This window comes from Engystomops pustulosus, chromosome 4, assembly GCF_040894005.1.
Source record: "Engystomops pustulosus chromosome 4, aEngPut4.maternal, whole genome shotgun sequence".
NCBI classification, from domain to species: Eukaryota; Metazoa; Chordata; class Amphibia; order Anura; family Leptodactylidae; genus Engystomops; species Engystomops pustulosus.
The window spans coordinates 194245170-194381944 of record NC_092414.1 but is presented as its reverse complement, the minus strand read 5'-3'; the positions used below and the strand labels follow the sequence as shown (position 1 = coordinate 194381944).

The 136775-nt window shown below is 42.9% G+C and overlaps 1 protein-coding gene across 1 annotated transcript; it reads right to left on the bottom strand.

Moving 5' to 3' along the window:
* Positions 1-32113: 32113 nt before the first annotated feature.
* On the bottom strand, positions 32114-79588 carry NOTCH3 (notch receptor 3). Its single transcript, XM_072149218.1, has 34 exons — positions 79448-79588; positions 58902-58983; positions 51548-51690; positions 51133-51468; positions 50926-51048; positions 50187-50420; positions 49766-49921; positions 49471-49656; positions 49248-49361; positions 48290-48403; positions 47627-47860; positions 47091-47201; positions 44956-45148; positions 44655-44806; positions 44448-44561; positions 43978-44097; positions 42727-42879; positions 42406-42634; positions 41765-41966; positions 41255-41408; positions 40983-41167; positions 40762-40894; positions 40419-40670; positions 40167-40279; positions 39505-40061; positions 38966-39298; positions 38708-38871; positions 38386-38593; positions 38213-38297; positions 37910-38072; positions 37257-37555; positions 36952-37099; positions 35788-35885; positions 32114-35175 (listed from the first exon to the last, which is right to left on the bottom strand). Exons 1-34 carry the CDS (start codon positions 79518-79520, stop codon positions 33910-33912), a joined length of 7227 nt encoding a protein of 2408 aa, XP_072005319.1. The 5' UTR covers positions 79521-79588; the 3' UTR covers positions 32114-33909.
* Between the last annotated feature and the right edge of the window lie 57187 nt (positions 79589-136775).

Below are 136775 nucleotides of genomic sequence, written 5' to 3'. Positions count from 1 at the left end.
TTTTTGAACCCAAAAGAAGATGTGGATCACAATGGGTGAGAACTATATAATGGGGAGATTCTGCTCCTCCTCATTTTAATTCCACTCCTGGTTTGGACATCAAAAACTGCATCCGAAAAACTGAAAGTGAAAACGCACCCTCAGGGCGCGTTCACACGTTCTGCTAGCTCCACGTTCATAACGCTATGCTAGTGCACAGGGGGCGGGCTGGGGGCGATCGCCCCCTGTGCGCTAGTGTCGTGTTATGAACGCACCCACATTCTTCCAGCCCTGTTGCTAATAACCCCATCAAGGGTACTCTGATAGCAGACACCGCAGGTTTACCACCATTAGCTAATGGACTATGATGTACAGCAAAGTCGGTGAGACTTACCGCACATTTCCGACCGCAATGCATGGACTTCTCCTGAGATCACCTAAGTTTTCTAAACAGAATGTAAACGCAATCTTACTTCAATAGGTGATCACAGGGGGAAATGCAAAGCATAGGCAATGTGTGAACGTGGCCTTAGGCCTGTTAACCACAAGCGATTTTCATGCATCCAACTCGTCTCGAACTCACATCAAACATTTGCTGGAACCTCAATCCGAAACGCTCAGTAACCTGAACGGAATTTACCTTGTCATTTCAGCTACATTTTCTGAGCATTTGCGCTGGATGTTCCAGGGAGTACACAGTGCAAGTTGGTCGCATCAAACTCACTTCGACCAAGTGGCCTTAAAGGGGTGGTTCAGAGGTTGAAAAACATGGCTGCTTTTTTCAATAACCACACACTACCCATGGTCAGAAGTGGCTCTGTGTTTGTTCGAAAGCATCCATATTTTTTTTATATTTTCCCCATGGAAATCACTTCCACATGCTCCAACTAAAACCTGCAGTGCAAAATGACCTTCCCCCAAGGGTTCTCATCCCAGAGAATGTGAATTTGTACGGAAGTTTACCTTATGACTTTCAACCTTTGCAAAGTAGAGGCTTAAAGTAGCAGATGACCTGCTGTGGTTTTTAAAGCATTGAATGAAGCAGTGTGATTGTTGTGTTGTCCTATGTGAACATACTCTGAGGGTGATGGCACATGTGGCGTTTTGAATGTGTTTTTGACCCGTTTTTAAGCAGTCCGTCAAAAACCGCATTAGTTTTTGACCAGTTTCAATTAAGATAATTGATCAAACCTGTCAAAAACAGATGCTTTTTATGACGGACTGCTTAAAAATGCGTTCAAAACGCCATGTGCGCCATCACCCTTAAAGATCCTGAGATCCCCTGACACCGGTCTTATGGCTTGGAAGTAGATAAGTTTGGATATGTGATAAATACCTATGATGGGAGCACCCCTGTATTGGAGGTCAGGGGTACCAGGTCATGGGTTACTTGAAATGCCATTATGGATTCCCATTGACTTGTGAGTGACGACTTTACTAGTCTCATATCATCTGTGGACACATAGTAGAGCAGAAACAAGTCATGACATATGGTGGTGCTGGCTACAATTATTTCATCCAATTTCTTCAAATCCTGGTCAGGATATTGTAACATTTGGTTATCAAACCCAAAGAATCTGAGCCCAACCAAAGGAGTAATCGCTCCAAACATGTATGCAATGTATATATGTCTAGAGGTGTAAGTGGAAAACATCACATACTGGAACTATCATGGACATCCTTCTCGTGTGATGTTACAGATGCCACTATAGTGTAGAAGAGATCCATTAGTAGCTACAGCTCTCCACACATAGCAACAGCGCCACCACCAGGATGATACTACTCATCACCAAACTTAGTTATATTAGTCATTTCCTACCAGATTACGGCTTTTACACTGATATATGTGCTTTTAGATTGTAAGCTCTTGGGCACAGTCTCCTCTTAACTTCAGTCTCAGGATGCTGCTATGTCTGACAAACATTAACTACATTATTTGTAGAGTTGACTTTCGGGACCATAGAAAAGTTGAGTGGCGCATAATTTGGCCACAGGGATTGTCTACCCAGCTTATCTAGGGTTCTGAAAGTGTGATATGTTGTATAGATGAGAGGATATGTTACACTACACACAGAATGGCCCTGTGAGAGGTTTAAGAGGGAAATTCCGAATTGCTACAGATGTAAAGTAGTCTTACAGCAGCACAGAGTATTTAAGCATAATGGGAGTTGTACAGAGCAATGCTGTGTGCACATACATTCATAGGGAATCCTCATGGATTTATGTTGCCCTCTCATAGTAATAGTCCTCTGTAATGCAGCATATGCAGGGTCCCAAAGCAGCACAGAGTATTTCAGTAGATGCTATTCCTAATCTAGTGCATGTAATTAATTCTAATTTACATCTTTTATGAATGACTTGGGTGCACACAAAGACAATCTGTCTCCATGTGGGTGAATCAGTCACCTGCATGTAAATAGGTCACATGTGGACACACCTGGTGGACCAGAACTTCTGGCTTGTGTCCCCTTAGGGCTGGATGGGGAAAAACAGCATTTTTGGGGGTGAGTAAAGTGGTTCAAATAACTTGTATGCGGAGTGACACAGGATCATAACTCTCTTCTGAACAGGAGAGTGGCTATAGGGGACAGTAACACCCAGGCCCTGGTGCTTATGGTGGGTCTATGGGCCCCCTACCACATATATAAAGTTACCAGTTATACATGACATGTGGTGGTGGTGGGGGGGGGGGGCGTAAGAAGTTTTAGGTGTTTTCACATGGTTGGGTGCAATTACCCCTCCTCCCAAAAAAATGCATAATTTATGAAGTTTTTAAAGTTTATTTACTATTAAAAGCCACTATAAAACTAGATCCAACCTGACAGTCTGAATATCCTCCTACAAGATAGTGTTTGCAAGTGAAGGGCTCAGCTGGGGGCAAAGGGGCTTAGAGAGTCACTTCAGAGAACAATAGAGGTCCAGCAGTGACTTATCCTCTGCTTTTGTGGACCACCTCATTTACAAAATAAAGGGAAAATCTATGTGGTTTTACAATTTAAAGGGGCCGAGAACCTCGAATTGTCATTGAAGAGGCGAGTCATGTACAGTATGTATATGTTACTAGAGCTCCTCCACGCTCCTGGGGATGGAGATTGTTGCTGGACTTTGTAGCAGTAAGCCTAGTGAGGCCCAGATTCTCCTTGGCTGATAACAGAGAATAATGGTGTACATTCCAGCACAGGGAACTTGGAGTTCGGCTTTAATGTCTCTTCAGATCGTCTTATATCAGTGGATATCATCTGTCTGAAAGGTGGGCCCAGGTCAGGGGAGTAACTACAGCGGTAGCAGCCATAGCAGCTGCTGTGGGGCCCACATTGTCAGGGGGCCCGGCATCGGACCTGACACTCTAAAGAATAGAGGATGTGCACACTTATATAAATGTGTGAGTATACAAATATGTATATTTTCTGAGGCGGTAGGGGCCCCATCCAGAAGTCTGCTATGGGGCCCTGTCTCTCCTAGTTACGCCCCTGGCCCAGGTCACTTAGTTGGGCAAAGGATCAAAATGATTAACCTTATAATACAAAAATAGTCTATGAATAAGATTGGAGGGGACATGAATGTGGTGGTGACCGGAGGATGGGCCTGTGCGGGACTGAGGGTGGTGGTACACGTGGCGTTTTTTAACCTGTTTTTGATCCATTTTTAAGGAGTCTGTTAAAAAACGCATCCGTTTCTTTTCCGTTTTTGTCCGTTTTTCCCCAATAATGATGATTAGGATAATTGGGAAAAATTGACAAAAACAGAAAAAACTGAAGTGTTTTTTTGCCGGACTGCTTAAAAATGGCCTAAAAACGCCATGTGTGCCACCACCCTGAGAAGGGGATCACCTGCAAGGGTAAGGAGCAATAAAGCTTTTTTGTTACTTGGATCACCTAAAATTATGTTTAGTTTATATATGAAGTATCCTGCATTATTAGCACGGCAAGCTCCGGAGTCACATGCATGGTGCCGGGGATAACTCATCTGTCTATAAATAAAATTGAGGATTGCTTTGAATTGAAGAAAAGGGGGAATTTATCACGGCTTGTATGCTTGAAAACGGGTGTAAAAGCCATAATTAAGTCACAATTCTCTACTCCGCCCCTTATATCGGTTGGGGCGCGGAGGGAGCAAGGTCAGACCATGCATTGGGCCGGCATGGGGCAGGAAAGCACTATTCATGCGCATGTTGTGGTGCGATTCTATGCCAGGTCAGAGCCCCCTGATACTGTAGATCTGGCACAATCTGGGGGGGGGGGGGGAGTTGCCCAGTACCTTGTTGCCCAAGTTGTTGCCCTTGTTGCCCAAGTTGCCCAGTACTTGGCCAACTTTAGCTGAGGTTATTATGCATCACCTACTCGGACAGCATTTAGATCCAGGGTGCAATGATTGGCTCTAAGAGTTATCAGAGCAATGAAGCTTTATTATTAATTCTTAAACCTATGACAACCCAAAATTGTAAAAATCCATTGGTCACAGCGACAAAAATGTTTTTTTTTTTTACAGGAGTTGTACTTACAAAACATTTTTGTTCTGACTTAAATGCAAATGCTAATTAAGATCAAACCTAAAGAACCTATCTTGTATGTTACCTGGGGTCTATATATATATATATGTGTGTGTGTGTGTATATATACCGTATATTCCGGCGTATAAGACGACCTGGTGTATAAGACGACCCCCCTACTTTCCTGTTTAAAATATAGAGTTTAAGATATATTCGCCATATATGACTACCCCTTTTCCAACGCATACAAAACACCGGTAAAAATTTAAAAAAAAACAGATTTGAATTTAACATGGTCCTTTTTTTAATTTAAATTCTTATGACATGCAGGTATATAGCAGGAAAACTGTCGCTCATAAACATAAGGCATACAACAACAACATTACAATCGTCCATTTTACTGTAAATGTTACCATACTGTACCTTAAATTTGTATTTTATTAAATATTCCATGCCATGTACTCAGAAGCGGGAAAAAATTCCAAATGCAATGAAAATGGTGAAAAAACGCATTTGCGCCATTTTCTTGTGGGCTTGGATATTACGTCTTTCACTGAGCGCCCCAAATGATATGTCTACTTTATTCTTTGGGTCGGTACGATTAAGGGGATACCAAATTTGTATAGGTTTTATAATGTTTTAGTACATTTACAAAAATGAAAACCTCCTGTACAAAAATTATTTTTTTGATTTTGCCATCTTCTGGCGCTAATAACTTTTTTATACTTTGGTGTACGGAGCTGTGGGTGGTGTCATTTTTTGCGAAATTTGATAATATTTTCAATGATATCATTTTTAGGACTGTACAACCTTTTGATTACTTTTTATAGATTCTTTAAAATTTTTCAAAATGGCAAAAAAGTGCCATTTTCAACTTTGGGCGCTATTTTCCGTTACGGGGTTAAACGCTGTGAAAAACCGTTATCATATTTTGATAGATCGGGCATTTTCGGACGCGTCGATACCTGATGTGTTTATGATTTTTACTGTTTATTTATATTTATGTCAGTTCTAGGGAAAGGGGGGTGATTTGAAATTTTAGGTTTTTTTATTATTATTATTATTTTTTTTAACTTTTTTTTATTTTTATTTATACTATTTTTCAGACTCCCTAGGGTACTTTAACCCTGGGTTGTCTGATCGATCCTATCATATACTGCCATACTACAGTATGGCAGTATATGGGGATTTTCCTCCTCATTCATTACAATGTGCTATCAGCACATTGTAATGAAGGGATTAAAACGAAATAGCCTACAAAGACCCGAGGCTACCATGGAGATGGATCGCCGTCCCCGATGACATCACGGGGAGCAGCGATCCCAGGTAAGATGGCGGCGCCCATGCGCCGCTATCTTTTTGAGGCTGCCGGCAGCTTTGCCGGCAGCCATCTCTGTGATAACACCCGCGATCGGTGCTAGCACCGATCGCGGGTTTTACGGGTAAGCCTTTGCTGCAATATGCAGCAAAGACTTACCGGCTATGGAGAGGGCTCAGCCCGTGAGCCCTCTCCATGCAGCGTGACCCGACCGCCACCGTGAATACACGGCGGGCGGTCAATTACCGGCGTATAAGACGGTCTGAGAGAACACAGAAATGGTCTGTGGTCACCACCTACAGAACCACTCCTTTATAGGGGTTGTATCAAGTTCCAATAATAATGACTGCAGAATACACTGGATGGATTCACGAGAGAGATAACACGTCATTAGACCCCGACTGGTGTCCTATCCTGAGTATAGGTTATCCACATGAAAAAGGAAACCCCTTTCACACACTATCTATAAAACCCGGCAACCCCATTTGCGGAGATGTGGCTTAATGTGAGATACTAAATTATCAGCTATCTAAATGTCAAGAGTCTCTGAGAGTTACCTGTACCTGTGACATCAGACAGTGGTGTGCTGCTGGGCTCAAAGCAGAAGGGCACATCATAATCCCTATGCTGACTTGTATGTTACACTGCCCATCTGTGGCATTGCCCCTGCCATGGACATGGCTAAGTATCATCTACATGCAGGAAGAGATGGAATTCTATTACTTATATTTCGTACATCTTTTTGCAAAAAGAAAAATTCAAGTGAATGTCCAGAATTTTGGTCTCATTTTGGCTACCCACTGCTACCACTAGGTGGAGCTCAATGTATAAACAACACACAGTAAACTCTTGTGCTCCCTAAAGTGTTGGCTGCAGGCATCCAGAAGTTTATCATTTAAAGGGGGCTTCTTCTTTCTGTCTCTGTATAGCGCCTCGAGGCTTCCTGGAACACCTAATGGGTGCGTGGTCTGGTCAGTGGATTGCTGATCTCTCCTAAACTACTGTAACTTCCCCTACTATAATGATATAACAAATAATTCTAGACCTATGTACACTCTCCTGTCAAAACTGATGTAGACTGTCTAGGATTATACCACCAAGTAGTCTGTTTACTTTGGGCTTTCATTTTACAAGAACATTCTGGCACAATGTCCCTTTATGCTTCATTGCAAATTGCAGAAAATGTGCCAGACTCTGATTTAATGGGATTGTAGTGAAGGGTCTGCGATTCTGTTCTTACCACAAGCATAACGTTGCGTTTCACATGTTTAGCAGAAACCCAAAATTATATAACTGAATGGTATGGGCAAAAATAATGGTTACCACCAGATGCACTGATATAGATAACTGAAAACTTGGCCAAAAAAAGTAAAAAGCTCAAAATATAAATCTGTGTTTGATGTCCACCTGTTGTTCCGCACCATCAAATAAAAGAAGAGATTTTTCACTACAGTGGTGAGTGCCGCTATTTTCTTTTCTTTTTACACTGCCCCAAGTAATTACTATATAAAGTTTCCCCAGCAATCACCATATACAGACACCCGGTAATTACTATATACAGCCCCCCCGGTAATCATTATATACAGGCTCCAGTAATCAGTATATACAGCCCCACAATAATCACTATATACAGCTCCCCCCGCAATCACCATATACAGCCCCCAGTGATCACTATATACAGCCCCCCGGTAATCACTATATACAGTCCCTCACTAATCACTATATACAGCTCCCAGTAATCACTATTTACAGCTCCCCCAGCAATCACTATATACAGCCCCCCAGCAATCACTATATACAGCTCCCCCAGCAATCACTGTATACAGCTCCCCTAGAAATCACTGTATACAGCTCCCCCAGCAATTTCTATATACAACCCCCTCCATTATCCCTATATACAACCCCCCAGTAATCACTATATATAGCCCACCAGCAACCACTATATACAGCTCCCCCAGCAATTACTGTATACAGCTCCCCCAGCAATCACTATATACAGCTCCCCCAGCAATCATTATATACAGCTCCCCCAGCAATCACTATATACAGCTCCCCCAGCAATCACTGTATACAGCTCCCCCAGCAATCACTGTATACAGCTCCCCCCGCAATCACTGTATACAGCTCCCCCCACAATCACTATATACAGCTCCCCCAGCAATCACTATATACAGCCCCCAGTAATTATTAAAACAGCTCCCAGCCATCACCATATACAGCCCCCCAGTAGTCACTATATACAACCTTCCACCAATCACTATTTACAGCCCCCAGCAATCACTATTTACACCTGCCCCAGCAATCACTATATACAGCCCCCTGGTTATCACTATATACAGCTCCCCCATCAATCCCTATATACAACCCTCAAGTAATCACTATATACAGCTCCCAAGAATCAGTATATACAGTTCCCCCAGCAATCACTATATGCAGCTCCCCCAGCAATCACTATATACAGCCCCCAAATAATCACTATTTACATCTGCCCCAGCAATCACTGTATACAGCACTCCCAGTAATCACTATATACAGCCCCCCAGCAATCACTTGTTTACAGCTCCCCAGTAATCACTATATGCAGCACCCAGCAATAACTATATACAGCTGCCCCCTTATAATCACTAACTATATATAGTCCCCCTATTGAAACTATATACACTCCCCATAATAACTATATACAGCCCCCCTATAACTAACTATGTACACCTCCACCCATAATAACTATATATAGTCCTAGGTAAAATAATAAAATTGTACTCACCTTCCTCCATTCCCCCGATGGTGCCGACCTTATCCTCCCTTGCGGTGCCCCCGAAGATTTATCAAGAACGCTAGTGGCAGGGTGCCGCCATCTTGGTTTACCTCTGATCATCTATGGCAGAGCAGGGAACTGTAGCTTTATTGAAGAAACAATAGCAATTTCCATAGTGGCATCCAAGTTGCAGTGGAAGAAAAGACGTGATGTGCTGGAACAAAGTAAGTGGCATAAGAAGTAGGGAGGCAGCGGGTGAACAGTAGCTCTGGTGGAGGGATAACCCAAGGGGGTACAGGGGGTGGGTTGAGAGCTTAGAAACAATGAATGCAGGGGCAAAGAGTTTGCATGATCTCTCCTTGTTTGTGTGGGTTTCCTCCGGGTCCTCCGGTTTCCTCCCACACGCCAAAACATACTGGTTGGTTGATTAGATTGAGAGCCCCATGGGGACAGGGACTGATGTGGCAAGTTCTATGCAGCGCTGCATTATCTGTGTGCTCTATATAGATAAAGGAATAATAGGGGCTTTGTTGGGGAATAAAGAAGGAAATAAAATTAGTCATGGTGTGCAGGCAGCAGCTAGGTTTCTATGACCACCTTTCCAACATCCCCAATCAATGATCTTATAAGACCTGCAGAGGAGCAGCCCATTTAATATTTCAAGCCAGGGAATGAAGCTGACTTGCCTCCCCACCCTTGTGTCTCACTCCCTCCATGTTGTCCAACCTCTATTCAGTCCTAGGAGGAGTTAACATTACGGGTCAAGGCTGCCACCTACTGGACTCCCGTATAGCAGAACAAAGAGGACTGTAATCACCTTCCTTAGGCCGGACATGCAGTTCGGGTGGAGGGCACTACATTCTCTTTAGGCGCCCGCATGCTCCCCTTTAATCAGGCCCTGCCTGCCATAAAAACAAAACTTTAACCACAACAAAGAAAAAACACGCTACACACACACATATAGCCTCAATGAGTGCAGCAGGTCTTTGCAATCAGCTCCTGCTCTCCCTGCACTCAGTTCTTGAAGGAAACCTACCATCATGGATATATCTAATAAGGTAGTTCCGCTGTTAGGTTCATGCTAAAACTCTCTTCCCCATAGTATATTTTGCTAAATAAGTATCAAATAAGTATAATCTGATAAAAAGTTTATCTTGGTGTGAATTAGCGGTGGAGGCTACTGAGGTTTGGAGTAGCCATGGAGGAGGATTAAAAGCTACTCCATGCCTCAGGAGCCTCAGTCGATGCCGCCTAGAAGCTTCTGTTCAGTTCAGCTTTTTATAAAAATGATACCTATTTGATTGTTTAGCAAAATACACCATTGAGAAGATTAGGTTTCCTTTCCTCTTCCTTTTCTTGAAGAAGATCTACGACATTCCTGTGCATACCACCAAAAGGGGGATTCTGCATAAAAAATCCCTATCAGTATGGTCAAAGGATGTGTGGCTCTGGCCACGGTTCTTTAGGCCTGAGCCTGTATAGCCCAGAGTTAGGCTACATTCACACGGACGTATGAAAACGGCCGTATACGTATAGTTTTTTTACGGGTTACATACGGCCACATTCATTTCAATGGACAATACGTCCAACCATTTATATTGCTGTTTTTGACACTGGAGCGTACCGTACCGTATACTGGCCGTATAAAAATATAGAGCATGTCCTATTTTCTCCTATTTCAGTTCTGTATGCCCTAGAAGTCTATGGGCACGTATAAAATACGGATTACATACGTGCTGCATACAGATGAAAAACATCACGTATATACAGGCTCAGGGTACATTCACACGTGCGGGCATACCGCCGTGTGCTGGAGAGGAGGAGGAGGAGGTGACCCCTCCTCCCTACATAGATAATAGCGGCACACGTCCGCACACTCGCTGAAAGAAAGAGCATGCTCTATCTTTTTGCGGTGTGCGGCCCGGATTGGTGCCACACATGTGTGGCACCGTATCCCGGCCGTGCCGCTATTGCTGTCTATGGGGACGTACGTGCGGCCGCATGTACGTCCCCACAGACGGCCATGTGAATAAGCCCTTATACGGCCCGTAAATACGGGACTGGAGAAATCATACGGTCGTGTGAATGTATCCTTAGTGGTATGTTTGTCTCTTCGTCTGGGTGGCATTCATAAAAGGGAATCTGTCATGAGTTTTGACCATAAAAACCTGCAGACAGTGCTAAGTATGGACCATGGAGATCTGAGTAATTATACCTTTGTGTTGCGAATAGCACCCTCTCCAAGTCAGAACCTTTCTGGTGAGCTTGCGCAACTGATCCAGAAGCTACCTCTAGGAGAACTTAGTGATTGCAGCTGTAGTCACTGCCTGGTAAGGCAACATTTAACACTCTGATATGTGACTGTCCAATTATGTTCTTGTAATACAAGCTGGAAGCTGATTAGAGAGGTGCTACCACCTGACCAGGGCGTATATAAACCCCTGGTGGTCGGAAGCACAAGGTTCAGTCGGTCTTGTTCAGGAACTACAGGTGTCTAGCACCGGGGCAAGTCCAGAAACTTAAGCCCAGAGCTGAGATTCACCACCGCACTGAGCTCCATCTGTACCAGTCCAGCCTGAATCTACTACCAGGCTGTGTGTAACCTTCCTGTGGACCAGCTCTCCATGACTCTTCCAGCCTGCGAATCTGCTGTTAATTGTTTGGCCATTGCCTGCTGTTGAATAAAGAACTGTAAGTCGATTTGCACGACGTTGCCTCCGTCTGATCCCTGGATATGGCTGTTTTACCTCCATGGGCTTCCACTGAAACCACAGAATCAGCCTCTCCCTCCATTTATCTTGCACACACCACCTGCAGTAGACCTCCTGGCTGTAGATCAGCCCTCCGGTCCGCATACCAAGCACCGTGACGACAGCATGCACTAGCCAGCTACTCCGATATTGTGGACCCGGACTACCTCCAGGCCACCAAGAAAAGGCTAGGCCCTGATGAGGGATGTTGCTGATCTGTCAATCATATTGGGCCACACAGAGAAAAACAACTGGAGGGAAGATGTCCTGCAGGCTCTTCTTCTTGAGTGAACACACAGCCCTTTCTCGAAGTTTCACATGGGCTTTTCTCTATGTGTCCCGCAGACTCTTCTCCATGTATTCCTGCTGACAGGTTCCATTCAACCATTTCTTTAGCAGTGGTTCTATCATTATCAGTATCTCCGTCTCTAAAAAAACCCTACACATACATTATATATATGGGCAGCCCAGTAATTGTGTGTATTGGTGGTGGTGGTGGGGTAATGTTACATCTGATATAACCTTTTAAGGTGCTTTAGAAAATTTACAGCAATTTACCCTACTAAAGTCTATAGTACTGGAGTGGAAGACAATGAAACCTATATGACATTTACTACATGGACGTCCAATGGTAATATAAACCAAGGGGTTAAAGGGGACGTTTTTATTTATGGAGGGGGGGCGGGTTATTATTAATTACCTAATAAACATTAAATGAAATATTTATTAAATTCCTGACATATTATTGTATATATACACTCAGAGCCGGTTCTAGACAAAGTGGGGCTCCAAAATAAAAGTGGGGCTCCAAAATAAAACTAATTTATGACCAGTCACAGTCAGCAAGAGGCTCCTTTAGTATGACAAAACAAACTGTAAAATGGGAGAATTTTATAGGAGATACATAGATGATTGGGAGATTGATGGGCAGCACTGTTAGGTTGAATAGATTGTGAGCGCCATTGGGGACAGGGACTGATGTGACAAGCTCTGTCCAGCGCTGCGTCATCTGTGTGCGCTATATAAATAAAGAATTATTAATTATAATTATTATGATAGAAGATAAATATGATATATGATAGAGATTTCTAGATGCAGAATATAAAGTAGATGATATGAGAGATAAATACAGTAGAAGAGAAATAGAAGATTGATAAATAGAGAAAAAGCGAGATATATAAATGGTCAGATTATTTGAGGTAGATAACTAGACAGATAGATATGTAGACAGGAGTTAGAGGATAAGCATCTTCACCTGGGAATTCAACCATGGGGTATTAACCCTTTCAGCGCCCGGCATTTCTGGATATTTTGTCGCGTTATTGACCGGAGCAATTTTTACAATTTTGACTTTTAAAAATAAAATCAAAATTACAGCAAAAAGAATTAAAGTAAACTCAACTAACCACATATTTTCTGTAAGCAGACACTTGCCCCATTTTCAAAATTGCATTAAAGAGTTTATAGACATAGGCGCCTTCATGCAATTTTGATTCAAACTGAAACATTTTATAAAAAATACATAAAATTTGACTTTGATGGCAAAAAATGTGCTCCAAACAGAAAATATTTACCTTCACATCTCCTAAATGTAATAAACGAACATGTGTAGAGTTCACAAATGTCCCATATTGATATGTACACATAAATAAATCCACATAATATCACTAAAACTGTAATAACTGTAATAACTAGATATCTGCTTATGAAATAAAAGGCAATAAGTGAGAAAGTGTGTTCTTAGATAGTTCTGCATAGAGAAGGGTTAAAAACATGAATATTAGTTGATATTATTCCTTCTCAGAATGTAGTAACATATAAAGTAAATATCTCCATTATCTGTGAGGTGCAGCAGCTCCTGTGTGCAGCAAATTCTCCCTGTAGCCTGATGACTAAGAATCTGGAGGGGGCAGACACTTCAGGGGGCTGTATCTTTGGCTCTGTGACACATAGAACCTCACTTCTTCTTTTGCCTATGAAAGAATAGAATCTCTTCTTTTATATGAATCTAAATTTATGTTTCTAAGTCTCAGGAAAATGGAGAAATTAACTGTTAAACTGCCGTCGGTAGTGATTTTTATATATACAAATGGCACCTGATATTCTCACTTTAAACCTGAATATCTCTGGATCCATAGCACCTAGAAACAAAATTCAAGATGCATTTGAAAGAAGAGATTCTCCCCTTTCAGGGGGCCCTGGGCAATTGCCCACTTTGCCTACCCATAGCGCCGGCCCTGTATACACTCACCAGCCACTTTATTAGGTACACCATGCTAGTAACAGGTTGGACCCCCTTTTGCCTTCAGAACTGCCTCAATTCTTTGTGGCATAGATTCAACAAGGTGCTGGAAGCATTCCTCAGAGATTTTGGTCCATATTGACATGATGGCATCACACAGTTGCCGCAGATTTGTCGGCTGCACATCCATGATGCGAATCTCCCATTCCACCACATCCCAAAGATGCTCTATTGCAGTGATGGCGAACCTTTTAGAGGTCCAGTGCCCAAACTGCATTCCGAAACCTGCATATTTTTTGCAAAGTGCCAAAACAGCAATTCAAGCAGTAACTTATTGCAATTTTCTTGCTCCGTGCTGTACCACAGCTTTCAATGGGTCTGAGGGCACCAATATCTTTGTCAGAAGGAGAGGAAATTTGGGTTGTCACTGGAGCTTCCCCTGACAGCCTCCTAAACAGGAAGATTCAGGGGTCGCACAGGAGGGGCTCCAATGATAACCTGTCCACACCTCCTCTCTCTTCCTGCAGACTCAGGTATACCAGGATGCTCCTCATTAAAATAATGCTAAACATGGCAAGTCCTGAGACTGCAGGAGGATCCCTGTCTGGCGAACTCTGCCATGGTGCAACAGCCTGAGTGCCCACTGAAAGGGCTCAGAGTGCCACCTCTGGCACCAGTGCCATAGGTTCGCCACCACTGCTCTATTGGATTGAGATCTGGTGACTGTGGAGGCCATTTGAGTCCAGTGACCTCATTGTCATGTTCAAGAAACCAGTCTGAGATGCTTCCAGCTTTATGACATGGCGCATTATCCTGCTGAAAGTAGCCATCAGATGTTACAGGGTACATTGTGGTCATAAAGGGATGGACATGGTCAGCAACAATACTCAGGTAGGCTGTGGCGTTGCAACGATGCTCAATTGGTACCAAGGGGCCCAAGAAAATATTCCCCACACCATGACACCACCACCACCAGCCTGAACCGTTGATACAAGGCAGGATGGATCCATGCTTTCATGTTGTTGACGCCAAATTCTGACCCTACCATCCGAATGTCCCAGCAGAAATCGAGACTCATCAGACCAGGCAACGTTTTTCCAATCTTCCACTGTCCAATTTCGAGGAGCTTGTGCAAATTGTAGCCTCGGTTTCCTGTTCTTAGCTGAAAGGAGTGGCATCCGGTGTTCTTCTGCTGCTGTAGCCCATCTGCCTCAAAGTTCGACGTACTGTGCGTTCAGAGATGCTCTTCTGCCTACCTTGGTTGTAACGGGTGGCGATTTGAGTCACTGTTGCCTTTCTATCAGCTCGAACCAGTCTGCCCATTCTCCTCTGACCTCTGGCATCAACAAGGCATTTCCGCCCACAGAACTGCCGCTCACTGGATGTTTTTTCTTTTTCGGACCATTCTCTGTAAACCCTAGAGATGGTTGTGCGTGAAAATCCCAGTAGATCAGCAGTTTCTGAAATACTCAGACCAGCCCTTCTGGCACCAACAACCATGCCACGTTCAAAGGCACTCAAATCACCTTTCTTCCCCATACTGATGCTCGGTTTGAACTGCAGGAGATTGTCTTGACCATGTCTACATGCCTAAATGCACTGAGTTGCCGCCATGTGATTGGCTGATTAGAAATTAAGTGTTAACGAGCAGTTGGACAGGTGTACCTAATAAAGTGGCCGGTGAGTGTATAATGTGAATTATCAATCTATAATATGAAACCTATTTATATGCCGTGTTGATCCAAAGGACAATGAAAACCCCTACTACTAATACCCATAAAACACAACTACTTATTTTAATTACCGTATATATAAGTATAAGCCGGAGCGTCACACCACGGACCTGCTGCCGTCAAACGGATCTCACAAAAGACCTGGGGGGAGGGGGGGGTCTGTGTGAGAAAGGTGAGCATTGAGGGGTTTTTTTCTTTTTGTTTTTACTCGCGTATAAGCCGAGTTTGGGTTTTTCAGCACATTTTTTTGTGCTGAAAAAAGCGTCTTATACTCGAGTATATATGGTATATATTTTGCGTGAACTATTCTAATTAAAAGGTTTAAACTTATAAATTAATTTTACTTAAACCTATTTAAGTCTGTGAAGATCCAGAGAAAGACACAAACCTCTGTGAGGACGAGGCCATTTGTCCTAAATAGTGAAATATTTCCCGCAGAAATGGCGGTCAGAGTAAGGGCTCATTAACATTGGCGTTGTTTCTCTCATATGTGTTGAATGACTTCCACTGATGCATCACCTGGCATCACATTGCCTTATTTTTGTCACTGATGCGTTCTCTGTGGAAAAAAAGGTTGTTCAGGACATTGGGGCAGATTTACTTACCCGGCCCATTCGCTATCCAGCGGCGCGTTCCCTGCGCTGGATTCGGGTCCGGCCGGGATTTATGATGGTAGTTCCTCCGCCGTCCACCAGGTGGCGCTGCTGCGCTGAAGTCCGCTGGAATGCCTCGAAATACACCTTCGCCTATCCTGGATGAAGGTGAGTGAAATTTTCGCGACACAATATTTTTTTTTAAATGCGGCGGTTTTTCCGAATCCGTCGGGTTTCGCTTGGCCACGCCCCCCGATTTCCGTTGCGCGCATGCCGGCGCCGATGCGCCACAATCCGATCGCGTGCGCCAAAATCCCGGGGCAATTCAGGTACAATCGGCGCAAATCGGAAATATTCGGGTAACACGTCGGGAAAACGCGAATCGGGCCCTTAGTAAATGACCCCCATTGTGTACAATGATCAGAAAGGGTTTATCCCAAATAGGAGGATAAGTGAATGTATGCTTAGGATGTTTTCAGCAATAGAAATGGGCTCCGGGGATCTCAGCTCCATCCTGTCTTCGGACGTGGTCAAGGCATTTGACAGGGTGGAGTGGAGTTTCCTTTGGAAAGTTATGGCTAAGTTCGGTATAGGGGATAGATTTACTGGCTTTGTAAAGAGCATGTATAACTGCCCCAGAGCTAGAATTAAAATGGGGGATATCTTTTCTGAACCTTCCTTGTTATCTAGGGGGCTATTATGATTAGGGAGGATTATGGGATTAAGGGGGGGGGGGGGGGGCTGTGGTATAAAGGATAAGATTTGTCTGTATGCAGACGATATGGTATTGTATCTGAGTGACTCCCTGCAATCTGTCCCGAGAGTATTTGAGTTAGGCTACATTCACACTGCAGTTGCCCGGCACGGCGGGCACACGGCAGCGCGCTAGGAGAGGAGCAGCGCTCACCCCCGCCCCTCTCCACAGGGATGTATGGCGCATGGCGCCGTAATACGGGAAAATATAGGACATGTCCTATCTTTTTCCCGGGTACGGGGCGCTATGGTCCTGTAGGGCGCCGTGCGCCCATTGCCGTCTATGGGGGACGTATAGCGGCACACCACAGCCGGCTAGAGAAGACTCAAGCCGCTGGGAGCCGCCGCCCTGGATCGGGAGATGCCCCCGGGGATCTGGGCACCAGAAGGTGAGTATTACGTTTTTTTTTTAAATGTGCTTAACATACAGGGGGCTGGCTGTATACTACTTGGGGCTGGCTGTATACTACTTGGGAGCTGTCTGGCTGTTATACTACCTGGCGCTGGCTGGCTAGCTGTATACTACAGGGGGCTGGCTGTATACTACAGGGGGCTTGCTGGCTGTATACTACATGGGGTTGGCTATATACTACACCCTTGGCTTATACTCGAGTCAATAGGTTTTACCAGCTTTTGTTGGTAAAATTAGGGGTCTCGGTTTATACTCGGGTCGGCTTATACTGCCGACCCGGCAATGCAATTGCCACATGCATTAAAGAGGGTTAGACACTAAATTAAATTAAAGAAAGTGTTTGGAGTTGGTTAAAACGGTCACTAGCACTAGTGCAACACCCTCGCCGATGCAATGGCGAAGGAGTGCTTGCGAATAAGCCCCACAGCATGTCATCACATCACACAGGGGACATTGCAGTGGTTAATCCTGCCTGGCAAGGCAAAAGTTAACTTTGTGTGTGATGCAAGATGTGTATAAACCTATCATCCAATGTCTTGTATTATATCCTGTCCTCTGTAAGCTGAGATGTGATTGGAGGAGCAGCCACCACCTGACCAAGGGGAGATAATAAAACCCCTGCCCAGGAATGTTCTAGAGAAGTCTCTCTCAGGAGAGAGAGGAGAGCAGTCTCTCCAAGGAGGGAGAAGAGACCAGTTCCAGTCAGACCCTCTGGGTCTGCAGGGCACAAGATCAGAACAGCTAGAGACTAGTTTAGCCTAGCTCAGATGAGAAGAGAAGCAGACTGGGTTACCCCAGTCCAGACTCTATTCAGCGACCATACCAGATAAGAGCAGGAAGGGCCTAGCCCCTGCCTCTGAAGAGTGGAGCTAGTGAGGAAAGGGGTATCATCCTACCTTCAAGGGTGATACCTGAAGCACTCCAGGACGAGCTGAAGCTTCCTATTAGGACACAGCTACCTTCCAGCCTGCCCTCTGCATCCAGGCTGAGAACCCCTCCTGTGGCTCCCTCCAAAAGCATCTCAGTACTCCATCACTCTGTTAAAGGCACGTTGCTGAAGTTCCTGTCGGTTCCAATAAAGAACTGTAAGTTGTTTTTGTTCAACCTCTGCCTCCGTCTGGTCCCTGCTACTACAGCTGCCATTATCACAGGCACCCTGTCCACCACACAGAGACTCATACTCTGGACACCAAAGGGTTGCCCCAGGGAGATCCGCTATAGCAGCCTCTCCCTCATCATTTCTTGCCAACACCACCCTGCTGGAGACCTGCCAGGCTGTAGGACAGCCCTCCGGTTCCCCATACCAAGCACCGTGACATAAGCGTGCTTAGGCCGCAACCGCCAGCCACTCAGGTACTGCGGGCCCCGGCTGTCTCCAGGCCCCAAGAAAAGGCTAGGCCCCGGTGGGGGATGTTGCAAGTGGCGTCACGAACAGGATCATTACTTCTGTGCCTTATCCTGGCACTAAAGACTTTCCTTTATTAAAGACTGTGCTGCCTAACCCTGCTGCCATTCGGGTTTAGGCCCAAGTGATTGTGTGTTTCTGGATTGAACTGTGTTAACGCTGCCACGTGCTGTCGAGCGCCGCTCCAGCACTCAAGAGGTTAATCCCTGCAAGAACTGTACCAGCTCTGCTACATACGGCGCTGCCGCGCCTAAAGATTTTACCTCAGAAACTGTGGCGCAGCAAGTAATTCCAGCCCGCCAAAATCTTCACTGGCGGGAAACCCAGACGACACACTAAGCTCCACCCACGCGCGAAGGGCGCGAATCCCGCCTCCTGTGGCGCAGGAAAAATTAGAGCCCGCCACAGCTCTTGGTGGGAAGGACTTGGACTCCTCCCTCTGGCGCGACGCGGACTTCCTGCCCCGCCTCAACAAAACGCCAGAACTCATGCGGATCTTGGACTGTGAGGTGAGCACCATGTGGGGTCCTCCACCATTCCCTCCTGTGGAGCGTCCAGAGTTTTACGAGGTCTTAGAGACCATGGTTGTGGTCTCTGCGCAGCCGGTCCGGAGGCCCTTTGCTGGGCACCGGCTGCATCGAGGACTGACCCGAGCCTTCGTCACCAGGAGGTATGTCCAGACGGTGACGGAGTACCAACTACCACCCGGACGGTTCCTCGTGCCTCTCCCGGTTACCATGCCGGTACCGCGGGCCCACGTGGAGGCGCTACGTGGGGAGGCCCCGACTCCTGTCGAGCCAGCGCCTGGGCCTACTGCTGCTGTGCCACCTGCTACAAGGCCTACTGTCCCTGCTGTTCGGCCTGCTAGCCCTGCTGAGACGGTTCCTGATCCTCCGGCTGCTCCTGCTCCTGTTCCGGCACCTGCCCGACCAACACGGAGATCCGAGCCTGCACCGGAGCCACGAGCCCCAGCACCGGTACCTCCGCAGCCTCGAGGCCGAGGTGAGGCCGTTCGCCGGAGACTCCGAGACGCTGTATCCGAACAGCGACGCCGCGAGAAGGAGGTCCAGCGTTACATGGCCGGCCGGTCTGCAGCTGGAGCCTGGGTGGAAAAGAACCGCACCACCGGCATGGTCCGGTTCTTTGACAAACAGCGCGGCTATGGCTTCGCCACCCAAGACTACACCGGACGGGAGGTATTTATTCCCCGCCGGTCTGTTAAGAGGCCTGACTTGCCGGAGAGCCTGCACAACCTGAAGCCAGGAGAGTGTATTGAGTTCTCCCTGCAGGAGGGCCCCCGAGGACCATGGGCGGCTGGTGTGATCCGGATCCCCGACTCCGATGAGGACCGCTACCCACCGTATGACGAGCTGTATGAGGACGACGAGTGGCCGGAATCCCCGAACACCTCCTCTTCCTCGGCTGCGAGTCCCCGGGCGGTGACCCACGTTAATGCTCCGTCCACGGTAATCGTGAGTACGGGTCCCATTGCCATCCATGGGCCGGGCATGATCCAGGGCGCCACCCCCACTGTCTCCCCTGCCGGGAGCCTTGCCAGGTCCCGTAGTTCTTCTGTGGGAGAAGACATCCAGGCTACTGAACCTTGTCCGGAGGTTCCGACGAGGCCTACTTCTCCCCTTGCCGGTTACCAATGGGGTGATGACCCGGCCCCAGAAGAACCGGAGCTAGCAGGAGCCACGGCGCTGCCGCAGGCCCCTATTTATTTACTGCTGGACCCCTCTGTGGTCCCTGGCTCAGTTGAGCCCCCGGCTGGAACAGCCGACATCCCGGGCGACAGCGCTCCTCCCCCTGAAGGTCAGGAGGATGTTGCTGCATCTGCAGTACCCGCTACTGCCACCGGGTGTCCCCAGCCGGAACCTTCCACCGCTGAGGATGTACAGGATTCCCTGCTGGAGCTGGATCCTGTCTCTGCTGAACCCAGCGATGCCGAGTAACCCCTGATGGGCTGAAAGCCTTCTTCAGGTACTGTGTACATATGTATATTTATTTCTGCCCTACCCTATAGAGCCAGAAACTGTCCTGAGACTCTTACCCTTATTTATCTCAGTCAAGAGATTTTCCACTATCATGTGCTATGATAGCACCCTTCCTCTGCCACAGCAGAGATTCCTACCAAAGGACTCTGTCCCTCTACACATAGAGGAGACCCTTTGCATTCTTTATTGCACTTTTCCCCACATCAAGGGCTGTGCCCAGAAGATGGACTTTGCCATTAGAGACCTTCTGTGAGACTTTTGCCAACTCCAGGGAAAAGCTGCTACTTTATTGACTTATTATATTGCACTTAATGCCTTCCTTTTTAGGTATGGACATTCTGCTTGCGCTTTTATGCCTTTTCCTTTTCAGGTAAAGAGACATTTTATCCTGCTACCCTGAGTAGCCTATCTATCTGTAACGTTGTAACGTTCAAGATGTGTACCCATTGGGCTCCTAAGCCAATGTGAGTTAACCTGTTTGCACACTGTCAGAATATATGCCAGTAGTCTGCATTAACCCTTTCATAGGCTTTACAGGTTGTAGTGTGGCTGTGTCGGACCGTCTTTCTGTGAAACACTGACCGCTACCTTAATCCCCAAACCGAGGTTTGCACATGGGGGTAGTCCGTAAACTGCGGGTCCTTCGGGGACCGGGGGTGTTACAGAGTTAGCACCTGGATGCCACTCATACTATGGGTAAGGATGCCAGTCAGGAGGTACTCGTGTCGCATATGCTAACGCAATGCAGATATACACATTATATATTTGTCGCCAGGGAAGAAGTGTTTACATAACAAATATACAGGCCTTGGTGCAAGGAGTGGATTACAGGACATGACACCACACCTTTCCTACTGTACAGTTCGGTTTAATGGCGTCAGCGACCAACTGTCAAGCACTTACATGTTTTGTCTTAGTCCGACACCAACCCAGGTGCCTGTCTCCAGGACCATGGGCGGTTTGTCCCTACACCTCACATAGCCTGCACTTCCCAGAAGTGCCCCTATCCACCTCTGCGCCCCCAAACCATCTGTAGTCGAGCCGAGGGCGGCTCTTTCAATTGCCCCGGGGGTATGCAACACCCTCGCCGATGCAATGGCGAAGGAGTGCTTGCGAATAAGCCCCACAGCATGTCATCACATCACACAGGGGACATTGCAGTGGTTAATCCTGCCTGGCAAGGCAAAAGTTAACTTTGTGTATGATGCAAGATGTGTATAAACCTATCATCCAATGTCTTGTATTATATCCTGTCCTCTGTAAGCTGAGATGTGATTGGAGGAGCAGCCACCACCTGACCAAGGGGAGATAATAAAACCCCTGGCCAGGAATGTTCTAGAGAAGTCTCTCTCAGGAGAGAGAGGAGAGCAGTCTCTCCCAGGAGGGAGAAGAGACCAGTTCCAGTCAGACCCTCTGGGTCTGCAGGGCACAAGATCAGAACAGCTAGAGTCTAGTTTAGCCTAGCTCAGATGAGAAGAGAAGCAGACTGGGTTACCCCAGTCCAGACTCTATTCAGCGACCATACCAGATAAGAGCAGGAAGGGCCTAGCCCCTGCCTCTGAAGAGTGGAGCTAATAGATTAGAGTTAGTGAGGAAAGGGGTATCATCCTACCTTCAAGGGTGATACCTGAAGCACTCCAGGACGAGCTGAAGCTTCCTATTAGGACACAGCTGCCTCCCAGCCTGCCCTCTGCATCCAGGCTGAGAACCCCTCCTGTGGCTCCCTCCAAAAGCATCTCAGTACTCCATCACTCTGTTAAAGGCACGTTGCTGAAGTTCCTGTCGGTTCCAATAAAGAACTGTAAGTTGTTTTTGTTCAACCTCTGCCTCCGTCTGGTCCCTGCTACTACAGCTGCCATTATCACAGGCACCCTGTCCACCACACAGAGACTCATACTCTGGACACCAAAGGGTTGCCCCAGGGAGATCCACTATAGCAGCCTCTCCCTCATCATTTCTTGCCAACACCACCCTGCTGGAGACCTGCCAGGCTGTAGGACAGCCCTCCGGTTCCCCATACCAAGCACCGTGACATAAGCGTGCTTAGGCCGCAACCGCCAGCCACTCAGGTGGGGGATGTTGCACTAGTAAAATAGCATCCAAGATTTATAAGTTTATTGTGAAAGATTATTTAATTAAGTTTCTACAAGGGTCTAAAGTAAAATGGTAGGAGGAGATTGGGGTACTAGACAGTAAGGATTGGGGGAATATATATAGGGATATGAAGTGTTGTTCACGTAATTGGAATTTTAGGGTTATACAGTTTAGTATGGTGTATAAAATCTATTATAATCCAGCATTATTATATTGAATGAAAGTACGGGAGGACTCCAGTTGCTATAAGTGTAATAAGATGGGCCCTAGCTTTAAACATGTTATTTGGGAGTGCTCGGAGATGAGCAAATTTTAGAGAGAAGTCTTTGAGTATACATCCTGAATTTTGGAATGGGAATGTATTCCATCAGTGCGAACGGCTATTTTTGGCCTAGTCAAATATGAAGGGGTATCTAAGGCCCAAAAGGATTTGGTAACAAGGGTTATGAACCTTGCGTTAGTATGTGTTGCACAAAAGTGGGGAGCTAAAGAACCCCCCTCAAAGGAATCTTGGTATAACCTAACTCTAAGGGTGGCCCAATATGAAAAAGTATATTGTAAGTCGGAGAGGCAGACAAATAAACGGGGAAATATTTGGCATTGAGAAGTGGAGTGGGGTGCTCTTATCCTTTTTTCTTTCCTCCTGCTGGGTGGTGGGGTGGGATGGTAGGGTGGGAGAGGGGGTACAAGTTGGATAGTTTAGGTTCAACCTCCCCCATTACGGAAAAGTAGTGGGACTATATATGTGTAAGTTAGTATATATGTAATATTGCAAGAACTGTTACGGTGTTGCATAGATGTTGTAACTAACAGTCTAATATTTAATGCTTTGGAAGTGTATGGTTGTACTGTGTGAAATATTTAATAAAGGATTTATAATTTAAAAAAAAAAAAACCTTCAAGTTCTTTTTGCGGAGACAAAACACGACGGATGTACGGCCCCAATGTGGAACTGCCCTAATGTGTCAGGGGCGATTTATGGCATTGAGCCAAGGCGAGCATACAATAGGCAAGGAGCCTAACTCCCAGGATCATGGCCAGTTTCTATCATTCTACTAAGTGTCTATGGGGGGGATTTAGCATCAAGTTTCTGAGGTAAAATTTTTCTAGTTGCCCCTGGAAACCAATCACAGCTTAACTTTTATTTTATAATTAGCTGTGGGAAAATGAAAGCTGAGCTTGATGATAAATCTCCCCCTATGTGTGAGTATCATGTAGTGTATGCAATATCTATCTGGCCTGTACTCGGGGGAGCTCAGGGTAGTAGTCGCTCTGTTACTTAGTAGCCCCAGGACTACTGTTCCAGAGCCCACGGCCCATTACTGGGGTTTGTATTCGGTAATATACAGTTAGAAAAGATATGAATAGGGAATTGAGGATAGGTAGCAGGCGCCTGCTCAGACAGTTTACAGTCAGACCCGGAAGGGATCTGACTGCCAGGGAGATCGGGCAGCCCCGGAGCATTCAGCGGACTTCGGGGCTGCCCAGAAGAGGACCCGATCCACAGCAGGAACACCCTTACACGCCGCGGTCATGCTTGACCGCGGTGTGTAAGGGGTTAACACCCGCGATCAGCGTCGGCTCCGATCGCGGGTGTTACAGCGCGTTGTCAGCTTTGATAGCCAGCTGACAGCCGCTGCTTCTGGTGCCGGCTTCGTTCGTGAGCCGGTCCCAGAAGTTGGACGTTATACTACGTCCCGGTGCGCTTAGCACGTAGCCGCAGGGACGTAGTATAACGTCCTGGTGCGCCTAGGGGTTAACCCCTTAAGGACGCAGCCATTTTACAGCTTAAGGCTCAGCCCGATTTTTTGGATTCTGACTTGCTTCGCTTTATATGGTTATAACTTTTGAACACTGTTACTTATCAAAACGATTCTGAGATTGTTTTTTCCCCACATGTTGTACTTCATTTTAGTGGTAAATTCTGGCAGATAAGTTTTGCGTTTATTTACAAAAAAAAGAAAATATGATACATTTTTTGAAAAATTTGCCATTTTCGAAATTCTAAATCATTGCGTTTTCAGGCAGATAGATTTACCACCTAAATAAGTTGCTGAATAACATTTCCCATTTGTCTACTTTACATTTTCATAATTTCTGAAATGTCTGGATAATTTATTTTGATGTCACGCGGCTTACAAATAGAATATCGCTTTTCCGGATTTTCAGAATTGACTATTTTGGGGATAAATACAGTTTTGAATGAAATTTTACATATTTAGCATCAAAACCCCCTATATAATCTACCCATTTTCAAATCTGCACCCCTCAAGCTATCAGAAACAGCTTTTACGAAGATTGTTAACCCCTTGAGATCTTCATAGTAATTGAATCAAAATGGAGGTGAAATTTAGAATGGTCATACTGTTCCCTTATACGTTCATTTAGCACTAAAATTTACACATTTCCAAAATATAAAAAGAGAAATCCCACCATACAATTTGTTCTGCAATTTCTCCTGAGTACAAAGACCCCCCACATGTGGCTGTGACTTGTTTTATGGGCGCACAGCAAGGCGCAGAAGGGAAGGAGGGCGCTGCAGCTGCCAGGATTTTAGTTTCCTCATTGGCCCCTTTTGAAGGCTATAAAATTTTCGCTTTTTCGTTATTGGGGCCATGTGACGGCATTTTTTTTGCGGGATGAGATGCTTTTTCCATTGTTACCATTTTGGGGTTGGTATCACCTATTGTTGAAAATTTAGGAACTTTTTTTGAGGGCAGGAGTAGAAAAGCATCAATTCTGTACTGGATTTTTGACTTTTTTTTTTTTGGTGTTCACCGTATAGACTAATAATCCTGTTATCTTTATTCTATGGGTTGATACGATTACGGGGATACCAGACATGAATATATTTTCTTACGTTTTACTAAATTTGTCAAACAAAACCCTAATGTGGGGAAAAATCTATAATTTTTGTATTGCCATCTTCCAAGTGGCATAACTTTGTTACGTTTTTGGCTACGGAGCTGGTTGATGGCTTGTTTTTTGCGGGACATGTTGTACTTTGCACCAGTATCATGTCTGAGTACATATGGTTTTTTGGTCGCATTTTATAGCATTTTTTGTGGGATTGAATAGGTAAAAATCATAATTTTTGGAGGGTTTATAACAGTTTTTTTTTACGGCGTTTATCGTGGGGGTTCAATAATGATTTACTTTTATTCTGCGGGTTGTTACGGACGCGGTGATACTATATATGTGGGGTTTGTGTTATGATTTAGACTTTTTTTTTGAGTTATATGTCTCTTTATATGTTTTGGGGGTTTGGGGCATTTTTAGTGATTTATGACTTTATTTTTTTATTGAATAACTTTTTTTTTTTCTTTTTTACTTTTATACCATGGGATATGAACAAGCAATCATCTGATTGCTTGTTCATGATAATATTCTGCAATACTCATGTATTGCAGAGTATTATCAGTGTCAGCCTATGCACTTGCATAGGCTGGCACTTTGCCAGTAAGATGACGTCACAGACGCCATCTTACTGGCAATTCTTGCTAGTAACTCTGGGGTCCAGATCGGACCCCAGAGTTACTATAGCAACGATCGGCGCCCCCCGAAAACGGTTCGGGGGGGCCGATCGTGGGGGAAAGACACCCCAGATACTTGTTAGATGCCGCGGTCGCGCTGACCGCGGCATCTAAAGGGTTAAGCACCCGCGATCGGAGACAACTCCGATCGCGGGTGTTACACTGGGGTGCCGGCTATTAGTTACAGCCGGCACCCCGTGTTTCCCGATGCCGGTTCGGCTCTGATCCAGAGCCGAGCCGGCATAAGCGCCGTGGCGGATATATCCGCCACTGAGCGCTAAGTCACTGCGCTCCGTGGCGGATATATCCGCCGCGGAGCGTGAAGGGGTTAAAAGACATCTACCGTCAGGATAAGGATTGTAAACCCAGCACACTGACATACTAGTGTGTTCCCCCTCTGGCAACATCTTCTCTTCTTTAGTTTTTTTATGCCCTTGTTTTTAAGAAAAAAAAAAGCTTTACAAATTATGCAAATGAGCACGAGGGGCTCCAGTCCCCATGAACACCTATGGAGCCCAGAGACCCTCAGGCTCATTTACATATTTCTTAATGACATTTTCTTAAAAACAAGGGCATAAAAAACTTAAAGAAGATCAGATCCTGCCAGAGGGGGAACACACCAGTATGTCAGTGTGCTTGGTTTACAATCATTCATCCTGGTGGTAGATGTCATTTAATAAACATATATTATCTTTAAGGGAGGAGCTGTAACTAGAAAAATCTCTTCAACTAGGCCGCAGATTCATTGTGTATCTCAAACCCACTCCCTCTGCCACTTCTCTTATGATCCCTTGTTCTCCTTAAATAATCCTGTATGTGCAGGAACCTTATTGGACCCATAAGCAAAAAGACTGGCTTCAGAACACCTGCACCGGGGCCTTGGGCTAAAAACTCTGAAAAAAATTGTAATGTCATCACATTACGCCTTTTTTCAAAGGGGAAAGTGGGGGTTATAAGGGGGGGGGGCGCTGTAGAAAAGTGTAGGGAAATGGGCTTATATATAATGGGGGCCAAACTTAAATTTGGTTCCAAAAAGTTTGGGGATGACTGCTATAAAGGATACAGTATAGTCAAAAGGGTCTGTACACAACTTCCCCGATTTTACTTCCTACTTAGTCCTGTTACATGCCTCGCCTGTTCTCCCACTCAGCTACACCCCTGGTAATCAGGACTTTCACTGCCAATCACTGTGGTGGGCAGAGTAATCATGGCTCTTACTGTCAATCACTGTGTGTGGGCAGAGTAATCAGTGGCAGTGAGAGTCCTGATTACTCCACCCACACACCATGATTGGCAGTGAGAGTCCCAATAATCTCTCTGACACACAGTGATTGGCAGTGAGAGTCCTGATTACTCCACCCACACACAGTGATTGGCAGTGAGAGTTCTGATTACTCCACCCACACACAGTGATTGTGAGTGAGTAAGGTTTCTTACTGCCAATCACTGCGTGTGGGAGGAGTAATCAGGACTCTCACTGCCAATCACTGTGTGTGAACAATGCATTTAGGACTGTCATTGTCAATTACTGTGTGTGGGTGGGTTAATAATTGGTGGCTATGCCACAACTAAGCCAGGTACATACACTCACCGGCCACTTTATTAGGTACACCATGCTAGTAACAGGTTGGACCCCCTTTTGCCTTCAGAACTGCCTCAATTCTTCGTGGCATAAATTCAACAAGGTGCTGGAAGCATTCCTCAGAGATTTTGGTCCATATTGACATGATGGCATCACACAGTTGCCGCAGATTTGTCGGCTGCACATCCATGATGCGAATCTCCCGTTCCACCACATCCCAAAGATGCTCTATTGGATTGAGATCTGGTGACTGTGGAGGCCATTTGAGTACAGTGACCTCATTGTCATGTTCAAGAAACCAGTCTGAGATGATTCCAGCTTTATGACATGGTGCATTATCCTGCTGAAAGTAGCCATCAGATGTTACAGGGTACATTGTGGTCATAAAGGGATGGACATGTTCAGCAACAATACTCAGGTAGGCTGTGGCGTTGCAACAATGCTCAATTGGTACCAAGGGACCCAAAGAGTGCCAAGAAAATATTCCCCACACCATGACACCACCACCACCAGCCTGAACCGTTGATACAAGGCAGGATGGATCCATGCTTTCATGTTGTTGATGCCAAATTCTGACCCTACCATCCGAATGTCGCAGCAGAAATCGAGACTCATCAGACCAGGCAACGTTTTTCCAATTTTCTACTGTCCAATTTCGATGAGCTTGTGCAAATTGTAGCCTCGGTTTCCTGTTCTTAGCTGAAAGGAGTGGTACCCGGTGCGGTCTTCTGCTGCTGTAGCCCATCTGCCTCAAAGTTCGACGTACTGTGCGTTCAGAGATGCTCTTCTGCCTACCTTGGTTGTAAGGGTGGCGATTTGAGTCACTGTTGCCTTTCTATCAGCTCGAACCAGTCTGCCCATTCTCCTCTGACCTCTGGTAAAAAACAAGGCATTTCCGCCCACAGAACTGCCGCTCACTGGATGTTTTTTCTTTTTCGGACCATTCTCTGTAAACCCTAGAGATGGTTGTGCGTGAAAATCCCAGTAGATCAGCAGTTTCTGAAATACTCAGACCAGCCCTTCTGGCACCAACAACCATGCCACGTTCAAAGGCATCAAATCACCTTTCTTCCCCATACTGATGCTCGGTTTGAACTGCAGCAGATTGTCTTGACCATGTCTACATGCCTAAATGCACTGAGTTGCCGCCATGTGATTGGCTGATTAGAAATTAAGTGTTAACGAGCAGTTGGACAGGTGTACCTAATAAAGTGGCCGGTGAGTGTATATTCTGGTTCATATATGCCCCCCATACACTACTATTCCCCCATTGGAGATTTTGCATATCTAGAATAGAGGTAGAGGAATGCTGTAGACCAGATGTGATGTGAGGATACTGATATTTAAACTTAAAATAATGTATACGTTATAGATATATATTATATGGCATCTATACTTTGGGTGTATGTAAGAGAGAAACAAAAGATCTCCCTGAACTTCCAGAAGAGGGGTATTATACATTGTGGGTACACTATGGGGTTACAGGGGAAGGGGCAGCAGAGTTGGCTATGGGCCCCCAATCATTCTATTCATACCCCGGCAATTTGTATAGATGCCTGTTTTCTACAAAGTACTAGAAGACCTCCACCCAAAAGGGAAATAATGTCCCAATACAGGAAGTCATATCTGTAAATGCACAATGACGGGAAACTGGCTGTAATTAATAGGAGACGCGGTCAGGAAGTTATATTCTGGATGAGGGAACAACAGGAACCAATACATGGGGACAGGAAAAATTATAATGGCAGTCAAGAGAGAGAACCCCGGGCCACAAGAAGGTTGTAGTGTTTTTCCGAATACATTTATAGCCAAGGGTATAAAACAAGTCCAGATTTTGTCATATTTAACCTATTGATCCGTAAAAAGTAAGTAGTAGCAGAGTTGTCTTGTGGCAACTTCTTACAATTTTCCCAGGATAGGTCATCAAGAGCAAAGTAGCAATATGGATCCAACAACGTTTCAACGTTCCAAGCACTTACGTAGCTAAATTTTTGTTAAAGCTGAGCTGCAATACCAAGCACAACCACTATAAAATGTATGGCGCTGTGCTCGATAGATTTAATAGGTTAGAGATCATGTCCAAACCCTGCGGATTCTGGTCATAGGGGTCCGACGCCTAGTCTACCTAGACAGTTTATTATTGAGTCAGGACGTCCCAATACATATTACGTGGTCACATTTTTTTTTTTTAACCAAGAATTAAAAATCTTTCCGTGTACCAGTCACTTAAAGGCAATGAGCCATAGCTGGGCTGATTGAGACAGGTTTGGCTCAGCTGCCTCTAGCAGATGACATTATACAAACTAGAAAGAGAAACTACTTCCCATTATCACGGATGGTGCCATCTGGTAAGCCAAGGCAATGTTGGCGGATATACCCCTCCATCTGTATACAGGGACATCATCTGTGCATAGTAATGTATGTTTACATGAACTGGCTAAAAATAATACATTCATGATGAAAACTACGAAGATCCATCACAAGCTGCAGCTCTAGACATTGTCATATCCCGCTAGGTATCAGAAGACATCTCATAGGGCAGTGGTGGCGAACCTGTGGCACTCGGAGACCTTTCTGTGGGCACCCGGGCCGTCACCCCAGCACACCAGACAAGACTCTGAGAATCTTCCTGCAGTTCCAAGCAACTTAAAAGATGCTGCTTTCGGTCATATTTTCATACATACTTCGCTACTTGGGACTGTAGGAAGAGGGAGTAGACAGGGCCGAATTATCTTTGGAGGACCTCCTGCAGGCCCCACAATTCTCTGTGCACAGAGGGACACTGGTAAGAAGCTAAAATGATGCAAATTTTTCATCTTTCAACTTGTTGCTGTCCTCAGGAGTCCAATATGATTGAACGTTGTTGAAGAACAGGGAGCAATAAGTTACTGCTTTAATTTTTTGTTGGCACCTCGCGATAAATAAGGGGGGTTTTGGGTTGCTTTTTGGGCACTCGGATGCTAAAAAGGTTCGCCATCACTGTCATAGGGGATTCTGTAGGTTTCTCAAACATACATAGATTTTATTGTGGTGGGTTCTTAGTCCAAACCAATTAAAGAGCATCTACCACCAGCATACAAGACTGTATGCAAATGAGCCTGAGGGGCTCCAGGCTTCATTAACACGTATGGAGCCTGGGGCCCCTCAGGCTATTTACATACAGTCCTTTATCCTGGCGGTAGATGCCCTTTAAGATGTGTGAACTCAAAGATATGTTCGTCATTGAGGCATCGTGTGTATGACCTGTACTTTTTACCATACACCCTCCATACCTTCATCCAAGTGGCAACTAGGCATCATAGGAGTTTCCTGCAGCCTCTCAAAAAAGCTTTAATTGGAGTTGTGCCCATTTAAGTGAGAAAACTCCACCTAATTCTTGAACCCACCCTACTACGCTCTTTTTTCCCCCTCTATCTATTCCAGCAATGACCTACTGCCAAAGCTGTGGGCAACAGACTTCAAACTCTGACTCGATATCGGGGGAACAGGACATAGAATCAGAACATGAGTTCATCCATTGTCGTTGAAAACATCTAATAGGCACTGGTCAACCATATGGATGGAGCAAAGTTTGGAGGAACCTCATGTGGCAAGGTCTTCTCCCCCTCAACTTTTTGTGTAATTTGCACATGTATCATATGGTGGTCTTTTGGGATTCTTTGTTGAAGCTTTGGGGACTGTAGTGGAGAATGCATAGAGAGGTACAGAAGGCCCAGTACATGCCTCTAGGCACCAGATTATGACTTTGTGCCCAATTCCATATTATAGTTGTATAACAGTTCTGTTCGAACAAACTCTGGTTACTCAACCCCAACTAGGGCTATTGGTCAGAGTACGAGCATCCACTACATCCAGAAAATTATTCATAAAGTGACATAATAATACATTCCCAGCAGTGACGCAAAGTAAGAGACGGGCCTTGAAAGAGACCAGTACACCGTCACTATGTAATGTATCATAACCCGACTTGGCTAGAATGGCATTAAGTCATAGGCAGGCATCATTGCAGGGGGCACATAGCATGTACTTTCATCCAAAACTGTACATTTTTGACATCCAATGTCCAAGAACAAAAAAAATCAGAGAGACACAGCCTAGTGTTGATCACATTAGCGCCCAAGCTAAATTTCTTGGTAGGTCAATGGCACTGTTTATGCCAGTAGTCCCAAAAACACAGTTCTTGAGGTCATACCAATGGTCTCCTCCTCGCTGATTAAGACGCGTGCTCCATAAATTTGAAAACTTGGTTCGACGCCTGAAGAATCCCAAAACTGAAAACGTTTCAATCTCATTAAAATAGAAAAAATAAAATAAAATATTTCGATAACTACATTATTTTGTTTTTATTGAATTAGGCACTTTACATGAAGAATTCTGTACCGGTATATTTACAAAGTATAAAGCTACATGTATTTTTTTGAAATTTTTTTTTTAATAAATTTTATTATTTATTTAAAAAAAGAAGGACAATACGTCAAGAGTAATAAAATATACATATTGCTGATTAATAAAAAATATCTAACAAGTTCTATTTATTAAAATGGAAAAAAAAAGAAGTTTGTGTATAAAAAAAAAATTAAAATAAAAACCCTCAGAAAGAATTTCTCTCCATTAAAAAAAAAAATGTTTCTATTTTGGTCATGAAGTATTTAAGACTGAGTGGCTTAATTAATTAGTACACAACCCGTACCTGCTGTGTAGCCTATATCTTCTTGGCAGCGCCAGAGTTCACTAGCTGTCAAAATTATATATACACATATATAATTTTGGGATTGTGATCTTCAACCCAGAGAGAGTATATGCTTGGGTATCGTACTATGACACCATATAAAAAAATTTTTTTAATTGCCTAGAATTTAAGGGTGCGATCAAAAAAAAAAAAAAAAAAAAAGTAAGTTAAAATATATATAAAATATTTTACCTATTTTAAGAGGTACAACCCCCCAGCGTCTAATGGTGCAGGCAGTTATCAGACTTTACTTAATGCATAATTGTAAGGCAGTGTAATAAAAAAAAAAGTTATACACAAATCATGATCTAGATATGTGCATATATATATGTATTTATACCACAGTATAAATAAAAAGTACAATTTATTTTGTATATTAATATCCCCCGTGCTTGGCTCATTAGATTCCATTACTGTGTCTTGATCTCACATTTGCATAAAATTATTAAAAAAAAAAAAAAAAAAAAAAAAAAAGGTTAATTTCTTCTATGTATACCCAGTACACAAAAAAAAATATATATATTCAAAAATATATATATGGACATATAGGAGGCCTACAGCCTAGCCATTATACAATTTAAGTATTACAATCTTGGTAACACCAATAGGTCTTCCCCCATTAACCACAGGGCACAGTAACCAAAAAATAAAAAAATGTTAAAAATAAAAACCCTCTTCAACGTGAAAATTTGAAGCAATTCTTAAAATGTGACCGATTTCCCCCCCCCCCCCCCCCCTATTATTCCCAACTTTTATTCTCACAAGAGAATTACTACTTACAAATTAGCAAGACATGAAATAAGACCAACTTAAAAACAGAGAACAAGTCAAAATAATTTGCAGGTTTTATGCCTTTTAGTGGAAAGGAGTAAAAAAAATTCATTAATTTTTTTTTTTTTTTTAATTAAAAAAAAAAATTATTTTTTATAAAATTCTAGTAATATAAAAACACTGACAATTTCCTTCCAATACAAGGCCTAAAAAGCCACAAACGAGTTCACTTGCTAAATTCTGTACCGCTTCTTTCAGACACAGTCCGTGAATTTTTTTTTTTCCAGAGGAATTAAAAAAAAAAAAAAAAAAAAAATCTGGCATAATAAAAGTCCATCTGAAGTCATTATTAACCCCCGAAAGTGGAGCAGCATAGGGCAGTGACGATAGCTTTTTCTAAAAAAAAAAAGGCAGGGAAACAACCCCTTTAAAATTGTAACATTAACTTTTCTTTGCACATAATACATTTCTGCGGATAAAAAATAAAATTGCAGTCTTTTCTCCTTCCAAAAAAAAAAAAAAAAAATTACTGTTATGAAAAAAAAAAAAGTCTTTACAAAAAATACAAATATATATATATAATGGTCCCCTTGTAGAGAAGTTTGTTTTCTTCATGGTCCCGTCATAAAACATTCTTAACAGAATCATTTGAGACTTCATTTTTTTGTAGCGTGAGAAACTGGCAGGAGAGCCACCGACGAAGGGTGGCCGTCGAGAGGAACGTGAACAGTCGCGAAGGCGACTACAAATATATTAGGTAGTCCTCCGAAAAGGTCAGGCAAACACCTGCATATTGGTGGCTTGCTCCGGTAGGTGAGACTTCTGGACTTGTGTACCACCAACTACCACCACAGGGCTTGGGGTGGCGTCGGACCACTCCGATACCGAGTGAGGCGATGGGCTGGACCATTGCTCGGGCGACTCTGGTGAGGGGGTCAGGTAGGGGTGCTCACTTGGAATGTGCAGGTAGTGTTTAGGGGTGTCTTCTTGAGAAGGTGCGAAGGTCTGCTGAGACGAGGCCTGCACCGTGGGTGGCGTCTGTATGCTGCCTTCATTAGGAACACTTTGCTGCTTGAAGAAGTTTCCTTCACTGGGCTGGGTAGACCTGTCGGCTACGTGTGGCATGCTCTGCTGCCTTAGATGAGCGGTGTTAGGGGGCATCTGGCACTGCTCCATCGAAATCTTCACAGGACTTTGCATTGCCATCTGGTTCTGTAACATCAAAACCTGCTGAGCATGAAGCTGATGCAAGTTAGGGACCGATCCTGCAGGAGCCCCGACCATGACATTGCGTGCCTGATGTGCAGGATTCATAGGGCCTTGCCAAGCAAATTGCATGCTGCCGGGGTTTACCATGCCAAGGTTTAACCCATTGACAACACAGCTTGGTGCTCGCTGCAGTGGTACTCTTCCTTGCAGAGCCAGCATTGCATTCCCTTGAGACTCTCCGATCTCATTTAATCGCGCCAGTGACACCGCGAAAGGCCCATCCATGAGCCCGTTCACAAGAGGGGTGGAGGGCACAGACATGGAGCCAAGGTGGAATGTACCAGGGGCCTGCATTGCTGGGGATCCTGGGTTGGCACTATAGGCACGGGGCGAATCCAGGGAATCTACGGGTGAGAGGGTAACTGAGCTCTCCAGCAGTCCTCCACTCCCTGGCGGGCAGTCAAGAGACAACTTTTTGTTTCTATTTTTTGCTTCCTTGGCCTCTCCCCGGCTTAGACTGGCTCCACCAGATTTGGCTCCTGACCGCCGATTCTTTTTGCCTTGTGGCGTTTGCTTGATGTTGCCCATGAAGCCATTTGGTGGGCACAGGAGTGGCGACATGGTGTGCCCTCCCATTGTTCCCTGTGACCCTCTGACTGTGTTGTGTTCCTCCAGGAGCTGAACAATGTCATGATGTAGTCTCTCCTGAGCGATGTCACGTGGCAGTCTGTCCATGTGGTCTGTAATCTCTCGGTTGGCATAGTGGTCAAGAAGAACCTTTGCCGCTTCGTAACTTCCCTCTCTGGCAGCCAAGAACAAGGGCGTTTCCTCCTGAAAGATAAAGCAATTATTTAGAGCAGGGGGTAAAACACAAAAAACGTACTCAGTTTTAATCCTTTTAATAGAAACCTACTATCAGGAAGCTACCTATTAAGGTAGGTCTGATGGTAGGTTGCTACTAACATGCTAAACCCTAAACTATGTTTCACTAATTCTATAACACTTTCTAACCTAAACTACACTTTATATCACCAGTATGCTAATTTTTGGAAGGGGCTACTGGTGCGTGGAGTAGCCTCTCTCTACTCCACGCCCCAGTAGCCTCTGCTGTAGCTCCTAACTGCACGCCCTCAGCTTTCTCACAGTCACACACCTCTAGTGGCGATGAGAAGTGCACCAAAGAACGCCAAGGACATGCAGGTAGGAGCAACAGCAGAGGCTTCTGGGGCATGGAGTAGCCTTTGCTCCCACAGCCCGGAGAGGCTCAGTAGCCTCTGCCAAAAATTTGCATATTACTTGCTTAGAAATGTTGTAGAATGAGTGAATGATTGTTTATGGCTTAGCATGTGAGTAGAAACCTACCATCAGATCCACATTAATAGGCACATTTTTTAATTGTAGGTTTCCTTGGAGTTACACATATATGTACCCGTACACACTCACCTTACTGTCCTGCATGTCTTTATTGGCTCCATTCTTAAGCAGAGCTACGGCAGCTTCAATATTGTTCACAGCGGCTGCCCAGTGCAGGGCGGACTTGCCTATAGAGAAACACAAAAATGATACCAATGCACATACAAAAAAAAACCTTTTTTATTTTATATTTATTTATAATTTTTTTAAAGACTGTAAGCTCGTTCACCCCTCATCCTCCGACTGTAAGCTCTTGTGTAACCCCCTCAGACTGTAAGCTCTTGTGTCACCCTCATAGTCTGTAAGCTCTTGTGTAACCCCCTCATCCTCATAGTCTGTAAGCTCTTGCGTCGCCCCCTCATCCTCATCATAGACTAAGCTTTTGTGTCACCCCCTTATCCTCAGACTGAAAGCTTGTGTCACTCCCTCATCCCCATAGACTGTAAGCTCTTGTGTCACACCCCTCCTCCTCATAGACTGTAAGCTCTTGTGTCACACCCCTCCTCCTCATAGACTGTAAGCTCTTGTGTCACCCCCTCATCCTCATAGACTGTAAGCTCTTGTGTCACCCCCTCATCCTCATAGACTGTAAGCTCTTGTGTCACCCCTCATCCTCATAGACTGTAAGCTCTTGTGTCACCCCCTCATCCTCATAGACTGTAAGCTCTGGTGTCACCCCCTCATCCTCATAGACTGTAAGCTCTGGTGTCACCCCCTCATCCTCATAGACTGTAAGCTCGTGTCACCCCCTCATCCTCATAGACTGTAAGCTCTTGTGTCACCCCCTCATCCTCATAGACTGTAAGCTCTTGTGTCACCCCCTCATCCTCATAGTCTGTAAGCTCTTGTGTCACCCCTCATCCTCATAGTCTGTAAGCTCTTGTGTCACCCCCTCATCCTCATAGACTGTAAGCTCTTGTGTCACCCCCTCATCCTCATAGACTGTAAGCTCTTGTGTCACCCCCTCATCCTCATAGACTGTAAGCTCTTGTGTCACCCCCTCATCCTCATAGTCTGTAAGCTCTTGTAAGCAGGGCCCCCCCCTCCTATTGTTCCATAGGACCGTTTGTACTCTAATGTAATATTATATATGTATATGTCCCCTATGATTTGTAAGGCTATGTGGAATTTGACTATGTTAAGATTATTATAATTATTAAGACCTGCAAAAGATAGATCGTCATCACTACTTACCTAGTTCATCAACGGCATTGACATCGGCATGGCAGGCAATCAGCTCTTCCACCATACCCTCCACAGCCAGCCTGGCAGCCAAAATTAGCGCTGTAGATCCATCACCCATGCGAGCGTCCAGGTCTGTGGAGCGGTTCCTGATCAGGATCTGCAGGGGGAATGAAAATTGAACAGAATTATTGGAAGTTTCCAGTCAGAATTTAAGTGACAACTTCTTTGGGAGCTCCAGAAGAGGACATCTTGGTCATCGTCCAACAGATGTGTGTAAGAAAGGGATAAAGATGTGACCTCTGCATTGGACTTGCCTGGAAAACTCCTTGTGCGTCGGCAGCCACTGCTGCATGTAGCGGGGTGCGGCCTGTGTGATCTTGTGCGTTGGGGTCTGCTCCAGCATCCAGCAACCTCTTGGCAGCATCGGCTCGGGCATAGCGAGCTGCGAGGTGCAGCGCCGTCTCACCGGTCCGATCTGTTTGGGCCCCGAGAGATGCTCCTTGACAGATTAGGTCAGCGATAGCCGAAACCTCTCCTTCTTCCTCCTCCTCTTGTGATTCAGGCTCCAGGCCTCCTCCCAGGAAGGAAGCCAGCATAAGTGGGGTGAAGCCATCTAGAAGACGACACGGAATTAGGATAAAATCATTAAATATGGAGCTTATTAGGGATTGTCCCACCACAGGAAAATATTTCGCTCTACACCTTTGGTTGACATTTGGGCATTAAGCCCCACCCACTGTTCCAGCCTCCTATCCTGGGTAGTCTTATTGACGTGGCCCTGCACAGACCCAATCAGCAGGGATGTCAGATGTTGCCTCCCCACCTGCCAGTATCCCATATCAATAGGTCATTTATATCTAGTAAAGCACATTAAAACGCCAAGTAAAAATAGATGCACAAATATGTAAATCGCTAAAATCAATTTTGAATTTTATTTTTTTTTAAATAAAGTTTTGTGCGCCCTCACCTGGCCCTCTAACATTGACATCCATGCCATCACTCTCATAGTCACCCTGAGGTGGTGTCAATGCTGTAGCTGGAGGGAGTCGGATATCTGCAGCTGCCAAGTGATGCTGGGTCCAAGGACGGGGGTCAACAGGATCCTGACGACATGGTGAAAGCTCCTCAGTCTTAAAAATAAATGCAAGAAAATGTAAAAAATACATCACATACACACACATACACACACACACACATACACACACACACACACACACGACACTCTTCTAAAGAAAGGCTTGTTCTATCAGACAGCATAAGATTTACTCACTTTAAGTCTCTTGGTCTCGGGGCAGTCCGTCTCTGTCCAGTCTTCTGATGGATCTTCCATGAGACGTTCCGATTTGGCAATGTTCCTGGAAAGAGATCAAACAAGATGAGCACCGATGGTCACACAAGTCACCCTGGACACAAGCTAATAAAGAGTTCTGGATTGATCCTTACTTGAGTCCAAGAGCATCTTGTCCAACAGGTTCCCTCCGATCCCTTTCCTTCTTCAAGATAAATCCTTCAGGAAACCACATCGTTGTATGAGCCCTCTTTCTACGAGACACCAGGACACCCAACACGGCCACCAGTAATACCAACAGTCCAGCTACAGCCACTAGCGGCAGGAGATTGAAAGGAGGGGTTGTATCATCCTTTTTAGTACCTGGAAGAGATATGAACAGGCACATGATGACGTTTACGTGAAGACCACCAATACCATCATAAGTGTAGCTCCGTCACCTCGTGTCTGGTCCCCCACCCTTGTTCCATGACTTACTGATGATAGACTTCAGTGGATATGGAAAATGTAGCCTGTCTACTGCATTCAGTGCCGCCAAGTAGTCTGCTGCGCTGCCAGTATCGGGGAAGCACTCCGACATCTCCTTGCTGTCCATTTGTTTCTTACACAAGCGATTATCAATCTCCAGTTGCACTTCAGATCTAGGAACGAGAGGTATCAGAAATTACTCAAAAATTTGTATACTCCTTCATATGTTTTATAAGACAACTCAAGTATTCCTAGAACCCCACTCACCCTATGATATCGTGATCCAGCTCTCTCCGTGACCTGCGCTCGGACGCGTTGCTTTTTCGGTATGGTTTAATCATGTACTGCCCATTTTCGTCAAGGCGGAATCGCAGAGTGGTCCGTAGGATGGCGCTGAGCCTCTGCAGGAAGCCCTTGCTCTCCTTCTTTAGCTGCTCAGGTGGAAGCAGAACTACTATAACCAGCACTCCATCTGCGAGTTGTTCTCCATCGCGACCTATGGCGCAGTCAAGGCCGTCCCATCCGCACTCCTCAGAGTTGCATCCTTGGTCGCAGCGGCCATCGCCGTAATGGTCCATACAGTACTTTGCATAGACTGGGCTAAAAGCAAAAAATTAAAATTACGATGAGGTTATAGAGACATAATGGTTTCGGACTTCTACAAGTTACTGGTCAGACCACATGGTTTTGGGCACTAGCGTAAATAGGAGATCAGGGCTAAACAGGATATAGGTGGATTAGAGTACAAGGAGAGGTTATGGAATAAGGCCACAATGCAATGGCTGACATTATATCAGACAACTTACTTGCAGCTGCGTTCTCCTCCGCCTCGGCAGTCAAAGTTATCATAGAGGCATGCTGCGGTTGCACACTCGGGATCACACACCGAGTTGTTGAAGCGGGTCCTGCAGTCCAATAGGGGGCACTTCTTCCATGGGTCGTCTCTTTCGAAGATGCAGTCTCCGCCATCGTATTGGCATTCCTTGGAGCTGCATTCTTTATCACAATGGCCATCGCCGATTTTATTGAGGCACTGAAGTGGGGTGCATTCTGGAGACTGGGGCGGGAAAGTGACTATATGATCTTTGAGATCACACCTAGGTCCTAAATACCCAGGTTGACATATGCAGGTGAAGTAAGGAAATTTGGGAGAATGAACGCATTGGGCGTTGTTATGACAAGTGGTAGGGGTACATGATGGATGAGGAGGTGTAAGCATTGTGGTGTTGAGAAGACGACAATCAATGCCAGGGGGGCAAACACAGCGGGGGCCCTGCGGTGATGGGACACACGTGTAGCCAGATGGGCAGGTGAGGTCTTTACAGGATTTCACTGGGTGCTCACATGAGGGTCCAGAATAACCCTGTAACAAAGAGGTGAAGAAAGGAGAAATTAGTTTAACTTTTGCTAAAAGTGGGGTTCAGAGAGCTCCACCAACATTCGGTTAATAATGGACACGCATGCTTACCGAGGGGCAGCGACACGTATACCCAAGAGGGGTATTCACGGTTACACGACACACTCCGCCATTATGACAAGGTCGAGACTCGCAAGTGTTCACTACGCTCTGGCATCGTCGACCTGAAAGTAAAGGCTTACACATTAGCTATGCAAGAAGATCCAACAATATCCCTTCAGAATGGTATCATCCAACATATTCCAGACTGGTGGCACAGAACTAAATACCAAGATATAAAACTTAAATTTCACATCTCCTTACCAGTATAGCCGTTCTTGCATATGCACTGGTAGTCATTGGCCATCTGGACGCAGTCCCTTGTGTTATGAGCCACACAAGGTCCAGATAGGCACTCATTGATGTCGCCCTCACATCTCTCGCCAGTGTAGCCAGGAGGACAATTGCAGCGGTAGCCACCAACTTTATCCACACAAGTCCCATTGTTTAGACACTTGGGTTGTCCTGTATGAGTCAGGGGGGAACAGTCGTCGTGATTGATCTCACATAGCACCCCTGTTGGAAAATTAGGATACAAGATACATTCGTGATTAGCTGAGGTCCTTGTGGTCAGACAACCTAATTTCTTATAGCAAGCCTTTCTTACCAAGTGTGCCAGGAGGGCAAGAACAGATATAGCGTCCAATTAGGTCAATACAGGATCCTCCATTTTGGCAGGGATGGGACTGGCACTCGTCTATGTCTATCTCGCAGTTCTTTCCTTCAAATCCGGCTGGGCACTACACATGACAAGATGGCAGGGTAAGTAACCACAAGTCAGCACCGGACTAAGTACCCGATGTGATGTAGGTTGTTCTCTCCACTCACCTCACATACATATCCACCCAGGTAACTATGGCAGGAGCCTCTATTCTGACAGGGGTCGGGGTCACACTGATTAATGGGGGTCTCACAGTAGCTGCCAGTGTAGCCCCCTCTGCAGTAACACTTGTGAGAGTTGCCCGTAGTTATACAGGTTCCTCCTGAGTGACAAAGCTGATCAACACGAACACCTAAGACACAAATATAGAGAATTACACAGCTATACCAATACCCATTGTATTAAGTTCGGACCATGACTACAGACATCTCACCCTTACCTTTTTTACTAGCTGCCACTTCACAAGAGACACGGGGCACATCACAGTAAATTCCTGCCCATCCGGGAGGGCAATCACAGTGTAGAGAGGGTCCCTTCTGTGTACACCGCCCTCCATTTTTACAGGGATAACTCTGGCACAGATCTACCAGATTCTGGAACGGAGAGATAAATTGCATAAGTCTAATCCCATCAGTAATAGGAAATTACCTAATCAGGTCTTGTGATTACAGCAGCCTCTGCAATATAAACTCCATGCAGAGGCTGCTGTGATCACAAGGCTAGAACGTTTTCTACAAAGAAATTCTCCATGTGCACAACTAAATATTTAAGGCCAACAAGTTTTTTTTTTAATCCCCTGCCCTGATATAAGCCGGAGTGGGGGGAATAAAGGCTGGAACAAGGAAAGTCTTCCTAATCCATATTGAAGTTGATAGGCTTTTTGTGAGCTTCATCCACACTAGATTTTAGGAACGTAGACTCTTATTATACCCCCAGCACTACGTCTCACCTGACACTGTGTTCCTGTGTATCCATTAGGACAGATACAGCGATAGGACTCCACCTTGTCCACACACGTGGCACCGTTCTGGCAGGGGTGAGAGTCGCACTCATTGACTTCATGCTGGCAGTGAGATCCGGTGAAGCCGGAGCGGCACATGCAGGAGTAAGTGTTGACGCCATCTACGCACGTACCACCGTTGAAGCATGAACTGCGGAGTGAAGACAGAATGATGAGTGATGCATCAGAACGGGTTAAGGATCTTCTAAAGATTTGACTCACACTTCCAAAATTAGTCATGGCGAGGGCTGACAAATCTATTTTCTGCCCAAAATGTGAATATAAATGGAGACAGGGAAGTGAAAAATATTTACATGGACTAAGCCGGTTCTAAAATTTCGGCCTTATGCTGAATCTTCTATCCAGTCAGATGTACACTGCCAGATGTTGATCTATTTATTTTTAAAGGGATATCATTCTAATTCCTTAAAGTGATGGCTTCATCTTATGATCTTTAGTTTTTGGGGGTTTTTTTTAATCACAGATATTTATACTATCTAGCAGGAGGAGAAGGTAGTGTCATATACTTTGCAGGACGTAATACCATAAAGTCATATGGAATAGGAATACAAGCCCAGCAAGACGATTACCTATCAGTGCAGTCCTGGATATTGTTCTCGCACAAAGGACCCGTGTACCCAGGCGCACAAATACACACGTAGCTGTTCACATAGTCCAAGCAGCTTGCCCCGTTGCGACAAGGGTTACTAAGGCATTCGTTGATTTCGTTCATGCATTTTGGTCCCGTGAATCCGGGAAGACAGGTGCAGGAGAAGGAGTTTATTGCATCTCTGCAGAAGCCGCCATTAAGGCAGGGATCTAGGAGAGAGATTCAGAGGTAAGAGAGCTTAGCGTCTATTGGAGACTGAATGCTTGGTCTGGTCTGACCGTAAGAGACGCGAGTGACTCACTTGGTGCGCAGTCATTGATATCCGTCTCGCAGTTTGTGCCGGTGTAACCCGGCCTGCAGGCGCAGTTGTAGGATCCGGGAAGGTTGGTGCACTGCCCGCCATTTTGGCAGGGGCCGCGGCTACATTCGTTCACATCAATTTCACATGAATCACCTGTAACAGGAGAGATATTAGGACTCTTTGTTTTACTCTGAGGGGGTTTTACTGCCAAGAGAGAGGTATGATGTACACCGGGGCACTGAGAGCTCGAAAGATGAAGTGGCTGATTGTTCCCAAACCGAGACGTTCAGCAATTCCATGTATATGGTGGGAGAATAATGAAATTCCAGCGAGGTCACCGCTGTATTAAAACGTCTCTAACTTTCCAATTATAGGCCGCATTTTAAGTCTTTACAAATAGATTAAAGAACTGTCTGGCAGTAAAATAGTTAAGGGGTACACCTCTTCTTAAGAACGAAAATTAATTCCATTGTTTTAAAAAGGTATTCCTAATGACACCGCCCCCAATCCAACACCCAGATCCCAATTGGGGTTACACTGATCATGAGAACTATGGTGCCCTTCTCACTATGGGAGCATCAGGCTCTGAGTGAATAGGCATGTTGCTGATAACCGAGTGCTGTGCTCAGCAATCTCTCCCATAGTACTGAATAAAGGGGCAGGAGGTAACGCTCAACCTGCCGCTCCATCAAGTAGTCCAAATAGGACACTCATTCTCTTGATTAGTGGAGGGGGTCCACGTAATCAGATTTTATCCCCTAGCTCAGTGGTGGCGAACCTATGGCACAGGTGCCAGAGGTGGCACTCAGAGCCCTTTTTGTGGGCACCCAGGCCATCACCAGAGAGGACTCCGGATATCTTCCAGCAGTCCCAGACATCCCAGGACTTGCTGTGCAAAGAGCTATATTAAAGTGTCAGTGCTACCTGGGACTACCAGAGGAGTGGACAGATCTGGATTATCATTGTAGCTCCTGCACTGGCCCTGACAGTTCTTCCTGTTTATGGGACCCTGGAGGGAAGCTACAATGATCATCCAAATTTTTTCTATTTTAAGCTTTATTGGTATCCTGAGGGTGCTGGTATGAATGTGAGCAGTGACAGAACAGGGAGTATAAATCACAAATTCAATTTCTGTGTTGGCACTTTGCAAAAAAAGGCGGGGCTTGGTTGTAGTTTGGGCACTCAGTCTCTAAAAGGTTCGCCATCACTGCCCTAGCTAATAATAAATCATAGAAAAAAAATTTCTCTCACCGTTCCAGCCAAGGGGGCATCTGCAGGTGTGACTCTCATAGTCGGAGGTAGGTGTACAGACTCCACCGTTTTGGCAGGGCTCGTGGCTGCAGGGGGCGAGCACGGTTTCACAGGTCTGACCTTTAAAAGGGAAAATAAAAAGTGTTTGAAAAGCTGAACACTCCAAGTTCTGGGCTACAACAAGACTTGTGGTAGTGTGATAGCGTCACAACACGATCTTTGCAACTAATATTCCTAAATGGACTTTTATTGTGACCCACAGCATCATGATGTGGGATTGTGTATAGAAAACCCATAAAGTTATATAGATGATTAGTGTGACGTCCATCTATTTTCCCGTCGGTGCTATAGGTTTAATGTGACTGTAATGCATCACTCTTCCTGTGGGGGAGCTGCTGGACAACTTAACACTTATTGGAATAGGTCTGTGAAGGGTTAAAGGGGTATTCTCGTTGAGTCTCACCACTTACCAGTGTATGGCACTGTGCACAAACAGCTGTATCCTGCAATGCCATCCACACACGTCCCTCCATTCAGGCAGGGTGCCGGGGCACACTCATTAATATTGGTCTGACACGAGTTACCTACAAAGTGAAAAAAAAATATCAATTTATTAACTAACCCTAAAAGACCAAGTCCATGCATTACATAGACCCCAATATATAATCTGACATTACCAATGAATCCATCTCTGCAGCGGCAGATGGGTGCTCCGGTGTGTTCCACCATACAGGTCCCACCGTTTTGGCAAAAAGTACCGGAACAGCTGTCGGTGCTCCGTCTGTCACATGACCTGCCGTGCCAGCCTGGGTGGCATTCACATGCGTACCTGAGATTACACAGGATTATGACTTATTGTACCGAGACACATTTCATGACGTTAAATTATAATTTTTTGTGTATAAAAGATCCCTGCTTGCAGTCAGGAACTGGAAACAAAAATTTACATCCAGAAATGAAAAACCTTTCATTACTTACCCATCGCCGGATTTACGGCATGACCCATGAATGCACCCGGGTATACACAGCTGAGTTGGGTTGCACAGAGAGTCTCGAGGACCACCATCCGGAGGGCAGATACATTGGAAGCCACTTTCAACAACCTGGCAGGTGCCACCGGCTTGGCAAGGGTTAGAGGCACAGGGGGACACCTTCACGTTACAGAGAGGACCTGAAAGACAAAACAGGAGCATCCATTTTAAGGAAGGGCATTATTTAAGTGAACTTTTAAAACCTCTATGGGTAATTTTGCTGTCAGGGCAGCACTCAGGTATTGTGTAATACCAGATACCACCACAAACAAAAGTGGCGCTGTTTGCTTGTGCCACCATTTGTCCATGTATCGGTCAAGTAGGTCATTGACAAATGAGTTAACCCAAATTTTCCATAAACTTGCAGCACAGATTTCCCCATACAACATTCCTCCACGTCCATGAACTCTCTCAGCTTCCTAAAAACGTCCACTCTGTCCCAAATACCAGGGCCATCTGCTCTTCATTAGGACGGTCGTCCTTTTGTGACCATTTATGGTCCCAACTGGAGGCGACGGTCATCAAAGGAAAGAAAAAACAAAAATAATCTCCTCCCTCCATCCAAAAATAGTTGGTTTTGTTAAGTCCAGAAAATACCAAGACATTTTGTAGGATCTACGCATTATACAAAAATAGCCGGGTGTGGGTCAGCAGTGCCAGCTGTCTGTGTGTGAACCATCCTGACTAGCACGGGCAGATACTCCGCCACCTGTAAGCTATATAAAGACACTACATTACAGGCACCCTGCTATTAGGGGGACAACCACAGTACAGGATGGCACTGGTCAAAAATACACCACAAAGTATACACCCATAGAGGTTCACTCACTAGGAGAGTACAACGTGACCTGAAGAAGGGCGTAGTATCAACCAAAATGTTGCTTCATGCTTAAAGGGAGGTTTTCCCTTTCCAGACATTTACAGTACATCTACAAGATAAGCCACAGACGCGAGTCCCACCTATCCCGAGCGTAAGAGTCACTGACCGCTGTCAAGAATAGTTTTCTACTGTTCGTAATTAATTAGTACATTTTTAGATTCTGCATTTTCTAGTAGTACACATTTAGCTACTACTTCTTTATATTTCACACATTCTATTGGAATATGTATGGGGTCTTTGGACAATCTCAATCTCCCCTGACTTGGGCTCAGCCGTGTATATAGTGTAAGCCTCAGTAATCCTGGCCATGCCTGTACAATCCCGCTCCCTACAATCACATCCAGAACGTGGGGCTGGAGAAATCCCTGCAGCATGAATAGGGCTGTAAACGTCTTTGTCACCATCTGTTTCCAGCTGGACAGAGATGTCCGGGCTCCACCTCTACAAAGGTCTTATTGTATTCTGGAGGCCGTAAAATCACATTAGACGAGGCCGAACATTCCTTACATGTTTCTGCTAGCTCCAAAAGTCTACTCCTAGGCCTCCGCAGCACTGACCGGCCATTCACAGGAAAACTAGACTACCCTAGAAGTTAAAGAAGTTCTCTGGAAATCCCATAAAAATGAATGGAGCAGCGGTCGCAGCGTTCATGTGTTGCCAACGTTTCATTGAAATATGGGTTAAAAGGAACCCCAATTCCTATAGTCACTGACAAGGGGACTGCCTATGGATCAGACACTTCTCACCTATCCCTGTGCACCATGCAATGGGACTCCCATAGGGATTATGAAAAGTCATTAGACAAAGAATGTTAATCCTAACTAGTTACCACCTTAATGACACATTTGCCCTAATTATATATAGGATTTGCTGATCTACAATCAGAAGAGCATATACTTTAAAAAATAAATCCCCCCCAAAAATTCAGAAATTCTTCAATTTAGGTCAAGAGGTTTCTGTAGTTCTCAAGTTGCATAAGATACCAATTTGTCCAATAAGCCTTATTAGACGACTCATACTCTATGTGTGAACACAGCCTCAAAAAGAAACCCGATTTGCTTTGACCATTGGGGAATTCGGAGTAAGTAATGCAGGGGGGGGGTTATTACCCAAAAGTGTGACGGACCCCTTTTGTGTAACATTGTACTTTAGGTTTACAATAAACCTCCCATCCCAAATAAAAAGCAAAATTTAATTTGTACCTGTGAATCCCGGTTTGCACACACAGTCATATTTGTTGATCCCATCTTTGCATTCGCCGTATTCACAAGGGTTGCTGGCACAGTCATCGTAATTGTATTCGCAGTTAACACCTACGAGGCAAGACAAAAGATTATTTACGAGGCAAACCTCCCAGCTCTGACCTGGATATGATCTAGTCTTATAGCTCCTCTGCGTCACATGATTATATACTGTACAGAGCTTCTTCTGCTTGCCCGGTATCTGGAACAACTATCTGTACACATGCATGCTTGTTCTAGCCGAGCGTGCATGTATTCTAGTAGAGTATGATGAATATTGATGCCATTGGTGGTTGCAAAGGAATTGAGCAAATTGAATACAACATGTCCAATCCTTCTCTTCCCTGACACCTGAAGGAGGGTGGGAACCTCAAATATGCATTTCGTGCTTGATCAATCCTACTAAAAATCTGCAGATTTGTGCAATACCAATCTAATGTGAATGGGCGGTCATAAAGCTAAACACAGGTGTATTTGTAAAGCCTCCTAGTTCTTACCAGAGGTCCCCGGCTGACAGTAACATAGGTACTTGTTGACCAGGTCAATGCATTTCCCTCCGTGTAGACAAGGATTACTGTGGCATTCGTTGATCTGGTTTTCGCAGCGATAGCCGGTGTATCCAGGATCGCATGTGCAGGTGAAGCTGGCGATGCCATCACGACACTTTCCATGGTGACATGGGTCAGGAGAGCACTCGTTAATGTTGCGTTCACAGAGAGGACCTTCAAAGCCTAAAAATGGGTAAAGGACAAGTGAAACGGTGTCAAAGAAGACCAGGGAAGCAATCAAGGGGGAGGACGGAAGCAAAGACAAGCAGCACATGCCATTATGGTGGAGCCAGAAGCATTGGATGGCTCTCAGGAGCCAACAGCAGGGGATGACTCTCGTGTGAGAGTCAAAAATGGAGCAAGGCCATGGGAAAAGCCAAAAGGTCAAACAAGGCCACTGGCGAAGCACAAGATGAAGAAGCATGAAGCACAGCAAGTCAGGTCCAGCAGGCAGATGAGAAAAGATGGAAATCTAGAGACAGTTCAAGACTTACCTCCCTGAATATATAAAGAGACATCCAGAGAGCGTGAGAGAGAACAGGATACTGCATCAGAGACAGACCCCAGGAGTAAGGTTACCCTCAGTCAGATAACCTGGAGCGAAGAACTCACCCTCCGCACATCGGCACTCGTAACCGTTGGGTCTATCCACACATTTGGCTCCGTTCTTGCAGGGGGTACTGGCGCACTCGTCAATGTCGATCTGACACATGGAGCCTGTAAAACCTGATAGGAATAGGAATTAAATTGAAAATTAGATTTTTTTTTCTCTCCTATTAACTGTGCAATGAGAGGTCAGCAACTTGGTCACAGTCTAGAGTTCATTGCAAAGCTATTGTTTTTGGTCGCGACCCAACTTTTAGGGGACATCTGTTTGTGTTGAAGATATGGAATCTGGAATGCAGAATTTGGCTTATTTGTGCATAAAAGGAAGTGCAGAGAAGTGGACGGAAACTAGTAGATGCGGTCCACGTACTGAGACCGTACTTCTTGGCTCTTTCACTATGCGCAATTTCTTTTCTGCAATATTTTCCCATTCTCGGGATGTGAGGACTGTAGACCATAGGCAGTTCTGTGTTCTTCCTTACTTTTCTCATTCCTTTAAAAACCGGGAATGTGTAGGCAACACATTGAAAAGGGTTTTCCAGAAGTTTGATACTGATATATTTTGGGGATAGGTCAATATTATTGCTATGGGGGTTCAACACCTGGCATCACCACCAAGCAGCAGTTGTAGGATGCCTATGGGGCGAGAGACTTCATGTAAACACAAGGCGCTAATCACCATATAGTGGCCGTTCTGGGTTACTGAAGATCAGCCTGTATTGCGTTGAAAAGGGAGAGCTGCAATAATCCGTCATGGCCACCACACAATGGTGATAAATTCTCTTTCTGGCCTACTGTATAGTTTTATGCTGGAGACTACTTCTAGTAGAGGGTCTGGGTATCCGGACCCATGATAGGTCATTAATATCAAACTCCTGCTATACCCCCAATCCAATGCAATTAAAGTAAATGTGTACCAAAGCAATACATCCATGAGATAAACACTCCACTAATATACACCTACCAGCTGGACAGCTACATGTGAATCCATTCACCACATCTTTGCAGACTCCACCGTTGACACACGGGCTACTGTCACACTCATTGATGTTGAGTTCACAGAATGTGCCTGTAAATCCTGACGGGAAATAAGATAACAAAGATTTACACACCCAGTAAAACCACAATAAAAATAAGCACAATGTCCTGCATAGCAATGTGGTTAGTATTACTCCAATGCATCTCACCAGCCATGCAGATACAGGTGAATTCTCCAATACGGTCCAAGCAGGTGGCATCGTTCTGGCAAGGGGTGGACAAACACTCATTGATATCCGTTTCACAGCGAGGTCCGGTGTAACCTCGGCCGCACTGACACTGGAAGGATCCCTGGGTGTTTACACAGCGCCCAAAGTGTTCACAAGGGTTGGCACCTTAACGAAGACAGATATTTCGATATGCAATTAGTATATCTCACCCCAATTGATGCATCTGCCCCAACCGTGGTCAACCCTTCACACGGAATACCCCATTATTAATTACCTATTGAACATTCATCCACATCTTGGTCACAGGCTCCCCCTGTAAAACCAGAAGGGCAGGTACAGATGGCACGGCCATTCACAGGGTTGGTGTCACACATGGCGTCCTTGTGGCATGGGTTACTGACACACGCATCCTCCAGATGACATAAGAGACCTGGAAAGATAAAAAAAAAAAGTCCGAAATTTATTATCAATATTACAATAACTATAGGATTTAAACATATACTTGACCTATGACTTGCCAGAAGAAGGGACACCATTATCATATCTGACTAAAGTGGACTAGGCCCCATGAATGGAGAAATAGCCCGTTCCGTATTAACCATAGGCATCCCATGACCAAATACCAGTCTCAATAGGTGATAGCTGAATTACGGAGTCTCTGTAAGATAGGGGCAGGATCCATACTTCCAACTTACCAGTCTTGCCCATAGGACATTCGCAGTAGAAGGAAGCCACTCGATCATGGCAGGTGGCCCCATTGAAGCACACAGCGGTAGCGCAATCGTCGATGTTCTCGCTACAGCTTTCTCCAGTCCAGCCATTGACACAAACGCATGTGTGCCCACCCTGGGTGTTGAAACAGGTGCCTCCATTGTGGCAGGCATTGGGCTGGAGCTGGCATTCATCCACATCTTCTGTGCAGAACTGACCTGTGGTGAGGAACACACAAAAGTTCAATATATTATTAACCGTTACTATAATCTATGGGAATCGGTCATTAACGGATAACCCCTATAGAAGGGTTCTCCACTGTACAGGTGGTCGGATGGTAGCAGAAGGTGGAAATGACTACGGTAATCCAATATTAGGATCTCCTTGAGGACACAACAACTCTAAATGTAATTAGAAGGTGGTCATGAGTGTCTAAAGAGTCAGTCTAATTGAATCTATAAGGAATTTTACCCTTCGGTAGAATTTGAGATTTCTCGGCCTAACCCTATGTTATGTCTGGCTTAACGGTGGTAATGCATCTGAAGAGCAAAGTTGGTAAAAGCCAACACTTTTGGGGGCACGAGATGACAAATGTGTACAAGAGCACTCCAGTAGACCAGTCAGATGATGTGGGAAAACAGAATGATTGAGCATGTAGCATTCGAAGAACATATTTATTCCAGTCCAATAGCTTTGTTCATCCTGATCTCCGGTGGTCCTCACCTGTCCACTCTGGAGGACACTGGCAGTTATAGGTGTTCACACCATCAACACATGTACCACCATTCATACATCGGTGATCAGGGCAGTCGTCCACATTTATCTCACAGTTTGGTCCTTCGAAACCTGCAAAACAGAAAAAGACAACAACAATGAAGAGGAACTTTGGCCAAATATCAATTACCACAGCAATGCAAACCATCTCCTTACCTGGCAAGCAGACACACTGGTAAGTGAGGTCCCCAGTAGGTCGGCAGGTGCCTCCATTTTGGCATTGTGAAGGGGAACATGGCACGTAGGGCACTTCACATAACTGGCCAGTAAAGCTGCTAGGGCAGCGACATCGGAATGATCCAGGAGTGTTAATACATTGGCCTCCGTTTTTACAGAGACCAGGAATTCGGCATTCATCGATATCCACTCTACAACTCCGGCCCTGGTATCCTGGGGGGCAGGTACAGTTATATCGCCCATTTACATTGGTACAATGAGCGCCGTTCTCACACGGGTTGGAAGCACAGGCGTCAATAAGAGAGCAATCTTGTCCTGTGAAGAATAAAAAAAATTAATATAGAGAATATAGAGCGTCCCAACGAGGGCAACCCTAGATAATAGAATAACTCACCTCTGAAACCCTTGGGACAGCTACACTCATACTGAACAGTTCCTCCTTTGATAGTGCTCTGGCAGGCACCGCCATTAACACAAGGAGTTGGCACACATGGATCTTTAAATTGGCATTGTTCTCCAATCCAACCAGTTGGACATCTTCAAAAAGTAAATAAATAAAACAAATTATGGCAAAGTAATTAATACTTAAATATTTGGCAAAGATGCCCATCAACATCAGATGAGAAATACATGTCTATATTCAAGTAAAATAGTAAAGAAATAATCCATTACAGCAATTATTCACTTTACTGCTCTGGGCTGGATGTTTTTCACAACAGTTTACTTTACTGCAGGTCACAACATCAAATTAATGGTGGCTCTAAATCTGAGGCGACGCTTTGGTTTTGTAATAGTTTTTTAAAAGATCAATGACCATAAGTTCACCGATTTCACCTGGCAAAAGGTTAAGAGGTTTTCTTCTGTAGAATCTCTAAGCTCAAAGCAAACATCAAGTGAGCAAACAAGGAAAAAGATAGGCAGAAAAATTATTAATACAATTGAAAGATAAAAAAAAAGCATAAAAAGAAACAAAAACACAGCGGGAAAATTCATAAAATGCATAAATGAAAACGTGTGAAAAAAGACAAGATTTAAGTAAACAGGAAAGGAGACGAGGAGGAGGTAGGGAGCGATTCAAGAACCAGACATGAAACAGCTGGGATACATTAGAGCACATACTGTAACCCTTTCCAGGTTAGAAGACAGAGACTTGGATAATCCTTAGCAGAATGGTAAAAAGATGCAAAATAGCAAATCTAGTAAAAAATTAGGATTAAAAGCGATTGTACAATTTTGGAATCATCACAACATTTTTTTGCCTATGCAGGAGAAAAAACTAAAAATTGTAAACCATGGCAAAAATTCCAAAATTACTGAAAAAAAGTGGAGATGTTTTCCCCGCAAGTTTTTTTTTTCCCCCATTACAAGATAAGACGGAGGTTGTAGACCGCTCTTTGGTGAGCCTATGAAAAGAAACGGATTACAAAAACAGACCCAGGACTTTGTTAAAGGGAACCAGTTGACTTTCTGCAGGCCACAGCATTGGCAGCACAAAATACTGACCCTGGGTCGCTCTCCTCCATATCAAAGTAAAACCAAAAGCCTATAAGAGTTTGGTCCGATAAACTAGCTCCATGCGCTTTAAGGATTTGCTGATCCGAACCTTAAATTTCTGAACTCAGTTTGGTCGGGTAAAATTCTGCAAGTGCACGGAGCAAGTTCGTTGGACCATGGGCAACTGGTTTAAGGAATAACCATAAGCTCCCATAACACCACATTCTTAGTAATAATTGTTGACCATGGAAACCATTTGAAACTGGATCAGATTGTGACCATAGATGAAACAATTAGGCCACCTGCAACTACCTGAGCAATCCCTCAGTAATAAAAGGGTCTGCCTCCTGGGACCCCAATGATTGGTTGTATTTTGCTCCCAAGCAAGTCTAGTCCAAGAGACTTTATCCTTATGCTTGTGGGATTTCCCATACCAAACCCCCATATGAGCAAAATGAATGGACCTGCTGAGCAAAGTTCGGTGGTTTGAGGTTTGTTCTAAGAACCTCAAAACGTGTGGAGCAACTGGTCTCATGAGGAACTGATGAGGGACCTGCTATATAATCAGCATTCTACAACAAGTAATGAGGATCCTAAACAGGACACCTCCGTGATTAACCAAGAAATTAGAATAAGTATTTAGGCTCCTTGGTCAGAACATTTAAGACCCCCAAAAAATTTTTATAAAAAAGTTCAATTCTCAGCAAAAAACGGGCAATGAAAAGTTAACAAAGTCGACATAATACTAAAAGAATGTGGTGCAGCCTTCTTATAGAAGAGACTTCTAATTTAAAACTAGAGGAACTGGGTAGAAGAAACGCCAAGAAAAACTGCTGCCAAAACCTCAAAAAAACAAAAGACAAAAGATCTCCCAGAATCCGTTGCAAGCCTGGAACTACGGAGATAGGGTTTCTTCGCTCCAGGCCTATAGTGGTTACGGTTGTTAACGGGTGAATTGGGAAATTGAAAATGCGCAGCTACAGACTGGCAAGGACAGGTGGATATATTAATCCAGATGAAATCCAGATGTTCCAGCTCTGTCCCAATTTCCCACGATCCCCCTGCTTGCCCCCCTTCGTGAGACAGCTGGACTGGGACATAATTGTACAAGAGGGGGATAAATATTTTAGTTTCACCCCGCTCTCTGCTCTTCCTTCTTTCCAGAAGACTATACGCATCCGGAACAAGGGGAAAAAAAACTCTTAATAAATAAGTCATCTCAGATGTCTCAAGATGCTTAAGTGCCTAGGGCCAGGCATGGCATCATTTCAGCTCAGTGTGGGCTGCTGAAACATGACCAAACTATGACATGACTCCGAAAACATCTAAGAAAAAGTTTATTTTGCCGAATAAAGTCATAAAAAGCTGAAGGACTGAGACGCCATCTATTAATACACAGGACAGCGGGTGGATCAATCTATAGGAGGCGGCGCAAGTCGCATTATGGGACATAGGTGTCCCAATTATTCTGGCATACAAGTTGGGTTTATCTGCGCTGGCATGTGTTCAGCACTCCGCCCCACGCTCTCGTTCTCCCGCACCCCACAGCTACTAACCAGACCCGTTCGGCAAGTTCTGTCTGACGCTCGTTTCCCACGATGGGCTGTGTTATTTTTCAGGCCGTCTCATACGGGTCTTTAAACTGTGAGATTTGTGTGTGAGCATTTGCAAACATTGACTGTTTTAAGATCATAGGGTCCTTGGCGAACATAGTCATACAGACAAAAGGAACGCAACTCCTTAACATACAGATAGACATGAATGGGCCCCGCTCCCACGCTCTTTATTTCCATGTACTGCACGGAAAACATAACAAGAGTCGTAGAAAAAAAAGAAAAGAAAAATAGCTTATCAGAAAATGGAATAATGTCAAGTCCTTACTTTTTAAAGAGGTTGTGCCAAGTTTCATAGTTCAGGAATAATCTGATTGGTGGGGGCAAAACTGATGGGACCCCCATCGATTACAAAACCGAGGGTCCTGTACTCACTGACTAATGGAGGGGCCGGTCGTTCTGGCGTTCGATTCAATACTATGGGAACGTTGAAATTTGCCAGGGTTATCAATTGGGCATCTCCCATTTTCTGCCTCAGTCAATCTCAGACGCTCCCATTGAATTGAATGGAGGAACAGGTTAAATGATCAAGAATCCATTCTATTAATTAGTGAAAAAACGACCCCAGTTCTCATGACTGAGGGAAGTCCCAGCAGTCCAACCTCCACCGATCATATTGTTGTCCTGCCAATAAGGGATAACCGTCAAACTTGGTACAACCCATTTTTCAATTTACCCGCCGACCTCATGTCAAATTTTTGATGCACATCCTAATTTATGCCCCTTCAATTGTGTTAAATTTATATAGAAAACAAAAGGTGGTTGTATGAATTTTTGGAATAAAATTATGTCCGCTGAAATGGCGCCTCTGGAAAACCAATCGTATTACAGCCCAATACCCATGTCTTCCAATTTTATACAACTCTTGCTAATCTCAGAGTTTGAAAGTATTCCCACTAGGATAAACCACCAATCATCAATTAATGGTGGGGGTCATCGGCATACACAAGATATATAGGTGGCCAGTCCAGGATGCTAACCGATTGAGGAGGACTTGACTTTGCCAAGTGACCGATTGCTACTAGGAATTGCATGCTACAAGCAGCCATCTAAGGGTGGCCATACACATTGGACTATGGTTGGCAGAACCTGCAAATGTCATGAGGGCCACGTGCAAAGGCAGGAGCAAGGCAGAGACACCTCTCCGTTCCAGAAAAGGTTAACCTGGAGGCCAAAGGGTGAATCACTGTAGAAAATAATGGTGAAGAACACATGCCAGGCATTGCTTAATGCAGCTTGTGTTACAGAGGTGGAGTCCTATTGTCAGGTCATGGCTGAATACAGGGTATATTGTGCTGGTTCTCACTATTGTACAGAGACACTGGCTCTTACGTGTAAGGCTACAGATGCCCCGGAGCATAGCTCCATCTTTAACTTGGGTTTATAGATCGTAGTATTACAATTATAAAGAGACTTTATAGCTCGTAGCAAAACACTGGGATATGAAGGTACAAATCCTACAAGTAAACAGAAGTGGGAAGCCAGAACTGTGGCATTGTGCAGGTGTAGAGAGTCAGCTCCTGTGGTTTTCTGCAGCTGTGTAGCCTACACCTCCTCAGGACCTGCACAGGTTCTTACAGCCTTTGTTCAGTACACCTGTCAGGCACTCCCTGGTACTTAGCTTTCCTCCCCGCATGCACACACCCTGAGAATACAACCTGTTTTACTCCTTCTGCGGAGGTCTGCCCTGCGGTGTGTGAACGAGACTTATCACTTCATAACAAGAATGCAGAGAACAATCGGCGTTTGTGCCAGCCACTGCGCCAACTGTACCCTTACTCACTGCCTTGATATAGGACAGACCTAGTGATAGCCCCCAACTGTACCCTTACTACCGACAAAAAGCTTAGTGCCAGCCACAGCGCCAACCGTACCCTTACTCACTGCCTGGATAAAGGACAGACCTAGTGCTAGCCCCAACTGTACCCTTACTAACTACTCACAAAAAGAAGACCTTGTGCCAGCCACAGCGCAAACCGTACCCTTACTGCCACAACAAAGGACAGACCATGTGTCAGCCCCAACTGTACCCTTATTCACTACCAACAAAAAGCAGTCCTGGTGCCAGCCACAGCGCCAACCATACCCTTACTGCCACAATAAAGGACAGACCAAGTGTCAGCCCCCCAACTGTACCCTTACTCACCCTCTCATAAAAGCAGACCTAGTGCCAGCCACATAAGTCATATGGACCATGTACATGCCATTAGCCAATATACAGCATACATACATTCATTTACCTCCACACCCTTTATATACTGCCATGCAGCTCACATACACCAAGCATACCCAATCCAATCATATCTACTCTATTCATATATATACCGCTAACATTTTCTTCATAAAATCACTATACATCATGTATTCACATCACATACCTCTAGTATCCTCCTCATAATTCTACTATACATGTAATTTATAAACTGCATATCTCCAGTATGTTCCCCTCATATACCACTATATATCATATCTCTATCTCTATTTATCTATATCTATCTATCTATATCTATATCTATATATACACACACGCCACATAATTCTAGTATCCTACAATATACCACCAATAGTCCACGTATATACTCCTTTTTAACCAAGTACATAATGTTCATCCACAAACAACCTCACATATTGCCAAATATGCATACACACAAAATATGACACACCCCCATACACCCTATACCACCAACATTCTCCTCAAACACCTCATGAACATATAATATACCTCCAGTATCTACTATATATAACATGCAGAACATACTGGTAATATCCTCTCCACACACTACTCAATAGTGTAACACTGTAAACCACCATTGCTTTATTATTGCCATACACAAGATGGCCGCCATGCGCTCAGATCATAGGCACACAGTAACTACCAACATCTCCTGACTTGGATTACAAGAGGCACACATTAGTGTAGATGTGTCACCGTGTTTATGACAGAAACCTGCCATTATTTGTGACAAAAACCATCTTCGGCCACATTTAGAGAGGATTATAGCTTTTTATGCCAGTGTATACAATTGGGGTGCGATCTCAGAAAAAGAATGTGCTATAAATCAGGAGATTTAGATAATAGAGATTTATACACCAGATTTATCATTACGCATTAAAACAATTGCATAAATTTGGCACAGTTCTTCCCTGTTTGGCGCACACACCGCTAGGTTAGGTAACCAAAAAGCCAAAAAAATTTCCAATGATTTAATAAAACAAGAAATTTCATTTCACATCCATATCTGGAATTCTTGCTCTAATTTACATAACCCAAAATCCAACAAAGGGACTGAAAGGAACAAGGTTACACACGCTTCCTTATAAAGGGGTTGTCTAGGATTAGGAAAACATGGCTGCTTTTTGCCCGAAACAGCACTACGCCTGTACATAGGCTGTGCCTGAAGCTCAGCTACATCGACATATGGGGCTTAAAGGGAACCTGTCAGAAATTAGTCTAATAAACTAATATCAGCATGTTGTCTAGCAGTTTTACACCTTCCAGATCATGTTTCTTTCATGGCTCTGCATGGTTGCATCAACTACAAAATCAATTTAGAAGCAAGATGTAAATTTGTTGTATAAAGTCAAGCAGGCGGAGAGTTTAACATGGAAGTCAAGCTCTCCCTGCCTCAGAATGCCTCCTCCCCTGTGACATCATGCAAAGGACTTTTGGAGATCTGGACCATTCACTACAACAAAGGCGACGTTCTGAGAAAGAGAGCTTGACTTCAGTGTTAAAATCTCCGCCTCCTTGACTTTATACAATCAATTTATACTTACTTAAAAGTAGATTTTCTGGATGATGCCACCACGCTGGGCCATGAAAGAGACCTGATCTAGAAGGTATTCAGATGCTTGACAATATACTGGTAGTGGTTTATTAGTTCAATTTCTGCTGGCAGGTGCTCTTTAAAGTCGACAACTTCACAGAGCACCCGGTAAGTAAATCCAATATTGTGTAGAGTATTTTATAAGCTTTAGGCTACATTCACATGAACGTATGGGGGGGGGGGGGGTGGGGCCTATATACGCCCCCCCCCATAAACTGCAATGGCCTCACGGCACCATATGGGAGCGGTACGGTGCAGCACACGTGCGCCTCCGTATCGTTCGACGGAATACGGCACCAGGTCCTAGGTAACTATGGTGAGAGGCGGGGGTGAGCAGCGGTCTCCTCTCCCAGGGGTCGATGTATGCCCGCTGTACTACGGAATGGCGGGCATACATCGCTTGAATGTAGCCTTACAGAGATACTTTTGCCATTTCTCTGTGATTAGTTATATTAAAGAAAATGTACAATTTTTAGGATTATGCAAATTAGCTCAGTGGACCAGTGGCATGGCAGTGACTGCTGAGCCACCAACAAACTCTACCACTTTTCCCAGAACAACTAAAAACTGTGGCACAAAAAAAAAAATAAACTGGTGCATCAGCAGGTACGGCCCCTCCTATGGTGCACGGAGCAGCTCATTTGCATAAAAATTAATAAATTAATTTTGAAGATGATTTTCAACAGAAAAGGCAAGTCTGGTAAGATAAATGCCCCACACATAATGCTAGTTTTACTTCTTCCTCACAAGATGTCCTACAAAACATTGAGTCTAGGATTTTTAAACACAGTGCACCCACAGGGTTACTACTTACATGCAGGAGGCTTCTCCATTTGAATACATTGTACATTTTGCTCCGTTGAGACATGGTCTGTAGGTATCAAGACACTGGAAACCTGTGAAGGACAAAACAATTATATTTAAACAAAAAATTAAAAAAAAAAAAAATCTGCAAAAAAAAAAAAAAAATGTAGAAAATGTATTATAAAAGATTACTATTAAGGGAAAAATTTAATATATCAAAATCAATTTTTTTTAAAATGTGTAAAATCAAGTGTTAATCCAAAAGAATGTTGGTTTTACATGGATCGACCAAACATCGGAGTATTCAAATCATCTAACGGGATCGCTCTCGATGGACAATAACGCCTGTCATTGTGACTGAAGCCAATTGGGCGTGCGAAAAGTGGGTTTTGTCAGACAGGCCCTAATGTGGCGATCACCGTATCTAAACCGAAGGCATTCAGCTGTCAGCCATCAAACTAAATTGTTCTCATCCAGTCAAAAAAAAAGAAAAAAAAAAAAAATTCCTTAGAATATCTGGATCCCAAGTCAAATATCTGCAATAAGTTCTAAGGAACGGGTCACTATAACCCAGTCTGCCCAAAGTCAATGGGAGGTCTTCATGTCTACAGCCTACAATGACCCTGATGTCTAAATCTGAAGAAATGTCAAAAATAAAAAAAATTTAAAATAAGAGCATCCAAAATGTCGCTATATACATGTCCAAACATATCATATCTCTCGTGTTAGAGAAGAAATGGAGCACTCAGATTTTTTTTTTAAAAACTTTGGATTTGGTTCCTCTTGAGAATACATCTAGGTGACTTTAGATATCATTTTTGGCTGAAGGCCATGAGATCTCACTTACTTACATACAAAAAAAAAAAAAATAACCCAAGTTGTAGACAACTGCCAATAAATAACCATGTGTATTTAACAATGAACAACTCCCCCAACCCATCCCAAGAACATCAAAATACATAAAAAAGTTTTCCACCCAAAATGATGATGACCATTATGCTGTAAGTAGTAGTCAACACTCATAAAAACGGCAGCAAGTCATGCTCAGACAGGGTTAATGGGACAGTACAGTAATAATTTCTCTGTTTTGTTTTCGGGTGGGGAACCGTGGGAATGTTACACCTCCTCAGATTATTTACGGGGATACAAAAATTACGGGTGGGGTTTTAGTTTTGTGGTTTGTGTTCACCTGAAATCCTAGACACATACCTACTATTGAGACGGGACAAAGGCTGCGTCAAGCCTATTGTCATCCCATTAGGCCAGGGAGGTGTTACTCTATCCATAGGTTTTTTCTGACACAGGGTTATGCTTTTAAGACTGGCCTCTAGCACAAGCAAAACAAAAATCTTACTACACGGGACATCCAACACCAACGCCTGCTTAAAAGCATAACAACACGCCGGTAATACAAACCGACAACACAATAAAACCTGGTGCCACACGACGGAGGCAAAAGTAAATAACTTTCCCACCAAATTTTGTTACATCAGGTGTGGATGTGGGGTTTTTTTTGTTTTTTTTGAGGATCATACAAACAAAATATTTTTCAAAAATCCCAAACTATAGAGCATACAAAAGGTTAAAATTTAAAGGTGTGTAGTGAAGCAATCAATGTAGTAAGCAAAGTGTGATGATAAAAGCTCGAGGTATCGGCGTGAACATGTTTCTGTGCACTGATGTGTGGCAAGAAGTTGAGATCAATAGATGATAGAGATGTATTTAAAGTGGCTTTCATGCATCCAAGAATGTATACACGCCTTTTGCCTTCAAAAGATTTATTTTATTTTTTTTTATTTTTAAAGGGATCGTCATTGTTTTTGTTCTTTCCCCCAAGAAGAGCCTCAACTTTGTGCAGATCACAGGCAGACCCTATGTTTAGACCTCCAGTGGAGGTCAGAAATTGGCATCAACTTTTTTTTTTTTACTATCACCACAGCACCTCAACAGGACAAATGAAGAATTACAAATGTTTATATTGAAAAATATTTTTAAAAAATATGGAAAACCCAGATTGAGAAACTGTTTATGGTACTTGAAATCAGCCAATTTGAACATACAGAGTCAGGCAGGGGGAAAATCGGCAAGTATTGTGGCAGAGACATAAAAATGTGCAAATGTGTGAAGATTGAGGGAAAATGTTAATATAAAAACGAAAAAGAAAAAAAAAAAAAAAAAAGTCAGTCTGGTGACTGAATACAAAGACCCAAGTGATCATCGGGGCCAAGTCGAGTCAGCTGGGGGATGCGAAATTGCAGGTGGAGGGAAGAGCAAAGAATGAAAGGGGGGGGAGGCAAAGGAAAAAAAAAAATTTAAAACAAAAAGACGTAATTAATGAAATAAGCTGCATCAGGGAACGAGGGTTGAGTGACAGTCATCATCCGTTCGAAATTTTTAGATTTCTGATTTCCTTATTAGGATACAGTTTTCAAAAACTCATTTACTCATTCATTTTTCAGTGGTCTGAATCATTGTTGTAATACATTCAATGCAAAAATAAATTAAAAACAGCTTAACTTTTCTCCTCTCCAGTGTATGAAGCAACACAAATCTGACATCCGATATTACAAAGATTACTACCATGATTGGTTTCCGTTACAGAGCTTATACTTTTTGGGACAAAGTCAAATTGATAATCAAAAACATATTTGAGGATATATTTCGGAAAGTTCCCATGTAAATTTTTAACAGATTCAGAAATATCCCAAGAGTACAAAACTGAATATTTATTAATGACTCTATAAAACGCCAAGTAAGGCGGGACCTTCACCATGAACGGCCATCGTACTCAACAAGACAAAGTATTACTTTGAGGACTCCATTTGTGACCAACAGTCAACAAAATTGGGTCGAAAAGCCATTGAATTCCGTCAGAAGACAAAAAGGGAGCAAGTGTTTCATTCAAAAAAAAAAAAAAGATTTTAAAGGCAGCGACGACCAAGATTTATATTGAGTTTCTTCATCTTGTAGAGCACCAACATATACTGGGTAGAAAATAAAAAAAACTGTTCCATTGCATCAAGGACCTTAGAATGGAGCAATCTAGATCTTAACTGGTGGAGGTCCTAGTAGCCTAAAGGTGCCCTTACACACACTAGGGTGTAACTAACGACCTACCGTGTTCTCCAGACTCCATGTAAAAAAAAAAAGAAAGATTGGAGAAGGGTCTGGGTCAACTGGTCACCCTTGAACCACAAAAATGCAAGTACACCCAAGCGTAACCAAGGTGTTTACGCCAGAAAAGAAGCCCATTTGTCAAATGAGCATTGAACAGCAGCCATCTTGAAGACCAAGACAAGCCTACTTATTTTGAGTATAGGAGACCTTTCATTATAGATGAAGTTGAACAACAAGTTCAATCACTTGTTCCCTAGAGATACAAGTTATGTCCCAAAGTCTATTACCCTCAGGCCTGTTCCATTTTTTTTAACAATAACTGCACGTCCATGAGAAAGTGCACACAAAAGATCTCGACTGACAACTTGAAGGTTTTCCTTATCCCAAAACATATTTGCAGATCTCCAAACTACTGAAAGTGTATGGCCATGGTTGAGTAAGGATGTGAGTATTAAGGACCATGTTGACCATATTCCCTACACAGAAAACTCCCCCAGGTTCCAGACTCAAAGTGGTTCTCTAAACAGTACAGGAGTCATCTCTTTTGGACCAAATGCTACACAGATGCCTCCAGTTTGGTCCAGTCACTGCACTGGTTACAAATACAGTTTAAAATAACCCTCATCCACAAAGCTCTGCATAATGCTGCACCTCCTTATCTCTCTTTTCTGTCTGTCCATCACCCAACCTGTGCTCTTCGATCTGCAGGTAATATTAGTTCAATCACTACCTTAATTAGAACCCCTCACACACACACACACACACACACACACATCTCCAGGACTTCTCCCGAGCAGCACCAATTCTCTAGAATGCCCTTCCCCGGACTATCAGACTAATACCCAACCTCCAAAACGTGCTCTTAAAACCCATTTCTGTAGGCAAGCCTATCATACGCAATATGGAGCGGTAGAGTGCAGCACCGTACCGTTCCGTGCCCGGGAAAAGATAGGACATGTCCGATCTTTTCCAGTATTACGGCACCGTGCGCCATAAAGCTCTATGGAGAGGGGCGGGCAGCGTTCACCCCTCTCCTCTTCTCCTGTGTGCTGCCATGTGCCATCATATATCACCCCATGACTAAATAGGCTTCAACCTGTCCGACTCCACCTTCCATGACAGCATCCTTGGGAGTCTGTCAGATGGCTCCACCTAAAAGTCTATGGTAAATATACCTTCAATCATCCGGATGCCCATTTATTGTCCCCCATTATCAGCCAAGTCACGCAGAAGAGAAGAGTTGTACAATAGGATGATGGAGCAGAACCTCCCAAAAATGTGTTTATGTACATTATCTGCAGCGCCTTTCTATCAGCAGCGCCTTTAAGGAAACAAAAGTGTCTTGAAATTTTTTTTGTTTTTTCTACACTTTTACAAGACAACCATTTCACTGGGATTTCCACCCTCAACATTCACAGCTTATCCTTCACCATATGAACGTCTGTCCTTCTCTGACATTTTTTTTTTCCTTCTCTGGATCACATTACACACCCCCATGAAATGTACCCTTACTGCTTCAGAATAAGAGGTTTTAAAAAAAAAAATTTAACTGTGAAAGTAATAAAGATGAATGTACAGCACGGAGGGGGGAGAACGGTGAAGAGCGAAGGGTGGTGTCTGGAAAGAAAGGGAAGTGAAGCTCGTGTAAGTGGAGGAGGGTGGATATGTACAAAGACGAGAAAAGATCACCAAGATGAAAGCGCAAGCAAAGGAAAAACTAAGTAATAAAATCAACTGAAAAAAAAAAAAATGAGTCATTTGATTATACATTAAATTTTATTTTCTTAGGAAAAAAAAAATAAAAGTGAAATAAAAATGAAATGAAAGCACCAAGATATTTAATTCTCCCATCTACCTGGCAGCCATTTTAGATGGTGGAATAATTATGGACAGAAAACTCTGAAATGGCCTCAGGATAAAAAAAAAAAAAAAAAAAAAAAAAAAGCTGAGTTTAGCAACTTTCTTTGTCTTTAGTCGTCCTTATGCCAAAGCAGAAGAAAAAAAAAAGTACAACCGTAAAAAAAGTTTTCTTTTTTTACTCCCTAAATGGGGGGGGGGGGGCAGAATCAAAGACCAGAACATGATGGTAAAAATGAAAGTCCCCTTTGATGCCTTCCCCCCCCCTCCCTCCAAAACCTGTGGTTTCTAGCAACTCTGGTTCTGCCTTTCTTATATGATTTTGTGGGTTTCAGAGCAGCCATTAAAGTCATACAAAAAGTTTCTCTTTTACAGAATTAACCATGTGCTTCTAGGCTTTTCGCTTCCGTAAAGAAATTCCCAAAACTCTACTATGTTGCCCATGCGTCGGCTAAAATGGGGGAAAAAAAAAAAAATAAAGAAGTCACGTCTGAGTGCTGACGTCTTCTGAGATACATTACCTCAGAAGATTATACTCGCCTCAGCTATAGGATTTAGCTTTTACAGGGTTTTTATTTCCCCCCCCCCCCTCCGACCTTTGCCGCCACAGCTTGTAGATGCAGCTTGCCGAAAAGCTCCTATTCCATCTTGAAGATTTTTTTCCCCTCCTCTCTCTCCCACATCTCTTTCAATAGGGTCTTTTCTTTCCCCCTATACCCAAGGTCCTCATTAAAATGCCAGAAGGGGAGGAAAGGGAAAAAAAAAAAAAAAGCCATATATAAAAACCATCCACTACTCCATGAGAAATTTGAGTCGCCCTCTCCCCTCCTCCTGCTTTCCCAGACAGGCTTTTATAGGGGAGGGAAACATTCCCATAGAAGACGGACGTGTGTATTGTTCCCCATCAGACTATAGGGGGGGGGGGCTGGAATTAATAAGGGAATACAGCTCAGAATTATTTAACTCCATGTCTGCCAGACATATCCCATCAGGAATTTGAAGGAATGTGTTACTGGGGGTGAGGTCAAGGGAAATCTAATTTGGGAAGAATTTTTTTTTTCTCTCTTCTGCCATACAAGACAAAAGAAAATGCCCACCCCCCTTTTTAATATAAATTCAAAGGATGAGAGAAAAAAAAAAAAAAAAAAAAAAAAAAAACTTAGATTTTTCTTGGCATGCAAAATTAGAAGAAAGGATTGGGAACTAGGTTAGTGGATCTGGAATTGGGATTCGAAAGCAAGATCCTTATGGTGGCCATGAATTGTGGACCAAACAGCCTAAAGGACATCTACCACCAGGATGAAGTACTGTATGCAAATTAACCTGAGGGGCTCCAAGCTCCATTTACACCTATGGAGCCCCTGAGTCCTTCATCCTGGTGGAAGATGCCCTTTAGAGGGGGATGTCTACATGGACAATGCTTAGCATTGCTGCATCCAATTGGGCCAGTAAAGGCAGAAACGGTAGACACCAGCTACAGCTTTAAAACCTTGCACCCCACTTATTTCCAAACCCCTACTTATTCATACTAAGAACGAGGATTCTGTGAAGAAATTCGGACCTCAATGGGTCACAAAACTGAACTATACAACAACTACAGCAAGTCAATGCTTTACTGTGGAAGCAACTTACCCTACAAGACCTACTGATACTGGGCCTACAGGCCGATGACCACAACGGTGAAATCCAGTCACGTGTTTCAGTTTTACTATATGGGTGGCACCCAGCTGCACTTTATGCGATGGCAAACCATGTGACCGATCCGTTAAAGGTAGAGCATGTCCTCGTCAGAAGAGTATTCCACAGATCAGGCAGACTATGAGGGACAATTATTGGGGCTTCTACGGCAGAAAGCTGGAATAGAAACTCAAGTTTCTAGAAGTTTCTCTGTCTTTTTAATAGTCTTTTAAGGTTGGTGCCTTCATGCTAGGCTTCCACTTTTTTATCTCTTCGCTACTTGACCGGGCATGGTTTCGCAACAAACAAAAAAGAAGAAAAATTTTTTTTTTTTAAAAACACCATTTTTGATAATGATCAAGTGGAAGTCCATATCTATGACGGATGAGGCCACCGTTCCGTAAGTGATGAAGGATTAATAAGGGTAATAAAAGAGCAAAAAAAGGTCACATGAGTGCAGGGGTAAGGTAAGGAATGGAACCAAAATAAAAGGGCTGAGGTGCAAGAAAGGTCAGAGGCAGGACGCAATTTATTTATTGTCCATTAACACAACAATGGTGACAGAGTGACCAAAGCCTAATGACAAACATTCGGACAAGAACAGAAGGACAGATGTAAGAATGGAAAGATATATCGGGGGAGGTCAATAAAAACTAGAAAATTTAACAAATTATTTAAAAAAAAAAAAAAAAAACACAACAAACAAACACAACACCACACAAACCAAAAACAAAAAACCACCACAAGCACACCTAGCGACTTTTCCTCCACTATTTGGGAAAGGCCACATTCCTTTACTGAAAACTTTATAAAAAAAAAAAATTAAAAAATAATATACATTATTTTCAATTTTTTTTTAAATTGCCTATTACTCAACAATAAACAAAAAAGGTAAATATCAAAGATATTTTTCATGGCGAATAATTGTGACGGTGCTAGATGATGCCGATTGTGTGTAAAAACGCTATCCACAAAGTGAGGTCACAAAGAAAAAAATAAATAAATAAAACAGGGCGACATCTGGCAGGAAGTACGAATCAAAATAACCACAATTTTGCAATTTTTCTTGCTCTTAAAGCAGTAGTTCTAGGAATTCCAACAGTCTCAACAGGATAAGAGCCATCGCACTATAGATATACCAACAAAGATATATTTTATTATTCTATTAGGATATGCTCATATTTACCCACAAAATGGTCACCTTAGACACAACCACCAAACAGACACACAATCCCAAGTACAAACAGCTGTCCTGACTGCCTTACACCAAAATTTCAATGGACTCAAAGACCCACCTATAGTAAAGAGTTTTCACTGAACGCCCTGTACATGTCTTTATAAAGTGTTTGCCCCAGTTTTGTGTTGTGTCCGACAAGACAAGACACGAAAAATGTGCACCTAAAGGCGCAAGTTACTGCTTTATCGGAGTTTGCACCACATTTATAACTGACGTGCTCCACAAATCTGCAGCATGAACATAGTGCCCCAAAAAAAAAATAATGGTGCGCAGTGCAGGGGGCACCAGATTCATGAAGACCGTGCGCCAGTTTTGATTAATCTGGCGCCCCCTGCAGACTACACAGGCAAACTGCACATAGTACAGACTGAACCAGTTACGATAAATGTGGGCCAAGGTGGCAAAAATTTGGACTCAATTATTTGCTGCATTTTTATTGATGAATAGATGTTGTAATAAAAACAATCCAGGGCGGTGACGTCTCTAATGAGCTTCTACCAGCGACGAGTCAACGACTGACTCATGGCTCTACTGGTTAACCCGTCACCTAGACAAGCTGGGACTATATACATTATAAACGACTGGAGAAGATCTGGGTAACAAAATTAGTAAATAGAATAAAGAAAAAAAGGCCCCTAATTTTACCACAAAAATCTGGGAAAACCTATTGACTTGAGTATAAGCTGAGGGTGGGAAATGCATTGGTCACAGCCTCCCCAGTATATAGCCTGCCGGACCCATAGTATATAGCCAGCACCTGCCCCCCAGTATATAGCCTGCCAGCCCATATCCCCCAGTATATAGCCAGCCCCCTGCCCTAGTATATAGTCAGCAGCAGGGAAACCGGAAAGGTGAGTTTTGATACATATTTTTTTACTCGAATATAAGCCGAGTTTGGGTTTTCAGCACATTTTTGTGCTAAAAAACTAGGCTTATACTCGAGTATATATGGTGCTTTGTCGGCCTACAATATGGCCGCTCAATAGGAGTGTCAGCGACTGATGTTCTTAAGAACAGAACCGACCGACTTAACGTGAATCATCGGGAGACAATGGTTACACAGACAAACAACAAGGAATAAAAACCCTGTAAGGTGATTGGTTATATTGATTATTGAATATCATAGAAGCACCTTATAAATATATATAAAATCGTTCATTGAAATTTTTAACGTCCAACTCATTTTGATACCCGATTATCTGGCACACCATTCAATAATCCAGAACACGATTTCGGTAAAACATCTGTAGCTTTCACCATACTCTTCTCCATATGAAAAAAAGTTCACATTTTGCATTCTTGTAGTGTGCACGGCCTCACAAAAAAAGGCCTGTGTCTCCAACTCAATGCCAATTGTTCTTTGCTGCTCAGCTGTAAACCACCAGTCTGGTATCACCCTCGCCCCCGGCCCGCCCTCCATCTCCAGGCTGCCCGCAAGAGTCCCTGACCAACTAAGCAGTCCATAGCTCCAGTGACCCCAAAAAACTGCATCCGATGCCCACGGAATGCCAATATCATGGCAAATAGGTGGAAAACAAAATGTGATCACATATAAATACACGCAGGGCATTACACAATGAGGACAGACTGTAACAGGAAGCCAGCTGTTACTCAATTTTCAATGGGCCCTCCCCATCTGTGTGACGCTCGCTGTCATATACTGATGGGGAGAGATTAAAATTAAAATATGATGACTGGATTTCCTGAAAACGCAGACTCAGAATTATTAGTACTCACCGACGCTCTATTTCCTCTAAAAACATACCGACATGGTGCTAGGTTTATAGGAAGTGGTGATAAACGGCACAAAGGGCCCTGGCCAACTCTCAGGTTTGATCTACGAGAAGATTGATTTTTATCCCTATAAAATGATCTGGAGTAAAAAAAAAACTCTTTAAACAGACCACCTCATGATAGGCCAAGATTTGAAGACCTCAGGAACGCCGATGCTAATGACTGATGGTCTAAAAGGAATACCACCTGTGTAATACCAAATTAATTCTTCAAATACAACCTGTTGGGGGTCGGAAAGACTTCAAGTGGAGAAACCACTTCCTAGATAGATGTGTAGATTATCTAAATATATTTTGTTACATAAAAAAACAGACGAGGCTTACAAAAACCTGGTCTACCTTATGGGTGGCCATGAGGTAGCGGACATTTGATAGCATCTATGGCTCCACCACCATCTCCTACACACTCCATAGTATGTTCCATGAGAATGTATGTCCTCGAAGACTAAATTTCAGTGCAATTTTGGGCACTTATCTTAAAAAAAAAAAATGCTTGGGCTTCTTCATAAGGCCAATAAACAAGACTTAGAGTCCTCATTCGGAGGGAAAAGTATTTATGGTTCCTCATTCAGAGGAACTATAAATACTTCATGAAGAGCCATCAAGAGGATAACCTATTCAAGTCGGTTTTACGGGATCAGATCAGAAGAGTACATGTCAATGTTCCTCTACAAAAAATACCAGGAACTACACATGGGGGGGTGGAAGGGCTGTGGGGAAAGTGGCCAATTATTCCAAGGGCTGGAGAAGATATCCAGCAAGACAATATTGATTTATCTTAATTTAGCCATTACAGCAAATTTTCATTGCTACAAAACCATTGGATTTTTTCTACTGGCTTCAAAATAAAAAAGTTTAGTCAAGCAATAAATATATAGTATTGTTTTGAATCTGTGGAGACACTATTTTTAAGGAAATAAATCCACTGATGGCCATCAGGATTTCTTTGTTCCTCAGACAGGCACAAGGACAACAAGTAGCTCAGATCTCAGTTTTCTGAGCCCCGTTTGGAGCAACGTTGGGCGAGACCGGTATCGAAGTCAATCCAAAGTTTTTAGACTTAAAGTGAGGTTAGCCTTTAAAAACAGCAAAGAGGTACAGATCCAAAAAGAAGTCAGTCAATTATTAAGTTTATTCATGCATGTTATTGGTGTTTTCAGAAAGACTAGCGGGAAGCAAGATTGAGTTGCCCTAGATGAGGCCAAAAAAAGTGTAGCCATAGCAACTAATGCTTAACGGAGCGCTCACTGCACAAAACTAAAAATGTGGGGCGCCCATGCTACATAAGATGAGCTGGCACCAGGCAACAATATGGATCCCAGCCAAGATGGTCGAATACATTACTTTAATTCTTTCAAAAGAAAGAGGAGGGGGGGGGGGGGGTTGGAGAGATGTTGTACAAAACAACTTATCCTCTGGCTGGCTGAGACAACAGCCCATGGGGCGCTTTTCTGGGGGCCCTAACATACGCCTACAGAAATTAGTAGCCGGAACATCAAAACCGATTCCTCTCAGGAAATAAGCCAGCTGCTCTTTGGGATAAAAGAACATGTGCTCATGAAAATACTAAATATTTCCCCAAAGCGACATCCACCATCGCCAGTATATGCCCCAAAAGGTGTTGTATGGACATCGATTTAAAAAAAGTGACACCAATGTTTTATTGGCAAGGTCCACACAATGCCACGTCTGATGGTTCGCCTTTATTCAGCCAACCACATGGTTGGCCACAAACAGTAACGGGGCCAACTAAGTATGGTGAAAAGGTTTTTTGGGGGTTTTTTTTGTTTAAAGTTCTCACTTCTTCCTGGGAACAGGAGAGAGAATGATGGACTATGGTCTACACCCAAATAAAAGATTTTACACAATATCAATATGCCACCTATGGATATACCCTTTAAAATTGTCTCCTGCTCAGTCATTCTAAAAAGGATGAATCAAATCAACATGGCAACCATTAGAGCCACCAAAAGGTGCCGACTCCCAGCATTCCTTCGTCTAAGTAGTTCATGGGGACGCAGATTAGGTGTGGGACATAAACTACCAAATTTTCAAAATCAGGACAACATGAGCTACATGATCAGGTCTAAATGCTTTTGAAGACCATAGAATTTTTTTTTTTTTTTTTTTTTTTACAAAAACAGACCAAGGAAAAAAAATTATTTTTTTTTTTTTGCACTGCAGCTTGTCCAATGTCCAAGCATATTAGAGATTAAATCTCTTCCGTAGCTTCATTAGATTGGCTAATTTCAGATAGTTCTGCTTTTTTTTTTATTTATTTAATATAGCCGTCATATACCCGTCAGTCAAGACCTGGCATAACAAATGTATAAAAAGCCAAAATAAAATATTATTACCCCTTTATTGTGTTTACCAACCAAAAAGGGGAAGTACCATTTCCCAACAGTTTTTTTTTTCTTTGCTTTTCCTTCAAGATACTAAATCAATTTATGAGGTTATTTTTAGAGTTGCAACTCATCTATACCTTCTGAAAGGAGGACCAAGGATGACCCAGAACTTGAGACAGCGAATTAAAAAGAGTTGCACTGTACTGGCATGCCCGTTGTGCTCATGGGGGCAGCAAGAAGAACTTATGGATTGAAAAAACTTGAGAAGGCAGAATTCTGAAGAGGGAAAAAAAAAAAAAACCTTGAAGAATACCAGTGTACTACTGCTGCACATTAGTATTCTGTGCCAGTCAATGAGAAAGTAGGACAGCATCTGGTGTGGGCATTGTGTCACTACCAGGCAAGAGATTGTGTGTAAACTTACCATAGAGATAGAGGTCCACCATACAGTTTTTCATCTTTTCTGTAGTGACTTTTGGTGTCGTAGGGCAACCCCTATCTATATCTTGATGGACAATATTGAGGGGAATTCTAACATAGAATCATTAACTAGAAGCCAAAGGCTTTACAAAATAGTACATTTGGGTGGTACCAGTGGTGGTCATGCCATGAATTCGGATGGTTGACTATAATCTACATCAGTGGCTAGTTAAAGGGGTATTCTCGTCTGGGCACTCACATTCAGTTCCATTAATCTTCCATATATAAACATTTCTTCAATTGGATGTTATTAAAAAAAATGTTCCTGTGTGAAGATAATTTCTCATAAATGTGGCCATGTTGTCCCTTAGAAACGAGATCAGCTTCCTCGGATACGACCACCTCACACTCTGGCAGCGGTGGCCAGACATGCGCTATAGAGTCCTGCCGGACCACCTGGCTTCAGCGATCATTACCACAGGATGGCTGTAGGACCTGCAGTAACTCCCAGACATTGCACAAAGAAACAAAAAGGTTTTGTATATGAAATCTCTCAGGCAGAGGTGGTCGTATCCGAGGAAGCCATCTCGTTTCTAAGGGACAACATGGCTATGTTTATGAGAAATTATCTTCACACAGGAACATTTTTTTAATAACATCCAATTGAAGAAATGTTTATATATGGAAGATTTATCAAAATGAATGTGAGTGCCCAGACGAGAATACCCCTTTAACCATCACTACGAACAGAACTTTAAATATTTTGGCAATGGAGCCAGCAATAAAGCATGCAACCCAACAGAATATCGGCCATGAAGGTAGATCCCCGTGTTCTTTCCCATACGGTTGGGATAATCTTGCAACTAACCATGGGGGTTATTAAAGGGTTTCTAGAGTACTGCACCACATCAGTCTCGAGGTTCTGTTGGGTATTTCAGCTCTATTTATTAAAAGGAGCCAAGCTACATCCCAAGCACAGCACGTGATGATGTTTTTGAAAGACATACAGTCTGTTTCTAATCCTGGACCCCCAAAACTTAGCCTGCAATAGCCAAGCTATGACACCACAATACCAATACCAAAGTTGCCTTCATTCAACACTCTTAGGCCTAGACCCCATTGTAACATCTGTGTCATCCACTTCTATGGCCCAACATGGCACCATGGGGTTATGTGAGCATCATAAACACACATATTGACATCATATATTATGTAAAGAGACCGATGTCAGGTGCAACAGATGGAAATTTAACATGCTAGTTCACGAGTATTGCAAAACATGGCACGTTACTCTATGCCACAATAAGAAAAAAAAGTTAGAAATAAGGAACATTTTTACAACATACATAAAATTCCCCACTGCGGATCTAAAATTATACCTTTACAAAGGTAGTAATGGGTGGAGGTTTATAAGAGAAGGGGGGGGGGGGGTAAAGATTTTTACTTCTCTTTATCGAATGGCCTTTGTTTCTTTTAGATCAAAATTAAAAACTGTTAAACACATTAGAAGCCGAACGGTCAAGCCTGCCGATTTAGGTGGGACTGGCTGACCCTCTAATGCATATTTTAGGAGGAGGGCGTTTGGCCCACAACTAATGAAGGTGCAAGACCACCTTAATGAGATTTTCTAATTTAAGACATTTATCCTCTATCCAAAAGTCAGAAGAGCAAGGGACCTGAAGAACAAGAAACTTCCTAATCGCCAGAAGTCAATGGAGTGCAAGATGAGTTGGCTTTTGTGACTACCAACTCACTATAGTCGGGACGTAAGAGTTCTCCTTTCGGAGACTGCCAATTATGACCACCAGACATTCGACGTGTGGAGACGCTACACTAGGGGATTCTGGGAAAATATGCAAATAAGATTTCCAGGATGGGATAAGAGCTGTAAACCTGGAGAGTGGTGGCACACAGTTCTCCGTGTGTTGAACCACCGGGGAACAAGCGCAAAGAGGGGCGCAACCCCTCTTCCTTATGAGACGAGACTCTTCATATTCTTTCATCCACCAAGAACGGTCCTCCATCACTCTACTTCCTAAATGGGATCATGCACAGGATGGGATAAGGCAAACCAAGCCTCTTTTAGCTAGCTTGAAAGGCAGCTCCCCTAACAGCAAGCATGACCTACAAGAGGCCTTGTACAGGATGTTTGATTAAAAACCAAACCTTCTCACTATAGGTCAGGTTAGGGGGATGCTTTCATTCTCATTAGTGATAATATACCTCTGCCCAATGAGAACATACACACACTTGGCCGAGTAAGGAGAAATCGCTGTTGGCCATGCGTGTGTTTAGTAGATAGATATCTGAAGTGTATGTCCACCTTGAGGCTACAAACTCGCATTGTACTGCTACGGACTGATTTTTAATCATCAAGTCACAGCCCAAAGGAGATCACCGAGTTGTCTACAGCCGATCATCCATCAGTAGCACTATGAAGAGTCCTAGCTTAGCCTTAGGTAAAGCCATATGTGGATAGTTATAAATGTCATCATAATTTATAATGTTTCTGATGTTATGCTTCAGATACCAGGTGTCCAGGGTGAGATTAGACATTCCACAAAGTAGGTGCAGCCCCAGAGAAGTTTTTGAAGTTATATTAGGAAGAGGTCACTTCTGGAATGTAGGCTAGATAGAAGAGCTTATCTACAGTAGCTCTTAGCTCAGATATAAGGGAGAGGCACAATAATAAGAGGATCTGTATGCAATGTAAGAGGAGGATTTAAAGTGAGCCTAAGGTTGGAGGAGAAGAACATTTTTCACCAAGCCAGTACAAAACAAAAAAAATACAAAAACACACAAGCATGTTAATCAAATTTTTAACATAGGGATTTGAGTCATGGCCTGGATTAACATTCCAAACCAAAAAGATTAGGGTTATATTCGATGTCAGGCTTATTGGCTTGACTCCTCGTTAAAACTATAAATTTCCCAAAAGTATATAATTTGTCCCAGTATAGAACAATCTAGAGATGGTCATCTATATGTAGTCAAAGCATATTCATGGGTTAGGTACAAAGTTAATTTAAATATAGATTTAAAAAAAAAAAATTTGTAATTTATGCATATGAACTCTATATAACTGAATAGCCAAAAGTAACGACTCATATCAGAAAGTCTATGGTGTTTAACAAGATCTAAAAATATCATGGAGGTGGAAGGAGACCCGGCTATGTGCTATGGTGTTGGCTTTGTCATGGGGGTATCTGAATTTTAGTGTGAAAGAAGAATGAGAAAAAAAAAAAACATTTGATAGTTTTGAAGCTAGTACACCCCCCCACCTACTCAAATGACATGAAAGTACCCTCAGTAATCTAGACCACTGCTTACCAAATGCTCAGTGTGAATGCCCTCTAAAAATGTGGCCTAGGGGTACAAGAAAATCTACACATTTAGATGCTTGTTCCCTAAAAAAAAAAAAACATTTGGGTGATCTTGGGTGATAAAAAACATCCTGGGTGAAAGCTATTGCTCTTGATGTCCAACCATCCATGGTTGGATGTTTCAATCAAACCTATATGCGGACCCTAGGACAAAGGCCTGTATGATCTTCTAAACACAATGTATAAAACTAATCATTCTACTTTAGGTTTTCCATGTTATGTTTTCCATTGAGAGATTTCTTCAGATTGGAATCCCCCATCCTCCCCCAAACATTGGTTTTATTGTCTCATAGGTCATAATTATAACAATAATAATTCTTTATTTATATAGCGCACACAGAACTTGTCATATTGGTCCCTGTCCCCAACGGGGCTCACAATCTAATCAACCTACCAGTATGTTTTGGAGTGTGGGAGGAAACCACGCAAACACAGAGAGAACATGTTTTGCTGATGTTGACATTAGGACTTGAACCCAGGTCCCCAGCGCTGCAAGGCTGTACTGCTAACCAGTGAGCTGACCTCTGAAGTCAGAGGTTTAAGATTGGAACATGGCAACTTAGTCTCTCATATCAAAAGTGCTTACGACGTTGAGGACTCCAATGTGGCATTTCCAAAACATACCCAAAAGAAGTGTAAAGCTGACCATGGAATGGATGAACGTTTGTTTGATTACTATTCCCAATACCCCTTCCTCCCAGCACTCTAAAGGGGGGAGGTAAGTTAATTTGACATCTCTGTTGGGAGCTTATCGCTACTCAGAACAAAAAGATAAGACATGAAAATACATCTGCCCAATTCTTCTTCAACATCTGACATCAGGGTTAAGTTGCACAACCCCAAATACATTAGGTAATCATCCAGACCGGTGTTAACATAACGACCACTTTAAAGGTCACCCAAACTTTTTTTTTTTCTTAACTTTCAGCAGATAATATTTGCAAACTTTAGAAATTGCATAGTCAGCCGAGCCAACCATGACATCGAAACCGCAGGGTTATGTGGGCACCTGCATCCCCAGAAAGACGTTCTCCATTGTAGAGGAACAAGCACCAAGATCAAACACACTTTTTTTTTTTCTTCTCTCCAGGATTACAAATGACCATTTCAGCCTTGTCTGCCTATGCAAACCCAGGAGTGATAAGTGTAATGTATGCGGTCATTTAAGTAAACAACCAAATACCAGATAAGAAACTCTGGGAAAAAAAGAAAAGCAGCAGAGAGAGACAAAAGAGTATCTGCTCCGTGATTTATCAGTCCCTTAATAAGTTTATTGTGAAAAATCGCTAATGGCTGGACAAACAGCGTCAGGAAATGCCACGCCAGCAACATGGAGAAGACCAAAACCCAAAGACCCGTCGTGTGAATCAACGTTCCGATTGTTTGGCCACAGGATCCAAAATCTGCAACGTAAAGAGTTAACCGCGCAGGAAATGATGGAAAAAAGTTTAATTTTGCGTTACACACTTTGATATGGAAGGATAATGGGGCGATTGATAAAATCTACGAAAACTGGAAACAGTGGCGTTACCCACCAAGACCCATTCTCAGATAAAATAAGGTTTATTCTGCACCAGAATAGACTGATGACACGATTTTATCCTTTAGAAAAGGGAAGAGTCCAGTCAATTGGAGATTAAAACATAAGGATGGGTAGAAGTTTCTACAACCAAAACTTAAGATGGCCTTCAGACTCTTGAGGATCCTCAAGTGGGCTCAATCTTTTACGAAAGAGATAACCCAATATGGAGGCAAGTAGGGTCTATTTTCTACAGGTTGGATGAAGATTTAACCCTCAAGATTATGTTATCCCCTTAGCCACTGATGACCATACACTTTTGATACTCTCCAGATTCTCATTTAGCCATCAACAATTCCTAAAAATGCTTCTATATTAGAAGGTTGGCCTGTCCACCAAAAATTCTGTAGGTCCAGATTACCAAATCTAAACGTGACCACCTTAACAAAGATGCCACCAGACCACGTCCAAGGAACAAGTACCAACTGCTCTTCTAAAGAAAACCTATAGCAAGTGCTTTTCAAAGAAGTGATGACCTAAGTAAATCAGAAGAAGGAACCTCAAAGCAATAGAGAAACGTCACAAAGGCCTAAACAAAAAGAAAGCTGAAAAGGACATGGGAAGAAAACCCGAGCTTAGTGTAGGTGGACACACACAGGAGAAGGGCTGGAGGGTTCAAGAACAAAACAGAGTGGGCACGGCCAGATTAGAATGGTGCAGGGGGATGGGGCGATGAGGGAAAGCAAGACTAAGAGGGTACGGAATAACGAGGAGCCCAAAGAAGAGACAAGAAAGAGTCAGAAAAAGAGGGAGGAGAGAAAGGGAAAGTGTGAGGAGAAAGAATAGACATGAGGAGGCCAACGAGGGCGAGACAAGAGAGGGAGCTACAGGGATGCATACTGATAGATGCAGACAGTGGCGGACGAAAGGAGGGGGGGTTAATGAAGATAAGAAGAGACTCAGTGGGAGCGGGCAACTTTCAAAGGTCAGAGGGCAAGAAGACAGAGGCAGCCGCTGGCAACTGAATGGTTAAGGGCAGCAACAGAGGACCAATGTAGCCTGGTGGGATGGGGGGAGGGTGTGGGCACTGAGAAAAGTAGACAGATTGATGTGAAGCATGAGTGTCTGGTGACAACACAAAGTGGAGGTAGATAAGGGATGGTAAAGTGATCTGGTCCAGATGAGGGCTTTCATGGACCCTCGATCGCGATGACCAATAGCTAATTGATCATTGCCCACTTTAGGTGGAAAGTTCTTTTCGTTACACTTTCCCCCAAGAAATTTATAAAGTTTGCAAGAGGCTAAGAGAACCTTGGGTTCTTTTTGTCTCCAATTTTTTTTTTTTTTTTTGGCATATCTATTTAGAACGTCGCCTGGTCGGGGGAAAAGCAATTACGAGCAGCTTAAGACTAAAAAGTTGGCACAAGGAGACATAAAACCCACAACGGCGGCCGAGAAGAGCAGCTGGGAAGCGGGGAAAGTGGGGGTACGGCGATAGAAATGCCAAGGGAGGGGGGACCCAAAGAGGAAAATTCTGCAAAGAAAAATGGGGTCAGAAAGGAGGCAGAGACACGCAAGATAGACAGGCGGGCAGACAAGTATGGAGCAGCTGAGAGAGAACAAATAGGTGAGGGATGTGGAGGAGAGAGGGGGAGAAGAGAGCGGCAGGAGGTGGCAGACAGATTTGTGGGGGCAGTTTGGGAAGCGTCTACCCCCCTCCTCCTTCTCCCTTATCCCAATTGTTATCACACAAGAAAAGTCCCTTCTCTCCCTGACTACGCTCTGCCCTCCACCCCCTCTCCTTCCCTCTGCCTGGAGGGAGAAAGAGGAGGGAGAGAGGGAGAGAGGGCGAGAGGGGGGATGGGTGGGAAAATTCAGAAAATGGGATTGAAGAGGGAAAAGAAAAAAAAAAAAATCTGTACCAACTGAGGAACAGCCTCATGTATAAAGCACAAAGGATCACACACAACCAGCTGCATCCAACCCCAAAGTAGAGCGCAAAACAAAAAAATTATGTGAAAAACCTGAAACGTGACAATCTGTCGATTACCTCGAGCTCAACACATCCAGATAGAATTGGATTGTAGCAATTTATCCCAAATACTAGGGATTCTCAACAATACCCTTACACAATCCGCAGCCACTTTTTGGGGATATAGAAGATCTGAGTGACTCATCCGAATATCCCTATGTGTTCTCTGTTGTTTTGACATAGGCCTGAGAGTAAACTCAATAAGCAAACAATGGAGTTTCAGCTCCACCACATCTCCATACAGCCAACGAGCCAAAATTCCTCTACACAAGAGGGTCAGACGTGGCTAGCGAGACAAAATAGTGAGCTAAGAATATACCGTGGACACGTCAAACCAATTTTGGCCGCCAACAACTCTTTGGGTACCAGATCCGAGAACAAATACACCTCATTACCACTGAAATAAGATATAGCGCAAATCCTATAATAAAACATCCCAATACAACAACACATAGTCAAAAGAAGTAACAAAAACATCATAAAAAGCTATTAAAAAAAAAAACTAAAACACTCTCCAAACTTTATAGAGTCAAAACATAACGACAGAAAAAGATACAGAAACATTAAAATAGTTACAATAAAACTAATCTACGTTGGGATTTTATAGGAACGCAGGATTAATCACAGCCTGGTAGCAATATTGACTCCAACCTGACTCCCTAACTGTTGCGAAACGATAACTCCCATCACGTTCCGGTAAGTCAGAGGCTGTCAGTGTAATGCTGGGAGTTGTAGTTCTACAGAACATTAGAGAGAATCAATCAATGGTGACGGAACCCGGAATAGGAATGTCATCCCGTATAAATGAGTAGGGATTAGAATGGACACCTGGGATACGGTGGTCCTTACAGACAGCGCTTAATGACTTCCTGCCCAGAGGGGTCCTGCTAAATCTCCGCTCACTGTCATGTGTGGGAAACTTAAAACCCCTTGATCCCTGCATCACAACCTACTGCACATTACAATGGGACAATTTTTTTTTTTTTTAAGTTAATATTTTTGGTTATCATTTTTGGTTACATTCTTAACATGGCAAAAAGTTTTATAAACTTTTTTTTTTCTTGTTTTGAGTGAACAGCGACATGTGACACTGTCCCGTATATACACACAGGGGGCACTTACATAGTGAGCCAGGCACATGACTACGTGGATAGCAGGGCGCACTATACTCACCATACACACGTCCGCCTCGGCTCAGTAGCACAGCAGTGACCAGCACGAATCCGTATATCCCCGGCCGCCCCATAATGCAATCCTCCCCCGGGGAGCTCCTCCACACCCGGAGCTCTTGTCTCGTCCGGTAACTGAGCCACACTAATGTGCGGGGGTGCAAGAATCGGTCCGGCGGACACCAATCCACGCCCCGTCAGGAACTCAACACCAATCAGATTACTCGGATGAAAGACAGTGAGCCAATCAACGTTTAGACCACGCCTCCCTGTCTGCTTTTCACAGCAGAACAAACCCCGCCTTCTTTGTTTATAACTTTTCAGTCTGGGGAGGGAAGGGGCGTGGTTACAAATCACGGCTTAGATACGCCCACTATGATTGACTAGTCCAATGACATTTCTATGCTACTCCGGAATGCGTTGGTGAACGTGGGGGAGGGGATAAGGTCTCCTGGCAACGAGGGAGGAGGGAGCTGAGATTCCAGCACAGCACCACGTGGGGTGGCCGGTCCGTGCTTTGGATCGCTCTGCGGCTCCATTGTCCGCTCTCTGCAGGACTGTGAGCTCGGGCATGAGCCTTTCCCGCCAGAGCTGCAGATCCGTTACAGTGTACTGCAGCCTGGATATAGTGATGATCATCATAGCTTATATGTCTGCAGAGTATACAGTGGGTTACATATTAACCTCCCCGAGTCTGCTCTAATATTGATCCTTTGACCCTTCAAGTCATCTCTTGCTAGAATGGATTTACCATTAGAACTAAAGGACATTGGTTGTTATGCAGCACAGAGTTTTTAAGCATAACTTGCTGTGGGGGGGGGGGGGGGGTTCTACTTTTTCAGTGGAAACAGCGCCACACCTGTTTTGCAGGTGGTGTCTGGTACTGCAGTTTAACTCCATTACATCTCCTAATAGGGGTTGGTACCTGTACACTGGGGGGTGCTGTAATGGGGGGTCGTTAGAGTTCTCCATTCACTTGTGGCCCTATATTTGTATGAGAAATTTTGGTCAAGCACCAGTATAGTCCTCCACACCTTGTTCCAGAGATCACTGGGGGTCTAAGCAGTCAGACCACAAAGAAAATAAATTGGGAGTCAGCTGCAATACCTCATCCAACCTGTGGTGCTGTTTGGGTAAGTTCCTTTAGGACAGTGATGGTGAACCTTTTAGTGTCCGAGTGCCCAAATAGCAACCCAAAATAAGTAAGTAGTAACTTATTGGTCCCTGTTCTTCAGCAACTTTCTATCATATTGGCCTCCTGAGGACAGCAACATAGTAGAAAGATGGAAAATTTGCATCATTTTAGCTTCTTTCCAGTGTCCCTCTGTACACAGAGAATGGTGGGGCCAGCAGGAGATCCTCCAAAGATAATTCGGCCCTGTCTATTGATTCTCCCTCTTCCTACAGTCCTAAGTAGCGAAGAAAGTATCAAAATATGACTGGAAGCAGCATCTTTTAAGTTGCTTGGAACTGCAGCAAGACTCTTTGAGTCCTGTCTGATGTGCTGGGGCGATGGCCCGGGTGCCCACAGAAAGAGCTCTGAGTGCCGCCTCTGGCACCTGTGCCATAGGTTCGCCACCACTGCTCTAGGACATAATAAGAGCTTGATCCGTGCCTTATCTGCTGCAATGTCTAGTAGCAGAAAAAAGTGGGAATTTCACCCTAATCACCTAAGGCCGGTGATTTCTCTGTTTTAGGAAAGTGTAATCCGAACTAAAATGGAAGATCTCTGGAGTTGGGTTATTCGTGAGATGAAACTTTCAATAAAAGTTTTGTTTTTTTTTAAAAAAAGGAAGATCTTCCGTTCCCCGCAGACTACAATATATGTTCTGTTATACATCTGTTATCTATAACGGGAAAAAGACACGGTTTCTGCCCCGATTTTTTTTTTGGCAGGTGTGAACGCAGGTGTGAACCTGCACTAATGTGCCAACATATTTTTTTTTATAATGTTTTGTACTTTAACACACGTTAACATATGTTTTTTTTAATTATTTTTCATGTATCTCCCCATATATCAGGGCTAGTACCAGCAATTGTCAGGGCCTAGAGCTGCTGGTGGGGCCCACATAAGGCTGTACATAAGAAATCCATGGTGGTGAGGGGGCTGTATCTAATAAATTCAAAGGGCCGAGGGGGGCTTTATATAAAATAATCATGATGGGGCTGTATAGAATATGAGGGGGCTGATTGGTATGATAAACTAGGGAATATTTCAGGGAACAGGAGCCTGTTTTAGTTTCTGAATTTTTAATGCCGCCATGCGTTCACTGCAAAGGGGCCCACTGAGGCTCTGTCACCCAGGGGCCTACTGAAACCTGGATCCGACCCTATCCTAGATAACCCTGTTCAGCCAGGCCGGGGGTACCTCTACATCCAGCTCTCTCCTACTTCTTGCTTATTTTACAGGACCCACTTTGGCCAATCAGTGGCCCACTCGGACCATGTGACGGCATTTCTATGCTACGTGCCAGCAACCTATACCAGTGCCTTGAGGAATTATGTCAACAGAGGAGGCCAATTTACACTGTAGATTTTGAGCACTGTATTTGGATCCGATTTTCAGCAGGGGACTATGAGTATCTAATATGTCCTATGCAGACCCAGGTTATCAGGTATATGTCAAATATGCGCTTTTAGTCATATACGCAAGACAGTCCTGAGGACATTTATTAGGTCCGTGTCTGTTGCTATGAGTCGGCATTATAGCGCATGGGCCATCGAGGGTGGGAGCTCACCCCCATGTAAGGTGCTGCCATTGTAGGGGTTAAATGCTGTGACTGGAGTCCTGATGACAATGTACATTGCAGCGCGGTATCTTTTGGCCGCACACCGCGTTTATTTTTTACATAGGTCAGGACATGGTTAAACAGTGTGTTATAAGTAGTTTTCTATATTTTGGGCCTCATTTCTCCAATCTGTGTTTGTTGAACAAAACAACCTATCAGAGCTCGGCTTTCATTTCTTAAACTGCTCTAGAAATGTAAAAGCTGTGCTGTCATTGGTTGCCACCATTTTCAAGATCTCTGCTTACCGTGTACACAAAGAAACTTTGTTGTAGGCCCAAAACCCCTTCAGACATCAAGTACTCTGTCACAGCTGACTGTTTGCTACACTTGCATCCTCACAGAGGAGAAAAGTCTGGAATAAAGGCAAACATTCACCTGTGATAGGCAATAAGGCCTGTGACAATGTCTGCCTGCTGGATTTATGTTAGAATGGGGCAATGCACTGACAGCAAGCAGAGATCTTGAAATAGTGGCTAATTAATTGTTTAGTTTTGTAGGTGTGTGTGTTGTGGCCTTAGGGTCAGTGCGGCCTATTAAAAAAACAGAAGATCTCTTCAGGCCCAGGCTCCTTGTTGCCCACATCCAACAACTACAGCAGGAATAGCTATGGGATACAAGATTGGTTTTCCTGTCACATAGCTTTGTATAAATGATGTCCTGTGTTCTTTCAAATCTCAAGAAATAAAGTCATAATTGCTGCATTATTCTCCAGTGAGATGTTGAGCTCATTAGATTATGGCTTCTACTTCTACCTGACCCTGCTGCGTTGCCCTGCTGTTCAGGGTGTCATGGCTGACTGCTCGCCCCTATCCAGTGTCACAGGACCCTCTGTCTGCATCCTCCTCCCTATAAACTGTCCTTTTATCAATACCACAAGGCGCTGCACCTCCCGTCCTCTACCTCCTTCACCGCAGTCCTTTAATATCCCTTCTTACTGCACTGCTGGCCTCCTCCTGTATTATCCACTGCCATTCCTTCTCTACTAAAATGCAGCAGTATCAATTCTTCATTTTTGCCACCTTATCCCTCTTCCTGCTTCTTTACCATACTTTAATCCCTTTTTCGCTTTCTTATTTTTAACATCCTGCATCTTGGAAGCGATACTTTTCTTCCTTTTCTGTGTACAGAGCTGTATGAGGGCTTGTTTTCTATGGGACAACTTTTACTTTGTCATTTGATATCCCAATCAATGTACCTGGAAAACTGGGAAATAAATCCAAATGTCTGCAACACACTCCTAAATAGGAGTGTAAATAGGACACATGCAAATGTACAGATGAATAATCATATCAACAAACATCTATATAAAAATCACTCCAAGCATAGCTGGAAGCCTTGTGTAAAAGTCAAACACCCTACTATAAAGGATTTATTATTTAATATTATATATTAAGCTTTGCATAGCACAACAGTCTCGAACTTGGGGCTATCCAATGTTGCTAAACCACCATTGCCAGAATACCCTGATAACTCCATCTCGTCGGGCAATAGCACAGTACATCAATGCCTAATCTAAGATTCAGTCTTCATAACTGTGGACAGCAGATCCATTGGTCATTTAATTGACTATAATCGTTATATGTATATATATATATATATATATATATATATATATATATATATATATATGTATATATTTATATATATAATATATACATATATATATATATATATATATATATATATATATACATAATGGAGACCCGGGGACATAGGGGCATATTTACTAAGGGCGGTGCGCCAGTTTTCTGTCAGACTTTGCGCATTCTTTTCTGTGAAAAATGCTTGTACAGGTGTTGAAGAAGTGCGCCAGTTTATGATTTCTGGTGCCCGTTATTTATGAATCTGGTGCCCCTGCACTGCTCCAACAGAGCGCACCAACTATTTTTTTTGGTGCACCTTTAAAAACGGCATGAGACAAAATTCTGTCGGACTCTGTATGATAAATGTGGTGCACGGTCCAAGTGTCCAGCGAAATGCCCATTGTAAACGTGGGTCTCTGTGATCATTTTATTGTAGGGAGTCTCTTCTACCAAAAGAGGGACAAATCTTATTGGTAATAAGTATGGTATAACTGGATTTTGGGCAACTGACACAAACATTGCACATGTTTCTCTTCCCTTTGTGCCACTTTTTATGTCTCCCATTTGTTCTGCCTTTGATAGTCTTCATATTATTGCAGGGTTTTTTTTCGTGTTATCTGTTACTTTGACTTTTGTGTATCCTTTTTTTATATATACCCATAGCCTTTTATGGTATTGTTATATATAATACTTTATTATTATATCTAAAGCTCCTTCATATTCTGCAGCACTGTGTATGTTTTTACACCATACATACTTCTACAGTCCTTGTATCACAGGATGTGCTAAGTTATTTCTATAGACTTGTAGAAATGCGCATTTTTTTGGAAAATCAAAAAATTGTGAAAACAAAAAAATTCCATTCTGAGGGTTCACAAAAATGTAACATTTGGTCATCAGAGACTTCTAAAAAGGAACCTGACAAACTAGGATGGGGGCTGGTGTCCTGTTTTAGAACAGAGGGGCTCCACATTTACACATAGATGTCCAAAATAACCGGCAGATGATCAGGGTTTACAAAACTAGTAGGACAGGTGATGACTGCACTGAGGCTTACTGTCTATATTTATGAGTGCAATCATTGCACGAAAAATGGGTAAAACACTTGTCTTTAATATATAGATCTACTGCTACCATACACACTGGTCACCATGAATTGTGATGTGAGACTATTTCTATATAGGATCATTTACAGCTGGTAGATATACCTTATATGGTGCATATGTGATTAGCCCAGTCGGACCTGATTATTGGGTTCTCTTATTAACATCAATTGTATCTATTTTTTAACATATTTAATAAAGTTCGATTTACTGTATTCATATTTTTATACTAAGAACGGTGTAACTCTGTTTTTTTATGGTAGTGCATTGATATTTTGGAGTAGTTCTGTATTTTTGAAGGTGGAAGGCTGTGTGCCTAGTCCTGTAAGGTAGCATAATGATTTTTGCAGTATAAATTGTAATTCCTAGCAGCACCCTTTAAAATTCAAGTTACTGGGAAGTTACTGGGAAGCGGGAAAAAATTTTGAAGTAATTAAAAAAACCATAGTCGAATGGGTTTCTTTTTACAGTGGTAAACGGTAGGTTACATTTATTCTATGGGTCAGTACTATCTCAACGATACCACATATATACAGTTTTTATTGTATTTTAATGCCATAAAAATTTTTAAAAAATAACATATTTTGCCATATTAATCTATCTGTGTAAGAGATAATTGATTGCGGGATGATCTATTTCTTTTATTGCTAACAGATTGCACAATGTACTATGCTTTCATCCTTTTTAATATATTATTTGGGGTAGGTGGTGTAGCAAAAAGAAAAAAATCAGTGCTCAATTTTAATTTTATAAACTGCTCTGGGAAAATGAAATCTGTACTCTAATTGGTTGCCAGGAGCTACTAGAACAGTTTGATAAATCTCCTCCAATTAATGAGATGAAATGTTCCTGCCGATAGAGGATAGATGTCCACCGTGATAAATATTTTTATATTTTAGTAAATGTGGCAGTTTTCGAAGTGTGAATACCACAGGCATTGCTAGGGGTTCAGCATAAGGGGACAAAACCCACCCAAGTAGGACCCCAACCCAGGAGTAGCAGTATTCAACCATACAGTGACTATACAGTATTAGATACTGGTTCTCCTCACACCCCCTTATTAATAATCACAGAACATAACGTAAAGACTTACAAGAGACATCTCTGTACTCACACATTTCCTGTCTCTTCCGTCTGACTTCTACCAGCACCATCTTGGATTTGTTCAAAAGAACATGTCAGGTGGATTTGGGAATCTAAACCGCATGTTTTTATGGGATGTTTATACTTAGCTAGATGTGAGTCCAATGAGCAGAGTGCAGTCGCAACCAGATCCAAGAGGCTTTGGGGGGCCAAAAGGTGTCACTTTCTTATATGAGAAAATTACTACTATAGACCAAACATTATAGTCGGGGGGAGATCAGCTTCAAGTTACTCCACTCCCAATGGGGCACATTGGACTCTGGGGCTCTCGGCACCTCCTCTCGCAATGGTTCAATGAAGCAACACCCCGGCTTCATAGTACATGCTGTGTACCTACAGTGCTTGTGCAGTGAAGAGAGGGTGTGATACTCCGGCTTCATAGTACATGCTGTGTACCTACAGTGCTTGTGCAGTAAAGAGAGGGTTTACTACTCCAGCTTCATAGTACATGCTGTGTACCTACAGTGCTTGAGCAGTGATGAGCGGGTGTACTACTCCGGCTTCATAGTACATGCTGTATACCTACAGCGCTGGTGCAGTGAAGAGAGGGTGTACTAATCCGGCTTCATAGTACATGTTGTGTACCTACAGCGCTTGTGCAGTGAAGACAGGGTGTACTACTTCGGTTTCATTGTACATGCTGTGTACCTACAGTGCTTGTGCAGTAAGGCCAGGGTGTTCTACTCCAGCTTCACTAGCAGCATCAAGGGCCCCGGACCAAGGTGAGTATAAACATTTGCAGTCATGAACAGTAGTTATACAGGGCGATTTGGAACACAAAACTTCCAGTCATAAAGACCTGTTGAAGGTTTAGTGTCCCAAATCCACCTGACAGGTTCCCTTTATGTTTAGATGTATTTGGTGAAAGCCTTCACTTTCATGTTACAGAGTTGTCTATGATGACTGATATGAAAAGCAAATCTTCAATTTATATCCATCAACTTGGCTTTTTCATTATTAATACTGAGCCGTGCCCATATAGATAAAGGATAGGAGTAGTAGTACTATGCTGTGACCATATATACAGGATAGAGGTAATAGTACTTTGCTGTGCCCATATATACAAGATAAGAGTAGTAGTACTGTGCTGTGCCCATATATACAGGATAGAGGTAATAGTACTTTGCTGTGCCCATATATACAAGATAAGAGTAGTAGTACTAAGCTGCATGTATACAGGAAAGGGATAGTAGTACTGATCTATGCCCATATATACAGGAAAGGGGTGATATATGCCCATATATACAGGATAGGGATAGTAGTACTGAGCTGTGCCCATATATACAGGATAAGGGTAATAGTACTGAGCTGTGTCCAGATGTAAAGAATAGGGGTAGTAGTAATATGCTGTTCACAGATATAGAAGATAGGAGTGGTAGTACTGATCTGTGCACATATATAAAATATCCCTGTCTCGGATCGCGGGCGCATCCGTGCTCCTCCGTGTGCCCCCGCTGCTGCCCGGTCTCACTTACCTCTCCCGGCTCCTGCTCTTCCCCGGACTGCCGTGCTCCTGCCGGAAATTTAAAGGGCCAGCGCACCGCTAATTGGTGCACTGGCTGAACACCTCACCTTTAAGAATCTTGCCTCTTCCTGTGTTCCCTGCCGGATCTTTGTGCCTCACAGCCTAAGAGAAAGCTTCCTGGTGATTATTCCTGCGTTCCTGTGTATTCCTGCGTTCCTGTGTATTCCTGCGTTCCTGTGTGTCTTCGCTCCCGAGTCCTGTGTAGCCGTGTTACCCGAGTTCCTCCGTGTTGCTGTGTTCCGTGTGCCTGTGTTCCCGTTCCCACCTGCCTGGACCTCCCGTTGCTGACCCCGGATTTGGACTTGACCTCGCATCTCTGCCGCCTGCCCTGCCCTGACCCCGAGCCTAGACCTGACTACGAGACTGTCTTCTGCTAAGGTACCTCGCCCTCGGCTGCCACCGCGGGCTAGTCGCGCCTGGGAACGACCTGGTGGTATCCTGCAGCAGCAAGTCCAACCGCTTTGCGGCGGGCTCTGGTGAAAACCAGGTGCCACTTGGATTCCGGTCCCAGGTTTCGGCTAGTTCCATCTCCCGCGGTGGTCCAGAGGATCCACTGATCCTGACAGGTTATAGTACTAAGCTGTGACCATATATACAAGATAGGAGAAGTAGTACTGATCTGTGCCCAAAGAGTGAATGAGTTACAAGGACATTGACAGAAACAGCACATACACACACAAAAAACACATACCATCTACCTCACACATTGCTTGCCCCCCCCCCCCCTCAGCAGTGCTTTATGAACAGGACACATGGATGATACCACTTTATTTATTTCAATGGTCATCACTTTTGGGTAAGTGAAGGAACTGCAAGGACTACCAAAGTGATGATACTGGCAAAGTGTGGGAATGACACACAATTTTATTCAATAGAGTGATTGGATGGAACTAATACACTTAGTATAAAATTCCTTTAGCGGATATACACACACACACATATTCAGCTTTATATATTACATTTCTGGATATTATTATATCAATTATTATTATTATTATTAAATTGTACTGTTTATTGCTGGTATAACAATGTATGGCTAAGCCAAAAAAAGCACATGCTCTAGCTACACTGATGCCGAAACTTATCTTGTTTAATCCCTGACCCGAGTGGTTTTGCTAAAAAAGAAATTATAAAATTCAGCAGCTTGGGAAAGCTTGGTTTTGCATGCTAGCTGACGTTCATAAACACCTTACATGTAGCTTCCTGAACTGTCCAGACAGGACTAATTAACCTGAGCTGGATGACTTGTACAAAGCAGCTGGAGGTTGGTTCAGTGATTGATTACTTCTGCCTGTCAGTGACAACACAGTGATTACATCATTCTCTGAAGTAGTGTATAATTCGAGTAAGAGGAGAAGCGATGAGGCAGCCACAGGAGTGACAGACATTCAATATCATAATTTTATAATTGTTTTTTTCAGCAAAACCACTCAGCTCAGGGATTAAACAAGATATGTTTCTGCATGAGTGTAGCTATAGCATTCTCAGGGCATGTTTGGATCATAATGCACAAAAGCAAATGGTAGATTTCCTCTAACAGAATATAGCTGAAAATATGAGTTTGAGTGACAAGTTATTTACTGCATTTTCATAAATCTTGTCTTCTCTAAGTCTTTTAGTTCATAAGAGGATTTGACTATGTCACCTGCAAGAAATGGCATCCTACCAGCAGAGAAAATATGAGTTTTTGAAATAGTATGCGAAATGGTCAGGAGACATGATTTGGGTTTTTTTTTTATTTCTTTCTGCACTTTCATAAATCTTTTTTGTTAAAATTAAAGTAATTTTTATATTATTTAATTTCTGTAAAGGTTCTAGAATCCAAGAGCCGGACCATGAATTTATATACTACCTCATCTTTTCTGGACGAGAGCCACTTGTAAGATCTATGAGAAGAGATTCTTCCATCTACTCTACCCAAGGACATTCTATGGGACTTGATTCTCATTTGCTTTGTTGCCCCTACCCTTTCCTGTGCTTGTTTGAATCTTGTTTTATCACAATGTATCTCATTACTCTTCGTGGTTTTTTTTTTGATTGGTTCATTTATTTCATTGGACTTACCTCTCCGTACTTTTACTAATTGATTTGGTTCTCCTTTGATCGACCCCGCCTTTGAACATTGTTGTATTTTCTATATTTAGGTGTTGGCTCCGCCCCTCTGTAGCTCCCTTCCCGTTTCTCTCCTTGATCATTCAATTTTTGTGGACACCATGGGGCACATTTACTTACCCAGTCCTGTCACGATCCCCAATCCAGACTGTCAAACGAGGATGAAGTCCGGCGCGATTCACCAAGACCGTGCGCCCGATATCCTCCATGTGTATCTTTCCCACTCAGGTCCACCGGAGTTCACCTTCTTCTTCCCGGTGTATGTGAGTGCATGTCTTGTGACACAATTTGAGTTTTAAATCCCCCGCTTAGTCCGAATCAGTCGGGTTGTCCGACGGCAACGCCCCCCTGAAATAGTCGGTAAACCCGATGGAAATGCAGTCCGCGGCCCCTTAGTAAATGTGCCCCATATTTTATTCATTTTTTGTGCAACATTGACTTACCTGTGTATTCACTCTACCATTTTAATAGAGGATCTATGTTAAACCTTATCATACTTTGGTGGATTTAATTGTGCATCCACATTTTCAGCGATTTACTTGCTTGTCTATATTCTTTATACACTCCTCTCATCGTTGGAGGTCACCTTGATCTATTTTCATTACATTTATATAACTGGTAATTTATCTTTTGCAGTGTCCCTATGATGATCCTGGCTTATTTCGTTGCGAATGTGTCCATTTTGGACACATATTTCACTTTGATTTTGATTTAATAATAATAATAATTCAAAAACACAATTGGGTTGCCTTATTTGTTCTTATTTCTCACCCCTTATTCTGGGGTTTGTTTTGGCTCCTTTATAGCCATAGGTTTATATTTTGATACAGGATGATATATTTGATACTTGCCATCATCGAGTATACTCCATCCTGTCTAGTTGGGCACCTGCGCCGGACTACACATTACATATAAGTCTAATCTATTGGTTTGCACGCATGCGCATTGTAAGGCTTAGAGGTTGTGGATCCTCTGAACCACTGCGGACGATGGCACAAGCCACTACCTGGGACCGGAGTCTAAGTGGCACCCAGTTTTCACCAGAGCCCGCCGCAAATCGGGTTGGACTTGCTGCGGCGTGGTACCACCAGGTCGTTCCACAGGCGTGACTAGTCCGCAGTGGCAGCCAAGGTCGAGGTACAGAATCGGCAGGCAATCTTGTAGTCGGGGTCAGGCAGGAGGTCAGGACGAGCAGCACAGGTTCGTAGTCAGAGTCGTAGCAGCAGGTCAGGACAGGCGGCAAAGGAGCGTAGTCAGAAACGGAACCGGGGTCACAACAGGAAATCTCAAGAACAGCGCAAGGCACAAAGATCCGGCAAGGGTAACAGGAAGAGGAGGGTTAAATAGTTTAAGGGGGAAAGTCCAGCGCCAATTAGTGGCGCGCTGGCCCTTTAAATTTGCAGAACTTGCCACGCGCGCGTCCCCGACAGTACAGCCGAAGGGGACGGAGCAGCCGCGGACGGAGCCGATGCCGGCGGGACAGGAGCCGGGACCCGTGAGTAGCGCTTGCGGCGCCATGGCGGGGGACCGAAGGCACGGGTGAGCCCGCGGGACCACCCGTGACAGTACCCCCCCCCCCTTCGGCCTCCCCCTTTTCCTGGGCTGGAGGAATTTCTGCAGGAGGTCCTGGTCCAGGATATTGTCCTCGGGCTCCCAGGATCTCTCCTCCGGCCCAAACCCTTTCCAGTCAACCAAGAAGAACCGCTTGCCCCTTACGGTCTTGGCATCAAGGATCTCCTTTACCTCATAGATGTCAGAGGAGTCGGCCACAGGAGCAGGAGGAGACAGCTGTCGTGTAAAGCGGTTCAAGATGACAGGCTTGAGCAGGGAGACATGGAAGGAGTTCGGGATGCGCATGGTGGGAGGAAGGCGCAGCTTATAGGAGACTGGATTGATGCGATGCATCACCTCGAAGGGACCCAGGAAACGAAGAACGAGCTTGTAGCCGGGAATTTTAAGCCGGACGTATTTGGAGGACAGCCAAACCTTGTCACCAGGAGAGAAGAAAGGGGAAGGCCTGCGTCTTTTATCGGCTTGAAATTTTGTTTGAGTAGAAGCCTGTAATAAGGAAAGGCGGGTCTGCTCCCAGATGTTTTTTAAGTCCTGTACCAACTCCTCAACAGCAGGAACATCAGAAGCCACGGGTAGAGGCAGAGGCGGGCGAGGATGGAGTCCATAGTTGACAAAAAATGGAGCGGAGCCCGCTGATGCAGAGTCCAAGGAGTTATAGGAGAACTCCACCCAAGGCAACAGTTGGGACCAATCGTCCTGACGGGCAGAAACAAAGTGGCGTAGATAGCAGCCCAAAGTCTGGTTAACTCTCTCCTCCTGCCCGTTCGACTGGGGATGATAGGCGGAAGAGAAGTCCAACTTCACCTGTAGTTGGCTACAGAGAGAACGCCAAAATTTCGAGACAAACTGTACTCCACGGTCAGAGACTATGGGGTATATTTATCAAGCTGTCTGAAAGTCAGAATATTTCTAGTTGCCCATGGCAACCAATTACAGCTCAGCTTTCATTTTACCAGTGCTCATGAATATTTTAAAGGGGATCTGTGATTGGTTGCAAGCTGGGTATCGGCAACGGCAGAAGAAGACCAGCAGGCTTAAGACGTGAAGGCTTATTCCGGGCACAGGAAGTACAGGCACCCACAAAATCCCGGACATCCCTGGCCAGGTGTGGCCACCAGTGGAATCGGGTAATGAGGGCGATAGAACGCTGCACCCCAGGGTGCCCAGCCAAGACAGAATTTTCCTCCGCAGCGCAGGTCGTACGTATGTCTTGCCAGGAGGTAATAGACGAAGATCCACTGGCGCGGCCAGTACAAGTCGGTCAGGAGAGATGACATGACGAGGAACCGGTTCTTCCCCAATGACATCCGAGGCACGAGAAAGGGCGTCAGCCTTGATGTTCTTCTCGGCTGGATGGAAATGAATGAGAAAATCGAACCGGGCGAAGAAGAGTGACCAGCGAGCTTGAGTTGCTGAGCAGTCTGGAGATAGAGGAGGTTTTTGTGGTCTGTATAGATGCTGACCGGAAACCGAGCTCCCTCCAGGAGATAACGCCACTCTTCCAGGGCAAGCTTGATCGCCAATAATTCTCGATCTCCTATACCGTAATTCCTCTCTGCGGAGGAAAAAGACTTGGAGAAGAATCCACAGGTGACTGTGCGGCCTTTGGGACCCTTCTGCGTGAGTACTGCTCCGGCCCCTACCGAGGAGGCATCCACTTCCAGATGAAAAGGCTTTTCAATGTCGGGACGCACCAGGACTAGAGCCGAGGCAAACAAAGATTTTAAGTTCTTAAAGGCCTCCTCAGCTGCCGAAGGCCAGAGTCGGGGATTGGCACCCTTCTTGGTAAGCGCCACAATTGGAGACACCAGAGAGGAGAAATGTGGGATGAACTGGCGGTAATAATTTGCAAAGCCCAGAAATCGCTGTATAGCGCGCAGTCCCACTGGGCGAGGCCACTGAAGAACCACCGACAGCTTGGCAGGATCCATACGGAGGCCTTTGTCCGAGATGACATAGCCAAGAAATGGGATACTCTGCTGATGGAACAGACACTTCTCGAGCTTGGCATAGAGACGATTGGTCCTTAATCGACTGAGTACTTGCCGTACTTGGACTTGGTGGGTCTCAAGGTCCGGAGAAAACACGAGGATATCGTCCAGATAGACCACCACACAGACATAAAGCAAGTCTCTAAAGATGTCATTCACGAACTCCTGAAAGACGGCTGGTGCATTACAGAGTCCGAACAGCATCACCAGGTACTCAAAGTGTCCATCACAGGTATTAAAAGCGGCCTTCCATTCATCCCCTTGGCGGATACGAATGAGGTTGTAAGCCCCACGAAGATCCAATTTGGAGAAGATCTTGGCTCCACGAAGGCGGTCAAACAACTCAGTGACCAATGGCAACGGATAACGGTTCTTAACCGTGATTTTGTTAAGACCGCGATAGTCTATGCATGGTCGAAGTGACCCGTCCTTTTTGGTCACAAAGAAAAAACCTGCACCAGCCGGAGAAGAAGACTTACGTATAAATCCCCTCTGCAGATTTTCTTGGATATAGTCCGACATGGCTGTGGTTTCTGGTACTGAGAGCGGATACACACGACCCCGTGGGGGAGAAGTGCCCGGCAACAGATCCACAGGACAGTCGTAGGGATAGTGAGGTGGCAACGTCTCAGCTTGCTTCTTTGAGAAGACATCACGAAAGTCCTTATAACATGCAGGAAGACCCTCCAGGGCCTTAAGGGTCACAGAAGAAGCCAGAACAGGCACAGGATGAGGCAAATCCACACAGCGAGATTGGCAGTCGGGTCCCCACCGAAGGATCTCCCCCGTCTTCCAGTCAAAACCGGGTGCGTGGAACTGCAACCATGGTAGACCCAACAGGATGGAGGATGTGGAACGTGGAAGCACATAAAAGGACAGTCTCTCCTTGTGCAGCACACCGACTTGCACGGACAGTGGCTTGGTGCGGTAGTGGACCGGGTCAGAAAGGATTTGTCCACTGACGGAGGAGATGACCAACGGCCTTTTAAGACGGACCACAGGAAGGTGATGCCAGGAGACCAAGGCGGCATCCACGAAGTTCCCCGCGGAACCTGAGTCCAAGAAGGCAGAGACCTGGATCTGGGTGCCGGTGCCTACGCTGAGAAGCACCGGTATCATCAAACGTGGAGAAGCTTTGCTCACACCTAGGGACTCTTCTCCCAAGAACCCTAGGTGCTGGCGTTTCCCGAAGGTTGGGGACAGATAGGACAAGACCCCAGGAAGTGTTCAGGACTGGCACAGTAGAAGCAGAGGTTTCCCTAACGCCTTCTGATATGCTCCTGGGTAGAGAGTCTGAGCCTGTCCACCTCCATTGGCTCCTCTACAGGTGGTACATCAGGAGGCTGGAGCGGTCTTTGAAAAGCAGGAGCCAGGCGAGGAAATCGTCGTGGGCGAACTTGGGGTTGCTCTAGGCGTAATTCCTCGGCACGCTCTCTAAATCGCACGTCAATCCGGGTGGCTAAGGTGATAAGACCACCCAGGGTAGACGGCAGATCCCGGGCGGCCAGAGCGTCTTTAACATGAGAGGCAAGTCCCTTCTTGAAGGTTGCGGACAGGGCCGCGTCGTTCCAGGAGAGTTCCGTGGCCAAGGTACGGAACTGGACCGCATATTCTCCCACGGATGAGCCCCCCTGGCGGAGATTCAACAGCGCAGTCTCAGCAGAAGAGGCCCGTTCCTCAAAAACGGACCGGAACTCCGCCAGAAATGCAGTGAGATTGTCTGTGACCGGGTCGCCCCTGTCCCAGAGAGGAGTAGCCCAGGCCAGGGCCTTACCAGAGCGAAGGCTGACGATGAAGGCCACCCTGGATCGTTCCGTGATGAATTGAGACGGCATCAACTCAATATGCAGGGAGCACTGGGTTATGAAGCCCCTGCAAGACTTGGGATCACAATCATACTTCCCGGGCATAGACAGCCGTAGCCTCGGTTCAGCGGCGGGAAGAGAAGCCGGGGTAGCGGGAGCCACTGGAGCGGCCTCAGGAACCTGTTGTTGCTGCTGGGTGGCCAGCAGCTGCTGCAGCATGGCGGTAACCTGTTCCAGCTGTTGGCGTTGAGCGACAATCTCTCGGGATTGTTGACCCACGATGGCAGCCAGAGTCGGCCGAATAGGAAGCGGCACCTCAGCGGGATCCATGGCCGGATCTTACTGTCAGGCTTAGAGGTTGTGGATCCTCTGAACCACTGCGGACGATGGCACAAGCCACTACCTGGGACCGGAGTCTAAGTGGCACCCTGTTTTCACCAGAGCCCGCCGCAAAGCGGGTTGGATTTGCTGCGGCGTGGTACCACCAGGTCGTTCCACAGGCGTGACTTGTCCGCAGTGGCAGCCAAGGTCGAGGTACAGAATCGGCAGGCAATCTCGTAGTCGGGGTCAGGCAGGAGGTCAGGATGGGAAGCACAGGTTCGTAGTCAGAGTCGTAGCAGCAGGTCAGGACAGGCGGCAAAGGAGCGTAGTCAGAAACGGAACCGGGGTCACAACAGGAAATCTAAAGAACAGCACAAGGCATCAAATACAGCTTTCTCTAGGGCGCAAGGCACAAAGATCCGGCAAGGGTAACAGGAAGAGGCAGAGTTAAATAGTTTAAGGGGGAAAGACCAGCGCCAATTAGTGGCGCGCTGGCCCTTTAAATTTGCAGAACTTGCCACGCGCGCGCCCTAGCTGTCGGGGACGCACGCGCACAGCCGAAGGGGATGGAGCAGCCGCGGACGGAGCCGATGCCGGCGGGACAGGAGCCGGGACCCGTGAGTAGCGCTTGCGGCGCGCTGGCGGGGGCCCGAAGGCACGGGTGAGCCCGGGACCCGCGCCGAGGATCGCGGGACCACCCGTGACACGCATATTCATCTGTTGCTTGTTCTTTTAAATATATTGTAGCGTCACGCCTCTATGCGATGTTATGGAATGTGCAGGCGCTGTCTTCAATATTCCTCAAGAGTATCTCATACCTGTTGGAAGAAGAAGAAGTTGATTGGCACTCACTAGGTCCATTAAAATTCTTTAGCAGCTTTATTCATCCAAAGTAGGTACAATACATGTGAAGGCAAATACAAGGATAAGGTGCTGTACACATCTACACATACGCGTTTCAGACCGTTAGGTCCTATCTCATACCTGTTGCCAGCCTGGTGGTTTGTGCGCATGCGCACGTGTCATCCCCGTTCATGTTACCTGGTAGCATTACTTCACAGGTGAGCGTCCTTATGTTTAGGGAGAGAAGGGGGTGGATTTTAGTACGCATTTGGGGACGGTGCCATACTATATATATTCCCAACAAACCATCATTACCTTACATACCCCTGAGGAAGTCACATCGGTGACAAAACGCGTGGGATCCGCCTCCCCCTACTCTGCCTTCCACCACCCGTGAGATTCAGCCACTAGTTTTGTGTTCTGGTTTCCCACTCCAGTGTGGGTATTCCCATGCATAGGTATAGCATTATCATTTTGTATTTCTTGGGGGTCTTTTCTACTGGGATTCTTTTTTGAGGTGGTTGTTTGTTTTTTTTTTTGCTTTTAGTGATTGGATGATTCTCTTTACAATTGTATGGGCAGAGTATAGGGGAGAATTACTGAAGCTCTGCTCAGTATTTGGTGTAACATACCTGTTACATGTTTTAAGTGATTTTATTCTTTGTGTGTGTTGTATAACATGTAATAAAGTATTTTCTATTTTTCGGTCATCTATTAGATCATCTTTCTTTTGTTTAGTTTATAGTATATTTATTAATGCATGACCATCACATTGGTGCAGTGCCCACCTTGATTCTTTGATAGAATTCCTCTATAGGATCATGAATCTTTTCCAAGACCCTATTTATGTTTCCCAGAAGTCCTTATACAATCTTCATGTTATCTCCCGATACAGCTCGGCACTCTGCGTTGGATTGTATTTTCCTCTTCTCTTAGATTCCTGAGTACTCGATAAACAGTTTCTCGATCTTGAGTATGTGTACTGTGCCACTTGGGGGTTATTTTTGTCAAATTCAACAGATTCTTCAGACTGTTCTCATTCCGCAGTGTCCTGGTGTTAAAAACAACAAACAAAAAAAAAAATAGACATGAAAGCAGATAGACCACATACAGAGATGGATATGAGTTAGATAAAAACCTGACAATCTTTGAATACCTTACAGTTCATGTCCTGATCCTAAGTTATGGACTGTGTAATAGTTGCATTATACCTGCAAATTATCCAATGCTGTGGTAAGCTGTGGTAAGCGATATTTAAGGCTGTAATGACTTACCAAAGATAAGTATTGTACTGTATTTGTAAAGTCACTTGCCTTCTTATTACCTTATATACTCGAGTATAAGCCTAGTTTTTCAGCACAAAAAATGTGCTGAAAACCCCAAACTCGGCTTATACTCGAGTCAAAAAAATAAATATATCTAAACTCACCTTTCCGGCGACCCCTGTATATCTTCTGTGTGATCTGTCCGGCAGCGGCGGAAGACTATATACACTGGGGCAGGGGCTGGCAGGCTATATACACTGGGGCAGGGGCTGGCAGGCTATATACACTGGGGCAGGGGATGGCAGGCTATATACACTGGGGCAGGGGCTGGCAGGCTATATACACTGGGGCAGGGGCTGGCAGGCTATATACACTGGGGCAGGGGCTGGCAGGCTATATACACTGGGGCAGGGTCTGGCTGGCTATATACACTGGGGCAGGGTCTGGCTGGCTATATACACTGGGGCAGGGGCTGGCTGGCTATATACTGGGGAGGCTGTGACCAATGCATTTCCCACCCTCGGCTTATACTCGAGTCAATAGGTTTTCCCAGTATTTTGTGGTAAAATTAGGGGCCTCGGCTTATACTCGGGTCGGCTTATACTCGAGTATATACGGTATATATAAAAGGAACTTTGCAGGCAGTGTTAGGTATTGTCCCTGAAGATCTGTGTAAACATACATTTTCTATGTTATTAGTAGTGACAGGACTGAAAAGCGAAGTTATAATCCAGCTCTGTAGTTCTTGGCAGGTCTTATAGCCTGAAGAGCTTTCTGCTCTGCTGTGCTGATCCACAGCCCTTCCCCTCTGCTATGAGTAGGAGCTGGATCAGGATTTTGGTTGGATACTTACAGCAGTCACTCAGCAGAGGGGAGGGGCTGTGAAACAGTTCATTGCAAATAGCATAAAGCTCTTCAGGATGAAATATCCACCCAAAGCCCTTGCATAAGCTGCAAACCTGAATTATAACTTTACTTTTCACAGCTCTTCTGCTACTTACTACACACACAAATGTAAATAGTTATATAGATCTCCAGGGCCCATACCTAGCACTGTCTGCTTTTTATTATGGTCAGAACTGCTGATAGATTCCCTTTAATTCTATAAGAAAACTGTAAAATACTGAGCATCCCCTTTAACTTCCATTTCTATTGTGACCACTCGATACTTGGAGGTAAATACACCATTGTAAAATTGTACATTAGGAACTCATACAGCTTTACGATATCCTCTAAACACACAACAATGTTATGGAAAAAATCCCTTGTAGCCATACCCAGAATAGTAGAGATAAAAATACCAATGCCATCGCTTCCCGCTCACATGACCCAATTCCCCAGTAGGGTTTTGCATCAGTATGCCAGTGCCTTATTGCACTCTGCCCGGTTCACACACTGTTCTCACATTAACAGACTCAGTTCCCAGACATCCCATGCTCATTTTCCCAAAACAAAATTTTCCATTCCCAAAACATACTCCAAGTGCCTTGCTATGGTTTCCTGCGAGTGCGAGTCATTTGTATTATAACTCTGATCTGTACATAAAGTATTTAATGTACTTAATGTTCGTTATTAGACTAATTTTAAGATTAATTATTATATATTTTTAAAAAAATGTAATGTTCTTTTATATTCCCCATCAGCTCCCATATTTCACAACAAGTAAAATCATCATCAAGCTTCCAAGAAAAAGCTTTTCTTTTTTTTTCTTAGTTTTTTTTTTCTACACCTAATTTACACCTAAATCCTAGCCAGGGCCAGATTAAAACTGCCATTGGCCCTGGGGTGTATGAATGTTATAGCCCCTACAAGTCTGGAATCACTTCCCACATATGATACTAGAATCAGCTTCTTGGGGAATGGAGGATGTGTCCCTTCTCCCTCCTTAGGAGGACCTTCAAAAGTCCTGAAATGGCTCTTGTGTACTTGTGTATTGAGGGCAGGAACAGATGTAGGAGGATTTCATGGGTGACTGTCCTTCTCAGTATAAAATGTGATGGGTGGTTTGGGGGGCCATGGGTTCCCTAGAAGGCTTGGGCCTCGGGCTACCTCCGAAACCGCCCATATTATTATAATCCACTACTTTACCTAGCCTGAACTGTTTTCAGCAACCCTTCTATACAATAGGAGTCAATAGGGGGGAGTTATCATGGCTTGAATGCCAGTTTTCTGATGTACAAGAAATTCCTGGAATTGGGACTTTTTAATCCACCGAAGTCATACTCTTGCTAAAAGGGCAAAGGTAAAGCAGAATTGTACGCCAGGCTGGATCTGGCATAGAATATACCCAGGCGGATGATTGTGCATCTGATATATCAAGAGTCTGTAGTCTTTTAATATATCAGTATATTTGTATATTTGTACCGCACGTGTTTGGATTGTGGCGCATCCGCGCCGGCATGCATGCATGGCCGTCGGTAAACCCGGCGGATTCGGAAAAAACGCGGAATTAAAAAAAAATGTGTCGCTTGACATGCACTTACCTGCACCCAGCAACGGATGGTGAACTCCAGTGAACTCCAGCGGACTTCAGCGCAGCAGCGACACCTGGTGGACACCGGGCGCACTACCTTAGTGAATTGCCGGAAGACCCGAATCCACGACGGAGAACGCGCCGCTGGATTGCGACAGTACCGGGTAAGTACCATATATACTCGTGTATAAGCCGTTTTTCAGCACAAAAAATGTGCTGAAAAACGTCCCCGCGGCTTATACACGAGTCAATATAAGTATAAAGAGTAAAAAATACTTAAAAAATAATATCCCCCCGATGTCCGCGCGGTTCGTCTTCTGGCTTCCGCGTCGTCTTCTTTCTTCTACTGCTGGGCGCCACCATGTATTTCCCTGGTGGTGCCCTGCAGAAGAAGAAAGAAGACGGCGCGGAAGCCAGAAGTTGAGCCACGCTGACATTGGGGGAGCAGCGCGGCACATCGGGGCCACCGGAGTATATAAGTTGTTTTGTTTTTTTTTTAAATGCTGGGCTGGGCTGTATTCTACTGGGGGCAGTCTGTATACTACTGGGGGCAGTGCTGTATACTACTGGGGGCAGCCTGTATTCTACTGGGGGCAAGCTGTATACTACTGGGAGCAGGCTGTATTCTACTGGGGGCAGTCTGTATACTACTGGGGGCAGTCTGTATACTACTGGGGGCAGTCTGTATACTACTGGGGGCAGTGCTGTATTCTACTGGGGGCAAGCTGTATACTACTGGGAGCAGGCTGTATTCTACTGGGGGCAGTCTGTATACTACTGGGAGCAGGCTGTATACTACTGGGAGCAGGCTGTATTCTACTGGGGGAAAGCTGTATACTACTGGGGGCAGGCTGTATTCTACTGGGGGCAGTCTGTATACTACTGGGAGCAGGCTGTATACTACTGGGAGCAGGCTGTATTCTACTGGGGGAAAGCTGTATACTACTGGGGGCAGGCTGTATTCTACTGGGGGCAAGCTGTATACTACTGGGGGCAGGCTGTATACTACTGGGGGCAGGCTGTATTCTACTGGGGACAAGCTGTATACTACTGGGGGCAGTGCTGTATACTACTGGGGGCAGGCTGTATACTACTGGGGGCAGGCTGTATACTACTGGGGCAGTGCTGTATACTACTGGGGGCAGTACTGTATATTACTGGGGGCAGGCTGTATACTACTGGGGGCAGGCTGTATACTACTGGGGGCAGGCTGTGCTGGCTGTATACTACTGGGGCAGGCTGGGCTGGCTGTATACTACTGGGGGCAGGTTGGGCTGGCTGTATACTGCTGGGGGCAAGCTGGGCTGGCTGTATACTACAGGGGGCAGCTGTATACTACAGGGGGCTGGTTGGCTATATACTGGGGGGGTCTGTGACCAATGCATTTCCCACCCTCGGCTTATACTCAAGTCAATAGGTTTTCCCAGTTTTTGGTGGTAAAATTAGAGGTCTCGGCTTATACTCGAGTCGGCTTATACTCGAGTATATACAGTAAATGTGCCCCTATGTGTCTGCTGGGAGAGTATCACGACTGGCACATGATACACCAAGTCATAATAAATACACCCCCCAAATGGGATCAGTGAAAATAATAAACAACAACACTGAGCTGGTATCCTACTGGCTTTCATGGAAAGCCAGGGCATTAGAATCAGGGTGGTTGTGGGTATCTTACCGTAAATTCAGGCTGAAGCTATACTCAACTTTTGGACTCAACTCCTATCATGTGATTTCATTGCTCTGGATATTTCAGGCTGTGGACACTGGACCGGATCAGAAATTATATTGGCTCAGGAATACAGAGTGGCCTTTTGAATGGCTTGGAAGGAGAAGACAATTATGTCTTCTTGTAGTAAGACATCCTTGTAATCCAGAAATCATAATCATCCAACACATATTTCCAACATAAATGGAACTGTCCATAGAATCCATCTACGGTATGATCTATAGCTCCAGTACAGGTGCACGTTGCTCCAGCTCTGTGTAATTTACCTTGTCACACCTTTATTACAGGTTCCTGGACTTTGGAGAACTTCCAGGATGTTTGAGGTTACTTGTATTTAAAGACTTTGACAAGGAAATTAATACCGGGGTGTACATTGCAATATTTACCCTGCTGGAAACTTGCAGGAAGATGAAATGTTAAAGTGGCAGCACTCGGCACAGGGGTGACGCTTCCCGATATCTTGACGGAATGATAATTCCAATGGTATTCCTATATTGGAAATTTTTTTTTCTTCTAAAATGAAAAATATCCTTGAGCTGTCGACTTCTGTGAATTTGTGGTAAACTTGTTATATGGTTCCTGTTATGTGAAGTCACCCTTTTTACTAAGGATATGTTTGCCCTCTATCCACCCCCCCACAAATTCAATTAGATTTTTTTGCATCCCAAATTCCATATTGTTGTACGAGACATTGCTTTTTGCAGGGTAAATTGTATTTTCAATGGCCTGATAAATATTCGCACACTACGCTCCTAATTAAGATAGCATGACCTCTCCTATCCCCTTTATAAATATCCGTTCCACACAGTTCCCTGAGTAGAAGAAAATTCCCTCTTTAAGATCATATATCCAGACCTCTAGATACAAGATACCCAAAGAATGCCTCAGACATTGTGATGATGTCATCACGCTGATGTCATCACACTGCCTGCATCACAGGTGCTTATTGTGGTTCTCATGTTCCTAATAGTACAGGCCCCTCTACTTTATTCAATTACTTCTGTATCTTGAAGGGGTTTTCCAGGAATCCAGTGGGACGCAAAAAAAAGAGATAGGGGCACATTTACTTACCTGTCCGACGAAGTTCCCCGAAAGTGCATTGTCCGACGATAATGCCCTGTGCTGCGATTCGCTAAGATTGTGCGCCCGATATCCTGCATGTGTCGCTTCCTCGCTCAGGTCCAACAGAGTTGACCTTCTTCTTCCTGGTGCATGTAAGTGCATTGTCTTGCGACATAATTTGAATGTTAAATCCCACGGTCAGTCCGAATCAGTCGGATCGTCCGACGGCCTGCCCCCCCATTTCTGTCGCATGGACGCCAGCGCAGCTTTGCCTCAATCCAATCGCGTGCTACATAGTCCCAGCGCAGACACCTGTTAAATAACTGTCAAAGCCGTGCAATCCCCCAAAACGTTGGAAAGTCAGACAAAAGTGCTTGCGGACCCTTAGTAAATAAGCCCCATAAAGTGTACTTCCCATGCTCAGGCTCGTTAGCTGGCAAGTGTTATGACGTCACTCATTCTACATTACCTGCTGTTTATGTAAGTACCGGTATGTTATTTTATAATGCTCTGTAATATACCCCTTTATATAGTCTGTTTCACATTGATACTGTGTTCCTCTTGTTTCTGACAAGTTCCATGGGGGCACCTAAAAAAAATTATCGGGGTTGATTTGGTGCTAATCCAATTTTTATGTATTGATACTTTAATAAGCAAAAATTTCTAGGTGATGGAGAGTGCAGAGTAAATGGTTACCCTTGCAGTGTTGCCTGGGTGGGTGAGGAGGGGTTTGACACCTTATCTCTCTGGTGCTGAGGGTGCAAAATGTCTACATGAGTAATGAGATGAGGGTAAGAAGTACAACTTTTACTGCACTAAACCTGTATTGTAGTGCTCTCAGAAGGTCAAGCAACAAACTTCAGGCAACAGTTGTGAGCTGAAAAGAGTTGTAGGAAAGACAGATTAGTCCACTAGGAGCAAAAGAGGAGCATGAGGGGGCGTCCACATGTTCAGTTTTTCAGATGCAGTTTTTGGAGCTGAAAGCAGGTGTGGGCGATAATGTGAGACAAATAAATGAAAGGTGCTACTTCTCCTACTACTTTCACTCCATTCCAGGTTTGGGCATCAAAAACTGCATCTAAAAACTGAATGTGTGGTTGCACCCTGACCAAGGAGAGTTTATTAGTGGAAGAGTACTGAAACCTCAAAAGTGGTTAGCTTTAGGGTGCTGCCACACATTGGACCATGGACCATTTTAAATGCATGCGTTATCAATCCGTTTAAAAATGGTCCAAGAACGCCCTAGGTGGCAGCACCCATATTGTCAAACTGGCCCAGCAGAGGACCCTAAGGTAGGCCGAGGCTCTAACGTGATACTGGACCCTATAGATACAGGAGAAGTTAACCTAATTTGGACGCTACTTGGGACTTTTTCATGGGGATGATGCAGGGTTGGATCTCAGGATAATTTTATTCAGTGGGTCCATAGGGATCCTAATAAGACATGGGTTAACCCTCTCAGCTGCAATGAACAGAATTAGAGCATACACTGTCAGATGGATGTTCTGTGTTCATCAAGTTTAAGAGTTCCTTGACTTATACCCTTAGGCGGGCAGCACACGTGACGTTTTTGACCCGTTTTGGGCCGTTTTTAAGCAGTCAATTAAAAAAAACGCATTAGTTTTTGAAAAAAGCATGCTTTTTTTGACCAGTTTTAATTTAGATAATTGGTCAAACCTGTCAAAAACGGATGCATTTGTAACGCATGCGTTTTAACGGACTGCTTAAAAACGGACCAAAAACGGGTTCAAAACGCCACATGTGCCATCACCCTAAGAGGGAGAGCCTGTGGTGAGGCTTTGAAATCCAGTTGGAATTGACTATTAATTTCCCAAATACTGATTCTTGAATATATATTCAACACTTGTAGACTGGTGATTTTTTTCAGTCCCTTCTAGGCAAGACCACAATTGTTTCAGCAGGAATTGACTCTCTTGGAGGGTGACTACTGAAATTTTTTACTAACAATGTGACCTGTGGCCTGCAGCAGTGTCCATGTTCTCTAAAATGTTTGGGTTTCCTCTTACTTTTGTCACGTTCTTCACATTCTGCAAGGTGAGGGGAATCTGAAGATGCTAATATTATGTATTAAGAGAATGATTACAATACCTGTCTGTTTAGGTAGAGAGTCAGCAAACACTCCGCACTAGGAAACGTAAGAGGTAGGTCTGGCTGTGACTGGAAAGAGGCCCCAGGCCTATCACATGCTACATCAATCTTATTTCTTTCATTTTCCTGAAGTGATTGGAAGGGAGCCAGCTCATTACTCACTGCCTCTAACGACTGTTCACTTTCCAAATACCATTCCACAAAAATAAAGAAAATCTATAAAAATAATTATTTACCATATATACTCGAGTATAAGCCTAGTTGTGGACAAATGTGCTGAAAACCCAAACTTGGCTTATACTCGAGTAAAAAAAAATATATCAAAACTCACCTTTCTGGCTTCCCCCACTGCTGGCTATATACTGGGGCAGCGGGCTGGCTATATACTGGGGGATATGGGCTGGCAGGCTATATACTGGGAGCAGGTGCTGGCTATATACTATGGGGCAGGATCCGGCAGGCTGTATAAATGGGGAGGCTGTGACCAATGGATTTCCCACCCTCGGCTTATACTCGAGTCAATAGGTTTTCTCAGTTTTTTGTGGTAAAATTAGGGGCCTCGGCTTATACTCAAGTATATAAGGTATATCCCAAATTCTTCATATGTCTTATGTTTTAATGGTAGGAAAGAGGGCTCCCTACCTCCACCAGTGTGTATCTTCTCCTGCAGGTTCTAGAAGAAGGATGGTGAGCGGAAAAATATTTCGGGTTGGCACAACTATTCTGGGCACACAACATAGATAACCTGACTCTCTGTATATGCAATATTTAACTTCAATTATAGCTTTGTACCTAGTATATATATATTGATATATGTGTTACACTCACATGCTGCCAGTATAGTGTGCCTGATTTGTCGGATGATCCCCTATTTTATACATTTTTATGATGTGTTTTTATACAGACTGATAATAAATTATGAATTTTTACTCATTTAACATTGTGTTGTGATAGCTACATGCTTCGAATCGGGTGTATATACTAATGTGGTGGTAATGGTAACAGCTCAACTGGTAAATGGTGATATGCAGCTTACCATTACTATGATATTACCAGAGGTTTCAGAAGTAAGAAATATTAATACTAATGTTACCCCTAGAGGCCAAAAAATATTTAGCAAGTTAGTTTTTGCATCCTAGTAATCGCAGGAGGATTGATTTCCCTGGTGTTTTAGATGGGTTAGAGGTTAAACATTAAAAGGAACCTGTCGTCAGAAATTGATCTAATAAACCACCACCAGAATATTGTCAGGCAGCATAACACCTTCTAGTTTCTGCTTCTTTCATGGTCCAATGTGGTGGCATCATCCAGAAAATCAACTTTGAATTGATTGGTAAATTGGTTGTATAAAGTCAAGAAGGAGGAGAGTTTAGCACTGAAGTCAGGGTTGGGAGCTCTGAGCCTCCTCCTCTGTGATGGACATTGTGCATCGGACTTCAGGATACCTGGTTCAATATGTCTTTAGATGTAGGACCATCAATTATAGTGATTTTGGCTTTCTGAAGCGAGAGCTTGACTTCAGTGTTAAATTCTCCACCTCTTTGACTTTATACAACCAATTTACATCTCACTTCAAAGTTGATTTTCTTATCAATTCTATCACACTGGGCCATGAACAAAACATGATCTGAAATGTGTTCATCTGCTTGGTGACATACTGGAAGGGGTTTATTAGGTTAATTTCTGATGACAGGTTCCCTTTAACCTCTCAGGTGTCCATTGGATCTCCTGTCTAGCCCTATTCCATAAGGTCTCTTAGCCTCTGACAGGAAGATCAAAAGTTTGTCTAGTTTAAAGTTTAATAGTAGGGACTATTCTAAAAAGAATGTAAGAGATGGATGTGAATCAAAGCGTATAAACATCATATACACACTTACAGCATAGGCATATAAACATTAGATACACACCACATACAGCATACATTCATCATATACCCACATACATATAATACCATATTCACCCATGGAGTGTATATGGTATACACACATACACAAAATACCATATACAGTCATGTAGCATATCCACATACATACAGTATACAAACACAGCATGTACACAGCCAATATCCCAAATACTGGGGCCCCCTAACACTGTGGGCCCCATAGCAGCTGCTATGGCTGCTACCCCTGTAGTTATGCCCCTGTTAGTGAGGTCACTATTGATAAATGTGGACCACTGGCTGTGATTGAAAGTCCTCTCTAACCATGGTTGTCCTCTATTGGACCTTTGGAGACTATTATTATGTCAAGACCTGCCTCACCAAAGAATCCTCTAGTACTCTCCTGCCGCAGTTCATGGTTTTTCCAAGATAAAGAAATTGATTACCTATCTTTGGCATTGGTCCTCTATACTTGGGGGTAATTGGGCTCAGAATGAAGCTGTGCTTTTGGTGCTGGTGGCTGCTTCATTCAGCTGAATGGTGTGGATGACAAGCGTCAGACCCCCTCCCCCCCAACGATTATATATTGATGACATCAGTATCTAAAACCCAGAAATCCCCATCACTGGGCTGGCTAGGAGATGATTAATTAGTTAATTGATAGTTGAATAGAAATATAAGAAAGCAGTATTCACCCACTTTAGTCCTTAAAGCTTCTTTGCAATTGTCCGGGAGATCCCTAATGTTCTTTATACTTTTATTCAGCCGATCAAAGGTAATCATTGGCCTCAACGGGTTCAAATTGTATGTATAGCAAGAAAACGGTGAGTCCAGTGACTGCAGTCAACAGCATGAAAGCACATAGAGATGCGTAGAGATGGGTTCCTTCTAGAAAAGCGTATATGTGTGTTGTGGTTGAAAGGTGTAGTTATCAAATGAGTTAAAAAGTGACCGATTTCTGTTGAAGGTATAAGAGCAACATATGAGGATATATGATGCCCGAGTCCAATGTAAGGAAATATTATCATGGGGACAAAATAATAGATCCTGCTCACAGGTTGTAACTTCAGTCTCTACTAGTACTACACATCAATACGATACAAGAATGGAGGATTTATTCTCAGGACAATGACCTAGAATCTTTCAAGGTCACTTTATGCTTTGTGAATGTCGGAAAACAAAATGTGATTTCTTGCAGAGTTGTAACTTTATACTTAAAGTACATTGTAAACCTTTCCCTACTATCCCAGCAAAGTGTTTTCCCTATAATTTATGTCATTCAATTACTTTTGTTTTTGGTCACTCAGCTTTATGGTGCCGTCATTAGTGGGGGGAATACGGATAATTAAGGATCCCATTGTATGGAAGCTGAGAGGTTTAGATTTACATTTTCGTCGTGTTGCTCCCCATCCCCCGGGTGCCTTTGTTCTGTTTTCTACATTCAAATTGAGTCAAGCCACTTGTAAATGAGGGGTGGTCTTCTCCGGCCCTAATAAAGACCTCTATGGCTCACAGTTGCCTACTGATGGTGATTTCCAATGACAGCGTGAGGTTTTGAAGATTTGTCTATTGACAGATTTACTCTTGACAAGGTCACCATTGTTGTAGTGACAACGTCCATACTAGTGTCTTACCGGGGTCACAGGATGCTTTTCTCAGTGTCTCAGTGTTTGTTTTAATGCTACACAGTCAATGGGGTTTCCCACCATATATACCATCAATGTCTGACGACTGTGAGCCCCCCACCCCACACTGGTGCCTTAAATGAAGGGGCCGCGGAGAGCAGTTTGCCATGGTTCACACAATGGATTTTGGCACAGATTTTCCCCAAGAAAAATTCCTGTCTCATTATAATATTTTCATAGAGCCATCATAATTTGCATCTCTGTACAAATCTATAGGCACATATATACAGACAAAATAAGACATTACAGAGGAATAAAATGGTCATAAAAAGAATAAGAGTGAGGGTCCGGCTCACAAGAGCTTACAATCTAACAGGATGGAAGGGGGGTGCACAGGAGGTGAAAATTCTAGTATAATGTACCAACCATTCTTTATAATGGAACAGAAAAATTACATAAAATAATTAAATAAACTAGTATATAGTGCTGCATGAACCAGTCATCAGCCGCCATCTTATATATAGAGTCCAACGTGATTAGGACTGCAGAGACACCTATAGATTGGTATCAAGTGTTTGCATGATTACATAGAAAGGAGGATATATTAGTGAAAAAACAATGGAAGTTACATGCGGTTAGGGAATTTGATAGGTTTGTTTGAAGAAGTAGATATTTAGGAAGCGTTTGAAGCCTTAGTATTTGTGTATCAGTTTGATAGTCTGGGTAGAGCATTCCAGAGAATTGGTGCAGCTCAGGAGAAGTCCTGGAGAAGTGAGTGGGAGGTACGAATTAAGGAAAAACATAATCTTAGATCTCTGGAAGATTGAAGAGCACAAGCTCGGTGATAGACTGAGCTGATGATAGAGGGGTCTGACGGCATAGCATTATGCACAGTATCAGGATCGGAGGTGGTGGACCCACTGAACCAAGTGATGATGTAAGCCAACAACTGGAAGTGGAGTCTAAGTGGCACCCGGTATTCACCAGAGCCCGTCACAAAGCGGGTTGGACTTGCTGTGGTGGGATACCACCAGGCCGCTCCACAGGTGCAACTAGCTCACGGTAGTGGCCAAGGCGAGGTACAGAAACGACAGGCAGAGACAGAGTCCTAGTCAGGCAGGAGGTCAAGACAGGCTCGTAGTCGGGACGTAGCATACTCTCAATATAATGCTTTCCCTGAGGCAAGAGGGCACAAAGATCCGGCAGGGTTCACAAGAAGATGGAAGGCAATATATCAGGGCAGCAATTGGCCACCGCCAATGAGCGGCGCACTGACCCTTTAAATTTCACAGAGCCCCACAGGAGCCGTCGCTGGAGTGCAGACAGGTAAGAATCACTTTGGTTGCTGTGCTGGGGTCTTGCTACACGGGGGCACGCGGACATGCTCCATCTTTTTTTTACGTTTCGCTTACGGTAAGTACTGTACATACATCCGCTCTCATAGATTCGTGTGCATGGGGGCTAGTTTCCCTGAGAACAAAGAATTGGCCAGCAAGTCCTGCCGAACTTTGAGCATACAGCTGACGTCTGCTTTGCGTCTTCACCCTAGGTCCAGTGTGTATGGCTTTATTTATGTATAAAATATTGGAAATTTAACTTTTTGAAAATGTTTATATTTTTGTTGGTTTTTTTTTTTTGCTTGTTTGTGCCCAGGCTTCACCTAACATTCATTGCCTGCCTTCCAATTATTTTACTTATTAGTGAGCGGCTGATAAATTATTTCCAGGCATGATCCTGTGGAATTTTTTCGTTAAACTTTTTGTACTTTGCATTGAAAAGAAATCACTTAAAGGGGTACTCAAACTTATTTCTAAGTGACTTTTTTCTATTACAGCTTTTACATTTTTTTTGTAGTACAGCGGTCTGAAGGGCGTGTACAGGGGTGCACATTAAAGGGGTTGTCCAAAATTTTCAAAACATGGCTACTTACTTCTAAAATTGCCACCAAACCTGACCAAAGTTTGTATCGATATTGCAGCTTAGTTGTATAGAAATGAATGTAAACCAAGCACACTGACATACTGGTGTGTGCCTCCTCTCACAGTATCTGCTCTTCTTTAAGCTTCTTATGCCCTTGTTTTAAAGAAAAAAATAAAAAATATGCAAATTAACTCCTATGGAGCCTGGAGCCCCTCAGGCTCATTTGCATAATTGTAAAAGTCTTATTTTTTCTTAAAAACTAGGGCATAAGAAGCTAAAAGAAGAGCAGATAATACGAGAGGATGCACACACCAGTATGTCACTGTGCTTAGTTTACAATCCTTCATCCTGGTGGTAGATGTCCTTTAAGTGAAAGCAGATCATATCAAGAAACCATCATTGTATTCAGTGCGATGACCTCCGGCACATGTGACTTGATATATTTCTATTTTCTCTTTGGCGTGCTAACACATGGAGACCAAGTAATCAACTCCTATGACCCCCATAATTCTTAATCACAATGATCTGATTTTCTAAATCTGTCACTTGCTTATTACCCCTCATAAATTTCTCATCCCGGTCTTCTCTCTTTTTCAATTTTCTTTATTACCATATTTAACCATTTATGGTACGCTAGATATCACCCATATTGCACCCTAGATTCAATTATTTTCCTTTAGTTTTGTCTCTAACTCAGTACCCACTCTTCTCCGCTTCTCCATATTTACTACCTCATTATTTCTTGTTATTTAGGCCACAATTTAAGTGTCGGTGTAAAGAGGGAGGGGTAGGAGCACACAGCAAAAAACTTGTGCATCAGCTGCCAGCAATGTGTGTCTGGAGTGAGTGGAAAAAGCATTCATGTGACAAGTTATTTCATCTGCTCCTGTGCCATGGAGCAAAGCAAACAAACAAGTGAAGTGCCTGCTGAACAACGCCAAGACCGCTACATGCGGGGCCTAGTCACTGACCAACGCACCTCACTTCCCACAATGCACTTCAGCTGCAGGCTCATAATTCCAGAGCAGCTGAGATTTCATAATAGATTCTACATCTCAGAGTAATTCCTGATCTAGAATAGTTGTCAATTATCATAGTACTATGATCATATCCAGGGATGCGTCATGTTGGGGGTTGTAGTTCTCTATGTATACAATTTAATAAAGAGTGTATTGTGGTCTTGTCTAATGGGTGGTCATGTTGGGTGTTGTAGTGCTTTTTGCATAGAGTACCGTATTTTCCGGACTATAAGGCGCACCGGATTATAAGGCGCACCTGATTATAAGGATGAATGACCAGCAGGTGGCAGACCTGTGCACAGTTCAAGGCAGCTGTTGTCTGTAAGTAAACTGCATATATAAGACGCACTGGACTTTAAGGTGCACTTTTGATTTCTGAGAAAATCAAAGGATTTTTTGTGCGCCTTATAGTCCGAAAAATACGGTATGATAAGAGAGTATAATGAAGAGTTTATTGTAGTCATGTCCAGAGGTTGGTCATGTTGAGGGTTGTAGTGATCTATGTATACAGTATAATGAAGAGTTTATTGTAGTCATGTCCAGTCATGTTGAGGGTTGTATGTCCGGTCATGTTGAGGGTTGTAGTGATCTATGTATACAGTATAATGAAGAGTTTATTGTAGTCATGTCCAGTGGTCGGTCATGTTGAGGGTTGTAGTGATCTATGTATACAGTATAATGAAGAGTTTATTGTAGTCATGTCTAGTGGTTATGTTGTGGGTTGTAGTATTCTATGATTAGAGTTGTATTATGGTCATATACTCATATACAGTATAATAGAGATGCATTATATTGATGTTGGGGGTTGTATTTTTTATGTAAAGAATATGATATAGATGTATTATGGTCATATCCAGTGGTTGGTCTTGTTGGGGGTTGTAGTCATCTATGCATAGTGTACAATACCGTACTATAGCATTGTATTATGGTTATATCCAGGGGTGGGTTATGTTAGGGGTTGTAGTCATCTATGTATGGAGTCAAATAGAGATGTATTTATGGTCATGTCCAGGAGTCGGTCATGTTGGGGGTATAGTGATCTATGTATAGAGTATAATTTAGGGTTTATTGTAGTCATGTTTAGTGGTTATGTTGTGGGTTGTAGTGTTCTATGATTAGAGTTGTATTATGGTCATATCTCATGGTCGGTCTTGTTGAGAGTTGTAGTGATCTATGTATAGAGTATAATAGAGATGCATTATATTCATGTTGGGAGTTGTACATTTTTATGTAAAGAACATGATAGAGATGTATTATGGTCATATCCAGTGGCTGGTCTTGTTGGGGGTTGTAGTGATCTATGCATAGAGTATAATACTGTATTATATTATTGCATTATGGTCATATCCAGGGGTGGGTCATGTTAGGGGGTTGTAGTCATCTATTTATGGAGTCAAATGGAGATGTATTTATGTCCAGGAGTCAGTCATCTTGGGGCTTGTAGTGATCTATGTATAGAGATCACTAGAGATGTATTATTGCCATTTTCAGGGGTCCATCACGGCAGGGGTTGCAGTGCTTTATGTATAGAACAGCTTTATGTATAGAACATAATAAAGAGTATATCTCAGTCATGTCTAGTGGTCAGTCATGTTGGGGGTTGTAGTGCTCTATGTAAGAAATAAAAAAGAATTGAATTATGAACATGTGCAGTGGTCTGTTATGTTGGGGGTTGTAGTGCCCTATGTATAGTGTAGAATAGAATTGTATTATAGCAATGTCCAGTGTGGGTCATATTGAGTGTTGTAGTTCCCTATGTCAAGTGGTTGTGTGGTGTCTGTAGGTGAAGCGTCTATGACCATGTTCAAAGCCCTTGAGATATCCCTCATCCAAGTATGTTCCTGAAGTAACTATTGACAAGATCTAACAGGAAATTGTTTCTGTCATTCACTTTCTGGTTTATCTACTATAGACTGAGGAATATAGTCTGTCAGGTTTCTCTAGGCCTAGGGCAGTAAATTCCAGGGGAAGCAGTAAATGAAGTGGTGAAGTGTACATAGTTTTTGATGTGTTACATTTATACGCTTTATTTACTAGAATTGTCAAATTTATAGATTGTAGACCAAGGACAACGCTTGTCTTAATGGTAATCTATATGGACACAACATGGTTGATATAGGTTGGTAATATCCAACCACTTTATATCCAGCTGTTGCAAAATGACAACTCCTACTGGTTGTAGTACATGGATCAAGAAGATGTAAGCAAAACACACTCCATCACTACCATTCATAACTCTACACATGGCCTTGTCATGTCACTAGGCCCCACAGGCATTGACTCTGTATGGGATGAGGTGCATTGTGGGTACATGTGGCTCCACTTAGCAAACACGCTTAGGGGCACAGAAGCTTTCTCTGATGGATCCATAGCCTCTAGAATTTCACAAATCTGAGCTGGTGTCACCTGAAGAGAAATAGCGAGCAGAGTTGTGAAAAGTTAATCTTCCAAAGCAGAACCTGAAGGCACAAAACAGGGAGGTCAGAGATCAAAAAAACTAAATTAGCTATAGCAGATAAATCCTGATAATTTAAGAGCCCAGGTGAGAGGGACAATACAACAATGGACTCAACATTTTTTAAGAAGCGTTCCCAAAATTGACTTTTGTGTTTGGTGGAGGTCTGGAAAATGGGACCAGCTCATGTGCTCAGCGGTGCAGCCATGCTCAGGCTTGTCATGGGGGCCTCTAGTACCCCTTTTATTAGGTAATGGATTTAATAGGTGACTACTAAGGCTACATTCAAGTTGAATATTGTGTGTATGCTCAGCGCATATGTAAGGAAAGCTCTTACGCTGAGCGTATACATATTTATTGTCACAGGTTCTCCCGAGACCCATATCGTGGGTTGCAGGCTCACCAGTACCCCACCAGCACAGCACCTGTGCCACTCACCTGTCCCCTTTCCTGTTCCAGCTCCCGCAGCTTTGTGCGCGTCCCCGACTCCTAGGGCTCGCGCGCGCCAGCTCACGAACATTTAAAGGGCCAGCGCACCGCTGATTGGTGCTGGCCATTCCAGGAAATAGTTAAAAGCCGGATCTTCGTGCTTAGTGCCGTTGAAAAAGCTTGTTCCCTGATGTCCTGCGTTCTTTGTGTGATTTCCTGTTGTGACCCCGTATTTGACTCTAATCCTGTTCTGCCTGCCCTGACCTGCTCCTCTGTTCCCCAATTCCGTGCTTCCCGTACTGACCTCCTGCCTGTCCCCGAGTACGATCCTGTCTAAAGTATGTGTACCTCGCCTTGGCTGCCACCGTGGACAAAGTCGCGTCTGTGGAACAACCTGGTGGTACCACGCCGCAGCAAGTTCAACCCGCTTTGGGGCAGGCTCTGGTGAAAACTGGGTACCACTTAGATTCCGGTCCCAGGTGTTGGCTTACTTCATCGTCAGCGGTGGTCCAGTGGGTCCACTACCCCTGGATCCTGACATTTATATTGGCAGACAGGGTTTCCTTTTTAACTACGTCTGCACATTATACATCAAATACTGTGGGAAACACAGGATAGAAAGACATAGGAAGCTTTCTCGTTCCTTCCTTCTCCCTCCTGCTGAGTGATGTATATGCTCAGTGAAGGCCATTGGAGCCTATGGGCAAAGGATCCAATGTAATGCATCCACCCCAGGCCTCCGCTGAGCGTATGCTCTGGACGGTTCTTAGTGATGTCACTGTCTATATACGGACATTGACGTCACTGGGGAAACACCCTGAACGTCAGCAGAAACTAATCATTGACTGCTTCCAATCTTCACTCTTCCTAATCCCGCTTTCATGGACAAGAATGAACGTATACCTCTGTAGAAGAATGTATACGTACAACTCTGTCAGGAATCTGCAAGACATATCCTTACAACAGAGGGCAAAAACGTGGTAGGAATGTAGCCTAATAGTGTTGTATTAGAGGAATGACATACCTTATATACTCGAGTATAAGCCTAGTTTTTCAGCACAAAAAATGTGCTGAAAAACCCCAAACTCGACTTATACTCGAGTCAAAAAAATAAATATATCTAAACTCACCTTTCCGGCGACTCCTGTATATCTTCTGTGCGATCTGTCCGGCAGCGGCGGCAGGCTATATACACTGGGGCAGGGTCTGGCAGGCTATATACACTGGGGCAGGGTCTGGCAGGCTATACACACTGGGGCAGGGGCTGGCTGGCTATATACACTGGGGCAATGGCTGGCTGGCTATATACTGGGGAGGCTGTGACCAATGCATTTCCCACCCTCGGCTTATACTCGAGTCAATAGGTTTTCCCAGTATTTTGTGGTAAAATTAGGGGGGTCGGCTTATACTCGAGTATATACGGTACTTTATATAATTTATGTACGAATTGCCCTGTGGACAACCATGTGGCCAAATCCTCTTTTGTAAAACACATAGGGGCTCATTTAATAAGGGTCCGCGGACCACACTATCTTCGGATATTCCAATGATTTTTCCGATTTGCGCCGCATATAGCAGGGGATTTAGGCGCATGCGATCAGATTTTGGCGCATCGGCGCTTGCTTTCATGCGAATAGGGGGCTAGGGGGGTTGGCTGTCGGACGATCCGACTGATTCGGAGTAGCGCGGGATTGTGTTGCAAGCCATGAACTTACATACACCAGGAAGAAGAAGATGAACTCGGGGGAACGTTCAGGGATGGGTAAGTAAATGTGCCCCATAATTTTAGTACAGTACATAGCAATTTTACTCCAGCTTTTTCTGACTTATTTTTGGGTTAGTTAAAAATCTACACGTGTCTTGATGAGACCAGCTTCTAAAAATGAGGAACCTCTAGTTCTAATTTATCATTTCATTGGCTATAACCCAACCATCCTAATAAAAGTCTTCAGGTCAGAAAGGATTACGATCATCTTATCCTCGGGTGAGGCAGCTAATTATTGAAGTGATGAGACCACTCTGTTTGCAGCCTGGGGCATCTGTACTGTATGTTCTTTGCTATCCCCGCTAATATTTGGATATTTGAGTAATTTGCGTTGGCACCGCTTAGAAGAGGAGTTAGTAGTTTTTCTGCCAGTTATATTGCAAGGCGACACTGAGCGTGAACCGGTGTATTGTTATGCAGTCTGAAAGACGTCGCTGTTCCCAATGCCCTGGGACGTCAGTCAGTAGTAGGCTCTGGGCAAAGATCAAGATAGTGGGCCCCAAGAAACAAGAGGGTTCATACGGAGTGGTCAAGTATTCCCCAGAGAACAGAAGAGAAGAAAATGCATCCATATTCACTGGCTCACATGTTTCAGTAATTAAGAATTAAGGAAATCTACTAGCTCCCAAATCACCCACAAGTGAAAATAGCTTTGTTTAGGGCACTTTTAATGGGATTTTTTTAGTTATCCACCAATTCCTGTCTGCCTGGAAAATCCCTATAAATGAAATCTACCATCAAGGTCAAGCATGATAAACCAGGGTCACTTACTCATATATCCAGACACTGTGACTGTGGTAATCTTCTTATATTTGTTACCCATGGCCTCCTTCCTTCTAATATCAACTTTTAAAAGTTATGCTAATGAGCCATGCTCTAGGGGAGGCTAAGGTAACACCCTCCATAGCACTTCTGGCTCATTAGCTTCATTTTAAAAGTTGATATTAGAAGGAAGGAGGCCTTGGATAACAAATATAAGAGTTACCAGAGTTATAAGATTACCACAGTCACGGGGCCTGGATCTATGAGTATGTATCGCTGATATATCATGATGGATTCTGATGGTAGATTTTATTTAAAAGGGTTTTCCCAAGTTTTCACTCCAGGGGATTGGTAAAAACAAGATGATTGGTGAGGGTCTAACTGCTGAGACCCCAGTGATCAAGACATCAGAACCCAAAGAAATCCATAAAGCAGGGGTCACTCATATGTGGTCACACCCCTGGTGCACTACAAAGCTCATTTGCATAAATATCAAAATTTAATTTGCTGGGAAAGGTGTGTGGATAGCTTGCGGGGTGATTTTAGAGCGGGTACTACAGCTTGATATTTGTCTAGATACTATAACCAGTGATGGAAATTGCTCTTTGAAGAAGTTCTTCCAAAGCTTCCTACATGGTGATGTTTTCCACCCACATTTAGGTCCAGGTGGATCTATACAATGAATTCGAAGATAGTTTGAAAGTAGCTCATTTTCTCCGGATTTCTATAATCCAGATAAATCTAATAGTTTCTGAGACTAAGACTAGAGGAGAGCCTGGGGACACTTCCATCTCTAGTGTACGGTAATATAACCCTATGGCCACGTATAACTGTGGAACTTGTCACCGCATTGTGATATTTACAGGTAAACAGGTTTATAGAATGGACAAACATCAATAAGCTCTGGAAGTGATCTGCTGCTGATTCCCATATACTGTACATACCAATCCAATAACTTGCCATCAACTTTGGGGATATGTATCTTCTGGTTTCCTCCTAGGATGATCCTACAATTCATCATTCACATCATCTATTTTGTGTTGTGAAACGTTTTGTGCTTTATAAAGCATTAAAATGAATACATAATTCACATAGTGGTTAGCATTACAGCCTTTCAGCGCTGGGGTCCTGGGTTGAAGTCCCATATAGGTCAACATCTGCAAAGAGTTTGTATGGTTTCCTCCGGGTCCTCTGGTTTCATCCCACACTCCATAACATGCAGGTAGGTTGATTAGATTGTGAGCCCCATTGGGGACAGGGACTGATCTGGCAAACTCTGCCGCGCTGAGTAATCTGTGTGCGCTATATAAATAAAGGAATTATTATTATTTAGCACCGCAGTACTTCAATTTGTGGTTCAATACTGCCGGCTGCATGTTAATCCCTGGTGATGTACGGGAACCAATCTGGTGGCGTGACGTCATCAATCTGTCTCCATAACAGCCCGGAGCTTGAAAATATCATCCAAATCATCACTTTTCCCCCATTTTACAACCAGAAAGTGATCAAAATGTCATCAAATCCTAAACTCCCTAAAGATAAATGGAAGAGGAATCTCCAGCATCATACGTAGAATAAATTAAAAGTCCATTTTATTTAGAAAAAGATTAAAAATGTAACAGCATAAGGTCAAAAAACTGACGCGTTTCAGACGATGACCGTCCTTAGTCTTGCTACGACTAAGGACGGCCATCGTCCGAAACGCGTCAGTTTTTTTACCTTATGCTGTTACATTTTTAATCTTTTTCTAAATAAAATGGACTTTTAATTTATTCTACGTATGATGCTGGAGATTCCTCTTCCATTTATCTTCAAGTCTTCCACTAAGTCTGCTGCCCATGCAACTCTCCGTGCATCAACATCTTAATGACCAGCACGCTGCATTCAAGGGAGGTGAGCTGAATCCCAAAATTTTTTTCTCTTTTCATTCCTAAACTCCCTAAGCCAATGTAGAAAAATCCAACAATAGAAAACAGACCGCACTATCCTCTTAAAGAAAAACTTCCAATGGTGTGCAATGATCCAACTGTGCGTCAAGGAAAAAAAACAAAAACTAAATATTAAAAATTGATAAATCCACTACCACATTCCATTACAGTTTGAAAATGCTATCATATATTATAAAAACATAAAAACAACTTTGCAATGCTAGTATACACAATCTGGACCCAATGTAGAAAAATGAAAACTGAAAAAGTTATTAGCGTCAGAATATGGCAAAACAAAGAACTTTTTTTTTTGTCCAAAAGTTAAAAATCTATTAAATACAAATTTGGTATTCCTGTGATTATACCGACACAGAGAATAAAGTAGAGTTGTCATTTACGGCATGAAAAATTAGACAAAACAAGCCCTCATAAAGCTCCAAACACTGAATAATAAAAAGGAAAGGATTTTAAAGGATGGGAGCAAAAAATGGAAAAGCAAAAGCAAAAAACGGCATTGCGGGAACGTGTAAAAAAAAACTTTTTTATACTTTATTGTATGGAGTTGTGTAATGTGCCCTTTTTTTTAAAGACAACCTGATCTTCATTAATACCATTTTGTGACCTGTATGACTGGGTGGGCAAAAGTGGAGATTCAGAGATTTGGGCGTTGCAAGGTTCACTACATGGAATAATTTTGATTGATCAGAGATTTTAGGACACAGCGATACCGATCATCTTTATGATTTTGTTTATTTATTGTTATGCTTGTTAAAGTTTTCTGTATTTTTTTTTTTACTTTTTTTTTAGGCCCCCTATTCTACTTGAACGCTAGGGTTTCTGATTGCATATAAAATATACTAATCCAGAAAAACGGGGTGTTTGATTGACATCCATGGAAGCATTATTTATTTACAGATATGGTATTGCCCTATGGATCACTAGATAGAAGGAGACTGCTCTTGTACTCCTTGAATCATCTGGCTGAGCCGACAAACAGGATCTGAGTCATTGCCCTGGACTGCGCGCTGATAACTGGGTTGGCACATGGATTACTTCACTACTTAGTAGTCTTTGATTACCGTATCAAGAAACAAGAAAACAGACCCGGTGACAGATTTCATTTGGTACGAGAAGTACCTGTACACTTGGAGTGCATTTGCAAACTAAAATGTATATACCGTATATTCCGGCGTATAAGACGACCTGGTGTATAAGACGACCCCCCTACTTTCCTGTTAAAATATAGAGTTTAAGATATATTCGGCGTATAAGACTACCCCTTTTCCAACGTATACAAAACACCGGTAAAAATTAAAATTATGCCCCCCTCCCAGAAGCCATAATTAATGTCCTGCCCCCCCCAGTAGCCATAATTAATGTCCTGCACCCCCCCCAGTAGCCATAATTAATGTCCTGCCCCCCCCCAGTAGCTATAATTAATGTCCTGCCCCCCCCCAGTAGCTATAATTAATGTTCTGCCCCCCCCAGTAGCCATAATTAATGTCCTGCCCCCCCCCAGTAGCTATAATTAATGTCCTGCCCCCCCCCAGTAGCTATAATTAATGTCCTGCCCCCCCCCAGTAGCTATAATTAATGTCCTGCCCCCCCAGTAGCTATAATTAATGTCCTGCCCCCCCAGTAGCCATAATTAATGTCCTGCCCCCCCCAGTAGCTATAATTAATGTCCTGCCCCCCCAGTAGCTATAATTAATGTCCTGCCCCCCCAGTAGCCATAATTAATGTCCTGCCCCCCCCCGTAGCTATAATTAATGACCTGCCCCCCAGTAGCTACAATTAATGTCCTGCCCCCCAGTAGCTATAATTACTGTCCTGCACCCTCAGTAGCCATAAATAATGTCCCCCACCACCAAACAGGGCCCTATATATTTAAGCTAAATAAAAAACATAATTCTTACCTTATCCCGCTCCTCTTCGTGCTGGCTCTCATCAGGGGATCCGGCGCAGGCGACGGCTGATGACGCATCTGCAGGTCAGGTGTCGGGTCATATACCTCAGCAGACCCGGCGCAGGCAGACGCGTCACACAGCCTGCGTCAGCGATGGGGTCGATGGCGGGTAAGTAGTGTGAGGTGGGTGGGACGGGGGCGGATCGGGGGCCCGTTCTAATTTTGAATTATGACAGCTCCGGGTCCTCCCTGATCCAGCGCACGGACCAGATGCAGAACAGTCCGTGCGCTGTAACAGGCAGGCCCGCGGCTGTCACAATTCAAAACATCTGCCCGCTGTGCTTCGGTGGATCGCTGGAAAGGTGAGAAACATTACCGGCGTATAAGACGACCCCAGACTGGACAGAAGATTTTTAAGTCTTCAAAAGTCGTCTTATACGCCGGTATATACGGTACGTAAAAAGATCAAGTCTTCGATGGTTTGTGGCTGCCAAGATCCTTTTGTGGTCCAACAATTGAATTGGGAAGAAGCTGGATAAAATATTAAAGGGGGGGTTGACGAAGGAAGACAACCCCTCTCAACATGCGGATTTAGGGCATATACCTACTGTAGAGGGGTGGTCCTCTGCCATGTATTAATGAATCCAAACAAAATGGGACCAACATCATCTGATGCGGAGGATGAAACTTTCAATGTAACACACATCCAAAGTTAGGATGTAATCCTCTATCAAGGTGATCAGTGACGGTCCAACTCTTAGAACTCCCGCTGATTACCAGAACCGGTCCTCCAGTAATCCAGAGAATGGGTGTCCCGCTCTTACTAATGGGTGGAGCGGCAGATCCCCTCCCATTCACAGTCAATGTGAGTGCCGGAGATAGCCAAGCTCTGTAGTGGGACATTTTGGACACTCCCTTATTATAGAATAAGGAAACATGCTCTTTGTGTCACTCCACCTATTAACGAGAACAGGATCCCCGTTCTCTGGTTTGCTGGCGCTCCCGTCCTCGTGAGCCTAGAAGTTGAACCCTCACCTATTCCACAGGTACTAACTATATACAAACCCTTTAAATTATTGTATTTCTTGATTGACTACCATAAGGGAGGTTGTTAAATTGTAACTCAACCCCATCAGGAAAGTGAATATTATCCCTTATACTACAGGACAATCAAAAGTGGAGATGTCAATTGTTCTACATCAAAGGTGACAAGGATTGGCCAAAGAGGGCACTAATTGCCCAGCACTACCTACCTACCTACCTACCTGGCATGTGGATGTGGAATGGATTAGGCATTGACTCTACAAGGAAATATCTGTGTAATGTCTTTGTAATACTCTACCAGAGCTGGAGATGGAATTTTTACTCAGTACAAGCAATTGTTAGCGGTCAAATCAGCTGAAAAATCTGTGCATCCATGGCTAACCTCATGCATAACTGGTTAATCTCCATTTAACAATAGAATAAAGCCGACCATAGACATCAGATGAAAAGTGAACAATTAGTCAAGTGAATTGCACTCCAATGAACATATCAGATGGTATCAGCTCTCACTGTAGGACAGTAGCCCGGGGAATAGCATTGTATCCAGAACATGCCACCGCTCTAGGACATGCCAAACCACTATTCATCAACAAGATAGTGAGCGACGGGAGCCGAAAATACATTACCTGACTCCGTGGTAGGATCCCCTCCCCATCAACCATTCATGGATGAAGTTCTCTGGCTAGAACAACTCAATGACTACAGTAGAGTAACATGCGTTATGTAACATATTCATGCACCTGCCAGGCACGGCACAAGGGGTTAATAGCCACCTGCCGAATGTTTATCTCCAGAGCCGCTCCCGTCTATCCAGAGGAAAAAAATACAAGAAACACTTAATAGTAAGTAAATAATCCCGAAGGTATGAACCGACTGAGATTCCGGTACAGGGGGAGGTATTGTAACCTGCACCACGTACTACTCCCAAGTATCCAAATACACCGACCATGGATAGACCGCACTGTATAATCATACATACACCGATATCATGATGAGATATCGCTATACACTGATAATATACACGGTGTATAATGATGTGATATCTCTATATACACTGATAATATACACGGTGTATAATGATGTGATATCTCTATATACACTGATAATATACACGGTGTATAATGATGTGATATCTCTATATACACTGATAATATACATGGTGTATAATGACGAGATATCTCTATATACATTGATAATATACACGGTGTATAATGATGGGATATCTCTATATACACTGATAATATACACGGTGTATACTGATGTGATATCTCTATATACACTGATAATATACACGGTGTATAATGATGTGATATCTATATACACTGATAATATATACGGTGTATAATGATGTGATATCTCTATATACACTGATGATATACACAGTGTATAATGATGGGATATCTCTATATACACTGATAATATACACGGTGTATAATGATGGGATATCTCTATATACACTGATAATATACACGGTGTATAATGATGAGATATCTCTATATACACTGATAATATACACGGTGTATAATGATGAGATATCTCTATATACACTGATAATATACACGGTGTATAATGATGGGATATCTCTATATACAATGATAATATACACGGTGTATAATGATGGGATATCTCTATATATACTGATAATATACACGGTGTATAATGATGAGATATCTCTATATACACTGATAATATACACGGTGTATAATGATGTGATATCTATATACACTGATAATATACACGCTGTATAATGATGTGATATCTCTATATACACTGATAATATACACGGTGTATAATGATGTGATATCTCTATATACACTGATAATATACACGGTGTATAATGATGAGATATCTCTATATACAGTGATAATATACACGCTGTATAATGATGGGATATCTCTATATACACTGATAATATACACGCTGTATAATGATGTGATATCTCTATATACACTGATAATATACACGTGTATAGTGATGAGATATCTATATATACACTGATAATATACACAGTGTATAATGATGTGATATCTCTATATACACTGATAATATACACGGTGTATAATGATGTGATGTCTCTATATACACTGATAATATACACGGTGTATAATGATGTGATATCTCTATATACACTGATAATATACACGGTGTATAATGATGGGATATCTCTATATACACTGATAATATACACGGTGTATAATGATGAGATATCTCTATATACACTGATAATATACACGGTGTATAATGATGGGATATCTCTATATACACTGATAATATACACGGTGTATAATGATGAGATATCTCTATATACATTGATAATATACACGGTGTATAATGACGAGATATCTCTATATACATTGATAATATACACGGTGTATAATGATGAGATATCTCTATATACACTGATAATATACACGGTGTATAATGATGTGATATCTCTATATACATTGATAATATACATGATGTATAATGATGGGATATCTCTATATACACTGATAATATACACGGTGTATAATGATGAGATATCTCTATATACACTGATAATATACACGGTGTATAATGATGTGATATCTCTATATACACTGATAATATACACGGTGTATAATGACGAGATATCTCTATATACATTGATAATATACACGGTGTATAATGATGAGATATCTCTATATACACTGATAATATACACGGTGTATAATGATGTGATATCTCTATATACATTGATAATATACATGATGTATAATGATGGGATATCTCTATATACACTGATAATATACACGGTGTATAATGATGTGATATCTCTATATACACTGATAATATACACGGTGTATAATGATGAGATATCTCTATATACACTGATAATATACACGCTGTATAATGATGTGATATCTCTATATACACTGATAATATACACGGTGTATAATGATGAGATATCTCTATATACACTGATAATATACACGGTGTATAATGATGTGATATCTCTATATACACTGATAATATACACGCTGTATAATGATGGGATATCTCTATATACACTGATAATATACACGATGTATAATGATGGGATATCTATATATACACTGATAATATACACGGTGTATAATGATGTGATATCTCTATATACACTGATAATATACACGGTGTATAATAATGTGATATCTCTATATACACTGATAATATACACGGTGTATAATAATGTGATATCTCTATATACACTGATAATATACACGCTGTATAATGATGTGATATCTCTATATACACTGATAATATACACGCTGTATAATGATGTGATATCTCTATATACACTGATAATATACACGCTGTATAATGATGGGATATCTCTATATACACTGATAATATACACGGTGTATAATGATGTGATATCTATATATACACTGATAATATACACGCTGTATAATGATGGGATATCTCTATATACACTGATAATATACACGGTGTATAATGATGGGATATCTCTATATACACTTATAATATACACACTGTATAATGATGTGATATCTCTATATACACTGATAATATACACGGTGTATAATGATGTGATATCTCTATATACACTGATAATATACACGGTGTATAATGATGGGATATCTCTATATACAATGATAATATACACGGTGTATAATGATGTGATATCTCTATATACACTGATAATATACACGGTGTATAATGATGTGATATCTCTATATACACTGATAATATACACGGTGTATAATGATGTGATATCTCTATATACACTGATAATATACAAGGTGTATAATGATGGGATATCTCTATATACACTGATAAAATACACGGTGTATAATGATGGGATATCTCTATATACAATGATAATATACACGGTGTATAATGATGTGATATCTCTATATACACTGATAATATACACGGTGTATAATGATGTGATATCTCTATATACACTGATAATATACACGGTGTATAATGATGGGATATCTCTATATACACTGATAATATACACGGTGTATAATGATGGGATATCTCTATATACACTGATAATATACACGGTGTATAATGATGGGATATCTCTATATACACTGATAATATACACGCTGTATAATGATGGGATATCTCTATATACACTGATAATATACACAGTGTATAATGATGGGATATCTCTATATACACTGATAATATACATGGTGTATAATGATGTGATATCTCTATATACACTGATAATATACACGCTGTATAATGATGGGATATCTCTATATACACTGATAATATACACGGTGTATAATGATGGGATATCTCTATATACACTGATAATATACACGCTGTATAATGATGGGATATCTCTATATACACTGATAATATACACAGTGTATAATGATGGGATATCTCTATATACACTGATAATATACATGCTGTATAATGATGTGATATCTCTATATACACTGATAATATACATAGTGTATAATGATGAGATATCTCTATATACACTGATAATATACACGGTGTATAATGATGAGATCTCTATATACACTGATAATATACACGGTATATAATGATATGATATCTCTATATACACTGATAATATACACGCTGTATAATGATGTGATATCTCTATATACACTGATAATATACACGGTGTATAATGATGTGATATCTCTATATACACTGATAATATACACGGTGTATAATGATGTGATATCTCTATATACACTGATAATATACACGGTATATAATGATATGATATCTCTATATACACTGATAATATACACGCTGTATAATGATGTGATATCTATATATACACTGATAATATACACGGTGTATAATGATGTGATATATCTATATACACTGATAATATACACGGTGTATAATGAGGAGATATCTCTATATACACTGATAATATACACAATGTATAATGATGTGATATATCTATATACACTGATAATATACACGGTGTATAATGATGTGATATATCTATATACACTGATAATATACACGGTGTATAATGATGTGATATCTCTATATACACTGATAATATACACGCTGTATAATGATGAGATATCTCTATATACAGTGATAATATACACGGTGTATAATGATGTGATATCTCTATATACACTGATAATATACACGGTGTACAGGGCAGCCATCAGGAAATTCGGGGCCCCATACAGCAAAAGTGTCTGGGCCCCAACACACCGCAAAACCGAACAAGCCTCCTGCCCCCCGCAGTGACCTTTCACAAACAGGGTTTGAGGCCTGTTGCTACGACAAGGCACACTCTTCTGGTAGATTGCCAATAGGAGTCATACTATTGAACGTCACGTGCAATTTTTCACATTTTCATAAAAAAAGCTAAATCCTGCTATTGAGGGACCTGCTCAGGTTTCAAGTCACTTTGAGAGGCCTAAATAAAGTAAAACCCCATAAATTACTCCATTATAGAAACTACACCCCTCAACGTACGTAAAACAACTTTTATGAAGTTTGTTAACCCTTTAATTGGTTTACAGGGGTTAAAACAAAATCGGATGCAATTTCGAAATTACATTTTATTTGGCTAAATTAATGTGTTTTTCATAAAATGTACAAATTCTCAGTGGATAAAATTCCAAAACGCTCCTCAAAATTTGATCCCCCATCTCTCCCGCGTATAACAATACCCCATATGTGGTGGTAACCTGCTGTATGGGCACACGCCAGGGCATTGAGGGGGAGCTGCGCCATTCAGAGCAGATTATGCATTGTCACTTTTTATTGGCTATACAATCTTTATTTTTTTGGCAATTTGGACATTTAAGGGCTTATTTTTTGCGACATGAGATGCACTTTACAAATACTTCATTTAAGTGGGTCTATAGCTTTTCGATGAGATTTTATTAACTCTTTAATGTATGGAGGAAAAGAAAATTGTCAATTTGGGGTTTCTTTTTTTTGTATATTTTGGGGGTCGTACACCATACACTAAAAATACTATAATATTTTCATTCTATAGATCACTACGATTACGGTGATACCTCATTTATATAGTTTTTCATTTATTTTTACAATTTTACTGGAGAAAAACTAATACAGAGGAAATCTTATTTGTTTCTGCATCGCCATCTTTTCGGGAACTTAACCTTAATATTTTTTGGTTGACAGAGCTAGTTTAGGGCTTATTTTTTACGTGTTGAGTTGTTCTTTCAATTGGTACCATTTTGGGGCACATAACTTTTTTTGATCACTTTTTAGAACATTTTTGTAAAGGGATTTTATGAAAATTTATATTTTTGGCGAGTTTTTCGGGTTTTGTTTTTACGGCGTTCACCGTACGGGTCCAATAATGTTTCTGACTTATTGTACAGATTGTTACGGACGCGGTGATACCAAATATGTGGGGGGTTTTGGTGATTTTCAGGTATTTTTACTTTATTAGATGTGTATAGGGAATGTTTGTGTTTAGGGGACTTTAACTCTATTTAATTAATTATTTTTATTAAAAATTGTGTTTATTCAGTGTTTTTAACTTTTTTTTCTTTACTTTTACAGGTTAGCTTGAACAAGTGATCCACTGATCACTTGTTCAAGCTATTCTTCACCTAATACAGTGTAATACAGATGTATTACACTGTATTATGTGAAACACTGAGCATGCTGCGCATGCTCAGTGTGTCACAGCCGGGTCCTGCCAGGAGGCACGGACCCGGCACCCGGAAGAAGATTGCGCAGCCCCGGGCACCGGCAGTCCCGGGGCTGCGATCAGAGCAGCGGGACCCCCCCGGTAAGCGCCGCGGGGGGGTCCGAATCCTGTTAAATGCCCCTAGCACGCCGCGGTCAGCGCGACCGCGGCGTGTTAGGGGTTAACACCCGCGATCGGAGAAATCTCCGATCGCGGGTGTTAGAGGAGGGTGTCTTAGAGTCCGGGCCCCCCTAGTGTCTTAGAGTCCGGGCCCCATAGGGCAGTACCAGTTGTACTGCCCTATCGGCGGCCCTGACGGTGTATAATGATGAGATATCTCTATATACACTGATAATATACACGGTGTATAATGATGGGATATCTCTATATACACTGATAATATACACGGTGTATAATGATGTGATATCTCTATATACACTGATAATATACACGGTGTATAATGATGAGATATCTCTATATACACTGATAATATACACGGTGTATATTGATGGGATATCTCTATATACACTGATAATATACACGGTGTATAATGATGAGATATCTCTATATACACTGATAATATATACACGGTGTATAATGATGAGATATCTCTATATACACTGATAATATACACGCTGTATAATGAGGTGATATCTCTATATACACTGATAATATACACGGTGTATAATGATGAGATATCTCTATATATACTGATAATATACACAGTGTGTAATGATGAGATATCTCTATATACACTGATAATATACACGGTGTATAATGATGTGATATCTCTATATACACTGATAATATACACGGTGTATAATGATGAGATATCTCTATACACTGATAATATACACGGTGTATAATGATGGGATATCTCTATATACACTGATAATATACACGGTGTATAATGAGGTGATATCTCTATATACACTGATAATATACATGCTGTATAATGATGAGATATCTCTATATACACTGATAATATACACGGTGTATAATGATGGGATATCTCTATATACACTGATAATATACACGGTGTATAATGAGGTGATATCTCTATATACACTGATAATATACATGCTGTATAATGATGTGATATCTATATACACTGATAATATACACGGGGTATAATGATGTGATATCTCTATATACACTGATAATATACACGCTGTATAATGATGGGATATCTCTATATACACTGATAATATACACGGTGTATAATGATGTGATATCTCTATATACACTGATAATATACATGCTGTATAATGATGGGATATCTCTATATACACTGATAATATACACGCTGTTTAATGATGTGATATCTCTATACACTGATAATATACACGGTGTATAATGATGTGATATCTCTATACACTGATAATATACACAATGTATAATGATGAGATATCTCTATATACACTGATAATATACACGGTGTATAATGAGGTGATATCTCTATATACACTGATAATATACACGGTGTATAATGATGAGATATCTATATACACTGATAATATACACGGTGTATAGTGATGTGATATCTATATATACTGATAATATACACGGTGGATAATGATGGGATATCTCTATATACACTGATAATATACACGGTGTATAATGATGAGATATCTATATACACTGATAATATACACGTGTATAATGATGTGATATCTCTATATACACTGATAATATACACGGTGTATAATGATGTGATATCTCTATATACACTGATAATATACACGCTGTATAATGATGTGATATCTCTATACACTGATAATATACACGGTGTATAATGATGTGATATCTCTATATACACTGATAATATACACGGTGTATAATGATGGGATATCTATATACACTGATAATATACACGGTGTATAATAATGTGATATCTATATACACTGATAATATACACGTGTATAATGATGTGATATCTCTATATACACTGATAATATACACGGTGTATAATGATGTGATATCTCTATATACACTGATAATATACACGCTGTATAATGATGTGATATCTCTATACACTGATAATATACACGGTGTATAATGATGTGATATCTCTATATACACTGATAATATACACGCTGTATAATGATGTGATATCTCTATACACTGATAATATACACAATGTATAATGATGAGATATCTCTATATACACTGATAATATACACGGTGTATAATGAGGTGATATCTCTATATACACTGATAATATACACGGTGTATAATGATGAGATTTCTCTATATACACTGATAATATACACGCTATATAATGATGTGATATCTATATACACTGATAATATACACGGTATATAATGATATGATATCTCTATATACACTGATAATATACACGGTGTATAATGATGTGATATCTCTATATACACTGATAATATACACGGTGTATAATGATGTGATATATCTATATACACTGATAATATACACTGTGTATAATGATGTGATATATCTATATACACTGATAATATACACGGTGTATAATGATGTGATATCTCTATGTACACTGATAATATACACGCTGTATAATGATGAGATATCTCTATATACAGTGATAATATACACGGTGTATAATGATGGGATATCTCTATATACACTGATAATATACACGGTGTATAATGATGTGATATCTCTATATACACTGATAATATACACGGTGTATAATGATGTGATATCTCTATATACACTGATAATATACACGGTGTATAATGATGTGATATCTATATATACACTGATAATATACACGGTGTATAATGATGAGATATCTCTATATACACTGATAATATACACGCTGTATAATGTTGTGATATCTCTATATACACTGATAATATACATGGTGTATAATGATGTGATATCTCTATATACACTGATAATATACACGGTGTATAATGATGAGATATCTCTATATACACTGATAATATACACGGTGTATAATGATGAGATATCTCTATATACACTGATAATATACACGGTGTATAATGATGAGATATCTCTATATACACTGATAATATACACGGTGTATAATGAGGTGATATCTCTATATACACTGATAATATACACGCTGTATAATGATGGGATATCTCTATATACACTGATAATATACAAGGTGTATAATGATGAGATATCTCTATATACACTGATAATATACACGGTGTATAATGATGAGATATCTCTATATACACTGATAATATACGCGGTGTATAATGATGAGATATCTCTATATACACTGATAATATACACGGTGTATAATGATGGGATATCTCTATATACACTGATAATATACACGGTGTATAATGATGTGATATCTCTATATACACTGATAATATACACGGTGTATAATGATGGGATATCTCTATATACACTGATAATATACACAGTGTATAATGATGTGATATCTCTATATACACTGATAATATACACGGTATATAATGATGTGATATCTATATACACTGATAATATACACAGTGTATAATGATGGGATATCTCTATATACACTGATAATATACACGGTGTATAATGATGTGATATCTCTATATACACTGATAATATACACGGGGTATAATGATGTGATATCTCTATATACACTGATAATATACACGGTGTATAATGATGTGATATCTCTATATACACTGATAATATACACGGTATATAATGATGTGATATCTCTATATACCCTGATAATATACACGGTGTATAATGATGTGATATCTCTATATACAATGATAATATACACTGTGTATAATGATGAGGTATCTATATACGCTTATAATATGCACAGTGTATACATTTTGATTCCATAGGTTGAGCCTCCATGACTCTGGGTCTTCACACTGCACAGATACTGCAACACCGCACCATGTGAGCAAGTCTTAAATGCTCACCAATCCCTATAGACTCAGAGACTGATTGAGAAAAGGTATATGACACCTTTATGCAGTCTCCAGTGATTTAAGAACATATGTGCTGAATAGGGGCAGAGCTGGTACCAGGTGAGGGGATAGAGTATAAAACTTAGTAGTAGGTCATACGTCAGCTGCGGGTGGTTGAAGTGGGTTCACGGGCTTAGCCTTCACCATAGCTGGTAAGGGTGCGTCCAGACGTTCAGTTTTTCAGATGCAGTTTTTGATGTCCAAACCAGGAGTGAAGTGAAAAAGGAGGAGGAACAGCTTCTCTCAATGATATGTTGTCACCCATTGTGATCCACTCCTGCTTTTGGCTTCAAAAACTGCACCTGAAAAATTGAATGTGTGGACGCACCCGAAGTGTTTGCTGCATATTGCAGCAAACACTTATCGGTAAGACCCGAGATCGGTGCTACACCTGTAGTATGGCAGTATATTGTAGGATCAATCAGACAACCTAGATTTAAAGTACCCTAATTAATTAAAAAACCCTAAACATTTAAATCACCCCCCCTTTCCTTAAAACTGATATAAATAAACAGTTAAACAGAAACATTCCCAGCGTTTAACCCTGTAACAGAAAACAGCGCCCAAAGTTAAAAAAAAAACAATATACAACAAGAAAAGCGATGCAACAAATATGGCAAAAAATAAGCTTTATTAAATCAAATACAATGAATACCACATACTAAGAGATACAAAAAGTCTAAAATCACTTAAAAAGGTGCTACCATGAGCACAACTGTCCCCAGAAAGGGTCAGGGAACAAAGTCTGAGACCCAGGGGTAAGCCACAGGCGGACAAACACCCTCCCTAAGTGAACCCCCAGTTCTGCATAAATCAAACAACAAGATTTGTAGACAGATGCTGGTACTGAAGTTGTGTAACCTCAAGCAAGTAAGTGTTTATAAGGAATAAAAGGACCTAAGTAGGTGCGAGGCAAAGCAGACGGGGGAAGAGGGTGAGCCGGCTGTGGGAAAGGAACCCCACGCGTTACGCCACGTCCTTGTGACTTCCTCATAAAAAAACGCCACATTTTTGCCATTTTGAAAAATATAAATAATTCAATAAAAAGTGATCAAGAGGCCTTACAGTCCTTAATATAGTAGTACTGAAAAGGTCATCAAAGTTGCAAAAAATGACACCACCCACAGTTCCATACACCGAAGTATGAAGTTATTAGTGCCAGAAGATGGCAAAATAAAGAACTTTCTTTTTGTTCAGGAGGTTTTAATTTTTGTAAATGTATGAAAACATGATAAAAGCTATATAAATTTGGTCCATTAGGAAAGGGAATAATAAGACCGGCACCACCTTCTCCACACGGTTGTCAGACTGAGAAGCGTCCCAGAGTGTGAACTGACCAGATTTTGTTGTTGCCCGGAGGTGCCCGTGCCAATATGCAGTAGATACAAATGTCAAGATAAGAATGGAAAGGCGGCACTCACCGGTATATACAACGTAAAAGTCTTTATTCGGACGGACACAGGACAGGAGTGATGCACGCCACAGCTAGGCGACGGGCCGTTTCGCGCGTACAGCGCTTTCTCAAGCCTCAGACCTCGCGAGATCTCTGAGTGTGGGTGAAATACCCGCCCTCGACTCGCGTTGGCTAGGCAACATGAAACAATGCAATTAAGAAAAACACATGACGCGTGTCTTGGGCGCACGTAGACAATGATGCGCACCAACACAGACGCCGTACAGTTTACATTAAAATCAAATATCTGGTATACTACAAGGCAGGCAAACAACTTAAGCAGACACTTCATGGGTTAATACAATAAGACATGGGTTAGAAGCAAAACAAAGCAAAGGTATGTCCATACCAAAGTACTGCAGTATTTCCTACATCGGGAATAAGTGGTAAGGTATGTTAGTCGGGAGGCCGAAAGAGGCAAACAAAAAACATAGGAATAGAAGAAGAGGGAAAAGGGAAACAGAAAAAGCAGACGAGAGACGAGAGGTCATGGAATAAAAATAATGTGGAAAAAAGGGACAGATAGAAAGAAAGAATATCGGCCAGGCCAACAAGAGAGTGTGTATATATGTGGCAAGGTGTAGATATGGCTGAAAATACAGGGTCATTAATAATGCAGTTCGTCAACCGCATTTGTACAGTAGGGATACCTTATAAAAAGACGCTCATGTCATTCCTGTCATTTAATCCCATTGGGCCCAGTGCATTGTATCTCAAAATCAGTCTCCCTTCTCGTTGGAGTAAGTGTTTTTGGCGGTCACCTCCCCGGGGATCTATATCTATTTTTTCCAATCCCATGAATCTCAAAACGTTGGGGTTCCCTCCATGTTCTTCTTTTACATGATTAATTAATCGGGGACAGCCTTTCCCCGTGCCTATGGAGTTACGGTGCTCACGGAACCTCACAAATAGATTTCTAATGGTCTTACCAATATAGAAAAATTGACATGGACATAATATTGCATACACTACGAAGGTCGACCTACAATTAATAAAGGACTGAACTCTATGGTGAAAACCTGCCAATTTTATGTGGTCAACTTGTAAATTAAAGCGACAAAAATTACACGTACCACATTTGAAATTCCCAATCGGAATATGTTTTTCTAGCCAGGTATTGGTGGAAACGGGTAGGTGGCTGGACACCAATTCAGTTCTTATCGAGGGACTACGTCTGAAAGTGACTAGTGGTTTCTGTTTTGTAACTTTAAGAAGTTGTTCATCTGCTTCTAGAATTCTCCAATTTCTATGTATGGCAGTCCGAATAGCCTGCTCATGTGGACTAAACTCGAATGCAAAGGCTATGCGTTCATCGTTACTGCTTTTTTCCCTGCGCAGAGTCTTGTAATCACTACTGATAGTATTGATCGGAGTTTCTTTTGCTTTACTAATGGCTTGTTCTATAAGTGGAACTGGATAGCCACGGTTTACTAGTCTCTGCTTCAACTCAGCAGCCTGGCTTTCAAAACCTCCCACTTCGCTGTTTATCCTTCGCAGTCGTAAAAACTGACTATATGGTAAACTTTCTTTCGTGTGGTGGGGGTGAAAGCTTCTGAAATGGAGAAGAGAATTAGTTGCCGTGGACTTCCTGAATGCTGAAGTAGTAAGCATGCCGTTTTTTACTTCCACTTTTACATCTAGGAACTCCAACAAATCCCCTCCAAAAACGGCGGTAAACCGCATATTCATTACGTTGGTATCGTTAAGAAAGGACACAAATTTAAAGAAATCTAATTCCGTGCCATCCCAAATTAAAAAAATATCGTCCACATATCTGAACAGGGTCACAATGCATTTAGCAAAAGGGTTATCAAGGGAGAAGATATATTTACTCTCAAAAACTGCTAAAAAAATATTAGCAAAGGTACACGCCACGGGGGAAGTAAAAAACGGCATGCTTACTACTTCAGCATTCAGGAAGTCCACGGCAACTAATTCTCTTCTCCATTTCAGAAGCTTTCACCCCCACCACACGAAAGAAAGTTTACCATATAGTCAGTTTTTACGACTGCGAAGGATAAACAGCGAAGTGGGAGGTTTTGAAAGCCAGGCTGCTGAGTTGAAGCAGAGACTAGTAAACCGTGGCTATCCAGTTCCACTTATAGAACAAGCCATTAGTAAAGCAAAAGAAACTCCGATCAATACTATCAGTAGTGATTACAAGACTCTGCGCAGGGAAAAAAGCAGTAACGATGAACGCATAGCCTTTGCATTCGAGTTTAGTCCACATGAGCAGGCTATTCGGACTGCCATACATAGAAATTGGAGAATTCTAGAAGCAGATGAACAACTTCTTAAAGTTACAAAACAGAAACCACTAGTCACTTTCAGACGTAGTCCCTCGATAAGAACTGAATTGGTGTCCAGCCACCTACCCGTTTCCACCAATACCTGGCTAGAAAAACATATTCCGATTGGGAATTTCAAATGTGGTACGTGTAATTTTTGTCGCTTTAATTTACAAGTTGACCACATAAAATTGGCAGGTTTTCACCATAGAGTTCAGTCCTTTATTAATTGTAGGTCGACCTTCGTAGTGTATGCAATATTATGTCCATGTCAATTTTTCTATATTGGTAAGACCATTAGAAATCTATTTGTGAGGTTCCGTGAGCACCGTAACTCCATAGGCACGGGGAAAGGCTGTCCCCGATTAATTAATCATGTAAAAGAAGAACATGGAGGGAACCCCAACGTTTTGAGATTCATGGGATTGGAAAAAATAGATATAGATCCCCGGGGAGGTGACCGCCAAAAACACTTACTCCAACGAGAAGGGAGACTGATTTTGAGATACAATGCACTGGGCCCAATGGGATTAAATGACAGGAATGACATGAGCGTCTTTTTATAAGGTATCCCTACTGTACAAATGCGGTTGACGAACTGCATTATTAATGACCCTGTATTTTCAGCCATATCTACACCTTGCCACATATATACACACTCTCTTGTTGGCCTGGCCGATATTCTTTCTTTCTATCTGTCCCTTTTTTCCACATTATTTTTATTCCATGACCTCTCGTCTCTCGTCCGCTTTTTCTGTTTCCCTTTTCCCTCTTCTTCTATTCCTATGTTTTTTGTTTGCCTCTTTCGGCCTCCCGACTAACATACCTTACCACTTATTCCCGATGT

Coding starts and splice junctions, on each gene's coding strand:
- NOTCH3 (XM_072149218.1), bottom strand. CDS start 79,520: ATGGGGCGGCCGGGGATATACGGATTCGTGCTGGTCACTGCTGTGCTA. Junction 47,202..47,626: donor CTGTCAGCCGGGGACCTCTG/GTAAGAACTAGG, acceptor CTTGCCTCGTAG/GTGTTAACTGCGAATACAAT. Junction 38,594..38,707: donor TCCACTGAAGTCTATCATCA/GTAAGTCATGGA, acceptor TATCTCTTCCAG/GTACTAAAAAGGATGATACA.